General features: G+C 41.7%; 7 protein-coding genes, 2 long non-coding RNA genes and 2 pseudogenes across 15 annotated transcripts; 5 read left to right on the plus strand and 6 right to left on the minus strand.

Moving 5' to 3' along the window:
• Positions 1-3188: 3188 nt before the first annotated feature.
• Positions 3189-16205, minus strand: LOC146650181 (sodium-coupled monocarboxylate transporter 1-like; annotated as a pseudogene). Its single transcript, XR_014908066.1, has 17 exons — positions 15578-16205; positions 15096-15215; positions 14856-14921; positions 14697-14748; positions 14537-14604; positions 13669-13707; positions 13124-13239; positions 12864-13004; positions 10305-10434; positions 10123-10211; positions 9887-9996; positions 9693-9760; positions 9436-9522; positions 7158-7372; positions 6684-6781; positions 6466-6554; positions 3189-6383 (listed from the first exon to the last, which is right to left on the minus strand). The product of XR_014908066.1 is annotated as a sodium-coupled monocarboxylate transporter 1-like (transcript).
• Positions 16206-16480: 275 nt separating this feature from the next.
• On the minus strand, positions 16481-21332 carry LOC146650182 (sodium-coupled monocarboxylate transporter 1-like; annotated as a pseudogene).
• Positions 21333-24549: 3217 nt separating this feature from the next.
• LOC146650183 (uncharacterized) lies at positions 24550-29025 on the plus strand. Of its 3 annotated transcripts, XR_014908140.1 has the most exons (6): positions 24550-24721; positions 25014-25092; positions 26167-26258; positions 26984-27141; positions 27561-27618; positions 28554-29025. It is a non-coding gene; the product is annotated as an uncharacterized LOC146650183 (long non-coding RNA). The 3 variants fall into 3 exon arrangements; XR_014908139.1 differs by having other exon boundaries at positions 24551-25092; positions 26167-26251; XR_014908138.1 differs by having other exon boundaries at positions 24553-25092.
• A 1024-nt stretch (positions 29026-30049) lies between these two features.
• On the plus strand, positions 30050-30378 carry LOC146650184 (ADP-ribosylation factor-like protein 6-interacting protein 6). The gene is made up of 2 exons (XM_085386134.1): positions 30050-30059; positions 30146-30378. The coding sequence occupies exons 1-2, from the start codon at positions 30050-30052 to the stop codon at positions 30376-30378; spliced, it is 243 nt and encodes an 80-aa protein (XP_085242260.1).
• Positions 30379-31046: 668 nt separating this feature from the next.
• On the minus strand, positions 31047-37613 carry LOC146650185 (uncharacterized). Of its 3 annotated transcripts, XR_014908303.1 has the most exons (7): positions 37472-37613; positions 37097-37175; positions 35280-35459; positions 32383-33570; positions 32175-32225; positions 31781-31902; positions 31047-31638 (listed from the first exon to the last, which is right to left on the minus strand). It is a non-coding gene; the product is annotated as an uncharacterized LOC146650185 (long non-coding RNA). The 3 variants fall into 3 exon arrangements; XR_014908305.1 differs by lacking the exons at positions 35280-35459; positions 37097-37175; positions 37472-37613 and having other exon boundaries at positions 32175-32228; positions 32383-32508; positions 32996-33397; XR_014908304.1 differs by lacking the exons at positions 35280-35459; positions 37097-37175; positions 37472-37613 and having other exon boundaries at positions 32383-32508; positions 32996-33396.
• Positions 37614-39971: 2358 nt separating this feature from the next.
• slc5a8 (solute carrier family 5 member 8) lies at positions 39972-46976 on the minus strand. The gene is made up of 17 exons (XM_085385744.1): positions 46683-46976; positions 46443-46562; positions 45774-45839; positions 45623-45674; positions 45442-45509; positions 45022-45060; positions 44625-44740; positions 44090-44230; positions 43182-43311; positions 42076-42164; positions 41788-41897; positions 41613-41680; positions 41393-41479; positions 40811-41025; positions 40535-40635; positions 40354-40442; positions 39972-40273 (listed from the first exon to the last, which is right to left on the minus strand). The coding sequence occupies exons 1-17, from the start codon at positions 46899-46901 to the stop codon at positions 40154-40156; spliced, it is 1830 nt and encodes a 609-aa protein (XP_085241870.1). The 5' UTR covers positions 46902-46976; the 3' UTR covers positions 39972-40153.
• Positions 46977-47946: 970 nt separating this feature from the next.
• On the plus strand, positions 47947-51298 carry LOC146650187 (sterile alpha motif domain-containing protein 3-like). Its single transcript, XM_085386136.1, has 7 exons — positions 47947-48040; positions 48388-48406; positions 48814-48898; positions 48989-49153; positions 49444-49650; positions 49883-50149; positions 51269-51298. The coding sequence occupies exons 1-7, from the start codon at positions 47947-47949 to the stop codon at positions 51296-51298; spliced, it is 867 nt and encodes a 288-aa protein (XP_085242262.1).
• Positions 51299-55362: 4064 nt separating this feature from the next.
• Positions 55363-80077, plus strand: utp20 (UTP20 small subunit processome component). Of its 2 annotated transcripts, none has more exons than XM_085385738.1 (61): positions 55363-55590; positions 55770-55850; positions 55946-56012; positions 56116-56248; positions 56337-56525; positions 56789-56870; positions 57271-57408; positions 57519-57674; positions 57751-57903; positions 58014-58148; positions 58281-58358; positions 58436-58614; positions 58693-58860; positions 59724-59812; positions 60218-60323; positions 60454-60604; positions 60761-60823; positions 60903-61070; positions 61767-61843; positions 62094-62173; positions 62292-62547; positions 62637-62819; positions 65139-65229; positions 65364-65449; positions 65972-66097; positions 66637-66803; positions 67246-67454; positions 67571-67714; positions 67803-67882; positions 67979-68214; positions 68757-68901; positions 69036-69123; positions 69286-69429; positions 70598-70651; positions 70800-70952; positions 71058-71213; positions 71324-71464; positions 71546-71683; positions 71784-71923; positions 72010-72092; positions 72182-72474; positions 72567-72706; positions 72812-72968; positions 73316-73414; positions 73529-73696; positions 74786-74952; positions 75090-75237; positions 75345-75461; positions 75552-75722; positions 75800-75931; positions 76014-76124; positions 76209-76358; positions 76489-76671; positions 77821-77952; positions 78039-78171; positions 78258-78439; positions 78549-78620; positions 78729-79016; positions 79116-79242; positions 79347-79492; positions 79582-80077. In XM_085385738.1, the coding sequence occupies exons 1-61, from the start codon at positions 55540-55542 to the stop codon at positions 79735-79737; spliced, it is 8436 nt and encodes a 2811-aa protein (XP_085241864.1). In that variant the 5' UTR covers positions 55363-55539; the 3' UTR covers positions 79738-80077. The 2 variants fall into 2 exon arrangements, with proteins under 2 accessions (XP_085241864.1, XP_085241865.1); XM_085385739.1 differs by having other exon boundaries at positions 58696-58860.
• Positions 80078-80133: 56 nt separating this feature from the next.
• arl1 (ADP-ribosylation factor-like 1) lies at positions 80134-86650 on the minus strand. The gene is made up of 6 exons (XM_085385742.1): positions 86504-86650; positions 84759-84896; positions 82089-82170; positions 81598-81709; positions 81246-81424; positions 80134-81153 (listed from the first exon to the last, which is right to left on the minus strand). Exons 1-6 carry the CDS (start codon positions 86505-86507, stop codon positions 81123-81125), a joined length of 546 nt encoding a protein of 181 aa, XP_085241868.1. The 5' UTR covers positions 86508-86650; the 3' UTR covers positions 80134-81122.
• Positions 86651-86802: 152 nt separating this feature from the next.
• On the plus strand, positions 86803-106092 carry LOC146650190 (DENN domain-containing protein 11-like). Its single transcript, XM_085385741.1, has 9 exons — positions 86803-87614; positions 96137-96236; positions 96449-96607; positions 101385-101541; positions 101633-101771; positions 102082-102213; positions 102355-102505; positions 103132-103200; positions 103479-106092. The coding sequence occupies exons 1-9, from the start codon at positions 87227-87229 to the stop codon at positions 103672-103674; spliced, it is 1491 nt and encodes a 496-aa protein (XP_085241867.1). The 5' UTR covers positions 86803-87226; the 3' UTR covers positions 103675-106092.
• Positions 106093-106215: 123 nt separating this feature from the next.
• On the minus strand, positions 106216-116412 carry LOC146650191 (FYVE, RhoGEF and PH domain-containing protein 4-like). The gene is made up of 16 exons (XM_085385743.1): positions 116179-116412; positions 113521-113661; positions 112832-113393; positions 112240-112717; positions 111885-112030; positions 111498-111654; positions 111279-111417; positions 111037-111095; positions 109805-109948; positions 108563-108735; positions 108413-108443; positions 108223-108306; positions 107957-108082; positions 107723-107866; positions 107484-107624; positions 106216-106515 (listed from the first exon to the last, which is right to left on the minus strand). The coding sequence occupies exons 1-16, from the start codon at positions 116297-116299 to the stop codon at positions 106216-106218; spliced, it is 2946 nt and encodes a 981-aa protein (XP_085241869.1). The 5' UTR covers positions 116300-116412.
• Between the last annotated feature and the right edge of the window lie 4788 nt (positions 116413-121200).

The following is a 121200-nucleotide window of genomic DNA, read 5'->3' on the forward strand; positions in this document are numbered from 1 at the left end:
AGTGGTGGCATACCATAGTCGGGCCTTCAACAAACCTGAGCACCGCTATTGTGTCACAAGGCGGGAGCTGCTGGCAGTGGTATGTGCCATACGCCACTTTAAGTACTACCTCGGGGGCCTCCACTTTACGGTCAGAACTGACCATGCTGCCTTGCAGTGGCTCATGTCTTTCAAGGAGCCAGAGGGGCAGCTAGCACGCTGGATTGAGGACCTGCAGGCTTATGATTTTGCGGTCGTGCAACACAGAAACGCAGATGCGCTTTCCCGCAGACCCTGTGCCCAGGATGGATGCCACTACTGTGAGAGGAAGGAAGCTCAGGAGGAGGACCAATTGGTGCCCGATGTAAAGTGTGCTGTGACGGGGGTGGAGGAATGGCCATCCAGTCAGAGGCTGGTTGCTGTGGATGTAACGGAGTGGAGACGTCAACAGGAGGAGGATGCTGACATCAAGCCAGTGCTTGGGTGGATTAAGGAACAGCGACAACCCCAATGGGAGGAAATCGCCATGTTGTCACGGGCCACAAAGGGACTCTGGTCCATGTTTAATGCCTTGCGGCGGCACGATGGAGTGCTACAAAGGGGCTGGAAGGAACCGGCTACGGGCGAGACGAGGTGGCAGTTGGTTGTCCCGCGGGCCCTGCAGGAGATGGTGCTTCGCGCAGTGCATGGGGCCCCAGGGTCTGGCCACTTTGGTGTCACCAAAACACTCCGCCGCCTCCGGCAGGGGTTCTATTGGGCCCGACATAGATGGGATGTAGAGGACTTTTGCCGCCGCTGTGACAGCTGTACAGCACGGAAGGGACCCACAGCCAAATCCCATGCCCAACTGCAACAGTTTCCTTCAGGGTACCCTATGGGGTATCGTCTGTGTCTTCTGTCGAGGGACGCTACAATATTTATATTATGGAAGCAGATTTTTGACATTTTACCTTTTTCCCGTTTTCAGATAAAAAATAAAAAATAAAAAAAAAGATAAAATAAACACGCACAAACAAAAGCAAACGGCCAGAACACAAAGCTGGAAAATCCACCCGATTGACAAAAATCAACTCAAAATCCTCCCACACAACAGAACCTCCTCTATTCCTCGCTGGCTCCAAATCTCTCAGTGGAATGATCAGTGGTTCGCTATCCGTCACCATCAAAACACTCCACAAATCCCGCGAATTATTCGCTTTCTTATAAACCATTGAATCAGATACCGAAGCAGTTAGGTTCTAAATGAAGCTTCGGACGTCACTAATCACGTGACTCTGGCCAAATGAATCAAGCTTCGATACAGTGCTTCTGAAGCAGTGTGTTGATTTTTTTGACACACGCACCGGAGCTTCAGCTTCAGCGGGCCATTACTACTTTCTACTGTTGTGTAATGGTTTCTGTGTGCTCTCTCTCCTGGCCTTCACTTTCTCCTCTTCTGCTTTGAAAAGTGTGAAAGACCATGGCCAAAAACTGAAGTTCTCAGGCTGTACAAAAATGTGAGTACACTGGTGTTAAAACAGAAAAGGCTGGGTGGTGTGCAATGCTGTAGAGCTTTAAAAATGTGTCTCTCATCTCCAAACAAGCTCCTGTATCTTGGCCGTAAATACCCTTGGGGAGCAGCGTACTACAGACAGTACCTGAAGCCAGCCTTCAATTTTCAATTCAATTTATTTTATTTATATAGCGCCAAACCACAACAACAGTCGCCTATAATATAATAATACATTCAGAGAAAAGGTTTTACTGATGTTACAGTTAGGGTCACCTGGTCCAGCCCTAACTATATGCTTTAGCAAAAAGGAAAGTTTTAAGCCTAATCTTGAAAGTAGAGATACTGTCTGTCCCCCGAATCCAAACTGGAAGCTGGTTCCACAGAAGAGGGGCCTGAAAACTGAAGGCTCCTTCCCCCATTCTACGTTTAACAAGTAAGCCTGCAGTGCAAGAGCAAAGTGCTCTAATGGGGTAATATGGTGATATGGGCCTGATTATTTAAGGCCTTGTATGTGAGGAGCAGGATTTTGAATTCAATTCTGGATTTAACAGGAAGCCAATGAAGGGAAGCCAAAACAGGAGAAATCTGCTCTCTCTTTCTAGTCCCTGTCAGGACTCTTGCTGCATCGTGGTGGGGGGCGGCATCACGGATATCTGCAAAAAAAATAAAAAATTGCTCGTACTTATGCTGCCCCGACATCAGCCAGCGCATACTGGGAATGGCATAGGCACCGATCGGTTTTCTATCGCCCATTTGCTGGGAGTAAGGGCGCCCTCCGTTTGCGAGGTGCACCTGCTGCTTGCGGCACAGGGAGGAGAGGGCGGGGCGGCGGGGGATTCTCTGGCTGGCTGGAGCAGCATCTAATAACCAACTCACAAAATAAAACAAAAATAAAAACAAAACAACAAACACGAAAACACCAGACATTATAATACACACTTATAATTTGAAATTCGAAATTCTATACACGAAAAGTGAGCGCAAGAGCCCTCGGTGCGCCTGCTTGCTGCTGAAGTCAAAGTAAACTTTATTGTCATCTCCGCTACATCCAGTCCAGTATATAGAGAGACGAGACGACGAGGCTCCAGTTACAGCAGTGCAAGTAAACAAACAATATATATATAAAAGAGTAAGAAAAAATATACACTTTAGGACTAGGGGTAAAGGGATCAATAACAATTTAAAATTTATAATTTACAGTTTGATGATTTAAAGTCTCACACACAACCCGTCGAAAGGGGAGGGGGGCCAGCTGCTTCCAAATAGAGCACATTTCATTCATAATGTTGTAAATCCAAGCCCATTATGTATTCATGATTTGAATCCTGGGTTGTGTGAAATCTCAGAAATAAACCCTAGACAAAGTGAATCTGTGAACCAGGGTGTAGTTCTATTAGGTTATCAAAGGAGCTTGCAAAGAAAAGCGTCTGGACTTCTTTAAGTTGCTTGAAGACGTTTCACCTCTCATCCGAGAAGCTTCTTCAGTTCTAAGGTCAAATGGTGGAGAGTCCCAGATATAAACCTAGTGGGAGTAACCCCCCACAGAGGGTCAAAAGGACCCCTTGATGATCCTCTAATCGCCTGAGCCAAGGTGTGAAACTGGGTGTGGGTCCCAATCAGCCAGAGTTTCGGGTGTGTTCATTGTGAAACCTGGCCCCACCTTATCATGCGAATTCCTGAGGTCAGATGGCCCAGGAAGTGAGTGGGCGTTAAGGCGTCTGGGAAGGGATCTCAAAACTGGATTATAGATGGCAGAGAGTTGGTGTCGTAAACCCCGTGTCGGGATACATATTGCAAAATTAAGTCCTTTGGCTAATACTCTCTTTTCAGGTTCAGTGAGAATCCTGTCTGAAAAGTTCTTAACCCATTTCTCCTGACTGACTTCAGGTGTGTTTTCTTCTCTGGGTTGTGTAGGTTCAGGATGAGGAGTGTGTGTTTTTGAAAGCAAGGTGTGAAATTTCCTGCGTTGTCTTTCTTTTCCTTTAGAGTGTTGGGCCCGCTGAGCCTTGTCCACAAACTTGTAAACCTCTTCTAAGATTGGAGAGGGTAGAAGGATTTCCAGTTCCTGCAGGGTCTGGCTGATCTTGATCTAGAGGGCATCTATGATGAAATGGACCTGTCTTATCCTTTCACTTAAAAGGTGATTTTGTGCTCTCTGTAGAATCAAGTCTGCTCTGTATCCCCTGAGAGTGGATCCAAGGTGCAGGCTCTTAGGAACAACTCTGCTTTGTCTACATCTTAGGTTGAAACGGAGATGGTTCCTATAATCCGCTAGTTTCCTTGTTTCCCTTTCATACTCCCGCACCAGTTGAAGGGTGTTCCTCCCAAAATGTACGGCAATATGTATCCCGACACGGGGTTTACGACACCAACTCTCTGCCATCTATAATCCAGTTTTGAGATCCCTTCCCAGACGCCTTAACGCTCACTCACATCCTGGGCCATCTGACCTCAGGAATTCGCATGATAAGGTGGGGCCAGGTTTCACAATGAACACACCCGAAACTCTGGCTGATTGGGACCCACGCCCAGTTTCACACCTTGGCTCAGGCGATTAGAGGATCATCAAGGGGTCCTTTTGTCCCTCTGTGGGGGGTTACTCCCACTATGTTTATATCTGGGACTCTCCACCATTTGACTTTAGAACTGAAGAAGCTTCTCAGATGAGAGGTGAAACGTCTTCAAGCAACTTAAAGAAGTCCAGACGCTTTTCTTTGCAAGCTCCTTTGACTACGATGACCTGGATGACTGAGAACCTTCACAGACGTCTATTAGGTTATGTTGTGGTGATCCTCGAGTTGGGGGATTTGTGTTCATACTGGAGTGCAAAATTAAAACCAAGATGGACAAGAAAAGTTCAAAGCCATCAGGTCCTCAGTTTAGAAAAAAGAGAAAAGAAGAGGAGGAGAAACGAGCAAAAGATACAGGTAAGCAGATGTGTCATTGGATAATGGCAGGTCATCCTGAAACAATCAGAATCAGAATACTTTATTAATCCCTAAGGAAATTATGCGAATTAGAGCTGCTCCAAGAAGAAATGGTAAAATAGTAACAGTAACAGACTAAACTCCAAACAATACAATATGTTACAGATTTTAATATTAATTAGTCATTGTCAGTTGTTGATTTGTCCTGTTCTCATTGTATGAGGAATTATGATGGCTGCTTGGTAGCTGTTTGCATACAATGCATCAATGCATACTCTCTCTCTCTTCATATGTGTGTGTCTGTGTGTGTTTCTCTGGCGAAATTCAGTATGGTTCTGACAACAGTTTTATGTTAATGTATAATCCTTAATATGTTTTATGTGTGTGTGTGTGTGTGTGTGTGTGTGTCTGTGGGGGGGGGGCAGAGAGAGTTTTCGCCCAGGGCGCCAATTGGGCTGGGACCGCCAATGAACGTCTCAGAACACTCCAGCTCACATGTTAGTCTGCTCCAAGCATTTCCACAAAGGTAAGTCTTCTGTTAGTTATTACGTAATTTATCATTAGGTGAAGTGTCTTGCCCAAGGACACAACGACCGAGACTACAAAATGCTGGATCCAGACTGGGCACCCTGTATCAGCCTGGGTCATACGAGTCTACCACAGCGAGATTTGATCGAGAGAGAGAGCGAGGTGCCCAAGGGTTGTATTGAAGCAATCAAGTGATGAATAACTGTTTTCCAGTATGTTGGGTTTTTTTGTTTTTTTTTGTTTTTTTTTTTGCATTGCTGATTTGTTTTTCACCGAAACAGCTAATAAAGCATAATGGAATACAATTTTGCCTCTTTTTTGTAAGATTCTATAATAGAATGAAACAATAATGCCAGTTATAAATAAAGACAATAAATTGAATGAATTAGCCGCAAATACTTTTTGACATCTAAAATGAAAATAACACTGTACACAACATTGTTTTTTACCTTTTTTTTTTTTTTTACCATTGTGTGAACAACTAATGTTTGTTGCTTATGAAATCCATGAAGTGCTATAGAGAAAATTACATTTTATTTATGTAATGAACACATTTTGAACTCTTAAAGGAAACAAAAGGAAACACACCCAGCTGAACTAAAATGATCCATGTAGCTAACAAAAACTGTTGTGAGCCGCCACCCTCATATTGCCTTTGGGCTTTTGGAGCCTTGACCTGACTTCCATCCATTGGCTTCCGCTTATCCTTTTCAGGGTCGCGGGGGGCGCTGGAGCCTATCCCAGCTGTCATAGGGCGACCTGACTTTTAAAAAATAATTGGAAAAAAAGCAATATGCTGCTAAAAAAAATTAAAAATAGAAATTTGCAAAATTCTGCCTAAATATGTATTTTACCACGTTAATGTGTGTTGCGGGGCGTGGTCTGCAATGCCGCTGCAGGGGAGGCGGACGCACCTGAGCGGCACCCGCAATGACGCCTCGCCGCCCTTAGCTTTGTTGACATTTGGGTTTCTTCCCACTGTAACCAAAGTACTTGGTAATATGGGGGTCATATTGTAGGGTTTACCTTGCAATATAAAGCACCTTGAAGCTGTTAGCTGTTGTTGTGATTTGGCGCTGTACAATAAATTTGAATTGGAATGTTTATCATGTGGCTTTTTATTAATAATTTGTTAATCTAAACAATAGAAACATGCAATCATCATGTACACAAGTAGATATTTGAAAGAAGTGCTTTCTACTTTTTACTGAATCACTGGAAAAATAAAAACATTATTTTCTCGCTGACAACTCAGTTCCTTTGGTCTCATTTCTTATGAAGTCAGATGAGTACAATCCTGGATTTGAGCTTTACAGCAGCTTTGTTGTGAAATTCTTCAGCTGTATCGGTCATTAAAAAGATGAGACACGGGTATTGTTGTCAAATTTCCCTACTGCAGGTTTATTGATTCCATCCTCCTTGTTTGGCTGACCAACATTGTCTGTTCCTCCCATGACCTAAGGAAGGAAAAGTATAAGACAGAATTGAGCGCCTGTCATCAGTCGGTTGCTTTTGATACCTTTGCTCTTCAGCACGTACCCCATCTTTGACACGTTTGAACAGGTGATAAGAAAGAGTGTCTTCTTTCATTAGCATAAGTCTTGGGTCCACCGTCTCCCTCAATCCCCCTGAAATGATAAGTGGAAGAACAAATACAAAAAGTCCTTATGAAATAATAAGAAAATGAGATCACAGATCCATTCCCAAGTACAGGTAATTAATGACAAAATCTTTATTTTATTTCATTTGTTTTTTACCTGTCAAGAGACTGATGATTATTCCAACAATAACAGATGTTAAACCTCCAATGACACCGAAGTAAAGGTAGGATGGAGAGTGCCACTGAACCGCATGTCTGGTGGTGAGAGATTAGTAGATATCTTGTTAACAAATGTCTTATTAATGTAATTACACCATATTATGAAAGTATTGTGAAGGCTACAAAGGAATTTGTGAAGACAGTTTGCAAATGAAAAATATATTCAACAAGACTAGGGCACATTTATGCTTTCCACCAGGTTTATTATTATTATTATTATTATTATTATTATTATTATTATTATTATTATTATTAATGACCTCACAACATTGCCCCTTACTATATCACTTTTTTTTAAATCATATGGCCTTTTTTTTATTTTACTATACTTTCGTTCATTATAGGAAAGCTCCGTCATCCCATCTCACCAGATAATATTTCATTCATTCAAGACAGACCCGACCACACTTACATGTCATCAGTATTCTGTCCTGGGGTTGTGGTAAAAAGACTTGGTTCTGTTGGCAGTGGGGTAGTCCAATTGAAACTGCTACCAGTAGTAAAGTTACAACCCTCAGTGCTCAGAAAGAGAGGTCGGGTCATCTCAGGAGGAGAAGGGGATATCATCCCTATAATGCTCACAGAGACAGCTGCAGCCAATCCTGTCACGAGACCACATAGACCTCCCTGTGGACAAATATCAGAATCAGAATCTTTATTGCCATTGCGCTTTTGAACAACAAAAACTGCATGTAAACCCATTCAGTACAAGTGGAAGGGGGCACTGTTAAGAGAAACAAGTATAGATGTACGATAAATTTTAAACAAAGAAAAAAAAATAGTATGTACAAGTCTGTCTGTGAAGGTTCTCAGTCATCCAGGTCATCGTAGTCAAAGGAGCTTGCAAAGAAAAGCGTCTGGACTTCTTTAAGTTGCTTGAAGACGTTTCACCTCTCATCCGAGAAGCTTCTTCAGTTCTAAGGTCAAATGGTGGGGAGTCCCAGATTTAAACCTAGTGGGAGTATCCCCCCGCAGAGGGACAAAAGGACCCCCTGATGATCCTCTAATCGCCTGAGCCAAGGTGTGAAACTGGGTGTGGGTCCCAATCAGCCAGGGTTTCGGGTGAGCTCGTTGCACCGGCTACATAGGGGATGACAATGTTGTTGCGTCTGTCCTTCTTATCAGAATCTTATCGGTGTATCAGAAAAACTCAGGAGAGTTTTCTCCAAGCATGACATCCCGGTGTATTTCAGACCCAGCAACACGCCCAGACAAAAACTGGTTCACCCCGAAAGACAACACCCCAAAACACAGACTTAACAATGTGGTGTATGCTGTACAGTGCAGCGAGGAATGCCCAGACCTCTACATTGGAGAGACCAAACAGCCACTTCACAAGCGCATGGCACAACATAGAAGAGCCACCTCCACAGGACAAGACTCAGCAGTCCATCTGCATCTTAAGGACAAAGGTCACTCTTTTGAGGATGCCAATGTTCACATTTTGGACAGAGAGGACAGATGGTTTGAGAGAGGAGTGAAAGAAGCCATCTATGTCCACTGTGAGCGACCATCTTTGAACAGAGGCGGTGGTTTACGACACCAACTGTCTGCCATTTATAATCCAGTTTTGAGATCCCTCCCCAGACGCCTTAACGCCCACTTACATCCTGGGCCATCTGACCTCAGGAATTCGCATGATAAGGTGGGGCCAGGTTTCACAATGAACTCACCCGAAACCCTGGCTGATTGGGACCCACACCCAGTTTCACACCTTGGCTCAGGCGATTGGAGGATCATCAGGGGGTCCTTTTGTCCCTCTGCGGGGGGACACTACCACTAGGTTTAAATCTGGGACTCCCCACCATTTGACCTTAGAACTGAAGAAGCTTCTCGGATGAGAGGTGAAACTGTCACGGTGTCCTTCTGGATGCTGTAGGCTTTCCTGTGGCAGCAGGACCTGTACACCTCCTCCAGGGAAGAGTACAGCTCTTGATCACAGCTGATGATCCTCTGTGCTGTGTTGATGACCCTCTGGAGTGATGCTTACTCCTAAGCAATACTGCTGGCAAACCACACTGGGATGCAGTATGTCAGTGTACTTTCAATGGAGCACCTGTAGAAGGACACTAGCAGCTCCTTGGCTAAGGCGTTGTTCTTCAGGACGCTCAGGAAGTGGAGTCGCTGCTGTGCCTTCTTGATCATAGCTGTGGTGTTTGTTTTCCAGGATAGGTCACTACCCAGGTGCAGGCCCAGGAGTCAGAGACCCTCTCCAAACAGTCCCCATTAATGTGTATGGGCTGGGGGTCAGGTTTGTTCCTTCTGAAGTCAACTACTATTTCTTTGGGGTTTTTTGGTATTGACGACCAGATTGTTTCAGCTGCACCTTGATGACATATTTTCGACTTCATCCCTGTATGCAGACTCATCTCCCGTCGTGATGAGCCCAATCACAGTTGTGTCATCAGCAAACTTGTTAAAGTTAATATTTACAGCATACGAATGTTGGATGGGTGGGTGGGGGGTGCAGTCGTGAGTGTATAGAGCGTACAGCAGGGGACTCGGCACACATCCCTGAGTTTGGTCATTATTATTTTTATCCTGCTGTTAACATTTTTTTTAAAACATTAAGCATTTAATAAAGTGTTTTTTAATACTGTTAATAAGAAAAATGCTCCCGTACTATGTTATACGATGATAAATTGATGTTAGGTTGATTTAGGAAAATACCAAAATGAGAATGGACTTACTTTGGAGTTGACAAATGGACAGAGGACACCCAAACTGAACAGACCGAGTAAAGGACCCCCAGTGACCCCCCAAATGATGGACACTGCCTGTTTGAAGAGACCTGCAGCTCAAAAAACACTTTAAGAATGGTCGTATTTACTGAGGTGAAAAATTTACTTATTTACGTAACTAACATGCTTTCTAATAAACAACAACAACGTTCCTGGATGTGTTTGCCTGAACACATTGACAGCTCTGCATTAACAGATCCCTCTACCTGCATCATATGTCCCATGAGTGATGCCAGTCCAGCCATGGCAACGCATACAATTCCAAAAAACACACCTGCAAAAACATCACATCACAAAATGACATTTTTATCGACTACCAGCCGCATCCATGTAGCAGTAATTAATCTAATATAACATGCAGTCTGTGTTATAAACAAACAACTGGAAACTTGTTATTTACTCAGCCCTTTGGAGATTAAGAGAAGCTTTTTCTCAGATAGTTTAATGCGTGGTTTGATCAGGTCCTCCGTGGTCACTGCAGCCATTGCGTTGATTGAAGTAGAAACTGTGCTGAACATGAAGAAATGAACCATGTTTACTCTGGACTAATGGACATAACTGACACTTCAAATGTGGCACAGCTTTAAATGTTACATGCAACATGAATAAAAATATATCAAATTATGTTGTATGAACCTCAGAGAGGCACTATATACTGCAGCAAAAAATAGTCCTGGAAGACCTTGGTGATCTGCCAAGATATCCATCACCAAATAAGGCAACAGCTGTAAAGGAAAAAAAAGATTTTTATTTTAAGATCATAAAATAACTTGAATAAAAACAAACATCCTGTGGTTTCTTTGTTTATGTGTATGGACCTGATCAGGTGATGAAACTTGTCCAGCTTTCCATGGGTCACAGTTCTTATAGAACGAATAAAGACACAGCCCTGAAATCACTGACGATGTCAGGGTGCAAACTAGGCCTAACATGTTGATGAAGAGAGCTCTGAAAAAACACAACACGAAAAAGTGACGTATGCAAACAAAAATCAGTGTAGCATAGCAAACGAGATTATATTTCTTATCACTGTATGCTGATGATGTCTAAAACGATAACTCAATATGAAGAATGTGAATGAAGTTGGAGTTAATTGAATAAGGATCCATTATTTTTTGTTTCATTTACTTATCTTTTCTCCTCGTTACTATGTGGAGTGTAGGGCCGTGCAGAGAGGTTTAAAGGGGCGGGTGCTCAAAGTTAAAAAGGGGCACATTGAACCAGGTTGAATAACAACAACACACATTCATCAAGAATCTAATATGGGAAGGGCAGGGCTGTGTTGATCTGAGACTGTAGACATTAAAAAGTCCATAGGAGAGATGGTAGCTGATTAAACAAGTGTCATGAGATAATAACAAAATGCAAAGATTGGTGACAGCGCTTGGAACCATAAGGCAACAAAAAACTGTGAGAAATAATTTAGGCTCTGCCTGTGATTCACTCTTTGCTTCTCTTCTTCCTTCCATCCCATCATTTCATATATCACTCTCCACTTGCTGTCTATCTGAGAACAAGGCACAACTTGCTATTGCAATAAACTATAATCTAATTATCCACACCTAACAACTCTTGCACTTAATCTATAATAAAATGATGACAGAAAAATGTTATAGCACTGCCTTTAGTAGCCTCACACAGCTCCTGCTGTTTCCTCCTCATGTCCTTACCAGGCATGTCTGGACAATGTTATATCATGAGTAATATTTTTTTTAAAAATCCATCTAAATAAAACACACACATGCACACACACACAATGACATTTTAGACCTTCTTCAGAATACTGTATATACTATGGGCATCATGGTGCTGATCCAGAATCTTTTTTTTTTTTTTTTTTTTATTACTAGAGCTACAATAATAAAGCAATGAGGAGGGGGAAGTAATAAATATGAAATAATGTCATTATGATGATTCCATTTGTTTCACTATCCACTCTGTGCAGGGGCAAAGCTTATTACATTTTTAAACTGTAGAGATACAATCATTTTACTGCTGTAAAATCCAAATTTTGTCTTATTTAAAATATAAATCTAATATAATCTGCTTCTTAATGTATGTTCTTTAAAATACAGCGTGTGTTTTTTTAATGTATTATAATTATTATAATGCATAATTATGTGGACATGCATATTAGATCGTTTTTTAGTGAAATATAATCCCTCCAGAAAGGCAGGAAAAGCCCGGAAACTTACTTTAAAACTAAATATGTTCTAAATACTTTAAAACTAAATATGTTCCCTAAAACGGTGACAGAGCTACAGACCCATGACAGCCTTACACAGGTAGCCAGCAGCTATGACCAGCACTACTTGTGCAGTTAATAAAAGGACAGGTAATGTTTGTCGCGCTGTTGCACACACAGCACGCTCGTTTGTTTCAGTTCGTCATTTGACACAAGACATCTTACCAACGTGTACGTAATAAGCTAATACTCCTGGGTGCTACACACTACAGTGTACGCTGTACACCTACTTACTGGTTTTGTCGCATCAGTCTGTGTCTCTGAGATAACTTGTGTTTCTCCTACAGCTCCGGACCGCTAAAAATGCGCGTGCTCTTTGTGAGCTCGTTCCCGTCTCGTAACCAGCGCGTTCTGCCGTCGAGGGCGATCATTGGTTAAATGTGATCATGTGACTGATGCAAGCCAGATCCTTTTATTTAGCAAAACTGTGATTAATAGTTAAATATTATTGTTGAGGGGCACAGACAGGACTCCGCACGCACACACACATAAAAAAAAAAATAATTTTTTTTAAAAAGTTGCCTTATCAAAAGGGCACCCATCAGGAAAGGGGCGGGTGCTCAAGCCCCTCTAGCCCCCCCTCTGCACGTGCCTGGTGGAGTGGTATATTCTGATTGTAAATTTGTTGTTTGGTTTGAGTTAGGACTGGAAATAAGTGTTAATGTTAGTTTGTTCCTTGACTTTTGGTGCCCACTTGCGAAATAAGTTGGATTGTAGATAGGGGGCAGGGTTTAATAAGAATATATTCTTCTGCCTGCTCCTTTTCACACGTGGTTGCAGTGCTTTACTGACAGAAAGTGTAGTTGGTTTGTTTGAAAGAACTAACTGTGGAAACTGTTGACCAAGTGTGAAATAAATAATTAAATTAAATTAAATTAAATTAAATTAAATTAAGTCATCATTTATAATAGCTTCATAGCTTTCTTTTCCGAGTTTATGATAAGAACGTGTCATTTGCCAGCAAACCCCACCAATGTAGTGTCTTTGGCTGAATCAGAATTTACATAGATGTGGAAATAGACGTGTCATATATTGTTGCTTTTTTTAAATTTTTTTTTTATTATTATTATTTTAATTATTAGTTTTGCAAGCTAAACAGGAAGGAAGGAATACATTCCTTTGAATCACTCACAATCTGGCATGTTTAATGCTCTTGCAGGAGTTGTATCTCTGAACTTGAGGTTGGTAGGTCCCATAAACTGCACTCCAACCAACTGTCCCTCTGATGACTAGTGTCCAAAAAGTGTGTCTTCTCAGAGGGTTTATGTCAAAGCTGGGATTACACAATGAAAGGATGATTTTAGTATAACACACACACACACACACACACACACACACACACACACACACACACACACACACACACACACACACACACACACATATACTCACTCCACAAAGTTAATTCTTCCTCCTTCTTGGGCATCTGACAAGATAGTGGAGATTCCTCCTTTTAAGATCACACATTTGATTATAACAGACATGTAGCCTGCAAACATTATTCCAATCTGGAAGAAAAATCAGAGATTTGTTTGGTTGGCAGATCTGTATTCTGTAACTATGTTGACAGATTTTGGTCCCAGTTATCAAATTCTTGCTAATTTACATGAATACTGCAAAGAATCAAGACATGACTCAAACGTGGTTGTGGTGTCGATAAAATTAGACTGAAACCTGATTGCAATTTAATTCAGTTTTACTTACATAGAATATGGAATATATTTATATGGTTCCAAATCATAACAAAAGGACATTATACTGTAAGATAAAGACCCTACAATCCAGAGAAAACGCCAGCAATCAAATGGCAGTGTGAACCAAAAAACTCCCTTTTAACAGGAAGAAACGTGAACGTCAGGAAGGGGCAGCCATCTACCACAACTATTTGGAGGCATTTGTGTATTTTTTTTTTCGTTTTATTTGATCCAGAACCCTACCTGAACAACATCTGTCCACACCACAGCTTTCAGGCCACCCTGTAACAAACGCCACAAAACAAGAAAAATCTCTGTCAAAAAGGTTAGGAAGCTGTATTAATGAACAGAATGCATAACGTGGAAATATGTGACCGTATTCTGTAGTAGAACATTTTCAGAAAGCACAAGTGATGGGAATAACGGCGTCACTAACGACGTTACTTTTTTCAGTAACAAGTACATTAATAAGGGGGGGACAGGACAATGGACAGGCGAAGGAAAAGTGCCAGAGATTACTAACAACTAATGCATCCACAGGCAGCTGTATACCTCTGTTTAATCTGCAATGGAGCAAAGTGAAAATTTGTCCTGTCTGAAGAGTCACATTTTTTGTGGAGACTGTTGAAAAGCTGAAGTCCTAGATTACCCATGAATGAGAAAACACTGTGCTCTGTAAACTACAACAACTGGTTTCTAAGCTTTCAAATGTTTGCAGACTTTTAGAAAAAAAAAAAAAAACAGGTGACGCAACACATTATGCAATCACGGTTTCAACTTTTGACCCTTAGTGATTGCAGGTGAAAACATCAAATTTTAAAAATGGGCACATATTTTTCATGAAACAAAACAAATCATTTGAATTAAATCATCCAAATGAAAAAGTCAAGAAATCAGAGGTGATGTTAAATGAGAGATATTTTGTTTTAAAGGGTAAATGGGAAGGGGACCTCGTGAATTTTAGGAAAATGTAAATATTCTCATTTAATCTTTGCTGAATGTGAAAGTGGGGGTCTCTTAAGGTTCCTGGCTTAGTGATGCTCGATGAGGTTCGACTGACAATGTGATGCACTGCAGTGTGTGTGTCGTATGTAATAAATGTTTTACTAACCAGTGCACAATACAAAGTACAAACAGTGGCTGTCGAAATAATCCCACCCCACAGGTTCATACCAGTCACTGCAAAAAGAAGGGAAATTCATTAACAGGGGAAACACTCTTGTTCAAGATCCCTTCACGAACTTAACTGCTGTGAACTGGAGCTGACATACCTTGGTTCAAAGCCAGAGCTGGAGCATAAATTACAAGTCCAGTGTAGAGCAACTGTGGCAAAGAGTTAGAAAGTCACAACAACATGTCTCTGCTGATACCAACGTAGTTTTATGTGCAGAAGTCAAAGCACTACAAAGATTGAACCACTGGCTTCTTACTACGTTAAAAAAGAAGATCAGCATTCCCAGGAGACGAGTGGCTCTGCTGAAACGCAGCTCCAGATACTTGGCAGAGACCAGACAGAGAAAAGACGCATATTGATACTGATACATGAAACTTCTAGTTCCCCTCACTCCCTCCAATTCAAAGCTAGTACTTTGTACACTTACTGACAGGTGTAGCCCAGCCAACAGTTTAAAATATAGCTAAAATAATGTTGTAAACAAAACCGCAGTTACCTCATATGTGCTGTTGATGGCCAGTCTGTAGAAAACTGGGAGAAAGACTTCGGATGTGTACACCACTGCTATTACATAGGAAATACTTAAATAGCCAAATATGGCTCCGTAGCCATACACCTACGGACAGGTTGAAAAAGATTTATGGAAACACAAAATAGCAAAACAGCTGGTTGGCTGGTGAAACTTTGCCGGAGATCATTTGAAACGCTGATGCTGCTGATACTGAACGAGCTTTGGAGCAACATATGAACAGTGCTGAACTCTGGTGAGTAACACGAAAACTTTAAATTCGTTATTTGATTTGTTTGAAATTGAAAGCGGTGCACTCAAAGTAATGCTCGGTTAGCTGACTCCAGCCGTCTTCTAATGCACAGAAATCACAGTTTTACGCATTTTATACAATTCTAATTTAAGCTCTGAATAAATGTTTGTGCGCTGAGGAAGCTGAGTGCAGATCCAGGACAGTCCCGACACGTTACCTCGGCTGGGTTGGAGAGCACAGTGACGGATGACATGTAGCTGGCAGTGAGGGACATGGAGACAGCCAGGGCATTGAGTTTTCGGCCCCCAGTTAAAAAGTCCCTGGAGGTTCCTTGTTTCCTGCTTCTCTAGGCGTAATAAAAACCAACAGCAGCAGACAGGAGCAGAACGACAGCAAACACCACATAGTCTGCTGCCACGAGCAAGTGAGCATCCCCGGACATTTTATCAGTCGGAGCAAAACTGAAATAAAGCTAAAGCGTTTATCAGGCAGTGTTTTGTAGATCATTGGGAAGGCGGTGTCATCACCTCCAGGTACTCTATTGAACTGTAAGATAAATTATTCCAGGCGGTGCGCGCACGTGTCCTTTCAGGTTAAGCTCAAAGTTAATGAATAAAGTTTAGAATTTCGAGTGTGAACCCAAACACATAAAACTTGGGTAACAATAGTGCTTTGTGCCACCACCAGAAAACTGGATGCATGTTTAAAGGACCTCTTTCTTGTGCTGTGGCTGGTGGATGTCAGATAGGGACGTGCTCTTTGTCCTGGGATTTGGGTCGTTTCTGCAGATTACGCTGTGTTTGCATTTGGAACACCATGTGTATTTGTTCTGGGCCCTCTGTGATATTGTGTTAAAGGTTTGATAATCAGTTATTGCAGACACACTGTTATAGCCTCCTAAGCGCCTTTATTGAACGTGTTTAAACATTGTGCTTCTCCAGTAAAAGTAAAACAAACAGACCAAACAGGACTTCCACTGACCTCACCGATGATTATTCTTCATCAAAACATCCTAAGTGAAACCTTAAATGCTTTATATACACACACGCACATGTTTAAAAAGTCCAAGTGTTTGGTAGGCCACATTTAAGATTTATGTATTTTCATGTTGTGACTTGTATCAACAGATTCTCACTACCTGAGCAAGTAGTCCCATAAGTGATGCCAGGCCAGCCATAGAAACACACAACCCAATACTGCAACCTGCAACAACTTCGTGTAAAAACTGACATTTTAATCATGAAGATTTATTAACTAATTCAGCTTTAGCCTCAGTCACATACCAGTGCTCAAAGGACAGAGTTCACCATGTACTGTGAACAGATCAGGTACGTACTCAGTGCTCTGGAGATGTAAAGCAATTGTCTGTCAGTCAGTGTGACATTTGGCTTGATCAGGTCCTCTAGAGTCACTGCAGCCAATGTGTTGATGATTGATGAGACTGTGCTGAGCTTAATAAAAGTTATTAAAAGGTCTGCAACCATTCACGTAACATTTGACAATCATTTAACTGATGGAACCAGCTAGGAAACAAGATGCATTAAGTACAGGATGAGGCCCAGCTTTTGATGTTGGAAACTGCAATACTTTATTAGCAAATAAAAGTATAAAACCTTAAGGTGCCACTGTAAACTGCTGCAAGAAAGTCCTGGGAGGCCAGGGTAGCTTTTCAGGATATCCATTACCAAATATGGCAGCAGCTATGAAGAAACAAAGATCAACTTGTTGCTTGTAAAACCACAGGCAGATCCACTAGTACTTTAAGGGAATAAGTTATGACACAGAACCTCAATACCTGATCAGAAAAAGAAATTTTTCCAGCTGTCCATGGATCAGTCCTTATAGAAAGAGTAGAGGCACAATCCTGAAAACACTGCAGATCCCAGGAACAAAGAATAACTTACCACGCTGATGAACACAGCTCTGAAAGAGACCAGGTGAAACAGTTGAAAGGATAAATTTCCATTCTTGCCAGGCTGGCATTAAGAAAAATCTACACTTGTTTATGGATGCACTGTATCCGGGTCCCATTAGTTACAAGACTGAGGGTCCTTAAATCATACCAAGTCTAGACTTTGAGTATTCTATGGTCCTGCTTGCAAGTACACTGCACTTAATAGATTAGACAAGCAGAAAGTTGACTAGCACATTTTTACACTTCCATATGCAAGCCTGAAAATTTTCCACATTTTAAGTGATATAGTATTGTTTCAGTTATAAAATCCTCCCATTAAATTATGACTCACATTCTGGCATGAGTGATACTCTTGCAGGAGTTGTATCTCTGAACCTGAGTCTGGCTAGTTCCACTGGTCATTGTCCAGCCGAGTGTCCCACCGATGGCTATGGTCCAAAATGTGTGCCGCCTCAGAGGGTTCAAGTCAAAACTGGGAAAACCGTATACCTATGAATCATCTAAAGTGAAGTGACAATTGTGCAACTTTATTCATATTTAAAAAACAGTAACTACAGACCCTAATGATTTCACGCAAATGCATCAATATGACCCGTAACTCCTTATATGACTGATGATGGATGACTAAGAGCCTACACAGATATGTCAATGAGGTTTCCAGGAAAAACTGGCCTGGTGTTTGTCACAAGACAATACTGTAGTGAAAAGGCAGAATAATATTTGCTCAGAAAAGTTAATGTGATTTTAAACCCCAGCACTGTAACATATTCAGCATCTTTGCAATCTATCCAAATAAGCCCGAGTAAGAGTAGATTAGAGTACGCTAATATGGTCAAACATGTCAGAAGTTGCTGCAGGGATGTCAAAGCCTTAGCACTGCAGGAGACATGGGCTGAACCAGTCACTTCCTTTCTGTACAGTTTAATTATACATTTAAATATAGCTGCAAATCCATCAATGGACCATCTTAAAATGTAAGAAATGTGTAAAGTTTAAAAATTGTTGGAGGTCTTTACTGTTGACCCACTTTTTAAAAAAAAAATAATAATTGATTGTTCTTTCTTATCTACTTTGGTCAGAGTCTCTGGTAGACCAATTATGGCCCCTTGGCCTTACGTTTGACACCCCTGGGCTATTGAGTCGTTTTGACTTATTCATTTAGAGCGGTTTAAAAAAAAAATAAAAAAATGTTTGCCTTTACCTGGACAATCACTCCCTATATTGGGGTTCAGCCAGAGTTCTTTGGCTTATTTTCAGACTATAGTACAGAAGCAATTTGTTTCCAGAAGTTCAGTCTATCAACGTGCCTAGTTCAAGTACTGTGATTTAAATCCAAGTAAAGAAAGCAGTGCTTTTGTTGCACTCAGTTCCAACAGTGGGGCTCAAATACACACTTTAATGTACTGTACATTTCTATCATTTGAATTATGGTGCAAAATTGTACTCAATTTGCCAAAACAATTCCTCAGTATTGAGATGCAAGGGTTTGAATATGCAGGCTCTTAAAGTTACTTTACTTTCTTCCCTTATACTCACTCCAGAAAGTTCAGTCTTCCTCCTTGTGAATTGGACAGAATAGAGACTCCTAAGGAGAGACACTTGGATATGACACAGAAGGCCGGCTAACATTATTCCAACCTAGAAGATAAAAATCGGATTATATCAAGACATTTACCCCACTGCTACAACTAGAATTCAAGTTTAATTGTGATTTAGAATTAAAGCCAAATGTCCTGGCACTCGAAATTGACTCATTTGATATTCTTCTATGTAGGCTATGTAGCATTAACAGTAATCTTGCGTGTCGAAGCCTACCTGGAAAACATCTGTCCAAACCACTGCCTTCATTCCACCCTGAAATAATGAGCCCATTTAAATCCAGACAGTCAAAGCAAGAAACAGTTCAGTTTAAGGGAAATGTATAGCAGAGAGAGAGATGACTTTTGCAGCTTTTGTTGTTCCATACCAATGCGCAGTATGCCGTACAGACCATTCCTGTTACCACGATTACCACCCACAGATTCCAGCCAGTCACTGCAGAGAAGTGGGAACATTTAAGATACTGGTCACTCAAGTACCCACAAGTTTACTTGTGCAGTAATGTTTCCTGAACCTGTCAGCTTTGGCCTGACTATACCTTGATTTAATGCGAGGGCTGGAGCATAAATTGCAAGTCCAGACAAAAGGTGCTGTGGTAAAAAAAAAAAAAAAAAAAAAAAAAAGACAAATGGCCATCTGGTTACAGATATGTGGCCCTAGCCAAACACGTCTTAAAACTTGCTTACTGCCATACTCGCTGTTTGAATAATAGCGAGGAATGTTACCAGCAGACGGGTTACTTTGTTATAACGCAGCTCCAGATACTTTGTAGAGAAGACAGTTACTCATACAGCATCCAAACAGACTTTTTTTAAAAAACAAACAAACTAGTGGTGCATTTATTGTACCATAGAGCAGTCTAATTAAAAAACAAAACATTTTATTACACAATAAATCATAACTGGTTTAACCAGAAACCAAATAAGCTGATATCTTCCCTTTAAATTACGGACGCGCTTCTGGTTATTGTACACAATCTGCAAAAAGCTACTACACATACCTGAAAAGTGCTGGTAATGGGCAGCCTGTAAAAGACTGGGAGAAAGATCTCACATGTGAACACCTGGGCCAGAAAATGCCCGAAGCAAGCATACCCTATGATGGCTCCATAGCGGTACACCTACAGACAAGCAGCGTTTCCAATTTAACAAACAGGAAAATGAGCAAGACCATGACACACATGCAGGTTTATAAAGTTTTAACAATTCACACAGTCGGGCTATTGGAGTTGGTGCAGTAGACTTGAAATACTAACAGGAGTCCAACCCTGAATAAATGTTTTTATTACAGCGTGGATATTAGATATTTTAGTATTATGGGAGCATTTACTGGGTACTTTTTTTGATGATATTAGACAGAAGATTCTGTGACTCAACAAGGCTCTTTATGTTAACCGTCATTTTCTCTTGCTGTGTCAACTGAAGATTTTATGGTGTGAAAGTAGATACTAAGGTTTGAGGGAAAACACCAACAAATCACTCTTTTACTTATCACTCCCTTGCAGAAGATGTTTATGTGAAGACCATCTGGGTTGTGTCAGAACTCACGGATGTAGGAGACCTCTGTATAAGATTTATAGGCCTTGTGAGTGTATCTTTATTGCCCTTGCTGAACAAAGGATTCCAACTGTCGAAGGACACCACCCCACCCAGTGGGCAGGGTCTGAACTGAAACCTGTTGTCTGCCTATAAAAACTGCTGCACAAAAGAATAAACCGAGTTAGTTTGGGATGACAATCTAGAACAGTCTCCGCGTCTTCTTGTTCTTCCAAACTGCTCCCGGTACTCCGGCCGGTGCCGTAATTAACTGTTGATCATATTTGAGTGTTACTTGAGAATATTCTAATTGTTATAGGTTAAAGGCTGAACTCTGATGATGAAAGCCCAGGCCTCAAAAAAACCCAGAATGGAGTTTCTTAAAATTATCAAACTCATTTTTCATCGTGGGCCAAATGGACTGGACCAGTTAAACTACCGTCAGTGTAAAGACATGTAATGCACATTTCATCTGAGATATTTTAAATATAAAAGTCATACTTCCAATAATACAGCTTGGAATATTTTATTAGCTAACAGAATGTTTTTACTATAAACTCAAAGTTCTATGCAATTAGTTTTTCTGTTACTTAAATGTTGTATTAATTGCCACGAGGAAGGTCCTTATACTTATGCAAGTACAGTTTAAAGTCAAATATTCGCGGGGAAAGCCAATCACAGGAAAAAATGAAAGTGCAATGAGAGAATTTTAATCTGAGGCCAATCCCGCACATTACCTCTACCGGAATGGATATCAGTATGATGGACGACAGGTCGCTGGCGGTCAGTGACAGGGAGACGGGCAGAGCGGTGAGTTTTCGATCTCCGGTTAAGAATTCCTGGGTATTTTGCTGCCTTCTTCCGATCCAAGCGTAGTGTAAGCCGATGGTTGCGGACACCAGCAGCATCAACACAAAAACTGCATAGTCCGCTATGTGCAACGAGTCAGCTCCAGCCAAGTCCTCACACATTTTGTTACAAGTCAGAGCAAAACTAACTATAACGCCAGATAGGCCTTTACAAATCACTGCGAACCCTGCTCTCCATGACACACAAACTCGCTATGTGTCCGAGCTCTTCAGCTTATATATTCCTAAACACCTATAGTTATGTTCGTTGTTAGCCACAACCTCCACAGGTGACGCTGATTAAGACTCCTGATTAAGGCCGTGCACTGATTGGAAACAGGCGGGTAATGAGGGAGAACATGTTTTGTTCGTTTCTACATGAGCTTTGTGTGATTTGATAAGTATCTGAGGCTGAGACCACAGGACTGTAAAACATGATTGCTGGGCTTCATATCTGTACTGAACAGTCATATAAGTAGTGATGGGCAGATGAAGCTTCATGAAGCACTGAAGCTTTTCATCCAATTGGTTCATCCCAGCGCAAAGCTTCTTGAAGCTTCATTTGCTCTAGTAGGAGACCTACTGGACGTAAAAATATTAGTTGGCATGAATTTGAAGAGTGTGGCCTTTTGCACACAGCCTGTAAATGTCAACAACACAAGGAGTGTGTAAAACATGTATATTGTAGTGATGGCAGCATACTGTGTATATTTATACTGGCAGTATGGAAAATGATTATTTGGAAATGCTTAAAATGGAAATGATCATTTACTGTGAGGTGTGGTTGGGGTGTGGACAGTAGTTGTGCTCCTCTTCTTAGCTGGCTCCATTCTCTCCTGACTTTCTCTCCTCACTCTCATAAACCTCCAAACGGTCTCCAAACTCTCACTAACCGCAACTCTCCATCAAACACCCACATTTTTGAATGAAGTCTGAGGGGTTTATATCGCTGTCATATCTCGCGGCAAAGTTCGAACCACTTCATGAACCAGTCACGTGGTACAGCCGGGCAGCGAGGCTTCGGACGTCATCATTTTCAGCTCCTCCCATAAATGAAGCAAGGCTCGATACGCGCATCGCGGAAACACCCCCTCAATTACTCGACACAGGCTTCGAAGCCTCCATACAGAACGTCACATCACTACATATAAGATTAGCTAGTAAATAACAATTAGTTAATGTTGTTCATGTTCACTAAAGTCAGTGTAAATATGAGATGACCAATACTATAGTTATTATATTAATCATTATAGGTTATTACAGCAGTGAGTTTGAACTCTGAAATCAAATCACTTCTATTGTGACATCACATGTGCAGGTACACTGGTACAGCACATGTGAGTGAAATTCATGTGAGTGAACTCTGTGTCAAATACTGAGCTTCAGTAAAGATTCAAGTTGCAGTTATTTATATGTCCTGTCACCTTAAATCTTCACTCAAAGACAATTATCTTTGACAGTGTATATGTATATGTATTATATTTAACCTCCTAAGACCCGAACTCTTCCATGACATGCATTTTTAATTTCTCTTTGATATCTGGGCATATTGGTGCCTGATGAATGTAAAAACAGAGAATTATCAGATTTTTTTTTACCTTATTTTTGTTTTTAAGAACAATAAGAGCCACATATGAGGATATCCGTTTAAAATATTTGATAGAACAGTGGCAGTATAATGTCCTCGTACGTGGATATCAGGCCCATGTAGAGCAAAATTGAGTATTTTGGTCTAAATAACCCAAAATGTGATGTCCACATGGGGCAGCACAGTGGCACGGTGGTTAGCACTGTTGCCGCACAGCAAGAAGGTCCTGAGTTCAATTCCACCATCAGGCCGGGGTCTTTCTGTGTGGAGTTTACATCAGAATCAGAATACTTTATTGATCCCTGGGGGAAATTATTTTTTGTTACAGTGCTCCATTTTAAACCAACATTAAGAAAAGACAGACAATACGCTAACTAAGAATAGTACAATATATACATATATATACATACATACATACATAAGTCACTCATAAATAAATATTTGGAAAAGAAACGTGTAGCTGTAGCAGCAAACAGTGTGTTAAGTGGATGCGTTGTACAGGGAGATGGCCACAGGCAGGAATGATTTCCTGTGTCGTTCAGTGGTGCTTTTCGGTAATCTCAGTCTCTCACTGAACGAGCTCCTGTGACTGACCAACATGTCATGGAGTGGGTGGGAGGTGTTATCCAACATTGTCTTTATCTTGGACAGCATCCGCCTCTCCGACACCACCTTGAGGGAGTCCAGCTCCATCCCCACAACATTGCTGGCCTTACGGATCAGTTTATTAAGTCTGTTGGCATCTGCGACCCTCAGCCTGCTCCCCCAGCATGCAACAGCATAGAGGATCGCACTGGCCACAACAGACTCATAGAAAATCCTCAGCATTTTCTGGCAGATGTTGAAGGACCTCAGTCGCCTCAAAAAATAGAGACGACTCTGGCCCTTCCTGTAAAGTGCTGTGGTGTTTTTAGCCCAGTCCAGTTTATTGTCAATGTGTACTCCAAGGTATTTATAGTCCTCCACAATGTCAACACTGACCCCCTGGATTGAAACAGGGGTCAAGTGTTTCCTGGTCTTCCTGAAGTCCACGATCAGTTCCTTGGTCTTTGCCACGTTGAGCTGCAGATGATTCTGCTCACACCACGTGACAAAGGAGTCGACCACAGCCCGGTACTCTGTCTCATCATCCCTGCTGATGCATCCAACCACCGCAGAGTCATCAGAAAACTTCTGAAGATGGCAGGTCTCTGTGCAGTGGCTGAAGTCTGTGGTGTAGAGGGTGAAGAGGAAGGGGGAGAGGACAGTCCCCTGTGGTGCCCCTGTGTTGCTAATCACCTTGTCAGACACACACTGTGGGAGACGTACATATTGTGGTCTTCCTGTCAGGTAATCAACAATCCAGGACACCAGAGAAGCATCCACCTGCATCGCTGCTAACTTATCACCCAGGAGGGTCGGCCTGATGGTGTTGAAAGCACTGGAAAAGTCAAAAAACATGACCCTCACAGTGCTCGCCGGCTTACATGTTCTCCTCGTGTCTGCGTGGGTTCCCTCTGGGTACTCCGGCTTCCTCCCACCGTCCAAAGACATGCAGTTTGTGGGGATAGGTTAATTGGATAATCCAAATTGCCACTGAGTATGAATGGTTGTCTGTCCTTGTGTGTTAGCCCTGTGACAGACTGGCGACCTGTCCAGGGTGTACCCCGCCTCTCGCCCCATGACAGCTGGGATTGGCTCCAGCACCCCCCGCGACCCTGAAAAGGATAAGCGGTAGCGAATGGTAACACGTTCTCACTCCCAACTCGTCAAACGTGTGACGCATGGTCAGGCTCCCTCTGCTGCACTTATGGACGCGCAGGGTACCCCTCTCGCGTCGGGAATTGACGTGAAGGGTCCTCCGATTGAAGAGATTGCCGGGAAGTGCCTGTTGTCGGTATATTTAGACATTTTCCAAATCACATTGTAGTGACGTATACAGAACACAATAAATTATATAATGTAAACAACTACCTGAAAAACAGGTAGAACAATACTTTTGTATGGTTTATTGCATTTACGGAGGGAGTGATGTATGCTGGGTAATGGCACAGCTAGCGACTGGGTGACTTTATTCACCCGCTTCGGCTGTTATCAGTCCATACATTAGCGTTATTAGCACAAACCAGTCCCATAGATATGGGCCATCTCCTGCTAGATTGTTCAGAAGGTTGTTCTCATCCATCCAGATGGAGGATCACTAACAGGAGCGTGGAAGACTCCAGAATCCACTCTGGCTGGAATCCGGTGGATATGCAGTGTGTACAGGTAAGACCATTTAAACGGACAGCATTTATAGAATGACTATTAAAAGTCAGCGAGTGTCAGTAATGTTAATGTGGTTATGTTAGTAATACACCGAGTGCTAATATAACAGCTTTAAGATGCATTTGTAGATGTTATTACGTGTTTTACCGTCTTTATGGTGCTAGCTTAAAGTTACGGTGTAAACGTTAGCTTATATTGGAGGAAAGCTGTTACTGGTTAAACGATGTTAGCACAGAAATATTAGCTTCTGTCATGACTGATGAAGTTACTAGTTAATAAAGTTTCCAGTAAAGTGATTAATCGCAGCCACAGACTGACAGCAAATATCTCGATTAGCTTCAGTGCATCTGTAATAAATATGTGCAAGTTTCAGTGCTTCGTTTAAACTGTATGATACTTATACTGACCCAGGGTCAGTGTAAAATACAATCCTAGCTGTGTGAACAAAGCCTGGCTCCTTTAATCCTGCATGACAAACCTCAGGATGCAGGTTATTATTACTCTTTCCTGCTGGCACACCTGTCACACCTGAGAGTCAGCTAGAAACGTACAGTGACGTGGACATCATGCAAAGACTGCCAGACTCTGTAATACTGCAAATGATCAGTGACTCAGGTTAACACTAAACTTTAAACAGTACCTCTGTGTCTCTGTGTGCTGAACATCTAGGATTGAGTCAGGCTGCATTGACTGTGGGACTTTAATGTGTTAAAAGCAGGTTGAAGACGGCTCAGAAACATTTGAAGATTAAAATTTAGCATTATGGCTGCTGGTGGTTTGTAAAGCCTCTACTCAGCTGTATTTTTGTTACTAATTTATGTTTGTTGTTGTTTAACACAGATTTCAGAAGAGCAAATATGCTTAATAGTTTAACTAGATTTCATTTGTCAGTGTGGGACTGCTGAGTCACCTGAAGAACTCATTTCATTCATTCTCCACATGATGTTCATTTACAGAAATGTTTCACAGGAACTGATTCCTCCCAAAGGTTGAACTAGTGTGTTTCCATAGATTACCTCTGTATGAATGTACTTCTTAAATGAAGGCAAGTGTTTGTCCTGTTTTGTTCCTCAGGTACAGTACGTGATATCAAGGGCAGGCGGTCAACACTGGGGGAAGACAAGAAGCAGATGTACTTCCAAGAGGGAGCTGCAGTGAGGTCAGAGGTCAGAATCTGAAACAGCTCAGGTTTATATTTTAGAGGTTATAAAAAATCAAAATGTATTTATAAAGAAACCTTTAAATAATAGTCATAATTATGATTATTATAAGAAATATCAAACATTTAAGTGGATTTTCTGTTACACATATTGTGTTAGCCCTGCGATAAACTGGCAGCCTGTCTTTGTCCTGTATCAGCTGGGATAGGCTTCATCCTCCCGCAACCCTGAATTGGATACATTGTATTCCAATTATGTAATCTGATCATTTACAAACTCAAGGTTTATAATCAAAATGTAAGTAATAATTATAAAATGGGAAAGCAGAAATAAGTGTGACATGAATGTAAATGTGTGAGCTGACATAGAGGACAGCTACATGCAGTCTGAAAAACCTTTGTTGTCAAGTTTGCTGGTATATCAGCACGAGATCTTCTTACATAGAAGAGACATTAAAGTCTCTAACTCAGTGAAGCATTATTGGTCCCGTCTGTTTGGATAAATATAGTAAGTTGATGTATGTCCATTTATTGACACATTTTCTTAAGTGCTTATCCAGCTCAGGATCACAGTGGAGCTGCAGCTGGATATGTTCACTAAATAAACCTTCCAAAAGTCAACAATAAACCTGCATCCATGTACGTTGTTGTCCACAGGATGAGAAAATCAAACTGGAACACTGTGGAACATGTTAATAAATGTTTGTGTGTTTATGCCTGTGTCTTTCACAGGAGGCGCTGGAAGGTTTCCCTAATAGTTCCTGGTGAATTAAAGCAGAACCATAAAGGTTGCTGGACTGCATGATGGCCTTACCCCTGAGCAGTCATCCTGTTACAGGAGGAACCAGTTAGAAGCTGTTTTCAAAGTAGCTGAGCAGATTTCATCTCAAGTAAGCAATTAAGTGTTTGTTCGTTTGTTCTGCCACTTAAAGAGCATTTAAGGACGTCTTTCGAGTGTCCAGTTGAATTAATTCTACTGGCTCTCATGGTCATTTGTTATTATAGACATATTTTTCATGTTCATCCAGCTATTTAGTAAATTCTATCTATTTAGTAATATCCGTCAGCTATAAAATGTAATATAAATATAAAAATATCTAAATATCTCCTGTCCTTTATGTTTTAATGATGTAAGTCTGTTTACATTAGCATTCCTCACATATCAATGAGATGCTGTACAGTACAATCCTGCTGACACAGCAGAGGGATAACGACGGCTATTCAACATCGTTACACGACACATTCGAGCTGCATGATGCAGACAAAGTGACTAAATCATCTTTTTTATGGTTTATTGTCTTCAAACCAGCAGACAAAGCTGATGGCAGAAGATGTCGGAGAAGAACTTCAGGCCGTGGACTGAAAAGGTATTTTTTTCTTGTTATCAAAAGACATTTGGAGTGGCAGCTTCTACAACTGGTTGTGCTGAAGTAAAGCTTACAGTCTAAGAAATCACAGTGTTGATATTCAGCACAAAGAGAAAAGCTCACTTGTTTGAATTAATTTACAATCATAGTTTTATAAATTCTGACTGTAAAGAGCTTTTACAGCTTTGATATTGTTTGACACTCGATATCAGGTGATAGGGTTTAATTTAAAGGTTTCTGTGTCCCAATGAGCCATTCACACTGATCAGTGTCAGTTTAACTGTAACACATTCATTATTTAGATTCAACAAAGAAATAACTGAATGTAAAAAAATGGCAGCCCACAGGCAGGTTTATAGAGATATATGCATGCATTATGAAATTTATGTATCCCAGATAATTGTTATACATCTAGTCATGGCAGACCTACCTCTTCCTCCCAAGTTAACTGCAACCCAAAAGAACTAGTGGGGCTATTTACACACTCACAACCAGTGTGGGGTAAAAAGAGCCACCAAAAAGCTGTCAGCCACAGATGTGCTAGAAGAGTTAGAAACTCTACTTATGGAGAAACTTTCTAAGTCTAACAGGGGACAGGTACTCCTGCCCAAATAACATGATATAACCCCACATACAGCCCAGCCATAAAATGAACCAAGTCATTTAGTTAAAGACAGCATGGGACCAAATGCATGTAACCAGCCTGCATCAACCTGACATTTCTTCCTCCTGAATTAAATGAATGAATGGATGAAAGTTAAATCACTACAAACCTAAAGCCACTAGTTCCCACACTGGAGCTCCCTGACACTGTGTGTTAACCGTATTTAGCTTGTATCAACAGTTGTAACAGGCTAAGCCACCTGAGACACTGCATTGAATGATTGTTCCTGTCTTAATGGTTTCAGCTCAGATGTTCTGCTTTTTCCTTTCAGTAGATCAAAGCAGCTCGTGCTCCTTCTGCTTCCAATTTACAAGAAGAAGAAGAAGAAGGCGAAGGCTTCAGCAAAGTGGTGTTCATGGTCTCAGTGAACAGTCACGGTCACACACTGCATGTGGTTTTAAAAGCAACATGTCTGTTCACCACAACAATGGAGATGTGTAATATTAGTGCAGCTACGGTTTGTTCTTGAACATCAGTTCTGTTTTCTACTTTGATCACTTAGACCAAAAAAGTGTTGTTTTCAGATTCTTTCTTTTACATCTATAAACCACCTGTTCATTTTTTTATTACAATTAGTTTCACATGAATGTTAGTGTTTCCTTTATGATCTTTTAATGCTTACACTACACTGTACACGTCTACATTAGAGACATTTCTGTTGACTCAGAGTTGTGAAATGTTCTTTTATTTGATGCACAATATGAAGTTCATAATTTTCTTACAAATAAAACTCTAATGACAAACATGAACAGCTGTGCTTATTTCTGAGACATGAGTTTTTGAATGTGTTGATATTTACACAGTGTGCATCTGTCTGCTGAAACTGTAATGGTGAACCTGAGGTGATGGTCAACAGAAGGCAAATATAAAACAATATTGAAGTAATGTCTTTACCCTCTGCAGCGTGTGGACGCTGTGCACACAATCACCTTATTCACTGTAGTAAACGTGCACCGCTAGCTCACGTGACTGACTGTCTCCATGGTTACATCGTATATTATTAGCTATGCAAACAGCTTCCAAAGATACCGCCATAGCTCTCTGCAGCTGTAACACTTAAACACTTTGCAAATCATTTCATGTTTTTGATCGTTATGAAGACAGAATATGTTTTTAAGGTCATGCTAGGCGGTTGCTATGGTGGTTGCTGTGGACTTGGCTGGACCGCGTCCGATTCCTGTTATTAGCTGTCCGCCGCAGGAAGGCTGCGTTCCATTTACAAGTAGTGACAGTCTGCCGCAACTCGAACTCAAACCCCGCTTTGTTCTGTAATTATAGGCCTTTTATAGCCGTTCATGACACGCACACACACACATAAAGCACTTTGCCTCACCATGAGAATGCAACTTTACCTAACCTAACCTTAAAGTATCTGATATAGGATAGAAAAATGAAGCAACCAGAGATTTAATGATGAAGACTCTGGGTTCTGTAGTTCACGTTTTACAGTCCTGAATGACTCTTTGCATATGATTTATTGAAGAGGACTTTAGAATGCACTTTACATTTAGACTGTTGCTGTTTAATTTTTTACATTGTTGCCGTGTTATGTCATGAATAAGGTTCACCTGCTGGGGGTTTGATGGATCAGCTGGACAATACAGTCAAAGACAGACTTCATTCATCATATGCAAGAATCCTAGTTGGATTTTTGTTGTCACTCGTGTTTTTGAACCAAATATTGAAAACAATTCTGACAGACTGGATACCTGGTCAGGTGTACATTACCTTGTACTCAAGCATCCCAGGACAGAGCCCTGCCCCACCATGAGCCTGGGTGGATACGTGGTTATAATATAAAAGGACCGATACTGAATATGAATATTTCATGAAAATTGAATTATAATACGAATTAGTAATAAGGGTTTCTCTGCGCCCTTATCTACCCCATACTCAAAGAGCTGCGGGCAGAGAGGGTGACAGGAGAGGATGGCACTGAAGAGAAGATGCTCGGTTTCTGGAGTCTCCTGGTCCTGTCAGTATTAGTAGGATGCATCTGCTGTGTCTTCTCGTGGATGCTCACTTACCTTGACTCGTTCCAGCCTGGTATGGATTTCCCAACACTACAGACAGTGGCCCACGTCAGAGACGTTTAATATTGATTACATATGTCTGAATTGCTAACCCTAACCCTAGCTCAACAGACCACAGTGCCCTGGACTGTCAGTATTATTACATGCTGTGAACATAAGTACCTTTGATCACAGTTTAAAAGAGAAGGAATATTGAAAAAAAGATCAACATTGTGATATTATTTCTTCCAAACTGACCAGAAACATGCTTGTCAGACTCTCACAGCAAAGGATCAGACTCACTGTGCATGACAGCTCAGGCCAATGATGTCTGTTAGATTGTCAGTTGTTTAGTGCTTCTGTACAGTTAGGGTCACCGTCTCTATTTCAGAATAATTAATATGTGGAAAACACTAAAAGTTGATTGTCTTCCAATATTCTAGCATAATTAAAAAATTTGACTTTAAGTACATATTATTAGTCCTAATGCCAGCATGATTCTTCATAACTCCTGCTTTGAAATACTGAACTTTAAAATTTACCTGATGAAAGATCATTTACAGTGGCACTCTGTCAGGATCATTCTGACTGTAAGATCACTGTATTAATCTGAATCCTTCTGAAATGTGCTGTGAATGAATGCTGATGCAACTCACTGTGGGAGAGCTGTTAATAAAATGAATCTGTGACACATGCAACACATTCACAGAGGAAGAGGACACAAAGGGAGGACACGCAGAGGCTGTGTTGAAGTCAGAAATCCAAATCTTTATTAAAAAACAGGCGGCGGTTACAAACAGGAAGACAAGCAGTCCATCAAACAGTCTACAGGGTCAAACATACAGAGAATTCAAACAGCAGTAAAAAATAACTGGACACTGAAAAACATAAAGCAATGTGTGACGCAATAGAAGGAAGCAGCGCAGTATATTCACTGAATTATCATCAATTACAAAAGAGAAAAAGGACGATTTCTAAGGATCATTTTCTTAAATGCAGTTAGAGTGTGGCTGGTAAAGATGGAAACATACAGAATGTAAACTGTGTGAGTTTGTGAACTTTGTTAGTAACAAATGAGGTAAAAAACAAAACAAAACAGACAAAACACAGAAAGAGGCTCTCAGTATTCATTAATAATTAGAAAGAAAAATTCTGGTCGTGGATTTTTACAGTCTTAGTTCCGCTCGCTGTCATCATTATAATCATCATGATCAATGGTGAGGTCCTGAGGTGGGTGGGGCTGTCTCTGGTGATGTCACCATGAAGGAACAGCATCTGGCACGTGTTGGTGAAACATCCCAGTACACTGGTGTAGTTTCCTCTCCAGCTGTTTGACATGTGACACTTGAACATTAAGGGGAAGAAGAAGAAACAGTGTTAGGTCAGGTGACCACTTGGTTTCTAAAGTAACTGACAGGAAGTAACCAGGCCGTTAGAAATGGATGGCATGTGTTTAGAGTTACTGTAGTTGGGTAACTCTACTTACCAAAAGCAGCAGCACACAGATGAAGGATCAGATGCTGAATGTTGCAGGAACATGCTCATGTGTGGTGGTCATTCAGTGCTGCTCCGGCAGGTTAGACAGTCCAAGACTGATATGCTGCCCATCTGAGAGTTTGAAAACACACATGCAAAGATTTATTTTGTATTACAGTCAAAGTTGGATGTTCATTTTTGTCCTTTAAAAATGTTTGTGTATTTGAAAGCACTAACATTTAAGGATGACTCTAATCGTCTCTCTCTAAGAGTGTCTCCTTTAAAGGGGAGACAAGTGTATCCACTGATCCACGTCACTTTACCTGGATGATGACTCCTCCCCCCTCACTCAGAAACACTCCTAATATAACCAAGCAAATAAATAATATTGAAGATTTACTTACATCATTACAAAAACAGCAAAAACATCTCCCTTTGATTCCATTTCTCCATTCCTGCTGAACATCAGGCAACAAATATCTCAATAAATCACAGTAAAATGTAAAGCACATGTTTTCTCTGCTTTGTCTAACCTCTGCAGAGCCTCTGTCAAGAAAAACATAACTGTAAGCATAAAACAAATATACATTCATAACACGTCACTGGACAAACCTCGGTCAGCTGATTTCCTCTGTGCAGTGCAGACGAGCATCAGTCAGCGAGTGACTCTGCTGGTTCTTCTGAGGAAACACCAGCGTCTCTCCACACCGTCACCATCTGTGAGCACAAACAGCCGCTCTGCCAGCATGTAGGAATCACATATCACACACACAAGGGTGAAGAAACATCAGAGCTCAACTTTGGATACTTTAGATCTAAACAGATCAAAGCAACTCTTAGTTTCAACAATCAGTGAGCAGACAAACAATGATACCAAACTGATTCTGTATGAATACAATATGGTATTTTCAATACAGCTGTCAAATTAATTTATTAAAACTAATACAGATATATGTATATTTCTTTTGATAAATTAGTTTGCTAAATTATAAGAATATATTTTTATTTTTATTTTCATTTAACAACTGCAACTGAAAGAAATTAAATATTGAACAAAAATATATTGTCACATTCTGAGCATGCTCAGCACGCTGACAGACTTGAAGTTGCTACAGATTTTAAGAAGTGATAATTATAGGGAAGAAACTTCTCTTTTTCATCCGTTTAATCAAACATTTGATGCCTCAGCTGTCTCAGTCTATAGCGTTCTGCAACTACAACTAACCTGAAGCTTGGATTTGGCTGCAGGTGCCCCTGTACAGCCTTCTCAGCAGCACACATGTGGGTACCATTTAATCACACTTCTTCCTGAGCTTTGCTTCATCACAAGACCAAAGGTGGCATCCTGTGTCACAGTCTTATCATCATCCAGAAGAAACATTTGAAGAAACATCATGGAAAAGAAACATTTACGCGCCTCCTGGTTTTGTTTTCTGATCCTGCAAAAAGACTGAGGACAACAAAGCCCAGAGAACACGAGATACACAACATCCAACATTCAGACTCAACAGCCTCCATAAATGAAGAGCACCAGGTTGGTTCAGTTATAGTAGATATGAGCATACTTCACATTACTGGGTATGAATAATAATGAGGAGGCAAACTTTGAAGCTGCAGAGCATGATGTCCCATCATCAGACTGTAAACAAACATCCACCAGGCTTTGTTGCCAAAATTGATGATTCTCCCATCAGGGATCAGTAGAGTGTAGAAGCAGCAGTCACTGAAATATTACCGTTTCAGATAAGAAATCTAGCACATAAAAGCCAGGGTGGGAGGGATCTCTGCAAACTGACTTACCTCTGTGTTACACCCCGGCCTAGGCAACCGGGGTGCAACGTAGAAAAATAAAGATAAAGAAAGTAAAACCACGAAGGCTCTCCACCAAAATCCCAAAACAAAAATATCCCATAACGAAAGTATTTACAACAGACTATTTATTTATAACAAAACACCAAACTATTTACAACGGGGGAGATCGCGACCATGACACACTGAAACACAGGGTTTAAATACATAGAGGGAGCAATCAGGGAATGGACAACAGGAGGGAAACACAGCTGGGGCAAATCAGAACTGACGAGACAAGAAAGCGTAAACTGAAAACACTGAGATAAGACAGACTTTCAAAGTAAAGCAGGAAACACATTACAGTCACGCCTAAAACAAAACACTGACAACACCGAATCGTAACAGTTCCCCCCACCCAAAAATCAAACATTTAACACCAAGTGAAAAGTTTGATCCAGACAGATGAAGCCGATGAAGGCTGGAGCGGTCCCACTGACCCTCCAGCAGACGACGAAGGCTGGAGCAGTCCCACGGACCCTCCAGCGAAGGCGGATGAAGGCTGGAGCGGTCCCACGGACCCTCCAGCGACGACAAAGGCTGGGGCGGTCCCACGGACCCTCCCCTCAGCGAAGGCAGACGAAGCTGATGAAGGCTGGAGCGGTCCCACTGACCCTCCAGCAGACGACGAAGGCTGGAGCGGTCCCTCGGACCCTCCAGCAGAAGCGGATGAAGGCTGGAGCGGTCACTTGGACGCTCCAGCGAAGGCGGATGAGCAGCTCACCAGCTGCACACATGGACACGCAGCCCGCCAGCTGCACACACGGACACGCAGCCCACCAGCTGCACACACGGACACGCAGCCCACCAGCTGCACACACGGACACGCAGCCCACCAGCTGCAGAAGGCTGGAGCGGTCCCTCGGATCCTCCAGCGAAGGCGGACGAAGGCTGAAGCGGTCCCTCCAACGGACCCTCCAGCGAAGACGGACGAAGGCTGATGAAGGCTGGAGCGGTCCCACCGACCCTCCAGCAGACGACGAAGGCTGGAGCGGTCCCTCGGACCCTCCAGCGGAGACGGACGGCTAAAGCGAAGGCAGATGAAACTGATGAAGGCTGGAGCGGTCCCACTGACCCTCCAGCAGACGACGAAGGCTGGAGCGGTCCCTCGGACCCTCCAGCGAAGGCGGATGAAGGCTGGAGCGGTCCCACGGACCCCCCAGCGAAGGCGAACGAAGGCCGGAGCGGTCCCACGGACCCTCCAGCAGACGACAAAGGCTGGGGCGGTCCCCGGACCCCCCAGCGAAGGCAATCCCGGACGAGCCCCCATATGTTACACCCCGGCCTAGGCAACCGGGGTGCAACGTAGAAAAATAAAGATAAAGAAAGTAAAACCACGAAGGCTCTCCACCAAAATCCCAAAACAAAAATATCCCATAACGAAAGTATTTACAACAGACTATTTATTTATAACAAAACACCAAACTATTTACAACGGGGGAGATCGCGACCATGACACACTGAAACACAGGGTTTAAATACATAGAGGGAGCAATCAGGGAATGGACAACAGGAGGGAAACACAGCTGGGGCAAATCAGAACTGACGAGACAAGAAAGCGTAAACTGAAAACACTGAGATAAGACAGACTTTCAAAGTAAAGCAGGAAACACATTACAGTCACGCCTAAAACAAAACACTGACAACACCGAATCGTAACACTCTGCAAGTGTGAAGCTCAACAAAAATCTGACTCTCCAGTCACTGACAAACAAAAACTCCAGCTGGGAGATAGAAAACGCTGTCTGGGTCCTGCTGGATGTTGCTGGTCAGAGTCCCACATTAGCAGAGTGCTTCTTGGTCCCACTGACCCATGTGGACAGCGACTGTGGAGAACTGTTCTGGAAAACAGAGAAGAGAATTAAAATGACAAAAAGCCAAACAGGATTTCCACAAAGACTATCTTGGAATCAGCAATCAAAAAAATCACTGGTTCATATTTCAATTAAATATGACCAGGTTCCTCAAATGTACGCAGTTCAGATCTGATTTAATTTAATTTCCTTCACACAGCACATTCGTCCAGGCTGACAGGTAAACATAGAATTAATCTCAGGTAACATGACTCATAGTAGAGATTCAGTAAGAAAGATTGCAGGCTCTAATATTATTACCACACAATCCAAGGACACACCGACAGCTCAGATTTGTAGAACTATTTAAACAAATATGTGTAACAGAAAATCCACTTAAATGTTTGATATTTCTTATAATAATCATAATTATGACTATTATTTAAAGGTTTCTTTATAAATACATTTTGATTTTTTATAACCTCTAAAATATAAACCTGAGCTGTTTCAGATTCTGACCTCTGACCTCACTGCAGCTCCCTCTTGGAAGTACGTCTGCTTCTTGTCTTCCCCCAGTGTTGACCGCCTGCCCTTGATATCACGTACTGTACCTGAGGAACAAAACAGGACAAACACTTGGCTTCATTTAAGAAGTACATTCATACAGAGGTAATCTATGGAAACACACTAGTTCAACCTTTGGGAGGAATCAGTTCCTGTGAAACATTTCTGTAAATGAACATCATGTGGAGAATGAATGAAATGAGTTCTTCAGGTGACTCAGCAGTCCCACACTGACAAATGAAATCTAGTTAAACTATTAAGCATATTTGCTCTTCTGAAATCTGTGTTAAACAACAACAAACATAAATTAGTAACAAAAATACAGCTGAGTAGAGGCTTTACAAACCACCAGCAGCCATAATGCTAAATTTTAATCTTCAAATGTTTCTGAGCCGTCTTCAACCTGCTTTTAACACATTAAAGTCCCACAGTCAATGCAGCCTGACTCAATCCTAGATGTTCAGCACACAGAGACACAGAGGTACTGTTTAAAGTTTAGTGTTAACCTGAGTCACTGATCATTTGCAGTATTACAGAGTCTGGCAGTCTTTGCATGATGTCCACGTCACTGTACGTTTCTAGCTGACTCTCAGGTGTGACAGGTGTGCCAGCAGGAAAGAGTAATAATAACCTGCATCCTGAGGTTTGTCATGCAGGATTAAAGGAGCCAGGCTTTGTTCACACAGCTAGGATTGTATTTTACACTGACCCTGGGTCAGTATAAGTATCATACAGTTTAAACGAAGCACTGAAACTTGCACATATTTATTACAGATGCACTGAAGCTAATCGAGATATTTGCTGTCAGTCTGTGGCTGCGATTAATCACTTTACTGAAAACTTTATTAACTAGTAACTTCATCAGTCATGACAGAAGCTAATATTTCTGTGCTAACATCGTTTAACCAGTAACAGCTTTACTCCAATATAAGCTAACGTTTACACCGTAACTTTAAGCTAGCACCATAAAGACGGTAAAACACGTAATAACATCTACAAATGCATCTTAAAGCTGTTATATTAGCACTCGGTGTATTACTAACATAACCACATTAACATTATTGACACTCGCTGACTTTTAATAGTCATTCTATAAATGCTGTCCGTTTAAATGGTCTTACCTGTACACACTGCATATCCACCGGATTCCAGCCAGAGTGGATTCTGGAGTCTTCCACGCTCCTGTTAGTGATCCTCCATCTGGATGGATGAGAACAACCTTCTGAACAATCTAGCAGGAGATGGCCCATATCTATGGGACTGGTTTGTGCTAATAACGCTAATGTATGGACTGATAACAGCCGAAGCGGGTGAATAAAGTCACCCAGTCGCTAGCTGTGCCATTACCCAGCATACATCACTCCCTCCGTAAATGCAATAAACCATACAAAAGTATTGTTCTACCTGTTTTTCAGGTAGTTGTTTACATTATATAATTTATTGTGTTCTGTATACGTCACTACAATGTGATTTGGAAAATGTCTAAATATACCGACAACAGGCACTTCCCGGCAATCTCTTCAATCGGAGGACCCTTCACGTCAATTCCCGACGCGAGAGGGGTACCCTGCGCGTCCATAAGTGCAGCAGAGGGAGCCTGACCATGCGTCACACGTTTGACGAGTTGGGAGTGAGAACGTGTTGAATGGATGGATGGATGTGATGTCCACATATGTGGACGCCAGGTCCTAGGAGGTTAAGAGACAAATGTTCCTTCAGTATGTTGGCATTACTAAATTTGGCTCAATGCTTACATATATGTATAAAAAGAAAATGTACGAGCTGTGATAACTGTTTCTGATAAAATGAAGAGTAGACTGATATATTGAATATTTCTTTATTGGGTGAGAAAATCAGACCATGTCATAACTGCTTTAAGTCACACAGAATAGATATCAGAGCCTTAAACAGGCTGACTTCTGCTAAATGGGTCAAACTGGGCAGAAAGTATACAAACACATAACATCCTTATAGAATATGATGTAACACTATAGATCAACTTACCTCAGAATATATAAAGCATATAAACAATCACAGCAATATGATGCAACACACACAGCAGTGCTACTGATCCAAAATACTCAAAGCTTCATAGAACTGGAACAAACATTTATTTTTAGGTCCATTCTGCTGCTGATACAGACTTTAGGTTTCTGAACATTAAACTTGGTGCTGCCTTTCATAGTGTGTAACTTGAAGGCCCTGAGTACTTTCTCCCACACTGAAAACACTGGAATGATGAAATCATTTGAACATTATCTAACAAGACTGATTCAGGACAGACAATTAGTTATTTTGAACTTTCCTAACAGTCCTTCACAAACAGGGAACAGTCTGTCTATTCTCTCCATCTGTCAGCTGCTGCTGGCTCTTCCTCCTCCTCTTCCTCACACACTGCTGAGTTTGTCCTGGTGGATCATCAGGGCTGCAAAGCCTCACAGATGATGTGCAGCTGTGGGTCCCTCAGTCTGTCCTCACTCTGGACACTTGCAGTTGTCACACATGGAAATCAAATGTGTGATAAGCTGCAGGATTCAAACACAAGTGTAACTTATAAACACATGTTCATACTTTTATTCCACAATCAGAGAGAAAGAAACAGAGAGAGAGTGCAGGACAGACAGACAGGTGACAGTCTCAGGTGTACACACTGCTACAAAACAGCACCAGAGAAGCAGGATTTAGTGTTTGTGTTATTACGAGTGTAAACAAGAAGAGTTCCCAGATGGTACAGTGGACACATGTGTGACTCCTGTGATTAAAGCATCTTTCTTTCAGCTTAACGAGTGAACCGTCAGCTCGTTTAAAGATGTGTAAGATGTGAGCCTCATCTTGGTGACTCCCATTTAGACCAAAATTATATGGCCAATTGCATTTTTCATATAACCTCTGGGATCTCCTGGTCTAACAACACTTTCAGTCAAAGGCTCTTGGGACACTTTTTCAATCCTTTGAGGCATCAAGTCTAGACGTGGCTCCTTAAAGAGCCAAGTTTCCAGCTATAAGGTTGCCCAAGTCTGTGATTGGTACCCTGTACAGGACATCAACTCTTACTCTCAATGTTACCATATTTATATATACATATTAAGCGGAACTTAATCTAGAAACTGAGGCTACAACCACTTTAAAAAATATTTTTAATAAGATTACAATAGAAGTGAGAATTTAATAATTTTTTTATAAGCAGTCACACTAATGGCCACCACAAAAAAAATGCAGGTTTAATGCACTTACACACATTTAATTCACTTTTAAGACCTAAATGCCACGTTCATTCAGAAGAAGGGAAGAAGTAAGCAGGGTAGCCTCTGCAGAACTGCATGCACATTGGACATGGGGCTCTGCCCTATGGGCCACGTGGCACGGTGCATGTTCTGTCCTCACTAAGTGTTGTCCTCGTGAACGTAGACTCAGCTATACAGACAGCTAAACACTCTCCTAATCAAAATCCAAGGAACAGTTGAGTTGGATGATTTAATAAGGAAAAAGTGTGAAACTGTTGACAAAACCAGAAATAAACCAATAAAAATGTTGTATCAATATAAAATATAGCAAACACATATTCAAAGATATAAGAACACTATATTTATCTGCTTACTGAGTGGAATATGGTTGGAATATGGCATTTTGCAGTTAATTTGATGAATTTTCACTGGGCTCTTCTGTAGCCCAGGAAGACAGAGCTTGAAACATATCAGCATGGCATATTGGCACAATAGTAACATTTTCCACCAAGACTATGAAGATAGTTATTTTACTCCCATGGCACACAAGGGATCACACTGGAGAGAACCAGGCTGAGAACCTAGCTGTCTTTTCATGCCTCCGAAGCAATTCAAAAATACAGACTCTAATCAATTTAATTACATGTAATTTTATTACATAACAATATGTTAACTTTAATGGAATCTGATTACATGAAAAATGATTAAAAAACTTTATTACTTAAATAAATAGACCTTTGATTTTTATATATTTCTGTGGCATCATTTAAAATTATTGCTTCATATTTATTGCTGATTGATCAGTACATAATAACTATTGCACAATTTAAATTCAAACAAGTGCTAGTCTGCATTTGCAAAAAGTCCCACCACAATTCCTCTTCTACATTGCATTTCCTGTATAAGATCATAGAGAAACAAAGAAGCTTATACTTTAAAAAAGCAGCTACATTCTTAGGTGGAAATGCTGCTTTGTGGCAAATCCAGCTCAACATCACAGAAAGCAGGATTAGGATTGCCAAATGTCTTCTTCCTGTCCTTTTTCAGATCAAGCTTTCTTTTTCGTCTCATGGCCTAAAAAATGGGAAAACAGGGCAGAAACTCAGTAAGTTAACCTGTCATATATGACATTCGCTTACTGAAGCAGTACTTACTCTGTCTTTGATCAATTTAAACAAGTAGTAAAGACTTGTGTCTTCTTTTGTCAGCCTGAGCCTGGATTCTACATTCAGCTTCCAACCTCCTGAAATGTTCAATAACAACACACAAAAAGCATCAATAACCTCCTAAGAGGACAGCGTTAACCATAGTGCGCTGAATAAAGATGTTATTTACCTGTCAACACGCTGACTATCAGACCCACACTTATAGTTATTATAGTTCCAATTGGACTGAAGTAAAGGTAGGAGACTGAGTACCAGTCTGCCAGCGCAGGCCTGATGATGGGAGTCGTGAAACCAGAAGTGAAATCTTGCTCATACCATCAAAAGAACAATTGTCATCAAGATTTCTAATGTCTACTCATCAGTGTGCTAAAATTTTTTATAAATGTTCATCCAGGGCATTAAAAAAAAAGTTACTTTATGGATCTTTTCTATTAGCTACACTTACTTGCTATTGATAAGTACTGGGGCTGTTGTTGTGGAGCTCTGCAATGTTGGGACATGAGTGGAGGTCCAGCTGAAGCTGTCCGTCATTGTAAAGTTACAGCCTTCAGTGGTCAGTGACAGAGGCCGACTCATTTCAGGGGGAGGAGGGTATATCTGCGCTCCGATGGCCACCCAGAGAGACACAGCCAGCCCCAACACAACACCTGACAAAGCTCCCTGAAAAACATTTTAATGAGTGCAACATGAAAAAGTGTACAGTTCCATAGAAAAAGATACAAAGGATATGCAAACGTTTTAAAGGGACGATTAAAGATGAAGCCTTATTAAATAACAGGGATATATGTAGTATGAAGGTAGATAAAGTACTGTGGGGGTTTTAGCCTCTGTTGCTCTCAATTCAACTTTTTTGAGACGTGTTGCTGCTGTCAAGTTCAAAATGAGCTGTTATTTTTTTAAGAAATGGCACATTTTCTGGGTCTCTATGGTCTAATGTGACTAAAACTTTTTCCTGAATCATTTTTTTTTAATCTGAATGTTTATTGACAGCCTTTTTTGGAATTAGGTGTAACAGGGATATACTTACTTTTGACGTGGCAAATGGACAGAGAATCCCCAAAGTGAACAGTCCAAGTAAAGGACCTCCAATGACCCCGAATATACTGATGACTGCCTGTTTAGAGGAAAGCACATACCAGCTAAGCTGCAGACAGCATATTCTATCATTAACAAATGCATAGATCCTGTAATAGTTTTCCTTTCTTGATTAAATAAACCGTGGAGTTTACACACTGACAGATTTGTACCTGGAAGATCGGTCCTAGAAGTGAGGCCAACCCAGCCATCCCAATGCATAAAACTCCATACAGGAGGCCTGCAAACAATAATGGTAAAATATTGGGCGTTCATTTGTTAATAATTTTTCATAATTGCTTTTTAGCGATGCCAGTCTTAAACTGAACACAGTGATTATCTACTTACTCGTTCCTTTTGAGATCCAGGCCAGTTGTCTCTCTGACATGCTGGCATATGGTTTGATTAGATCTTCCACTGTCACTGCAGCCAGTGCATTGATGCTAGAAGAGACTGTGCTATGGGTTGGAATAGTAGGAAACCCAAGAACAGTCGAGTCAAAAACAAGGCACGATACAACTAACCTGCCTTTTAGATAGCAATCACAGCATTATACTGCAAGCTGCTACAGTAAACACACTAAATTTTCATTGTGTACTTAATCTGTTGAAAGTATTATCTTAAATATTCAATAACCTTAAAGATCCACTAAATGCTGCTGCCACAAACAGACCAGGAAGGCCAGGATAGTCTCCCAAGACGTCCATCACCAAATAAGGCATCAACTACAGAGGAACAGTGAGACTGGGTTAATGGATCAAGAGGGCCAGAGAGTCATACCTTATACAAACTACTGATAATAATGATATTAAACTGTTAGTTCAACAGTATTCACACAGTTAAGTAATTAAGTAGCTACTATTTACCATTGATTAGTAATATTCAAATTTTTGTTACTTTGTAACTTTGTTACTTTTGTAAGGTTTTATCACTGGTGCCATTACACATTTTTCATAACAATAGTGAGTCTTTTTTTTTTTTTTTTTTTTTTAGCACATTACTCATCTTTTTATTAGTTGCAGTTATATACCATCTGTTTGTTGAGATCTTTAAAAAGAAGCTAATTTGCAGTCGGTTTGGTGTTACAAGATTGTTGCAGTCCCTGAAATACATTATATAGACAAAGTGTTGGTCCACTCTTCTTAATCTTTAAATCCAGATGTTTGCAGTCTTATTGCCACAGGTGTGCAAAACTAAGCGCATGGCCACGAAGTTAGGACATTTTCATATTACAGTTTAATGAAGTGAATTCTCAGTCTTGAGACACTCCTCGTTTCTTTAAATGCTACTGGGAAAAAATGGGAAAAAACCATAAACCACGACTGTAGTTTTCTGTAGTTTCTTGGGCCTACCACTTTTTTATCATCTAACACCTAACACAGGCCTTTTGTTTCCACCCAAAAGAGCACTCTGCACACCATGCTGAGATGAAGTTTCTGACTAGTAGCTCTTTGGAAATCACCTTGTTGGTTGGAAAATACTATTTTTTGCCTGAGAAACTGTGTTAGTTTTGGGATTAAGCTAAAGAAACTAGGAAAATGATGTGTTTTTGGCACAAATTTCTGGTAATAGAGTGCCTAAAGATATCGTTTAAAATGGGTTCTTACTGGTTTATTTCTCAAATTAGGTGCCTTGATGCTTGTTGGGGCAGTTATATAAGAACTATAAGAAGTAATATGAGGTAAACTTTCTATCATGCGTGAGTGTAATTTGTTACAGTGTAACTCTCAGCTATGTCATACCTGATCAAGTGCAGAAAGCAGTCCAGATGTCCAGGGGTCGCAGCTTTTATAGATTGAGTAAAGACACATTCCCGCAAACACTGCACACAACAGTATCAACCACAGACCTAACAGGTTGATGAACAAAGAACTAAAGAAGAAAACAGAAAATAAATGTACTTGCATCCATTTATTTATATAAAAAAAAACATTTATATAATATATATATATTTTTTTATTATTATTATTATTTTTTTTTAATATAGCACCAAATTACAACAACAGGTGCCTCAAAACAGTTTATACTGTAAATACAATATACAATAATACATACAGAGAAAAACCCAACAATCACATGACCCCGTATGAGCAAGCGCTTTGGCAACAGTGGGAAGGAAAAACTCCCTTTTAACAGGAAGAAACCTCCAGCAGAACCAGGCTCAGGGAGGGGCGGGGCCATCTGCTGCGACCGGTTTGGGTGAGGGGAGGAAGACAGGATAAAGACATGCTGTGGAGGAGAGCCAGATTAATAATAACTAATAATTAAAGGCAGACAGGTATATGAACATAAAGTGACTACAAAAGGTGACTGAAGAAGAAACACTAGACCTACTGCAGCATAGGAATGAAGGATTCGGGGTTACCTGATTCAGCCCTGACTGTGTTTTATGAAGAAGGAAAGCTTTAAGCCTAATCTTAAAAATACAGAGGATGCCTGTCTCCTGAATCCACACTGGAAGCTGGTTGCACAGAAGAGGAGCCTGAAAGCTGAAAGCTCTGCCTCCCCGTCTTTTAAATATGGATGAATTTCTATATTAGTCTCTGCAGTGTAACATATGACTGGCATTTTTAAGGCAAGCTTTTTGTTGAGAAGCCCCCACCACCACCACCACCACCATACATACATCGTGCAATAAAACAAGACTCACAGTCTAGCATGAGCAATGCTCTTGCAGGAGATGTATCTCTGAACCTGCGACTGGTTGGTCCCATATATACTGGTCCAAAGAAATGTCCCTCCAATGGCAACAGTCCAAAAAGTGTGTCTTCTCAGAGGGTTTGTATCAAAGCTGATGAGACATAAAAAGGGAGAAATTTGAGTTTATTGATTGCTTCTGAATTCAAGAGGCTGGTTAGCTAATCTCCAATGTGCACCATTCACAAAAATGTGCTTTAAAGGAGTTTACAACAAGTGAAATCACTAGCAGTACACTAGGAATGCTCCACAGTATGAGACATTAAATTTCCACAGAACTGCTACGGTGCTTAGCTGCATTTGTGGAAAGAATTGTTCTTATTGCTGTGTATGTATATTGTTGTTGATTTAGTGATGATATACTGAGTCAACCCATAGCATGAAAACTGTCACTGTAAATTAGTGTTACTGTTCCTCTTCTGCCGACAGTTGACTCTTTTCCTGCTGCTAAATTGAACGTTCATTTTAATGTTTTGGTGAATACTCACTCCCAGAAGTTGATTCTCCCTCCGTGTTGTGAATCTGAAAAGATGTTGATGACTCCACCTTGTAGGATCACAGATGCGATGATGACAGACAGGAAACCTGCGATCATTACACCGAGCTGGAGGGAAAAAAATACCACTTTTAGTTTGCTTATTGAATGTTGATGGAAACGGTGATAAAAACTAGTGTTTGACTTGTAAAGAAGAGCAGAAAATGCTGGTGTTTTGAATGAAGCAAAACACCAGCATGCTGATGTGGTGTGCAGTTACTATTTATGAAACACCAGTGTACATTGTTGTCTCTCCAACCACAAGCAGCATGAGGCATAACGGGTGAGCTCTGATTTAGTCAGTACCACACCAACCACCTGGTGTGTTATTATTTCCCCGAGGAGCCTACCTGAAACACGTCTGTCCACACCACTGCCTTTAGACCACCCTGTAACAATGCAGAACAAAGTCAGATTTCACAAAGGGCTGCTGTATATTTCCATTTGGTGGTATGACTCTTTTAGACCTTCAAGAACCAATAACTGCAGATATAATACTGATTACAATTATTGAGTCAGACATTGCATTAAAAGAAGGTTGAAAAACTTCCACATGTGCATGAGTCTAGGGAAGCTTAAGTAGTGCACACTTTCTGAGGTTTCCTAGGTGTGCAGAAGTGTATCATCATGATGACACTGGGATCCTCTGATCGATGGTGATCGGGGCTGAGCTTGAATGAACCCATTTTCTCATTATTTAATCATTCTTGTCAAAATGCATTAAAAAATTGGGGACCGCAGAATTCATTCAATCAAATTTTGTTACATACCAGTGTGCAGTAAAATGTACAGACCACTCCCGTGGAAATGACCGCACCCCACAGATTCATCCCGGTCACTGAGGAATGAACCACTGGTCAGTCAACTGGATAAAACCGAGTACGCGTAAGTGCCCTCGTGCAGGAATGTTTTATGAATGTGACCACTGTGTTGGACCGCAAGCAAACATACCTTGGTTTAAAGCAAGAGCTGGAACATAAATGACAATTCCACTGTAGAGGATCTGTCACAGGAAAAAAAAAGTTCCCCGAGTGACTGATATGTGGTTTTACCTACACAGGTCAAAACCCTGTAATTATGTGTAGACAGGCCTCTTACTCACTGTTTGGACAATGAACAGCAGTGTGCCCAGCAGACGGGTTGCTCTGTTAAAACGCAGCTCCAGATACTTCATAGTGACAGAAGTAGAGAGACAAGATAAAAGTATGAGTAAGGTGATGCATTTCTATCAAGTCATAAAATGTTTTCGTCTCATGTTTACAAATTAACCAGCGCCTTAAAGTCGAACCCAATCACTCCCTTTACTCCTCTTTGGTTTGAATCTATCGATAATCTGTTTTTCATCTCCATGCACCATAGTTCATGACATAAAGTGAGACAAAAGCAACATCTGAAACTTGAAAACCACACACCATAATGTTTAGTAGCCGGGGCTCTCTTTACAAACCACTTTCGACTTTCTTTGACTTTTACCAAGTTACTTGGCCATATTGTATTTTATCTATCTCAGTCCACAAAAACGACGTGCTCTTTATTCTTTCAGTGTCATTCTTGTTTTGTTTTTTACCAAGCCTAACACAGGCCTTTTGTTTGCACAGTAGTGCAACGGTGATCAAATGTCTCTGTCCCTTTCTCGATAACAGTTCAAAATTATCTTTCACATGTAGACATTTCATTCCTGTGTAAACAGAGTCTGGTGGAATTGCAAAACAGAAATCAGACGATCCACACAGCACAGCGCTGAAAAAAGGGGAAGAAAAAGTACTCTTACCTCAAAAGTGCTGGTGATTTCCAGCTTGTAGAAGATGGGGAGGAAGACCTCAGATGTGATCAGCATCGCCATTAAATAGGAGAGACCGTAAAATCCGATATTGGCTCCGTATTGGTAAACCTACAGAGGGATTGTATGAATTATTGTAGCTATTTAAAAAAAAAGAAAGTTCAGCCTTGCTTCCATTCAATAACCGTCACATTTTGGATTTGTCCCTTGTGAATCTGCGTTTTACCTTACCTCAGCTGGAAAGGACAGCACTGTGATGGCTGACATGAAGCTGGCGGTCAGGGACAGGGAGACGGGCAGAGCTGTCAGCTTGCGGCCTCCAGTTAAAAAGTTCCCGGGGTTTCTCCGGCTCCTGTCCACCCAGGCGTAGTAGATCCCCACAGCAGCGGACACCACCAGCATGAGAGCGAACAGCACATAGTCCGCCAATGCGAAGGAGGTAACTGCCATTTTAGTCAAAGTTGGAAACAAAGCTTTGAGATTTATTCAGAAAGTTATTCAAACCTCCCCCATGTGTAGAAGTCCTGGCACATCACCATCTCACTGAACACTGAGCTGAGAGCAAAATCACACCGCTGTGGGTGTGTGTGAGGGAGGCAGGGAGGGAGGGAGACAGGTGGATATAGAGAGAGAGTTAGTTCCAGGGAAGTACAGTACACTCTCAGAAATAGAGGTACGAGAGAAGAACATTTTTGTACCTATAGGTACATTTTTTTTAAAATGTTCCCTTAAAAGTACAATACTGGTCTTTAAAAGTCCAGAAATGCCCCTTTAAAGGTTCAATTTGAAATAAAGTACAAATCTGTACCATTTTGACCTGTACTGCAGTGGCAGAATGTGGTAATGGGTCAGCATGGGAAAATCTGGATGGGCCTGGTTAATTGTAAAATTCATATGAGATGTGAGTGTGCTCATAAAAGCTACATGTTATAATCAAATCTGTTGGTCCTCTCCTCTGTACATAAATTATCCTATGATGCAAAGAATATCTGTAACCTACCTTTGTGTAAGTTATGTTAAATTATATTTTAAAAAAACACACACACACAATGACATGCAGGCACAACCAAATGATGTTAAAAAAAACTGGTCCATTTCCATTTTATTAAGTTCCAGTTATAATTTTTTAATGTTTTAAATCTTTCAAAAACGTGAAATCATTTTACTGTTATGTTTGGACTTTACTTTTTTGCTTTAACTACATCCTAGAATTGTTCATTAATTGTGAGGTTTTTATGGAATTTGCAACATCAAGTTAAACCGAGGTTCTTTGGAAGTTAAAATGTCAAGCAGATTTTTATGTTACGGTGACTACATTTTGTAAGTTACAAATATAGTTTGCCAAGACAGCATAACGGTTTCTAAACAACTGCGCATTAATACCACAATGTTGTATTTTCATGTGTCAAGTTCGCAACGCGCATTAATCCCAAAGGCCGAAAAGGCAGCAGTGATGAGTGCTCCGCCTCCGCGCTGACTAGCGTTGACACAGAAAATGACTCTCAGGGGGTTATCCACGGAGGAGCTCCTTAAAAGGTTGATGGAAGAAGGCATTGATGTGTCAGACGACGAGGCGCAAAGATTTAGAGGTAAGTCGGGTGTGATTTTGTGTTTTTATAAAAATTACAACGTGTAATTTTACAGTAGAGTTAGCAAAAGTCCGAAGAGCTAGATTTAACATGGGCGAAAGCTAGCAGTTAGCTAAGTTTTAAACAAAGAAAGGTACAAATGTGGACTATTTAGACTGTTGGTGGAATGTTCAACGTCTGTCTGCCCGCCGTATTCGAGTGTTTTATCAATAAATAGTGTCGAACCGTGTACAAAAATGTAAAAAAAATCAATAATTTCTCAAAACATGCTAGTATGTAAATATAGCTATTAACAAAATCGTTTTCTAAGCAAAATTTATCCCATCTAACTTGTTTCCCGCTCAAAGGGATTTTAAACAATGGAAGGTACACATTTGTACCATTCCACCTACTTAGTGGGATTTTCGAATATGAGAGCTGTAAGCTCTGTGCAGGGAGTACACTTACTTACATTTTTATATTACCAGTTAATTTATATTAACAATTAATCAAGAGAATTAATTGTAACTTCCTTTTGGGGAATATAGACAGATTCACAATGATAGCTTATTGTTATTATTATGTTATTAAGTTTGGGAGAGATGTGGCTGTTTGTCCACGCCCATTTTAAAAAAATTAAAATCAACTTTAGCTACATTGATTTGACATTGGTCTACAACATACTATTTACGGTAATAACAATATGATTAGAAGAATTGAAGAACAGAAAAGCCCCCAGGAAAGGATAAGAGTAATCAGTGCACTGTGGGTTGTCTTTCTTATGTTTGAAACAGGTACCCAACCCACTCAGACTACATCCAGGTAATCAAAGCCCTGATTGTGAAGTATCCTTTAAGAGATGTACACGGAAATGGTTATGTGAGTACCTCTCCTTTTTTGTTTCTTTTATAGATTATATTAATATAAAGTAAGCATAATTAACTACTTATATACATTTGAAACAACTAGGACACCTGGCACAGCCAACTCAAGAGAAAGTTCAAAGCAGAACGGGCTCCCCTAATCAGCAACGAAGAAGTGAACCGGGTTAAAGAAAAGTTTGGACGCACGCAGAAACATCGGACCACAGAGGAATCCAGCAGCTCCTGTCTGAAGAGACTGAAGCCCTCTCTCGTAAGTCCTCACACCCTCAGCCTTTAAGAGCTAAGGTAACATATGTAGTCTTATTATGTTCACTGTAAAGCTAAAAGTAAACATTAATTGAAAGAAACATGTTAACAGATAACATTAACATAGAAAAAGGAACTTCACAGTTGATTTAACAAAAGTCAGCTCAACTTGCAATTCCTATTCAACATTTTTGCATTTTTTTCAAAGCATTTGGTGTACAAATTACCGCATTTCGAGTAACATTAACTTATCAGATTTTACTTATGATAATACTGATATCTGTTTTGACAAAGGATTCGTGCTTTGTGGGGGAAGATGCAGCCTCCGTTGATGCTCATATCAAGGTGCTAAATGATCAGCACAAGAAGCTACATCCTGACACAGCACTGGTGAAAGACCGCATGACAAAAACCTTTGCATGGAGACGTCGAGAGGTAGCTGAAGGAATGTGTACTGTGGACCTATTAAAGAGATATCCATTCCTGGGGACATCTGCAGGGGTAAGAATTGTTAAGATGATTGGGGAAACAGCTAATGATTTTTTGTCTCTAAATCTGATTATTATTTTCTGTACTAACTGATTAATCGATCTGTTCATTATCTTTAGAATTTTTGTTCACGGGTTAAAGCACTTTACATTTATCTCCAGTCTGTGTCTTTAAACATGTCAAAAATTTAAATCCTCAATGTAAAATGTCATTCTTTTGTCTATTCTGCTCTTTTCATTTCCAGTTGTGTTATGAGGTTGATTTAATGCATCCCTGCCAAGACAACATCTGTCGCCGCTTTAGCAAAAACTTCACTGCTGTTCTTCAAAATGTTCTTCAAATGACCAAGGATTTGCCACTGAAGAAGGTCTCGCTGGATGAGGCCTACATCTCAGCATTCTCCACCTTCTTCATGTTCAACATGACCTACCCTGCATACTTCAAGAAAACACTTGTCTTTCTTCAGAACTGCATTGTCAACATAGGAGACCAGGGAGACAAACCCCTGCCAGTAAGTGTCGCCAGGGTACTTAACCAACTCTATTAAATATGCCCCCACTCCACAAATGTTCAAAATGTTCAAAAAGGGCATTTACTCTGAGGAAGTTGATTATACATGTTGGGTTAGTACACGCACATGAGCCTCATTTCAGCATCACTTGTGGAATAAATGACTGCCAGGCAGCTTTTTCCAAGTATCACTCTTTTCGACGCCATGTGTATCGCAAACACAAACCCTCTGTTTTGAATAGCCTTGAGGTAGTTGAAGATGGATTTGAAAACCATGCACACAAAGAGGTTGAAGACCCACACACACACAGTTCAGACGAGACGCACACAGTTCAGCAGCCCACACCACCTAGTATGGACAGTTTGCTTGAGAATTTAGGAGATCATTTATTTAGCTTTATTCTCAAATGTACTGAAAAAAATAACCTTCCACACTCTGTTCAGCAAGACATCGTTGATGATCTTAGTTTTCTTTTGTGTTTTTTTAAAGAAAACTACGACTCGTTTATTCGTTATCATTTGGATAAACATGGTTTCCGCCTCAGTGATTGTCCAGAACTTGAGCAGGTTTTGTCTACTTCAGATTTTTTCCAGAAAGCATGTGATTCAATTCGTTCACCATTTATGATAAAAGAACACTGCAAATCAAAAATGAACATGACAGAACCTATCAGTTACACAGTAAGAGACCATTCTGGTGTGAAAATTGGTAGTTATTCGTATGTTCCAATCCTACAGGTATTAAACAAATACTGTCAGGTGGAGGATGTGTGGGAACAAATTGTTCTGGATAACCACAGAAATCAAGATGATGATGTTTTGACTGATTACAAAGATGGCATGTATTTTAAAGACCACTCATTTTTCAAAGACCATCCTCAAGCTCTAAGACTTCATTTTTATGAAGATGAATTTGAAATTGTGAACCCACTTGGTGCAAAACGAAATAAATACAAAATCTGTGCATTTTATTATACTATAGGAAACATAAGTGGAAAACATCGCTCAAAGTTGAGTCACATTCATTTAGCCTTACTGGTACGCCATTCACATTTAAAAGAGTGTGGGCTTGAAACTATACTTCAGCCCTTGATAACTGACTTGAAGATGCTGTCCACAGAGGGTTTCACTATCTGTGTCGATGAAGTAGAGCACACAGTTCATGCTGCTCTTGCTACCATTTCATGCGACAACCTTTCTGCTCATATGATTGGGCGTTTCTCAATGTCTTTCAATACAGGCAGAATATGCCGATTTTGTATGGCCTCGCACTCGGAGATACAACAGCACTTTTGTGAGGACCATTTTGTTATTAGAACAACCAAAGTACATGAGTACCACATAAACTGTGTGGAAAACAACCCAGAGAGTGCTGCTTTGTACGGTGTGTATGGTAACTGTACATTTGATGCACTGCCTTATTTTGATGTGACCCAGTCTCTTCCCCCAGATGTAATGCACGACTTGCTGGAGGGGGTTATTCCTTTGGTAATGAACTTGGTTATTTGTAAAGCTCACAGGGAAAAGCACATCACCATATATGAAATCAATGATGAGCTGAAAAATGTGAAGTTTGGGAGGAATGACAAGCCGAACAGACCAGTGCCACTGACGGAAAAGATGCTTCGAAATTCTAACATAGTTGGATCAGCCAGTCAAAAATGGTGCCTTTTCAGGCTCTTGCCTTTTTTAATGGCTCCCCATGTTCCACCTGGCACTCCATATTGGCATGTGTTCTTATTATGTTCAGAAATCGTAGATCGTGTAATGGCTACAAATGTGAGAAAAGATGAGCTTGCTCATTTAAACCTGCTTATTCAAGAATTTCTTGAAATGACTACAAAAGTCTTTGGAAATGTTTTAACACCCAAGTGTCACTACCTTATTCACTACCCAAGGCTGATTTTGATGTATGGTCCTCTTCGCCCTTTATGGTGTATGAGATATGAAAGCAAGCATCAATATTTCAAAAATATAGCGAGTAAATGCAAAAACTTTGTAAACATCACTGCAACTCTTAGCAATCGTCATCAAATGAAACAGTGCTGGGAGTTTTCTTCAGGTAGGTTGCTTGTTGACTTTGAACATTCACTCAGCACAAGTGTCAGTGTGCCATTTTCATCTCTGCCAGGTGACTTACAGAATGCTCTGGAAATGAACAAAAGTTTTACAGATGTGCATTTTCAGGATAAAGTGCTTCAGCGTGTGTCTGCTATATCTGTCAGCAGTGTCAAATATGAACTTGAGGATGTTTTTGTAGTTGGCCATGTACACACTGAAGCCATACCTATATTCTTTAAAATCAAGTATATTTTGAATGTTGATACTTGTTGGGTATTGTGTGGGAAACTGTTACTTCCTCGCACTTATGAATGTCATTTCCATGCTTACCAAGTGGCAGTTGACAATGACTCGATCCTGTTCAATCCAGGAAATGAATTAGATTTTCAAGCTCTAGACACCTATTTAGTTGATGATAGACTGTTTGTGTCCTTGAGGTATTCTGTGTGACGTGATTGCAAGAACATTTTCCACTTTGTCTATATATATGACATATATATATTCTGGCTTGATGAAGTAGAGCAAAACATTTGTGTGGACAGTTTTTTAAATACATGACATCTCTGTGATCCGTCAAAACATTGTGTTCAGGTGTTTAATGTCTTTATGTGATTGTTTACTTTTTTTTAAATGAATGTATTTTTCTTAACATGTCCTATGGCAATGTATGAATGTAATCAAGGATGTATTCCTGTGGTTGTTTAAATGCTTTGATGTGATTCTATTATCGAAAATAAATAGTTAAATAACCAAATATTTTGGACTATTGGGGGTACATTTTTGTCTCTTTAGGTACGAAATAGGTTGTCGCTGGGGGGGGTACCCTCATAGGTACCCTATTGTACCCTTTTCAAGGGAACATTTCTGTACTATAGTTTGAAGGTACATTTATGTCTTAGGAAAGTACATGATTGTACTTCAGATGGTACAACTTTATAAGGTACAAAAATGTACCAAGCCTAAAGGGTACAGAAATGTCCTTCAAAAAGGAACACCCCCAGCGACAAGCATTTGTACCCTTTTTGGTACACTTTGGTACCCCTATTTCTGAGAGTGTAGCTGCAATATATGAAAAATCCACAGGCCAGCAAATATTTGTGATATCAAGTCTTCGTGACCGCAGAAAAAGTGTTTTTTATCAACCCCATGCTTGTGTTTCAAGAGGGGTTTTTTTGAGAAAACTGTGTTTTTGACAATGTTTTCGCCTTTTTATACTTCAATTTGCAGAAATACACACTTAAAAAAATGATCATGCTACTAACACAAGAAAATGATTTTTTAATTAAAAATCTATTGCAGCGTGTCATAGAGACAAACGTTTATTATGTTTATCTTGCTCCTCATTGCTGCTGTTTCAGTATAAGAAAAAAGCCCCTCTTCAAATCATACTAAAAACACTACTGTCCACCAATGTAACAATAACCGGAGCTAGCAGAGTGTAACTTTTTGAGCGTGTCTGAAGAGTGTGTGGTAGTTTTTGATAAGGGATACACGGCTCAGAATTCAGCAAAGCAGATAAAAAGAGGGAAGGGACTTGAGAAGTTGTGTAAAGTGTGATTTTACTGGCAGTTTTGAGAATGTGGACTAGATTTTGAAAGTTATGGGACTGGATTTTTCTGGATTTGAATCCTTGTTGTTGCTGCAGCACCAGAGTCAGCTGGGCTACAGTTTATCAGACTTTATCTTTATCAAACCTTGTGTGGGATTCATTAATCATTTCAAAAATAGGAATATAGCAATATTCATTTTTCTAGAGTAGACTATGATATAAATGAAAATAATATCTTATGTTATTGTCTATAAATATATGCTATAGTAATGAAATGTCTGCACACGCACAGACTGTAAACACCTGGAGAATCAGAATCTTTATTTCAGACCTATATGTAATAAATGTTAATAAAGATAAATAAATGAATATGAAATAAAAAAAGAAAGACATTATATTCAAATGATGAGAAATATTGATCATTCCCTGTTTGAAACTCAGTAGGAGGTAACACATGCTTATTAAGTCCAACCCCTATTTAGCTGATTGTATATATCTGTTTTGATTATACAGTCTAATATATACATAGACATTATCCATAAATAAATTTACATTTTTTTTTTATTTTACCACGTGTGACCTTAAAAATAATGAATGTTTGTGCTACAACCCTTGTTAACTATACTTAAGCACCCTTATTTCTATTTTGTATGACATGGTGTACTTTTGTAAATGGTAACCCAAATCTCCACATAGTAACTCAAGTATGATAAAAACCAGTGAACTACATCAGGTATGCAATGATCTTTGGGGAGTATATAAATGATTATATACATATCATCCTTTATATAAATTCACTCCCAACATAGTCCTCACAAAGGGGAAAATATGTGTTTTTGTATGAGGCTGTAAATAAGTTAATTTATGACTGAAGATGAACATTTTAAAATTGAGGACTGACTAACTTTTAAAGCCATCTTCAAATAGCCACTCAAGAAACTAAACTCTTTCCAAAAAAAGCGCCACTACCATGAAAAAATAATATAACTCTAACAATTTATACATTAATAATAAACCATAAAGTATGTTTTTTTCTGTTTACAGCAAGCCTCTCACTTTTGGTAAAGACTCAGATGTTATTAGTGTGAATAGTTGCTTGAGTGGCACGTTTACCAGTCTGGTCACGTCTTATTTGGATGGATGGGCAGATATGATGATGTCCTTTATGAAATAAAAATGTTGCATCCACCATAAATATTTTTTCTCCAGTCAATTAAACCTTTAAATGAAACATAACCCATAACGCTTACAATAATGTGAAAGTTTAGTGGACACCAAACTCTGTTGTCCTTGTTAAATGTAGGTAATCGGGATATGGTCATATGATTTGGACCCAGTGGCGCTCCGTAGAACGATTTCAGGCAGGTTTCAGTTAAATTATTTCAGATAAATACTGCTTTACTATTGTTTTCTTTGTGTCGAAGTCTATTCTGGCATGTCTAACAAAGTCTAAAAAAATCCTTATTTGTTCTTTTTTTGTGCATTTAGAACCTAAATAACTTGAGAAGCAGAGAGACGAGAGAGCACAAACGAAACCGGAAGTAACTATGGGTTACTTCTCTCGCCTTTTAGCTTGTCTTCGGTCTAACCACGCGGAGAGAGGAAAACTTCCCATAATTCTTTGCTCAGCATGGCTGCCTCCTGTTGTCGGCGTGTGTGTAAACAGTTGTAACATTAGCTAAAAGAAAGAAAGAAAAACAAAGTGCAGTTTTCATGAGTCTTTTAAGCCGCACACAGATCTCTGGAAATCCGCTCTTTTCTTATCAAGCGACGAGGCCAAGATGAAGATCAAATCCAAGTCTTCGTATCACAAATCTGAGAACACCTTCAGGGTAAGAGCCCACAAACACTGCGGCGTGTTAATAGTACAGCAGCAAAGACAGAGCTGGGGAAAAGCTAGTTTGGTATGACTCTGTCACATTTAGAATAATTTGTGTACCATCTGCAGCACGTTTAAAGTCATGTGATCTGGGTTTGTTTTGTTTGTTTGTTTGTTTTTGTCTTTTTTAAGTTTCTCACATTTGCTGAAAGACTCGCCAACGTCAACATCAACGTGATCCATCGCATTGACAGAACTGGATCTTACGCTGAGGTTTGGAATCAAAATGTTCCGCTTCTTATTACGAACACCACTCTCATCCATTCATCTGTGTCTTACTGGTGAGGACTGTTTTGCTCTCTTTGCAGGAAGTAGAAACATACTTCTCTGAAGGACTGATAAAATGGAGGGACCTCAACTTGACAGAACATTTCAGTATGTATAAGGAAACATGAAGTATCCCATACTCAGGGGGAGCTTGTGTGTTAGTATTTTATTGAAGAGATTTGCACACAAAGCTAATACTTTTCCTTCACAGCCACGTTTCTGAAAGAGGTTTCCAACAAGAGCCAGTCATTCAACATGCTGGTTTTCCATCAGAAGTCCATCGTGGAATCTCTGAAAACCCACCTGGCCGTCCAGAACAGTCTGGCCTACCAACCCCTGCTAGAGTAAGAAGTATTTTATGTTATTTTTTGTAGCTGTAGGCTTGCATAGAATCATCAGGCTGCAATCTAAGCGCCTAATTTCTTCCTCCAGCCTCGTGGTGCAGCTGGCCAGAGACCTGCAGACCGACTTTTACCCCCACTTCCCAGATTTCTTCCTTCTGATCACCTCACTGCTGGACACAAAGGACACAGAGCTCCTGGAGTGGAGTTTCACCTGCCTCTCCTACCTCTACAAGTACCTGTGGAGGCTTATGGTGAAGGACATGACCAATATCTACAGGTGAGGCATTACATAAAGTCAGAGGGGCGAGTGATTTTTATTTTTTAATGAAATTTGAGATAATCAGGAATCTATTTTTAAGACTTAAAACGACCTAAGGAGCTAGTTTTGGGAAGCAAAGTGGGTGAAAATGGGTGTATGCTTTGTAATTTGACCCTAGAAGTGCTCTGGTTTTCCTTCTGCATCCTTCGCAGGTTACTTGTGTTACTAGAGATCAGATGCACATATGATGGTTAAATGTGAAACCTCTTTCCACCCCACAGTTTGTATAGCAGCCTGCTGGCACACAAGAAGGAGCACATCCGCATGTTTGCAGCAGAAAGCTTCTCCTTTTTGATGCGAAAGGTTGGTGATTTGGGTTCATGTCTCCACTTCTTGTTACTTTTGATTTACTTGTCATCTGCTGCGATACATTTCCATTGAACATCTTCTATTATTATAGACGGTTCTTGTACAGTGCTTTTCTCCTGTCCACTCAGCACTTATTTCTACCTCTAAGTGCACCTTTATCTAACACTCACACACATTCACACGCCGATGTACTTGTTGGGAGGGACTTGGGTTAGCGTCTTTCCCAAGGATAGGTTGGCATGCAGACTGGAGCATCCAGGGATCGAGCTGCCAAACTTCTGATTACCGATGACCTGCGCTAACTCCTGAGCTTGTAGCAGTTTCTTTCCTTCTACTGTATTTCTTTATTTGTTGTCGTTTTCCCCGATGAACTGGTGTATCACTTTGTCTGCAGGTTCCAGATCTCGATGCTCTGCTCACCCACGTGTTCTCCGACCTAGAGGAGCACCCTGAGAAGGTGGAGGGAACGGGCCAGCTGCTGTTTGAGATGTGCAAAGGAGTGCGAAACATGTTCCACTCCTGTGCTGCTAATGTGAGTTAACAGAGTGACTGCGCGGGATGGACATCACTTAGGTTGAATTAAGCACTTTTAGGTGTTGTTTATATAACCTGATGTGTTAAGCAACCTTTTTATCTTTCCAGGCTTTCTCTGTGGCATTGCGTAAGCTTGGCCCAACAATGAGCCGTGGAGTCTCTCTCCCGTGGACCTCTGTTAGGGACGCTCTGGATCACATGGCCCAGGCAGCAGCCGATCACGTGGACAGAGAACACATGCTGGTTTTGTGGGAGTCCCTCCAGGTAAGGCTGGACTCTATTTTGTGTCTTTTCTGCGCCTTTTTCACGTGTTTTGATGGCGCCGTGTCCTCTTCTTAAGGCCAGCATGTCGGAGGTGCTGGATATTATGGAGGCAAAGGGGAAAGACGCAGACCCGGCAACAGAGCAGCTGGAGAGCCTTCTGTTCATTCTGCACACCCTGGCATCCCACAAGGGTGGAGCCAAGATTACCAAACCGGAGTCTGTCTGCCAGGTGAGAGGAGAATCTAAGAGATTGAATTATATATAGAAATGCGAGAAATTCCATGGATTATGTGCGGGCATATGAAGGTGGCGTCTCATGGTACGATCTCGTCCTCGCAGACGGTGTTGAGGCTGATTCAGAGCTCGTCTCTGTCAGCTTCCTGCTCCCGTCTTCTTCTCCAGATCACATCCTCTCTGCTCCTCGGGGAGAACGTCAGCCTGCCAAACTCACTCATCCAAGAGACTGTGCAAAAGGTTTGTGCATGTAAAGATGGGTTTTTTGCGTCTGGTGTCACAGTGTGCGTAAGGACTGCATTATAAACACGACCAGAAAGAGAAAGTTGCCCGTTGCTTACGTGCAGACTTTCTGGAAATCTTCTTTATTAGATATTTCGGAGCACTGTGGGGCACGATCTGATTCTGGAGTTCACCAAAGAGATGTTCACCATGAAACAGTTTGAGCAGGTGAGTTCACTTTTTATTTTCCTCTGTTTCTTTTAAATCTCGCGGACTAACTGGCTTCCTCCTCTGCTGTCCTCCAGCTCTTCCTCCCCACCCTGCTGCGCTTCACCACAGGGCTGTTCAACCAAGGTGATGCCCTCTCTCACCACAGCAGCCTGGATGTGCTGGTCAGTCTCATCCTCGCTAAAGCTCCGCCCCCCACAGATGGCTCCATGGCCTTTGAAACCTACCCACTGCTTTTCACCGGTCAGACAACAGGGTGAGATTCTACGGTGAAATGTTATTTTCTACTGTTGTCGTGTCATTTTCCACGAGGTAAATCTGTTTTCTCCTCCAGCAGAGTGTTTAGCAGGAAGGAGGAAATTCAGCGGAGCCATGCGGAGTCAGAGACACTAGCTGTGCCTGAGCTGGTGCTGTCAATGATCAAAATTCCCGATGAGCCGGACCAACCCGTCAGTAACCTCTCGCTGCCGTGGGCTGCACTTGTACTGCTGCCTCATCTCAGGTAACTCCTCCCTGCAGGCAGACTCCTTTTGGTCACGTGTGCAACAGCATTGGTCAAAATGAGGAGGTGGTCAGGAGAGAGCTACAACAGTGAGTGTCTACAGGCATTTGTAAAGCGTCTTAGAGGCTCTGTCATGGTTTGGGGCTTTTGTCAGCCAGTGCTGTTGGGATCTTGTCAAAATTGATAGAAATATGAACACAGAAGCACATCAGTCATGGATTGGCCTCCCCTGGAGCTCGAAGCTCAACGTTGTTTAAGTCATCTTAACCGAGAACAAAACAAAAGGCAGCCAACATCCAGAGAAGATGCCTGGAGAGGATTAGTTTTGGTCCTGCATTGTAGTTTCATACATTCCTTTTTCTCCTGTCTGTTCAATGCGTAAAACTGGCTTTTGTCTGGCTTTTGTGCTGGGAGCCTGTAGTTTGGACAAAGGTTGCTGTGAGCTAACTTTACTAGTTGTGGCTCAAAGTTGCTGCTGCCAGGGAGCAGAAGTGAGGCATTCAGGAGCCAGGGATCCATCACTTCCTCTGGATTTTCATGGCAAACCCGACCCGAGTGCTTAAAATAAAAACCGACCACACCTCAGAGGCAACCCAGAGCAGCGGTCCCCACCTTTTTTGCGCCACGGACCAGTTTATGTCCGTCAGTATTTTCACGAACCGGCCTTTAAGGTGTCGCAGATAAATATAACAAAATAAAACCAGTACCAAAAAACAAGAAGATTTAGTCGGCGTTGGGGGCCCCTGACCCAGAGAGTTGGGGAAAGTTTCAGTTTTTTCTTTGTCAGCTTACAGTGTATTCATACACAGGCAAAAAAAGAGAGAAACATGTTAAATGTTAATATTTACACTCTTTTGCTTCAGGCCTCTGGCTCCAGCCGCTGTCGTACCTGATGTGACAGCTTTCCTAAACCGCCTCCTGTGTGAGATCGAGGCAGAGAAACTAGGGAAAGGTTTGTGATTATTTGTGTGGTTGGTTTTTTATTAACACAAATGTTTTCATTTGGTTGCAGTTTCATACGGCTCAGTGGGGTAATCAACAAGTACATCCAAAGCAAATAAAATAAGGACTGGAATTAATCATTTACCAACAAGTTAGAATGACTGGTTGTGATTTTAGTTATTTTTTAAAAGTCTGAGTTAACCTTAAACTTCATGTCTGGGATTTCTACAACCCTAAATTTGGGCACCAAAACAAAAACAGATTAAATGAAGGAAAAAATTAAAATACTTTATATATTTAATCTCCCAAAATTTAATGAGGTTTTCCCCAAAACTGGTGAGGGGTGAAAAAGTGAACAATGATTTTTTTAAAATTGCAAATTGAGTGACTCCTTTCTTTCCTGTCCTCTCTCCAGCTGCTCTGTTCGTAGCCAGGCAAGCCCTGAGCTGCCTCCTGTCTCTGGACAGCTCTGCCCAGCTTCTCTCACTGGTCACGGTGGAAAAAGTCAACTCGATCCTACAGTAAGCTCTGCGTGTGCGACCTAAAACACATTTAGCACCCTTTCTCTGTTGCCGAATGAATTTCCATCTATTGCATCAGATCAAAACACCTTTCAACAACCTGTAACCGCTGTCGTCGTGATTGTCACAGGAAATTTCCCACAGACCTGTCAGCTCTGCTGCTAGCAGACTTGTACTACACCCGTCTGTCACTCAGTGGGGTTTCAGAGCACCTATCCCACAATGCCTTGCTTGAACTCTACCAGATGCTGTACTGCAACCTCTCGTCCAACATTTCTAAGGTTTGTGCCAGATCACGGGACATTTCAGAATAGTTTAAAGACCAAATTTCCCCCCCTTAAAGTTAAGATATCTCACAACCTGAAGGCGCTGGTGGTTTGGGTGTTGGTGAAAACAGACATATTTAAACACAGTTTTGTTCTTTTTTTAAAATTCAGATTCGTCTGCTGACTCTGAGGCTCTTCTCTCAGTTCGATGCAGAGCTCCCTCCACAGACTGAGGTACAACACCCGCAGATTCTCATTAAACACATTTAAAGTTTGGAGTTATTGGAAATGTTGTTCGACTGTCTTCGTCCAGGGTGAGGATAATGTGGAGGTGCAGTCGGTGTTCGCAGTGTGTCTGCAGGCGCAGTTGGTGCCGGCTTCAGTGCACGACTACAGAGAGAAGCTGCTTCACCTCCGGAAGCTGAGACACGACCTGGTGCCGCGCAGCCTGCCCCGCGGACCTCCTGGCACCATCCAGCAGGTGTGGAGAAGAGCAGTGATGAAAGCATGACAGGATGAATAATGATGCGTGTTCTTTATCATGTGATAAGTTTGTTTTTTTTATTGTTGCAGAGAGTATAAATACAGTATGTTGGCATATATAATAATGTTACGGTGGCCCTGAGAGGCCAAATGGGCCGCAACTTAAGAAACACCAGCAATAAGATAAACGCTGCAAAAGCACAAAAACACAACGGAAATAGGAAAAAACAGTTTTCCAAAAGCACAAGGGAAGTGTTTCTGGGGAGACAGTAACCCTGACGGACCAGTTGTAGAGGATTCATCGGTTTTATGAGCAAAGTAAAGATGAGAGGCAAGTGTGTTAGCCTAACTATTAGCCTAAAAATCCATCATCAGCATTATGTGAATGATGTGATTAAAACACACTTACCTAGCATGTTTTGGTTCCTGCAACTGGTCCGTCAGATTATTGTCTCCCCAGAAACACTTCCCTTGTGCTTTTGGAAAACAGTTTTTTCTATTTCTGTTTTCTTTTTTCCTGTTTCCGCTGTGTTTTGTGTGCTTTTGCAGCGTTTATCTTATTGCTGGTGTTTTCTTAAGTTGCAGTCCGTTTGGCCTCTCAGAGCCACCGTATAATGTAGTTACAGAGAAGTTATACGAGTCCCGTTTATTTTTAGATGCTTGGGTGGATAACCTTCCTCTTGTTTGACTTCAGGTTCCTCTGCGGTACCTCATTGCAATGCTGTTTGTGAACTTCAGGCCACTGTGGGACCCAGTCATTGAACTTATTGTGTGAGTGTAAAATAATCACGCTTGTTTATACTTCAAGAACCATGTACGTTCCATCATCTATGCTCCAGTCTTGTTACTTGGGCCTTTCTAAATGAGTATGCTGCTATCGAATGCTGGGGATTTGCTCTAAGCTGGCCTTTCTGTCAAATTACAGACATTTGTCTGCATTTCCTTTAAAACTACATTGACACTTTGAGGTATCCATGGAAAACATTTGGCGTAAATGGGTTTCTGTCTTTCCTCGTTGCAGGAGCCATGCCAGAGGCATGGACAACAAGGACTTCTGGATGGTGTACCATGAACATCTGGAGATGGTGGCCGGGCTGGCAGGTAAGGCTGTTTGGTACTTGTGTCACAGCATGTAATTATAATGGCATTTATTTACCTATGAATCCCTTGAACTGCCAAAAACACGTTAAAAGGGAATTCTGCTTTCTGCATGTAACAGAGAAGGAATTGGAAGAAGAAGAAGACGATGATGATGAAGAAAAGCTCAGTGTTCAGAGCGAGCCAGGCTGTGATGTCATTGAAAGCGGGGATGTGGGGACTCTTTTCCTAGAGCAGCTGAAATTGGCCTCCGACCCCAGTGAAAGGACAGACTTCACTAACTTCCGCAGTTTACTGTGGCGCGCTATGGCCCAGTTTACCGACAGAGTGGAGCCACGCAGCCGGGAACTGACCCCGCTGCTGCTCAGGTTTATCAGGTCAGTGTCAGCTGATTGACCATTTTCCTTAAATTCCATCATAAGAATATGTTCTGTTATCTGATCTTAAACTCGGCGCTTGTTTGCAGGAATGAGTTTTATCTCACAGACCTGCTGGTGGCGCCCACTCAGGACCTGAGGAAGAGAAGCGATGCTGCCCTGGAGGATAAATCAGGGATGACTGAGCACATGGAAAAAGGGGAAGAGGAGGAGGAGGCAGAGGAAGGAAGCAAACAGCTGAGGAAGTCCCTTCCAAGAAGAGCAACGGCCAAGTAAGAAATATTTGTAATACTGCTGTCCTCAAAGCGATGACGTTGTTTTCAGGGTTCTGATTTGCAAGCTGTTTTTGATTTTACCATAATTGTTTTACCCACGTTATTGCTCTGATGTCAAAGCGATAGCTGCTTTATTATTTGTAGTTACTAGTGTCATGTCTGGTTTCCATTTTCACTTTAGACTTCATGTAAAGTGTGTTTAAGGTATTTAACTGCACAGCATTCAATTTATTTGTTGGATAATTGTCTAAAAATATCTCCCAAAAAGCCACCTAAGTTCCTTGTTATTAGAGACCACTCTCCTAGATTTCACCTTGATGTGGTTTAAAAGAGCAAGTTATAAAAATACATTTCTCTCCAGGTTTTATGGGGTTAAAAGTGACCAAGAGACCAAAAATGTGTTTGCACCAAACCTTTATCAGATGTTATTTCTGCTTTGACGTTTGGCATTTTACCATGGAAGTCTATGTGGATCGAGTCTCTTTTGGATTCAGCCTCAAGTGGCCAATCAGGGAACTGCAGCTTTTGCCACAATTTTTTTTTTTTCTTTTTTCTTTTTTTTTTTTTAGCTCTATGGGTTACCAGTTCAATTTAATTCAGCTTTATTTTTATAATTCCAAATCACAAAAACAGTTGCCATCTGGGGCTTTAGACTCTACAATAATAGAGAGAAAACCCCAGCAATCACACTTCCCCCCTATGAACAAGTACTAGGCGACAGTGGGAAGGAAAAACTCGCTTTTAACAGGAAAGAGCCTCCAGCAGACTCAGGGAGGGGCGGCCATGTGTTGCAAGTGCTTGGGCATGGGGGTAGTTTTTACCCAGTGTGCAGAATTAAATAAAGACTTCATAGAATAGAATAGAATTCAACTTTATTGTCATTGCACATGCACAGGTACAGTGCAACGAAATGCAGTTTGCATCCATCCAGAAATGCTTTAGTGATATAGATATATTACAATATATATTAGCAATAATAAAGATATGTGAGTATAGGGCTGCTCAATTAATCGAATTTTAATCACGATTACGATCTGGGCTTTCAACGATCATTAAAAATGACTGAGCCGATTATTAGCCCCTCCCTCATTTATCCGCGACACCTTAAAGGCCGGTCCGTGAAAATATTGTCGGGCATAAACCGGTTCGTGGCGCAAAAAAGGTTGGAGACCGCTGATTAAGAGGACCCGAGGGAAGCTCGGAAAGCTAAGCAGAAGTTATTTGGAGAGTGACTGCCGTTGGTTGAAAAGAGAGTTTAAAAAAAAAAAAACTTCAGTGGTGTTGCACACTATTTTATATTATTTTTTTAAAGTCATTGTTAACCCTTTAAAGCCGGTCAGAGCAGCACGCTCCGTTTTGCGTAACTATTTTTAAATCCCTGTAGAACCTGGACCGTGTAAGCTAGCGCAATAATTTGTTTTGCATATGAAACCGGAGGAGTTGTACTTACATCTGATGCCATCAGCTTGTCCTCGGTCACGGTTTCGTTCCACATATAGCTTTGCAAAAATTGCATAAAAAGCGCTTGCAGGAACAAAAACACAATATTCCAGAAACACGCTTTGCCGTTCCTATCAGCTGTTCGTAACACTTCCCACAGTGAAATGATGCACATGCTGTTTTCTTTGCAAATCTGCATCATAGGATTGTTTTTTGTTTTTCCTGCAGTATATAAAAATTGCTGTATCTCCAAAATAAAACTATGAAGACACTCAAAATAAATTTCCTGTTGTTGTAAACTATTTTTTGCAACTTTATTGTATTTAAAGTTTTGAGGGATAAGCCTCTTAAATTTCTCCAAGTAGAAATATATGTAAACAAAACAAAAGCGATTTTCAATTTTTTTTGTAGTTTATTGCACTTTTTTGCAATTTATGTAATTACTATGGACTTAATGCATACATATTATTAAAATATGGGCTATAACAGTTGTATTGATGTATAGCAACTTGAAATGCTCCCACAAATGGCACTACAGCATGTAAAAAAATAATATAAGCTCTGGTGGACTTGGTTCTATAGTAGGTCTTAAAGGGTTAAATAAATATCGTCAAATAATCGTGATCTCAATTTCAGTGAAAATAATCGTGATTATCATTTTTGCCATAATCGAGCAGCCCTATGTGAGTATATTACAGAAATGGGTCTATTATGGTATGTTATAATGTACATGGTATGAAGTATGTTCATCAACTTATATGTACCAGAAAACTTTCATTTTTTAAATAAAACTTTGATATAACTATAATATAATTCTAGTGTATTGTACAGTAAGTAGAAGAACATAATGAACTGAATTTGTCTTTTGTTTCTCAGACAGCTCATCGCTCATCTGAAAGTATTTGCCAAGTTCACCAACCCTCGAGCTCTCTATCTGGAAAGCAGCCTCCGTGAGCTCTATAATCAGGTAGTGCCCAAGTCTGTAGCACACCCTGTCCTTAAAACATACGAGTTGTTCCCTTACTCAAGTCAGTTTTGAGGCAGTTGCTATTTTCTTGCAGTTGTATCACAGATTTCTTCTCTTATCTATCTGTTGTTCAGCTGCTCACCCATCAGGATCAGCAGATTCAGCAAGTGGCCCTGGAGTGTGTCATCACGTACAAGGACCCCAACATAGTTCCGTACAAGTAAGGAAACTACCTTAATCACCTCAGGAGACGGAGAGGATGTGATTACAGTGAAATTTCTCTTTGGCAGCAGCTCTCTCTCCCTCCGTCTCTTCTTCAGTGGTTTTATTGTTAAGGCTCTTATCATCAGCCCTCTGTGGTTACAGATGTAGGAATGCTGAGTTCCACCTCCGTGCTGTTTCTGTCTGACATTATGTTCTCTGCTGTCTGTTATCAAGATATCCATTTACCACACATTCAGCCAAGCTGCAGACAGACGGTCTGATCCAGGGGCCGTTAGCATTACAGACACGTGTGTGTGTGTGTGTGTGTTGCTTTGTTCAGGATCAGCCTGACACACTGAGCTGCTTTCAGAGTCTTAATTACATTATTTTGTAGATGGAATTCTTATTCTTTCATATGACACATGTATTGTTTGTGCTTATGAAACTTATTACAATATGGAGAAGATATTTTAGCAAAGGTTCTGCAACACCTTTACAGAGTGATTAGACCTGCGTGTGTGTGTTTGCATTTTTTCAGGGAGAATCTTGAGAGGCTATTGGATGACAAACACTTCAAAGAGGAAATCGTCCATTTCAACATCTCTGAGGAGACCGGAGTGGTTGATGCTTCCCACAGAGGCAAACTTATACCGCTGCTCATGAGGTACTGTACAAGTTCCACTGTAAAGGTAGAGGCAGCATAAGCATGCATGAGCAATATCATCATTTTAATTTACCACACAACAACAACAAAGAGAAGGTGTTTTGCCCAAAACTTCTGACTCTTGCACAGTATTTTTACTTGGTTGTTAAATAAGGTTACATATTGCGTTTTTAGTTCATAGATGAACTCTGGTGTCCTCGAGAAAAAGAGGATGTTGCTTTTGTTCAGATTCTGGCTGTTGGTCTGATAACCTCCAGTTACTGAACATTTCTTCTGTTTTGCGCTTTTTTAATAGTGTGTCTGATAGCAATTACAGGGAACAAGCTTCTTGTTCTGCATTACATCCGTCCAGTGTTTTACATAAATCAGTATGATCACAGCTTCATGCTGTGGATTTGTGGAAAAGTAGTAAAACATTTTTACTACCTTTAACTTTCATTTCTACATTTATTTTGGCTTTAAGGGGAAAATTTCTTTCAGATAATCCCGTATTTTATCGTAAGTTTGTACAGCTCAGTGTTGTGTTGTGTACGACGCAGGATCCTGTTTGGTCGTCTGCGCTCCAAAGCAGGCAGCAAGTTTCAGGGGAAGGCGAGCGCTACCTACCGGTCCTCCATCATTCTACGCTTCCTGGCAGGATGTCAGGCTGAGGAGCTGGAGATGTTCATTGACCTGCTTTTTGAGTCAGTCAGCCATCACTGCCAAGGTAGGATATGAAAACGTCACAAGTAATTTATAAAAACAGACAGAGTGTCAACGGGTAGCAATTAATCCGAGTCAGTTTGTGGTAAAATGTGCATCTTGTCTGCAACGCATCGCTTTGTAGTGAGGGACTTGATTCAACTGGTGCATTCCTACATAAAAGGAAGGTTGCAGAGTGCCTGCATCTATTTACAGTTTATATATACATTTTCTATGTTTGTAGAACGGCAACAGATGCTCGACTTTTAAGGCTTTATTAGAAACAGATGCCATGTAGTTTTGTTGAGAGCCCGAAGTAATATTGGACAACATTGTTGCACATTATCAGATAATCCAAGCGAGATCATCTAGCAAAGTGCTTCCACAGACTATTTGGGTACAACAGGCACTCGCAGAGAGCTGCAAACCAATATTTCATTCATCGTTTCCTCCTCCTGTGTCCTCAGGTTCATGTCTGGCTGCAGTTCAGAGGGCGGTAGCAGAGACCGACCTGTGTGCTGTCCTGCCGCTGGGCCGTCTTCACAGCCTGCTGAACACTATAAATGTGGTGATCCAGAAACTGGGCCACCTCATCCACGTCTACCTGCCCAAAGTGCTGCAGATCCTAGTGTGTGTCACAGCGTCCGTGTCCACCATTTTGGACCAGAGAGAACAGGTAATCAGAATTATTCTTTCAGGGTTGAAGTTGTTTAATAGTCCTAACACTTTTTAACAGTCCTTATTACTTTCTGTAAAACATAAAAATAAAGAAGTTCGTATCTGCTTCCTCAGCTGCGAGCAGGCTGCATCAATCCTCTGAAGAACCTGAGGAGACTCGGGATCCTGAGGATCCTGGACTTCTTCAATTGCTTCGACACCTACAGCTTCAGGCCGGATGAGATTGATGCTGTCTTTGAGGCAGCGGTCTGGCCTCAGGTCAGAGAAAGATTTTTGTATTCTTACTGAGTATTTCTTTACTTTGTCCCGGCTTTCTGATGAGTTTAAATTTGTTTTTTATATGCAGGTGCGCCGTCTCCCAACAGAGAGCACCTACTCCCCCACCCCTCTGCTGAAACTTATCCATGTGTGGTCCAAAGATGCCAGGTCAGCATCCTTCACAAATGTTTCTGAGTGTCGGCTGAAAGCTTCATCCAGGCTTAGTAAAGCGTGCTCAAAGATATATTTTTTTTACCGTCTCAGGTACTTCCCCCTCCTTGCCAAGCAGAAGCCGGACCACCCAGAGTGCGACATCCTTCTAAATGTCTTCGCCCTCCTCTCAGCTAAGAAAGTATCTCCAGCAACCATCGCAGTAGTAATGGACATAGCCGAGTATTTGGCAACAGCTGCAGACTTTGTTGCCTCAGAAACTGAGACGGAGCTCAGTGTCAACGGCTGTGTGTTTCCACAGCCTGCAGAGGGAGCTCTCATCGCAGCAGGTTAGCAGATCGTGACAGGAATTTGATGGCGTTATTTTTGTGCTTCTATTCAGAGCGCATGTAAAAAAAGTTTGCAAGCACAAATGTTGCATTTTGAGGAGAAAATTATTTTGCGTGAAGAAAAGTTTAATTTGAGCAAACAAAATTAATTTCCGCGTGCAAGAAATGCATTTCAGTGTTTGCTATTATCCATATACACACATATACACACACAATAACAGCCCCTCTCGCTCAGTTGTTGCCACAAAACTAACCAATCACAGACTGGCAAAAATTCTGATTGGCTGTTACAGTCTCCGATCAGCTCGCTAGCTACTGCATTCCGGAAAGACGGTCCAAAATGTAGCTAAGTCAATTTTTTGGTTAATATGTTTAATTATTTTTATTTTAAAGTATTCTAATTTTTTTAAGAGGATTGTTAGTTTTAATCTAGTTTAAACCCAACCACTCCACTGGACTTAGCTACATTCTAGGATGTAGAATAGGATTCATTTCCCTCTGCTGCTGATCACCGTTAAACGTGCACATGTTGTATCCTCCAGATTCACTTACTCAAGGCTCCAGATTGCTGCTGCCTCACATTCCCACGCTGCTGCACTACTTCAGCGGAATTGTACGCAACACAGACAGACTCAAGAAGAAGAAGTTCAGGGCACAGGTGGCCAAAGAGCTCAACATCCTGTCCAAGTGAGTTGAATGTCAAGTGACTCATTTTGGGTTGAGATAAAGGTTATGATTATGATTGTGGTTGTGGTTATCGTTATACACGCGGTTGACTCTTCCCCAGCTAACAGTAGGATGTGTTACTCTCTCGCTGCCAGGGTCAGCCGATTCGTGAGCAGCAAGGAGCAGAGCTCGATGCTTATCAGCCTGCTGCTTCCTTACCTCCAGAAAGGCAACAAATCACAAGTAAGACTTACAACTGAGTTTGTTGAACCTTGAAATTACAGTCATTTAACAATCTGTAGTAATTAATTAATTAATTTATAAAAACTTTTACATAAAAGCCAGAGTTTTGCAGTGTTATGGTGTGTGCTCGAGAAGTTCCGCTCAAGATAAACTTTGTTTCAGGAGACAGAAATCGACCTCCTGGCCACCATACAGAACCTGCTGAGACAGTGTGACAAGCCCTCCGCCTTCCTCCGGCCGCTCAGCAAACTCTTCTCCATCATTCACAACAAGCTGCCAAGGCAGGCCCTCACCAACGTCTTCAAGGTACAGCAGAGAACTAATGCAGCGTTACGCTGTCTGGAACTTATAATATAGGCATGGTGAGATCAACCATCAGCCTGTGGACAGATGCAAAGCAGGCCAGAGCACTTAATCTCACCATTTTCTCCACCACAGTCCTGTTAGCCACTGTGTTGAAATGTGTTTGGCTTTGGGTTATTTTTATTTATTTATTTATTCTTATTCATATCGGGGGGAGGTGGATGACTGTATTTGAAGTTACCAGCTAAGAGTAAATGATACTCAGCAAAAATAAAATAAAAATTCGACTACTTTTCCAGTTCACTGCACACCTAGCTAGCTAGCTGCTATAGCGGCCATGTGTTGGCTCCCGCCTGTCGTTCTGTCATTCAAAGCAGCCACGCCCCTATTTAGGCCTAATTTTAAGCCTTAGTTGAAAGAGGTGCATTATGTAAAAATTCAACACCCTGTCGGCTGTTATGAACTGAGAATTTTGTACCAGACATGTGAGTTGGTGAATTTATCATGAGAGTCTATGGGGATTGACTGGTTTTTTAGAGTCAGCCTCAAGTGGTCATTCAAGGAACTGCAGGTCTTTAAATTTCTTCTTGTTTTCACTTAGCTACACCGCACTGAATATCCTTTATGTTAGCTAAACTGTTCTGTGACAGTGCATCAAGCCACATAAAATAAAAAGAGAGATGTGTTCACTCCTGTACAACATTAGCTGTGGGAATTATTGTATGTCGTTACACTGGGTGTCCAAAAATAGCATAAAACAATGGTGTGAAACATAAGGCCTGGGGGCCAGAAGTGGCCCGACACTTTCCCATAACCATTCATACTACACTAATGTAATCCAGTAATAGATTTCTGTAATTTTAAATGTTTACTGCTTACAGTTTAAGCCGATATTCCTTCATTGTGTAGAAAGTACTGCTGAAACTGCACTTCTTTTTCTAATAATAAAATATCTCAGGGATCGAATTTGTAGTTAAGCTTTTGTATACTGACAGAAAGTGGAGTTTGACCAGTCTGGTGGGCTGTATGTGGCCTGCGATGGCCAGTGTAAATGAAGAAAAATAACCAAAATAGCAAATAACCAATGTTCTTATAAAAAACAGTTAAAAGAAAGTTATTAGTTTTTGTAGCCCTTTTAATTGACTCCTCCTGTGCGCTGCTCTGTTCTCAGACTCTGTCGGATCTGGACCCTTCACTCACATACATCACTGACTTGGCAACAAAGGTGAGATGACTGTGATGAGGAACATTAGAGAGGAAATAATGTCCAACTTTTCTACAGGTCTGAACTGTAACCTCTGCCGTCATGTTCAGTCTGGGTCACGATACAAAGAGCAGCAGCTAACGGGCTTTTCCTGTGCTCACCTTTGCAGCTGAACGCGTTTGACAGTCGACACTTGGATGAGATCCATTTTGACGTGCGTCTGACGGCGTTCCAAGACGCCACCAGACGAGTTAAAGGCATGCAGACTCTGGACCTGGACTACATCAGCACTGTCATGCACAATTGTTTCCACACCTATGAGGTAAATAAATATTCACTGTTACACTTTAGAAGTTGTTTACCTTCAGGATAAACATTTCATTGGCTGATGTTTTGCTTCTATTCTCATCTCGCTCCTCCGATGCAGATCGGGGACATGTCACTGGGAGACAACGCCACCTTGTGTCTGTCTGCAGTGATCGCCCAGCTGGCAGCGGTCGGGCCCGGAGAACAGATCTACAGGGACGTGGTGCAACACATCATCCTGGACGCTGTGCACAAGGGCCTCCGCAGCAAAACGGAGGTAACAGCTGTAACTATGGTTACCGCTTTCTTGTTTCTGTCAAATGACACAGATGCTGTGAAGCCACTAAACTCACTTGCTCACTCTGTTGTGCTTCTTTATCTTTCAAGAGTGTGCAGCATGAGTATACAACCATACTGGCCTGCCTGGTGAAGACCTTTCCTTCCAAGAAAGAGTTTAGAGACCTGGTGCAGCTCGCCAACTACAGCGACCCCGAGTCTGACTTCTTTGAGCATATGAAGCACATCCAGGTAAAAGAGGGAACACAAAAGCTCACACTTCTGCCTTCTCCTCCTCCTTTATCCCACTGATCACCTTTTCTCTCTGTTCAGATCCACCGTCGGGGTCGTGCCCTGAGGAAGCTCGCCAAACAGCTGACCGAGGGTACGGTGCTGTTGACGCCTCGTTCCCTCCAGAACTACATCATGCCGTACGCCATGACGGCCCTGCTGGACGAAAAGATGCTGAAGGTTACTTGATTGTGGTTTCATTTTAAAAGTTAAGGACGTATTTTTTTCCTTTTTCTTTGTGTCTAAAATCTTTCCTCTTTCTCCTCCTTCCATACTGCAGCATGAGAACATGATATCAGCATCGGTGGAGGTGGTGGGCGCGGTATGTCGCAGGCTCACCTGGTCCAAATACCTCTACTACCTCAAGCAGTTCGTCCACATCCTGCAGACAGCGCAGGCTGAACAGAAACTGGCTGTCAGGTAAGGTTGCATATATTTGTAATCTGAGTATATCTTTTTTGTCTTTTCTTTTTACACTACCTGTTGTTCTGCTTTACTTGCTCCAGTTTGCTGGTCACAGTCTTGGAGGCTTTCCATTTTGACCACCAGACCCTCAGCAGAGAAATGGAAGCCGCCAAAGCCAGAGAGGGTGAGCGGCTCTTGGCGGTGACATGAATTTTCTTGACTAACTACATGAATAAATGAAGTAAAGAAATATAAATGTGTGTCTTTGGGAAGCTGGGAGTGTGGAAATCAACGCAGACGACGAGAACGTAGCTGCGGATGACGAATCTGACGCGAGCGACGATGAGGAAGCGATGGAAGTCGATGGTAATGCTTCCACTGATGTCACCATGGAAATGGAGGAAGCTCCTGCCACTAAAGTCAAGGCGCAGGCAGCTCCTAAATTATCCACGGCAGTGAGTGGACTGCCGCAGAGCGCGGAGGAGTTGGAGTCTCTGATTGGTTTGATCCATCAGACTGTTAATGAGAGCGTCCTGCCCCGTCTCCACAAGTGTCTCAATGCAAAGGTACGATGCACACGAACGTGTGGATGTGTTGGTAGTTTTTCTAAAAACCTTCAGGAGCAGAGTGTTGGTGATAATGTGTGGGTTTCCTCCAGGTGAAGCGTGACGAGGAGCACAAGGTAGTGAAGTCAAAGGATGTGAAAGACGAGGAGGTGGTGCGGATACCAATCGCCTTCGCCATGGTCAAACTAATGCAGACGCTGCCTCCGCACGTCATGGAGGTCAACCTCCCCGGGTACGCAGCCGTGTGTCCATAAGCACAAAAAAGATCATCTGCTGTGTATTTCAAACCTTAGACAGTAATATGACATCTGATTGATTATTTCTGCTTCTGTTACAGGATTCTGATCAAGATTTGTGTTCTGCTGAGGAACCGTTTCCAGGAGATCCGTGACGTGGCAAGGGGAACTCTGGTGAAGATAATCGAGACTTTAGGCTGCAGATACCTGCAGTACCTGCTCAAAGAGATGCAAGGCGTTCTGGTCAAGGGATACCAGGTAGGAACACACACGCAACAATGCAGTCCTGCAAACATCAATAAATGCTTCAGGTCACCTTAGCTTTAATATAGCGCACGCATCATGCAGCAGTATGTGCTTAAAAGAGTACCTCAAGTAGAAGTATGCCAACATAAGTACAAGTAAGTAAAACGTGATAAAAGAGCGTGACAGTTATGTTTTTATGTGCATGCTCAGACTTGTATGAGTACATGTAATTGAGCTAACCCTAGACAGGAAATATAATCTAATGTTACAGTTGATGTCATAACAGTAGAAACCTTTGTTGACATGAGGCAAACCTGATCAGCCTAATATTTGTCTGTTTTTGTCCCTCCTCCATCCAGCTCCACGTGTTAACATTCACAGTGTACCAGCTGCTCTCAGCTCTCACTCCAACCCTAAAGAGTGGAGACCTGGACCCCTGCATGAACATGCTCATTGATGTAAGCTTGACGTCTTTCAGGAACATTTTTTCTTTTTACTTTTTTGTGTTTATATTAATCTCTGTCCCCCTATTACACTCTCCTCCTCTCTGTTATTGTTGCTCCACTGACCAGATCTTCAATAACGAGCTGTTTGGGACGGTCGCCGAGGAGAAGGAAGTGAAGGGTATCGTTTCCAAGCTGATGGAGGCCCGCCACAGTAAGAGCATGGACTCGTACGAGCTACTGGCACAATTCTGCAGCAAGGAGAGCATCACCAAGCTCATACTGCCCCTGAAGGAGGTGAGGAGGGGTTTGAACTTAGAAACAGAAGATAATTGGTAATCAGTCACAGTGGCGGATAATATTTCCAAGTGGCCAACAAGATTTTTTTGTTTGTTTTTTGTCAGTTTTAAGATTACCCTGACAGGATGAAGATGCATCTAAATGTGCCAAATAATGAATTATTGACTGATTGTCAGGTTATCAAATATAAAATGTAAAAAAATATTTTAAAAATCAATAATTATAAAAAAGCTAAAAATAAAGATGGTTACATTCGGTTAAATTTTTTAAAAACTTTCCAGCAGACTTATTGACATGAAATATTTGGCAATCAGGCGCTACTGATCACATAAATCATGTTTCTTGCCTTTACTAAGACTTTGATTAATGTACAAACACAAGGTTACCTGCCTAGCTAAATACCCTTTGTGAAGGCCTCTAATAATGACTTTTTTTACAATTAGTTTTCTGTTATAACTTATCTGCACTCCAGTAATGTTTTCGGGATGAAATCACCTGAGCTCTTTTTCTTCTTTTTAACTTATAGCTTTTAAAATCTCTAAAATCTATTATTAAGTAACAAAGTAATTAAGTAACAACTTTAAACACAAAAACATATAAACAATAATCATAGCTAGTACTTACATGGAGTTTACAAAAAATTGCAAAGCATTTCTTAACATCAGTGACATAACAGCCCTACTGTGTGGCTAGTTTAGCTTCATTAAAAATGCTATCTAACATACTTGAATTGTCAGCTAGTTAGCTACCTAGGTAGTTAGCTAACTAGCTGCTGGATTGAATTAAATATAACCATATATTTAATACACATCCGTTTTATATAACTCTTGTACATAAATAAATTTTGTTAGCTGTTTTAGCTAGCTAGCGTCTTTAACATTACTTAATAGTATTTCTTTCTTAATTTTTAAGTCCATGTTTTCTTTCGTTAGCAACAACATTTTTAACTAAATTGTTAATTATTAACAACAAAATTCATACGTCGAACAAAATGCCGTTGTCGATACAAATTTTGGTGAAATTTGGTGACGGGTATATTACGCACGTATATAACTTTTATTCTAACGTTTATTTTTCTCAAACCAGATCTTGGAGGCTACATCGAGTTTGAAGGTGTGTAATCGGGTGGCTGCAGTACTGCGGCGACTGGTCTCAGGTCTGCTTGTCAACAGCGGCATGACTTCGCAAGACATCCTTCTGCTGAGCCATGGCCTTGTCAGCCAGAGCCTGCCACTTCTAACAAAAAGAGACCGGTACACACACACACACACACACACACACACACACACACACACACACACACACACACACACACAGTCTAATATCAGAGTGCAATAAATTATTTCTAATATTTTGTCCAATTTCCTGCCTATGTCATGTTTGCTTGTAGGGACAAAGCATCAGCTAAGCCTCCCCCAGATCCCAGACTGCCCCCTCCCAGCTGTCTGCTCCTGCCTCCCACTCCAAAGAGAGGAGGTCAGAAAGCTCCCGTCAGCAGCCGCACCAACATGCACATCCTGGTGGATGCCGGCCTCAAGGTGCGCTTTCTCCAACAATACGAATGATCTCTGTAACATGGCACCCTGTACTTTTATCTCAAGAAGGAATAAATGTGTGTTAATGTGTGCACGTGTCTAATGCTCAGCTGCTCCACCTGAGTTTGAAGAAATCCAAAGTGACATCATCCGATCCCTCAGTCCTGGAAATGCTGGATCCTTTTGTGCACTTGTTGCTCACCTGCCTCGACTCCATGCATGTCAAGGTACCAACACTTACCTGGGCATCTTTTTATTTCGTTTATCATGGATTGCTTAAATAAACCTCCATCAACCTCTGCTTGTGTCCCTCTCAGGTGATCACAGAGGCTCTGATAGCGTTCACTTGGCTGTTAAAGTTCCCTCTGCCAGCAGTAGAGCAGAACGCTGGGCAGCTGACCAAGCAGCTCTTTGTCCTGCTGAAGGATTACTCCAAGGCTGGAGCCGCCCGCGGGGAGAACTACCACCTGGTCCAGAACTGCTTCAAGGTATAAAATGCATCGTACTCTTTAAAGTGAGGTTTAAAGATGATCGAGAATGAGGTAACATGTTTTCTTTTTCCTAGGCCATGACAGTTCTGGTGAAGAATGTGAAAACCAACAACATCTCTGAGACGCAGCTGCAGGTGCTTCTGGGATACGCCGAGGAGGACATCTACGACCAGTCTCGCCAGGCTACTGCCTTCGGTCTGCTCAAGGTAAACCAGTGGAGCTGTAGTCAGAAACATTTCTAATGTAATGTGCAGTGTGCTTACGTGTGTGTGTGTGTGTACACTCCAGGCAATTCTGTCCAGGAAGCTCGTTGTTCCCGAGATGGAGGAGGTGATGAAAAAAGTGGCCAAGTTGTCGGTTACTGGCAGCAACGCTATGATCAGAATCCACTGTCGACAGGTACAAACTCCTTTTCTGCTTTCACACCGACTCATTGGCAGACTCTCAGGTGCAGCTTCTAAATGATGTTTTTATGTGGTGCAGATCTATCTGAAGTACCTGCTGGACTACCCGCTGGGGAAGAAGCTGAAACTACACCTGGAGTTTGTGGTGGCACAGCTGCGCTATGAGCAAGACACGGGCAGGGAGTCAGTGCTGGAGATGCTGGCATACATCTTCCAGACTTTCCCTCAGGTGTGTAAAAATATACAAAATAATAGAAACGGCATACTCTGCAGGATAATGAAATCCAGCCGCACTGCACATTCACAACATCGGTCCTGTTGTCAAACATTGCTTCTTCTTTTCTTTTCCTCCCATTCAGAAAATTCTCTTGGGGCACAGCGCTCTGTTCTTTGCCCCGCTTGCTCTTGTTGTGGTCAACGATGACTCAGCGCGGTGCAAGAAGATGGCAGCCATGGCCATCAAGACTCTGCTCACACAGTTGGACTCGAACAACCAGAACACGCTGTTCTCCATTGTCAGCACTTGGCTGAATGCAGAAAAGGTACATACAAAAACGCTTTACTGGTTTGGAACTCATTTGCTCTTCATACGTGCTTTATTTCTTGGTGGAATAGTTTCCAGTTCTTAGCTGAGAGGAGTGGCCCTCGCTGCGGTCTTCAGTTGCTGTAACCGATCTGCTTCATTGTTAGACGTGTGCGTTCAGAAATGCTCTTTTGCATTTTGGTTGTGTTTTTATGAGTGACTGTTTCCTTCCCATCTGTTCAAAGCACTCTGGCCGTTCTCCTGAAACAGGATGTTTTATGTTTATCGGATTATTCTCTGTAAACCCTGTTGGTGGTTGTGTGACCAGCAGCTTCCGAAATACTCAAACCATCCCTTCTCGCACCAATAACCACGCCACGTTACTTAAATCATCTTTCCTCCCCATTCTCATGCTCAGTTTGAATTTCAGTGGGTTGTCTTGACCATGACTACATCCCCAAATATGTGGAGTTGCTGCCATGTGATTGGCTGATTAGATATTTGAATTAATGAGAAGTTGAGCCGGTGTACCTAAAGTGGCCCGTGATTGTATAGATTTTTGCAGGGGAACAGTTTTACAGTTTGCTTGTTTTTTAGTTAAAGTGAACCGTTATAATAGATAATTTTTAACGTTTTGTTTATATTTTATAGTGTAGTAATGTCAAAATTAGTGCAGTCAGCGTTATTAACGCGGCTAATCCCCGCTAGCGAGTTAACGCGGATCGCCCCATTTAACCCTCGCATGCGGTGATCCGCGTTAACTCGCTAACGGGGATTTGCCTCGTGAATGCGGTTATGGCGTTAACGTCCTATTAACGAGATTAACGCTAACAGCACTAGTCAAAATTTATGAAGGGCCAAAATCCACAATAAATCATTCATCGGTCACATTTATTTACTATAAGCAGTTAGGAGATGGTTACATAACTGACTGGTTGATGTAATTTGTTTAATTGTGCATGTAGTGGCTACATTTGGAAATAGTGACATTAAATTAATAAGCTGCATGAAAGATTACATTTCTTCAACAGAAAAACAAACTTGATGCACTTATGTCTTGTGTCAATTATTTATTTATTCAACATTTGGCAGTTTTGGCCCTCCATATATTAAAGGTCCTATTACAAAATCTGTCCTTGTATAAACTGAGAAATGTTCTCCTTCCCAGGTCAGCCTGCGGCGTCTCGGGGCACAGATATGCGGCCTGTTCGTGGAGGTGGAGGAGGAGAAATTTTCCCGTCGACTGGAGGACCTGCTGCCGTTGCTGGAGAAGGAGATCGACCCCGACAACTATGAAGATGTGAGTCATCACACAGGGAGGAGCAGAAGTGCGATTGAAGGCAGTGAGTTCAGAATAAATGATTAATTTGTAACCTTCTCTTTCAGATCGAAGAGGAGCAGGAGGAGAAAGGAGCTGACAGGCTGCTCTTCAGTTATCTGACTCTCCTCACTAAGCTGAGCAAACACTGTGGATTCCTGGAGCTCAGCAAGCCTAGTGACACACTCCGGAACATCTGGGGTAAAGAGCGCACATGCATCACCTCGCCGTTACTGACAAATGCATTCTGCACATGCTCATTAAAACATGTCTTTGCCTTATTTTAGGTCACATCGAAGCCCACCTGCGGTACCCTCACTGCTGGGTGTGGCTAACGGCCTCACAGCTTTTCGGCCAGCTGTTTGCAGCTCACCGGGCAGAGCAGCTGGTCGCCGTTTGGAGAGGCGAAGGAGATGCTTCATCAGAGTTGGCAGCCACCGACTTTATCACCTGCAACCTGGATAAGAAGGTAGAGCCAAGATGCTTGTTTTTGTTTTTTTCCCCTCTTGCAGCAGACTTCATTTCTGCATCTTATATTTTAAATGAAATCTTCTTTCCCTTTGTTTTCTGAAATCTAGATGAGAGAGTTGGCGCTGTCTTTTTGCTATCAGCTGCAGTCCAAGTACCTGGACACGGCGTCAGGAGAGCAGGTGCGCAAACCCCACCGAGCCACACACCTGCCTTCCTGCACCTCATACATTTAAAGATCAGCTCATACAGGTGTTTGGCTAACAGAGGCGCTTCTGCTTCACCCACAGGTGATCAAGAACTTGCTGTTCGTCGGCAAGGTGATCTACCTCATTTCCCCCGAGTCCCAAATCATAACTCCTCAGGAAGAAGAGAAAGAGGGAGAGGATGAGCAAATGGAGAATGGTGATGAGGGAGATGAAGAAGAGGAGGAGAGAGAGGAAGAGGGAAAAGAAGAGGAGGAGGAGGAGGAAGAAGATGACAAAGAAGACAGGCCTCCTTCCCTGCTGTGGCTGATGAAGAAGCTGTCTCTGATGGCAAAGAGAGAAGCTGCATATGCTCCCAAAGTTCCCCTCAAGGTAAACTTAGAAACACTTGTCTTGTTTTTTTTAAACCCAGTGATGATTTGAAGTGCCCGTAATGTGACACTGTTTGTCCTTCACTGTGATTTCTCTCAGAGAACGTGCGTGTTTAAGTTCCTGGGAGCAATGGCCATGGACTTGGGGAAAGAACGGCTCGCCCCGTATTTGACCACAATAATCACGCCACTGTACAGAGAGCTGGACAGCACATACGCAGACCAGGGTAACTGCTCTGAACCAGTGTTGCCAAGAATAAAAAAAACCCATCCTGACAAAAAGTGTTAGATACACCGAATGACCCCTGTTGTCTCCTAATCTCTGATCCAGATCCCACACTGAAGAACCTTGCTCAGGAGCTCATCGAGCTGATGAAGAAACATGTGGGCCTGGAGAGATTCTCCCTGGCCTTCTCTGCCGTCCAGAAGGAATTCTCACAGAGACGAGCGGCACGCAAACAACACAGAGCCATGCAGGTATGATAGACATCGCAATGAGACACACACGAGAAACAGCTTTAATTTGCCATCGATCGTCCTCACAATTTCTCCTCCGGTCTCTGCAGGCGGTCGCAAACCCAGACATCGCTGCAAAGAAGAAGCTGAAGAAGCACAAGAACAAAATCGAAGCCAAAAAGAGGAAGATCGAGTTCCTCCGGCCTGGATATAAAGCCAAGAAGCAGCGAAGCCACGCGCTCAAAGACCTGGCCATGGTGCAGTGAGCCGAGGACGCTAGGAGGGGATGAAAGCTAGGCCAGCTGATGCAGAACAGACTCAAAAGGAAGCATGGATAAGAGTATACCCAGAATCCTGTGGGCTTCCGATTCAACTTAACACAAAAGACCAAACAGAAGCTTGACTGTGTGTACAGAGCAAGGACGCTGTGGAAAAACCCAGAATTAACGTCTGTTACACGTCACGGCGCAGCACTCATTCATGTGAATTGCAAAGCTGGAATCTATTTTATATCTTCTTGCTGTGAACAGGCTACAGTTTTGCCCCAATTTCTATCCCGTGCAGTTAAATGTACATGTATTTGTAATTAAAAAAGATCCATCTGTTTATTGTCATGTCTAATGTCACTCGATGAAAAGCAAAAAAACAAGTCTCAGTGCTGATACAATCACTGAAAGCAAACTTTACTGAGAATAAGTTTCACTGTACAAGCAGATACAACCATAAAACTTTGAGCATACAGTTAGTGTTCAGTAGCTGAAAGACTAATATGCCAAAGCTGCACCCAAAAACTTAACCCCTAAATTATTTAAAACAAATCAACAGAAGGAAAAATAGAAACTGGTGACAAACCATCTGCCTGCTATATAGTACAAAAAATGGTCAGGCTGCAGTAACACTTGGCTAGACGATGGCTGATACAAAGAAACGTGTTCTTCCACATTCTGAGTCAAAATAATTTTTTTGCGATTTAGTGAATGTTGTTTTCAACGAGGAATGGAAAATCAATGCGAGTCCAGTGTACTATAAACATTCTGCACTGAGGTGGACGTTCACCCTCTCAGGAGCAGGACTGTCGGGTCCTGTAATGTTTGTGCCTTTAATGGTCAAACGCTGCCTCCAATGGTCAAACGCTGCCTCCTGGTGGATATTTGCTGGATCTTTTCAGTGACTGTAGTGCTCGTCACATGGTAAATGCTGTCTGGCTGCAAAGCATCCTTCAAGAGGATTTAAAACTGAAGCTGAATGAATATTTTTAATCCATGATGACTTCAAAACTACCGTAAATGTATTAATAAAATTAGCAACATTTATTTATATATGTCACAGTTATCAGCTGTCACTTTGTGTTGCCAAGATATAGGAAAATGTTGACACCACATTTAAACTGTTGCTCATCCATTGCTGCAGTCTTACAGTTCTCCCAAACCTTCATTTGTCTGTGTCCAGTCCACATGTTACTGCAGCCTCTGCTGCTCGGTCCCAGGCTTCAGAGGCGTTTGGCATGGGGAGGACTCGGCCAAAGGCTTCAGATGGGTCAAATGTAGGGAAGGTGATGGGGAAGGGTAGGAGTGCAATCACCTGTCCAATGTAAAAAGGGAAATGGGGAGCAGTCCATTACAAGACTTCTGACAGAACAGGTGCCAGCCTTTTACTGCCGACTCTTCAGGGAATCCACCAACCTGCAAGCAGTGAGAGTAAACCGAGTTCAGAGGAGAACACGTAAATGATATCCTTCCATTAGTCTCATTGCTCTGTGTGATTAGCAGCCTACCACTCCATAGCCTCGTCCAGCCCTGTGCCTTTGGTGGCTGAAGTCTTAAAGATCTGCCATTTTCTGTCTTTAAGGGCAGGCAGGCCCAGGGCGTTGGCCACCTCGGTCGGTGTCATGGCCTGATCCATGTCCTGTTTGTTTGCAAACACCACAAGGATCGCCTTCTTCAGCTCCTCTTCCTGAACAAGACATGGTCACAAAACTCCAGCGTGAAAAGTGGACCTTTTTGTTCCAACTTTCAATAAGCAGCTGCTGCACATTATCAGACAAACGGAAACAAATGACGGAAGCCGTTTACAGCTCCAGCTGCTGGGTTCATTATCACCTGCTAGCTGACAGTTAGCACACTTACCTCCAACATAGCAACCAGTTCAGACTTCGAGATGCCCATCCTGTCACGGTCACTGCTGTCGACGACGTAGATGACTGCGTCTGTGTTTGAGTAATAACAGCGCCAGTAGGGCCTGTGAAGCAGAAAATTAAATAGAAATGCTGATAAACTGGAGACAGGTAGGATGAGAGGAAGGAACTCCATCAAAGAGCGAGTGAGAGGTGGAGACTGAGTGCAACAATCCAAAAATAAAGATGAAGGCAAAGATACCAAACACTTGGAAGGTGAAAACACTGAGAAAATAATGAAAATGAATGATGGCGAGCTAATAACACAACAGCTTCTTACAGCAGTAATCTGTGTATGGTCTCAACCAAAGATGAAATTGTTTTGCTTATTCAAATGAAAAGAAAAATGTAAATCTCCAGTTAGAAACACACGCAGGCCTCAATTCTCTACTCTTAACAAATCCACAGGAGGCTGTTTTCTTGCATTTTCACAGCACCACCTACCTGATACTCGTCTGTCCTCCCAGATCCCACACCTGGAACTTCAGGTTCTTGTACGTGACCGTCTCAACGTTGAAACCAATTGCTGCCGACAAAAGAAAATATTATTCATATAATCAAGTTATGCACTATAATAACGAGATGAGGAGAAAATGCATACTGCAAAGATATTTGTGGTGCAGTTTAAAGATGACATAGAAAGACAAATAAGGCTCAATATTAAAACACTTTATTTAGGAAAAGAAATATGTGAAAGCAGCTGAGTAGCTCCAATCACTTCAGGTGTATTAAAGGGTTTTTATTGTAATGTTTTATCCAACGGTTTCCTGTTTGTTATGGGAAACAACAAAATACCCTTATCTTTAAATAACAGCTAAATAAGTCAGGTATCTTACAAAAAAAGAAATAAAAAGATTCTCACTCACTGACGCAACATGGCTTTGAGGGAAGTTTGGGTGGAACTGTGATTAAGAACTACTAAAAATGTAAACAACCTGTGAAGTGAACTTCACACACAGAAGATAGTTTGAGTTCTTAAAACTAAATTAACCAAAATCTGATTAAAACCAGTCTCGAGGTCAGCTGAACATTTTTGGATATTTATGGTGTTGCTCTCGATTGGTTTATACAGACACCTCTGTCTCCATAGCAATACATTTAAACCTTTTCTGTCCCAGCCACAACTCAACTCAAGTCAAGTCAAGAGGCTTTATTGTCACTCCAGCCATGTGCAGTACACAGTGAAACAAGACAACATTCCTCCAAGACAAGACCACGGTGCTACATATAACAGACAATCAACACAGGACTACATAAAGTGCAATGTGCAAAAATTGCAACAAAAAAACCCCAAACCTGTATTCATATCTACTTACAGTAGCTTCCATGTCATCTGACATGATGCCAAGTCAAATCCGCTGTGATTGCATAAAACAGGTTTCTCACAGAAGGGATGTTTGGGGTCAGAGTGCTTCGTTAGTTTGCTCGGCTCGCTGGCCTTTGATGTGTCAAACTCTGATAACTCCCACTGTCTGGCAGTTGATTAAAGGCATATTACACGAATTACACTGGTTCTCTCTTTTTCTCTCACTGAACCACATTACATTTTCTTATCATTCGCCAACATAAAACCTGAGCCATGGAAATCAGTCAGGCCATTCTTTGCCAAATGCACTAATTTTATCTGGCTGTGGATCAGGTCATCTGTGCTGGAGATGCTGGGTTATCTTAGCAGGGAGGTAGTCGACTAGTCACGATTACGTCGACTATTAAAATCGTCGACGACTGATTTAATAGTCGACGCGTCGTTTGACGCTTTGTAAGATCACAAAAGACGCAGGAATAAGTAGCAGGATTTAAGAGTGTAATAACGGACTGAAACAGAAGATGGCAGCACTGCACGTACAAGGATGCCAGCTCCCGTTAAACCCCGAAGAAGAAGAAGAAGAAGCAGTGTCCCAGAATTCATAGCGCGGCCCTGCTCAGTAGTGATGGGATTTCCGGCTCTTTTTAGAGAACCGGCTCTTTCGGCTCCGAACCGGCTCTTCAGGTTGTTTTGTTGCTTTAATTAATTTATTATTAACAACAATATAAAATTATGCACAAAAGGAATTACTAATGTAAAAAAAAAGTGGTTTTATTTATATGTTTATATATAAATATATGCGGTGGCCCCTAAAGACAAAGCACGTACAAATGAAACACTTAAAGCTGTAAGCTAATGATAGTTATATAAGAGCAGATGCATGCTGGTGCAATAAGCTGTACATTTTCCGTCCAATGGATGATGATCTGATTAGTCGACTAATCGCAAAAATAATCGGTGACTAGTCGACTATCAAAATAATCGTTTGTGTCAGCCCTACAGGGAGGCACTTCATGTAACAGTTAAATCCACCTATAATATCTCACCACTGTTCCAAAATCACAGTAGAGGTGACCAATCATAAAACGGTTTATGTATTTCCACCAGCACAGCGTACCACATAATTGCTGGGCCCAAAGTCAGTGGCACAGTTCTTTGCTGCATGATTCATCTCACATGGATATCAAAGCTACTTGTGCAAGTAATGCCATGTACAAATCATTGGCAAACCTGTCAAAATATTGGCTGGCTTTCAAAAGACACCAAGGCAGAACAGGCTCTGCATCAGCACCGCGCTGGTGGAGCATGTCTCATACGGGTACAGGTGGAACAGGCACTGCAGCATTTTTCTTCACAATAACAATATCGGTAGCTTTTTTTCACTTTGAATTACTGGAATGTGGGAGGAGGGGAGGGGGTGTGGTATTGCTTATACAAATATTTCTCGAAGCAGAAAAACAGCAGGAGTTTGGAGCTCCTGAACGTCAGGCACACGAGTGTGAAAATTTAAAGTTGAACTTGACACAGCAGGAAAATGAAGGCATAAAGACATTCAGCTGCTCCCTTTTTTCAAAGGCGTCACTATAGCAAATCTATACATGGAGACCCACATTGTATATGGCAGATTTAATGATGGATGCCTCCCAGGCTTGGGAATACCACAGGAGAACACTAGCTTGTGACTCCCTTGAAGCTGGGTTTGACTCCCCTCTTGATATCAGTCTAGAATCTCTAAGGTGAATACGTTAACCCCTACACTATGGAGCCACTAAATGTGCAATCGAGATACAGACAAAACAAATACGTACTGGGAATTGTGGTCACCACCTCTCCAACCTGCAGTCTGTACAGAATTGTGGTTTTCCCGGCACCGTCCAAACCCAGGATCAAAATCCTCATCTCCCTGGTGCCAAACAGGCCAGAGAAGAGACTAGAGAAGAAACCACCTGAAGAAGAAGAAAAAGAAAGGAGTAGTGAGAAAAAAGGATGAATGTGCAGAAATATTTACTTTTCATCAAACACCTAGTTTCCTTGGATTTTTAGGGGTAGTATTGCTTTTTCTTTTTTAACATTGACAGAGTGCTGGTGTTGCGCCAAAAAGTCATTTCCGATGTTTATGTGTTTTTTTTTTAATGTGTAATGTCTGTGCTTGCATTGGTTAAAAGATTGTAGTCAACAGGATTTATATGGGGTTTTATGAAAAACAGAGAAATTAACTCGAAAGTATCTTTATGACTTTGTGACATTGTACCCACATTATAACCGATCCAGACCTTTTTAGCCACTTCAAATATCTTTATACAAATTTTATGTTATATTTGTTGCAATTTCTCCTACCCCTTTATCCATATCCTTCTTAAAGGAGACAATTTCAATGTCAATGATAGTTTTTAACTGGGTAAATAAAGGATATATAAAAATCACTTTGCCAGAAAGTGATTGCAGCTTCTCCCTTGTGACAGGAATATTGTTTGTATCTCAAGATAACTTAACTTCACTCATGGCTATGGATAAATTTGACATATGTTTAACATAGTTATTTATCTAATTGTAATGTTATTTAATCATTTTTTGACAGACGATCACTTTTTGGCACAACACCGGCCAAAATAAAAATCTTCATCGACAGAGACCAAGCTAGCAGTTAGCAAAGCCCGAGATTAATTGCAGAGTGTATTAATGATAATACACACACATACTACATACTGTAGGTATACTGAACACGTGGGAGCTTAGCTGCAGATGCTTTAACGCAAAGACATAATTGGACAGATAAAATCATGCCTTTTTATCACAACCATAAATGACCAAACAGGTACAGAATACCAAATACTATACAGCCCCCAACAATGGACGCAAGTCTTTGCTTTTCACTTTTAAGTAGGTGAAAATGTATGATGCCCTGTGCGAGAGATTCCACTGCTTCAGTTCTTAAAATCTTTATGAAAATGTATATAATTTATGATTTTTCCCACCAAAGTTAAAAAGCTGTGTAAATTATAAAATAAAAGCAATTTCTATTGGTTTTAATTTATCGTAAGCGCCTTGAGACAACTGTTGTTGTGATTCGGTGTTATAAATATAAAATTGATTTGATTTGACAAGCAGAAGTGACCAAAAAGGCGAATATGCCGAATACATTTAGGCTTGTAGTTCTTTACTCTCTTCCTGATTTCCATGGAAGCTACTAACCGATTTACTGTCACTGTCAACCAGGCAAACTGCAGTTAGCTTAGCTACACACAGTGTTATGGAGTTTTGGTATTAGCAGAAAATAAAATGCATGTCATCATTCATGATCAATGCCAGTATGTTCATGTTTTAATTACAACAGAAATGTTTGGTCGGGGAATATTAACAACATGCTGTTAATAAAGAGCAAAACATATTCACTGTAAGTTGCTAATTTTGGCAGGCAAGCTAACTGGCTACACTCGCACATTAAATTAAACAAACAAACAGGGATATACCGGGATATAATCATTAATACACACGAAGATTACATGTAACTACACAAAATCACGTTTTGCTGAGCAATTGTGAAAATACTCACCCATTTTGATAAAGCCAGGGTCCTTATTTCCACACTAAAGTGCCAGATTTCACAGGATGCGGATCTTCTTCCGTGTGGTTGACGTGTCGCTGAACGACGTCACCAACTTGTCGCTTGGAGTTTGCTTAGCAACATTCGTCACACACAAAAGCGCTAATAAAATATAAAATAAAGAAATCGCGACAAATGGAGCAAACTTCAGTAACTCTGGCTAATAAATTAATAATTTGACCGTTTATAAAAAAAAATATTACTATAAAATGTGTCGTATTGGCTACGCTGCTTTATAAAAATATAATCGTAGTGATCGAAAGTGCGGCACGCGAAAAGAAGACGTTAAAGCGCAGGCTACATTCAAGAAGACAAAAAGCAGTCGCGTTCCTAACTGTTTTGAAGCCAGTCTCAGCCAAGGGAATGTGACAAATAAAATTGCGAAGAGTTTTGAACGCAACTCGCATTAGACGAAGGAGTTGCCCTCTCTGAACAGCATCAAATTTATGATCACCAGATACTGGAAAGATTTTAAAGCTAGGCTTTCAAGCTGCTAATACGTAATGTTTATTTAAAACGAGATGCAGCCGTTATGAATAGCCGTTATGAATTAGGAGTAACTTTGCTGTGAAGAAATTGCTCTGAGTTCTAGTTATCCACGAATGGACCTGGTCACTGTCGGCTGAGACATCATTTACAAATCCGCGGTGAGACTGAGGCGGGACCGCCAGGATGGTGGAGCGGTCGGACCGAGCCCCTTTGCTAGACTGGGAAGAGGTTCCGTCCGCGGAGAAGACCGGAGGTACTTCTCCGACGAAGGAACGACTGTCGAGTCCCTCCAACAGCCGTGCCTTAGGATGCTCCGCGCCCGGGTTTGGGTGGAGCAGCGGACCAGGGGGTCCCATTGCCAGCAGGTCTGTCTCCAACGCAGACGGCTGCAGCGCCCCGCCCGCGACCTCCAGCGATCTGGCGGGTACAGACGAAGCGCTGCCACCCGACAAGGAGGAGCATCTCTCGGATACAGGACCGAGAGAGGTGTCGCTAGAAGACAGGATGGTGAAATGGGAGGAAAAGGACCAGATAGTGTCGGTGTTTGTGGTTACATTCAATACCAGATCAGGTGGGACATCAAATGTACTTATATGGAATTTATTTAACCTTATAAAAACAAATACAGGCAGGCTTTAAAAGAAGGGCAATGATCAGCTTATAGACAGGTCAGAATAAACAGATGCAGCTGTTGTGTCTGACGCTCAGAATGACCAAGTCTGCAGTCCACCACAGGTGTGGCTTTTTCTGACCTGCAACAGTAGTTTGGAGACATTATCTAAAGGCACGACATCTTCTGCAAGCCTAGTGGCAGAATAAGCCATGACAAAATGTCAGGAAGAGTGCTGTGGTAGAAAATCAATCAGCTGGTGCTTTATGCACAGTAGAGCCATACATTTTTAATGACAGATATGTTAAAGACAGGGGCGAACCCACTATGAAACAGTTACTTAGGAGGCAGGAGATCAGGTTACGATTCACTGGATTTAAGGCTTCATGATGATGCTTTGGAGGCATGCAGTGCAGGATATTCCCTACAGGGTGGAGCTGGCCACTTTATGATTTTGCGGTGTCTGGTTGAGTGAAGACCAGGAGCATGGTGTGATGAGCAGTTTTATTTTCTAGATTTGACGAAAAGAATCATAAGTACCTGTGTTACAGGGGCTTCACTGAAAGACCTCAATTAGAAACCAGCAAGCTACCAGATAAGCTGAAGCTGAATCAGTTCCCAGCTCCCACTCATCAGTGTTACCGTGGACTTCCAGGCCACTCATGACCCGATCCCACATGCTTGCTTATTGCTGGAACCACGTGATAATACATTTTTATCTCCACAATATAATTTCCAGTTACATCATTCTGTTAAGGAGTCTAGTCTGTGGTATGATAAAAACAGGATGACACAAAAGATGTTCATTTGTAGGATTTTAAAAGAAAACCAGATCAAACGAGCAGCGGCACATTGGACAAATTCTTCTTTAACCACCACTTAGAAACATCAGTGCCCTTCTAAGTCGAACGCCACCCAGATATGTTTATAAAGGAAGGATGCATCAATATAGAAGTATAGTGTCTTATAATGGTAGAGTTGTCACAACATAATATAATGGCAAATATTTTTATATGAAGTCAAAGGAGCTTGCAAAGAAAAGCGTCTGGACTTCTTTAAGTTGCTTGAAGACGTTTCACCTCTCATCCGAGAAGCTTCTTCAGTTCTAAGGTCAAATGGTGGGGAGTCCCAGATTTAAACCTAGTGGGAGTATCCCCCCACAGAGGGACAAAAGGACCCCCTGATGATCCTCTAATCGCCTGAGCCAAGGTGTGAAACTGGGTGTGGGTCCCAATCAGCCAGGGTTTCGGGTGAGCTCATTGTGAAACCTGGCCCCACCTTATCATGCGAATTCCTGAGGTCAGATGGCCCAGGATGTGAGTGGGCGTTAAGGCATCTGGGGAGGGAACTCAAAACTGGATTATAGATGGCAGACAATTGGTGTCGTAAACCACCGTCTCTGTTCAAAGATGGTCGCTCACACTGGACATAGATGGCTTCTTTCACTCCTTTTTCAAACCATCTGTCCTCTCTGTCCAAAATGTGAACATTGGCATCCTCGAAAGAGTGACCTTTATCCTTAAGATGCAGATGGACTGCTGAGTCTTGTCCTGTGGAGGTGGCTCTTCTGTGTTGTGCCATACGCTTGTGAAGTGGCTGTTTGGTCTCTCCAATGTAGAGGTCTGGGCATTCCTCGCTGCACTGTACAGCATGCACCACTGATTGGGACCCACACCCAGTTTCACACCTTGGTTCAGGCGATTAGAGGATCATCAGGGGGTCCTTTTATCCCTCTGTGGGGAGATATTCTCCCACTAGGTTTAAATCTGGGACTCCCCACCATTTGACCTTAGAACTGAAGAAGCTTCTCGGATGAGAGGTGAAACGTCTTCAAACAACTTAAAGAAGTCCAGACGCTTTTCTTTGCAAGCTCCTTAGACTATGATGACCTGGATGACTGAGAACCTTCACAGACATTTTTATATGAAATAATCAAAATCATTATTTGTAAGATGAAATTATTTACACATACATATACAGTTACTTACAGTGAATATATTTATTTTTGTCATTACTCATATTTTGAGTGTTATTCATTATTCATCACATATCAAACAAAGCAAAGTTACTGGGGGAGTTATTATGATTATTTACCATGATTTCTTTCTTAAAGCTTCTATGCACATTACTGTAACATTGTTAGAATATCGATGTGTATATATATTTTCTTGTGACACAGCTATCTATACACTACACCAGTGAAACTAAAGGATTCCCCATGCTGGTTTGACCTACCACCTGGTATGGCCCGGATCTGGCCCCACACAGTGTGCTTACACATGGCCCACATACTGCGAAGAATGACGGCCCTTTGGTGGCCCAGATCTGGTTTGACAGATGGGGCCCACACATGGGCCAGCACAAGGCCAGTTGCAGACAAACTGGTGGTCCTGTGCTGGCCCATATGTGGACTACTCTGGCAAACCTGATCTGGGTCACCAAAGGGCCGTCATTCTTTGTGGTATGTGGGCCATGTCTAAGTTGTGTGCAGCCACGGGCCAGTTGTAGACACACTGCTGCTGGCCCTGTGCCGGCTCAGAATAGTTTCAGCTCTGGTCCCAGATGTCAGCCTAATGTGTACCTTAACCTTCCTGCCTTCTTGGGACCTTTTTGTGCCACTGCTATGTGTTAAATGGCTGCCATTTCCACTGTGTTCAGCGGAATATAACCAAACTTGCCACAGGATAGTTTTTACCTGTCAATGTTAATATTCCAGTGTGAATTCCTTAAATCAGCCTAAAATGGCTGAGCAGCAGAAATCCCCACACCCATCACCCTGGGGACCATTTTCTGCCCATTGACTTCCATTATAAACGCTATTTTTCAACCCCAAATTATCATCATATGATTTTATTTTTTCTTCTTTTCTTGGATGTCAATGAAGACTCAGGGCCTTGAAGTTTTAATTTTTAAATTGCAAAAAAAATGCAAAAAAAATAATGGCAGGTCAAAATGTATGTTGGTGCCAATCTTTGGTCCATCTAAAGGCCTACTTATAATGACAATCACATATTACTTCAACTGGTTTTTTGTAGAAATATTTAGTTTCGTTTTTTGGTTTTTGGGGCTTATAACACAGGGCGCTCATGTAATAACACTGGGATTTGAAGGGTTAAAACAACGAAAATATAATTAAAACTTTACATGAATATTTCAGGGAGGAGTAGTTTTACAAGGTTGGCTAATTTAAAGTGGAATAAAATATGGATATATGGTCTTTTTATGGCGTGGCTGAGAATGGTCCCTAGGGTGATGGGTGTGAGTTTTTTAAAGGATGGCAGGAGGGTTAATCAAGCCATGTAAAAACAACATGTGCCAGAACATGCAAAACAGTGCAAAAGTAACATGACAAAACTCTGTTCACACAATGAATGGACTGATTCTTATATAGTGCTTCTAGTCTCCCTGATTACTCAAAGTGCTCTATACAACATGCCACATTTACCCAATCACACACTTTCTCTAAACTGAGTTCTTCCTGACTACATTCATACTCTTGACATGCAGACTAGAGGAGCCAGAGATTGATCCACCACATACGTCTTATCATGCCAGAAGTCAGCCAGCAGTGCCGGCTTGATACCAGATCCGGGCCAGACCTGCTTGCTATGTGGGCAGACTCACTTCGGCGTGACTCCCATTGGCAGCACTTATCAGATGAATGAGAGCGAAGGGAACTGAAGTGAAAAAATTTGTACTGGATAAAAAGGTTAATAATGGAAAAATGGCAGACAGTGAGGAACAGCAAAGTAGAGCTAATTACTTGAACTGATATACCGTTATAATTGGAAAATAATAACACGTATACAGACAAACAACATGGTGAATAAATACATATATTTCTCCTCCTTAAGTTATAGAAATATATGTGTCCTCTGGATCTTGTGGTACTCTGCAAATATCTAATTTTAATACTTTATAATGTTTTTTTAGAAAAGGCACTGAACTGAAGTTATATAACACGAGTTCATATCAATGCGCATGCGCCAACCAGCGTGCAGCCTGTTACAGTCGCTCCTGCTTTTCTCTTAGTTTAGCTCTTTTTTCTTACGTATTCTTTTTTTTTCTGACTTGTATTTTCCTCCGTTTTCTATCTCTTACTCAATCATGTGGATTGAGAGAGTTTTTGTTCTTCTGGTGGCCGTGGAACTGTTACTTTTATCATGGAACGGGACCGCGGCACATCTCCTACACGCACGGACTGTTTACTCCAGAGATCAGCTGATCGCCCTGATGCCGGCCGGCTCGCTGGCCAGGCCCGCAGAAGTGCCCGCAGAAGTACCAGCTGAAATTTGGAGGAAAACACATCGGGGATGCAGAGGTCAAGGACAGAAGAGAAGAAAAAAGGTGACGGTGAGACAGCGGAGGCTCGAAGCGAGGAGGAGGTTTAAACCGTGTCTGCCGTCTATCGTGATGGGAAATGTGCGATCGTTGGCAATTAAAATCGACGAGCTCTCAGCACTGGTACGGAGTCAGAGGGAATACCGAGAGTGTAGCCTGATGTGTTTCACCGAATCATGGCTGCACCAGGTCATTCCCGATGAGAATGCTTCCGTGGAAGGCTTCCACACTGTTCGGGCGGACAGGGACAGCATCGCTAGCGGTAAGCGTAAAGGAGGTGGGCTTGCTGTTTTAGTTAACAACCGGTGGTGTAACCCTGCCAACATAACAATCAAAGAAAGGATTTGTTGCCCGGACACTGAACTGTGTGCTGTTGGACTCAGGCCGTATTATTTACCCAGGGAATTCTCTCACGTCATCTTGGTGGCTGTTTATGTTCCCCCCTCTGCTAACCCCACAGCTGCATGTGACACTATCCACTCTGCCATAGCTCGGCTACAGACTCAGCACCCGAGTGCCTTTATTGTGATCTCGGGTGACTTCAACCATGTATCACTGGACAATACACTACCAACATTCAAACAATATGTGGACTGTCCCACCAGGGGAGAGAAAACTTTAGACTTACTGTATGCTAACGTCAAGGATGCATACAGCTCCTCCTCCCTCCCCCCACTTGGTAGGTCAGATCATAACCTGATTCACCTCACCCCCCGCTATGTGCCAATTGTGAGGAGGGAACCTGTGACCACCAGGACTGTTAGGAGGTGGTCAGAGGAGGCAATAGCGGAACTACAGGGCTGTTTCGAGGTGACCGACTGGGAAACACTCTGTGAGCCTCACGCCGAGGACATCAATGGGCTTACTGAGTGTATCACAGGCTACATAACTTTCTGCACTGACTCCATTGTTCCAGCTCAGACTGTTCATTGTTACCCAAATAACAAGCCGTGGGTGACTAAGGACATCAAAGCCCTCCTCAACAACAAGAAGAGGGCTTTCAGAGGGGGCAACAAAGAGGAGGTGAGGAAGGTCCAGGTGTTACTAAAGGACAAGATCAGAGAGGCTAAGGACAATTACAGGAGGAAGCTGGAGTGGAAACTCCAGCAGAACAGCATGAGAGAGGTGTGGAGGGGCATGAAGACCATCACTGGATTCAGGCCAACCAACAGCAGGGGAGCTGAGGGAGGTGAGAATAGAGCCGACGAGTTGAATCTGTTTTTCAATAGATTCGACACCACAGTGTCTGCTCCCACCCCCACAACCTCACCTGCAGTCAGCCTGGAATCCAGAGCCACACCACTGTGCCAGCCTCTCTCTTCACATGTTGCCTCCTGTGAGATTCCTGACACCCCTCCCCCACCCATCACCTTCACTCAATACCAGGTTGAGATGCAAATGAGGAGACTTCACTCAGGCAAGTCTGCTGGACCAGACGGAGTGAGTCCCCTTGTCCTCAAGACCTGTGCCCCCCAGCTGTGTGGAGTCTTTCATAAACTGTTTATGCTGAGTCTGAGTCTGCAGAGGGTCCCGGTGATGTGGAAGACATCATGCCTCGTCCCTGTACCAAAGACGCCTCGTCCCAGTGGCCCCCAGGATTACAGGCCCGTGGCACTGACTTCCCACATCATGAAGACCCTGGAAAGGCTCATCCTGGACCAGCTGCGACCCATAGTAAGACCACATCTGGATCCCCTTCAGTTCGCTTATCAGCCTCGTCTCGGAACAGAGGACGCCATCATCTACCTGCTCAATCGTGTCTACACCCATCTGGACCAGCCGGCGAGCACTGTGAGGGTCATGTTTTTTGACTTTTCCAGTGCTTTCAACACCATCAGGCCGACCCTCCTGGGTGATAAGTTAGCAGCGATGCAGGTGGATGCTTCTCTGGTGTCCTGGATTGTTGATTACCTGACAGGAAGACCACAATATGTACGTCTCCCACAGTGTGTGTCTGACAAGGTGATTAGCAACACAGGGGCACCACAGGGGACTGTCCTCTCCCCCTTCCTCTTCACCCTCTACACCACAGACTTCAGCCACTGCACAGAGACCTGCCATCTTCAGAAGTTTTCTGATGACTCTGCGGTGGTTGGATGCATCAGCAGGGATGATGAGACAGAGTACCGGGCTGTGGTCGACTCCTTTGTCACGTGGTGTGAGCAGAATCATCTGCAGCTCAACGTGGCAAAGACTAAGGAACTGATCGTGGACTTCAGGAAGACCAGGAAACACTTGACCCCTGTTTCAATCCAGGGGGTCAGTGTTGACATTGTGGAGGACTATAAATACCTTGGAGTACACATTGACAATAAACTGGACTGGGCTAAAAACACCACAGCACTTTACAGGAAGGGCCAGAGTCGTCTCTATTTTTTGAGGCGACTGAGGTCCTTCAACATCTGCCAGAAAATGCTGAGGATTTTCTATGAGTCTGTGGTGGCCAGTGCGATCCTCTATGCTGTTGCATGCTGGGGGAGCAGGCTGAGGGTCGCAGATGCCAACAGACTTAATAAACTGATCCGTAAGGCCAGCAATGTTGTGGGGATGGAGCTGGACTCCCTCAAGGTGGTGTCGGAGAGGCGGATGCTGTCCAAGATAAAGACAACGTTGGATAACACCTCCCACCCACTCCATGACATGTTGGTCAGTCACAGGAGCTCGTTCAGTGAGAGACTGAGATTACCGAAAAGCACCACTGAACGACACAGGAAATCATTCCTGCCTGTGGCCATCTCCCTGTACAACGCATCCACTTAACACACTGTTTGCTGCTACAACTACACATGTTTCTTTTCCAAATATTTATTTATAAGTGACTTATGTATGTATGTATGTATATATATGTATATATTGTACTATTCTTAGTTAGCGTATTGTCTGTCTTGTCTTAATGTTGGTTTAAAATGGAGCACTGTAACAAAAAATAATTTCCCCCAGGGATCAATAAAGTATTCTGATTCTGATTCTGATTCTGATTCTTCATCAAGGTTGTTTTCTGATACACAGCATTTGATGTCAGATACGAGATGAAGCGCCGTTTTATGACTCATTCCTTACATCGAAATGAAACATAATAACACAGAGGCAGATGGACACATGAAAAAAAAATCATCATTAGTTTGTACTTGAAGGTTCAGTCCCTGAGCTCATATGTGCTCATGTTAGTAAATAAAGCAGTTTATCGCAAATATGCTTATGAAATTTGATTTAGATTATCATGCAATATATTGAGCATCACAGAATCGCTGTATTGTCGTTGTGGGCAAGTGTTCGTGGTTTTCATTGCTGAGTAACTTCTCTCGTATTTGTATCTGGTATGTGGATGTGTTATTTGGGCAAATGTGTTCCTGGAAAGTGTAAGTGTCCTAAGGTGCACCAGGTCCTAGACAGAATTCAATATAATTCAATTTTAGTCATATAGCATCAAATTACTGCAACAGGTGTCTCAAGCTGCTTTATAGCAGCTTTAGGCACTCAGACGACCCCCTATGAGCAAGCACTTGGCAACAGTGGGAAGGAAAAACTCCCTTTTAACAGGAACAAACCTCAGGCACACCCAGGCTCAGTGTACAGGGATTTTGTTATTCCACCTATAATAATGCTGTAGGATGCTGTGAGAATGTTTAGACAAAATTTGGATTTTAGGATAATTCCTCCCGGATGTTAGTTGTGCATCCACACCCATAGATCATAGATCAAAGCAAAACCAGATGTTTGTAAAATTACTTTGACTTTCCATTCTTAGCAAGACCCATGAGTAACATCTGGTCCATACACCTAGCACTGCATGAGAGTCAAAGTTAAACACTTGAAGTCACTACCAGCTGTCGGTAAAGCATCTTTTCTTCGTGGATGACAGAAACCAGCAACTTCATATTAAGCACTGATCAGCTCATATTTCAGCAGAAACTCTTACGCAGAGATCTCATGATGAGATTGAAAGGCACACTGGCTGAGTCACCTTCGGTTTCTCAGCTCCTGTCAGCTCATATTTGCTCAGCTGCGTCAACCAACAAGTAATGAATTCCAGGGAATATAGTTGGACTCCTGAAAACACACTGTCTGTTCCTGTATCAGCCTATATCCATTTATTCAAGTTTTATCATTATTATTGTCTCTGTGCTGTTTGGGTGTGATAGGAAACATGCTGGAGTGGTGTCTGCCCAAAGACATGGACCTGGATGGAGTGGAGTTCAAAGCCATTGCCAGCGGCTCCCACCGAGTCAGCACAGACTTCATGTAAGGATCAGTATCTGTGTCTCTTACACTCTTACACAGCCGAGTCGCTAATTTTAAGTATTAGGATGCACCCCCATGTCCTCATCCTGGCAGGACAGAGCCGAGGAAAGTGTTGCCTGACAAAAAAAAAAAAAAGGAACAGCCATCTGGCAGCATCTTTGCTTTTTCATGACTCACGGCCTCATCTGTGTCCCTCTCCCCTCTTTCCACAGCTACTTCCGTAAGGGCTGCTACTTTGGCCTCGCCTGCTTTGCCAACATGGCAGTGGAGAGCACGGTGGAGAGGGGGGCCAGGATGAAGTCGGTTGGGATCCTGTCTCCCTCCTACACCCTGCTCTACCGCTACATGAGCTTCCTGGAGCACCAGGTCAGGTAAGAGCACTGAGCTTGTACAATGGAGAGCTCTGCTCATCAAGATCTATGACTTTCTATCAACGAAACATTTAGACCAACCAACTGAGTGTACTTTTTAGTTTTTTAGTAAAGAAAATAGCATATTTTTGGGAATTGTGGGTCACTCTTATTTATATTGCATGTTTAAAAGCAACAGAAGTTTACCCAAAGTGCACATGAATTAACAATGTAATTATCCCTGCAGTGTGCAAGCAGGGGGTGGGGAGGGGGGGCTGTTTTCCTATCTGTTTTTGGCCCGGCACCTATCCCCTTTCTTTGGTAGGAGTGTGCATGTATTTTTCTAGCTTTCATAATATTTTGAATAGAGAATACTTCAAAAACAGTAATGGCAACAAAATAAGATGAACATCAAGCTACAGTTGAGAGAAATATAAAACCCCTACCGAACGGACACAAAATGCAAAGGAAACTTTTTCAAAGACAGTGGAAATTGGAGTTATGTGATGTGATGCCTATTTTGAACTGGTTTAAGGCCAGTGAGTGAGTGACTTTTTGTTTATAATGAAAAAGAGTTGACCTTCGTTTTAGTCGACTGTTCAAGTTGAACTCTAAGAAAACTGGTTTGAAAATTTAAAAGGACCTAAAATAGAACCCTGTGGTACACCTCAATTAATGTTACTTGTACACAACATGTAATTACCTGTAGTGACTGAATGCAGTGTTGATTAAAAGTCTTGACCCCCCCCCCCCCCCCCCCCCTCTGTTTTTTTTCTTCCTAATAGCCAGACTTGTAATTTTTTAATGTCTGCTTAAACAATAGTTCTGCAGGGTTTCTGAAGGTCTTTCAACACATTTCCTTTGGAGTTTCACTGCTTTTTAACTCATTTTTAGTCCCTGTGCCCATCCGTTTCAGGGGAATGTTTTAAAGCCACTTGACACTTTTAATTACTCAACTATCTAAACAGAATAACCAGAGTTTTGTCTAAGCATAACACCCATCTTCAGATACTTTTGTTATCAGCAGCACGTCACATAACACATATTTTGTTCACTTTTTTTTTTTTGTTGAATCTACAAAAATGCCAAAGATAAGCTTGAAATAAGTTTGCAAACTAAGTCAATCACAAAGGGTCATTAGCTGAAAATTTGGCATATCATGGCACTGTGTGCAATGCGTCCTTAAAAAAATCTGGGGAAACTGGATAAGTGAAGGATAGGAGAAGAAGTGACAGGGCTAAAAACTAAATGCAGCAGACAAACGGAATCTGAAAGTCATGTCCTCAAGGTCAGTGTCAACATTTTCAAATTCCAGATGACTAATCAAACAAATGATAAGAAAGCTTAACTTAGAGAGTTCAGGCTAAAGAATAAAGGTGGGCATACCAAATATTAACTTTAAATCAAGAATTTGTATTATATAAAGTATTTCCTGTTATGATTGGATGTTACAATAAATTCCTGCACCTATTACCAGCTGTTCTATTAAAAAAACTATAAAGAAATGAGTACGCAGTACTGTAGGTTCTTTTTGGTCACTTGTTAATAATCCAGATAAATGAAAGGATAAATATATCAGAAGAAGGTTTTGATCAGACCACATGTCTTCTCCCAGAGAATAAGTATGTCCTGATCTCAGATCAGATGTTTAAATGTCCATGTTTCAAGTCAGTGTTTCTCTCAGTGCTGAGATCAATCGATAAGATAGTGAGAAGTCATAAATTCAGCAAATCTTCCACTTTGAACAAACTGCAATGAGTTATTCATTGATCGATAAATGTTTAGTGTTATATTGTGTCTTTATTAGAGATTAGACTCACCCTGGGTCAGTATGATTATTCACAACCAAATGTAGCATTAAGAAAATGGCAGATTTTGGCCAATTCTGAGTGAATTTTGCTCACTAGAATAACAAACGGTTTAAAAAGATTATCACTAAGTGTCCTACAAAGAGACAACATCAGTGTCTCTACAGCTATTTTTGGTATGTGGAATGGAATCTTGTGCTTGGCAGCAATGAAGTGCTAATTTTCACCTCTCTTCACTGTTAATCTGTGCAGTTGTGCAGAGTGCCGTGCAACTTGCTCTGAACAGAGATACCCTGAGTCCACGTGCACAAAGACTAAATTGGCACAGAACCAGGCTTCCTTGTTGATCCTCTGTCATGTGATCTGCACCAGTGTATCCCGTACAGTCTTATCGCCTATAGTTCACCTCTCATTGTTATCACACAGTGCAGTTTTGGTAAGGAGCTGCAGAAGAGCAGTGACACTGAGACTAAAGGCTAAACGATCATTTCTGTATATCATTATTTCATTAATCACCAAAAAAAAAAATCAGTAGCTTAACAGTGAGCATTCAGTGTCCATGTTTCCTTTCTGTGCTGAAACAAGTCTGAAAAGATGTAATCATAAGAAATTTCTGCCTGATGTGGGTGTGCAAACTTGGCTAGTGGGAACACCCTTAGCACACAGACACACCTGGTGCAGACTGGTGTGTTTGCTGTCGAGCAGCTGCACAGGGAGCAGTTTGGGGTTAAGGACAACGTGGAGGAGCCGGCGGCGCCGTTTTACTTCCACCGCTCAGAATCGCTCGATCTCTTCTATACAAATAAGTGAGAGCTCTACATGCAACAGAAGACACCGGCTTGCTTACAGCAACAGCTCGCACTTTCCATGCTTCCTGTTTTCTCTGAAAAGAAGCACATTCCTCCAGACAACACTTCACTTCCCTTTATTGTTACTAGTGGTGTGCACAGGCCCTTTTACTCCAGTGCCTCATCCCAAGCCGTGCCACACTTCCTCCTCAGCAGCTCCTCGAACACGTCTCCCTCTGTTCTCGGACTCTCTTTCTCCCTGCTTTCCCTGACAGTCCTCTCTTCCTCTTTCCACAGTTCCCACACCCTGGCCTCTCCTGGCCTCCAGTCATGCAGCGGTCATGCTCTTTACTCACCAATTCCAACATAGCTCACACCACATTCCCCATCTGCTGGCTGCCATTGTAGTCATCTGTTTCTTACATAATGGCCTCTCTTGCTGGTCACAAGGCAATTAAGATATTTAGCAATTTGCGAAGAGTTTCCCCCCTCGCTCGCTCGATCTCGCTGCTTTTTTAAACATGTTCTGTTATTTGTTTTCTCTTTGCACTCGCAGCTTGTGGAACTCATTAGTTTTGCAGGGAAAAGCTAAAAAAAGAAAGGTGTGATGAATGAAATTGTGTCTTGGCATAGAGTAACTGCAGCCTGAAAACTCTAAGCAACTCCCACTGCAACACAAAACACATTAAAAACATTTACAGGTGATAAATGTGACCCTTTATCTTGTAGTAAAACCCGACAGTGGAGCCAGAGCGACTAGAATTCTACCTTGATTTGAGATTAAGCACAAACAGCTACTTGATAAGTACTTACCCTGTGTGATGAACCTTTGAGGCCTTTAATAAGATTCATTGCTGAAACTACTGTTTTACTAGTTGAGTCACAGAAAATGGATCCACAGTAGGTTTACAACAACAATAACAAAAAAGATTTATCAGGCCAAAAAGGAGCATTTGGTAATTTTAGTTTCTAATTTGGAAGAAATAAAATTTGAAAAAAAGACAATATTAAATCATTTCTGAGGTTCAGGAGTTAAGAAACATGATCAACTTAAAGTTTAGCTCAAATCCATGAGGAGTAAGCTGCATATTGGGAAAAAAATTAATGAGCTAGCGTGACTTTCCCCCTTTTTTGACAGAATGGTAGCTTTGGCAGCACAGAGTAAGAGTTTAATGCAGTTTATTAATGTTAAAACTGAATATATTACATTGCTGTTCCAATCTAGTTTATCAGTGAAAACTCAATGAAACTCATAGACTGTATATAAAAGATGGATGCAGTTGCCCTAACTTTACCCACGACCCCTGGTAAACGTCAGCATTATCATTTTGGCTGCTGCAGCTGAGGCAGGTGCTAAGTTATCAGATAACACCAGCTAGCTGATGCAGACCAGATGAGTGCACGATAAAGTTACCAGTTGAGGGATTACAGATTTTAGCATTTCTGCAGTGACTTCATTTTACAGAGGTTCCTGCCACCAACAACACTACAAATTAAATAATCAGCTGATCTGAGCAGGGTAAACAATTTAATAAATCACTGAACATAACACGTTTTTTTTAGATAGCTTTTATTTCTTTCATGTGTGAAAGAAAAAGATATTGTCTGAAATATCAAGATATCAGACTTTTAAATCACCAAATATTGGTATCAGTATCAGGCTTCCAAAAATCCGGTTGGGCTCTATTTATCCTGATGTGCTAGACTAAGGTTGATACTACTTGGAAAGTAAGTCCTGAAAAAAATGTGAATAGCTTTCATTTGGCAGCTTTAAGTTAGTTATTGAGACTTCTTGGTAGCATTTTCTTTCCCTCAGACTGACGTCCAGTCCACCGCATATTGATGGGAATTTGAGCCACATTAAAGCATGATTTAAGGGCCATACAGAAATTCATTTGTGTAACAAAACCCTGCAGATGATCATTTGTTTAACAACACCGCTGCACTAATGAGCGAGAGTTATGTGTTCCACATTTTATTTTGAAATCACGGCTCGCTCTGATGAACAGTGTTTGCGTTTTAACTTAATTAGCTGATGGCCTGAGCAGCACCATCTGTGCAGACACAGAGCAGTGAACTGATTTGAGACAGTGTCTGTTAAACTGATCATATGGTATCTGCATTTCTTTTTAATAACCCGCTGTTTTTTTGTTTTTTTTTACCTCTTTCTTTTTTTTGGATGCCATTGTTACCTTTCTCTAGGCTCCAGCTTCAGTCCCCGGGCCACTACTCTCACCTTGAGGCCTTCTATGAGGACAAGAGAGCACTTCTGCCCCCTAGTGGAGACGCTGTTGTCACTGCGTTACCAGCCAATGCTTGGAGTGCAGCAATCAACCACAGCATGCATCCTGAGATGAAGGTGGGATGGACCATTTTATTCCTAAAACAGCTTAAATGATTATTTGTTCTTCAGTAATGCATATTTCTTCACTTGGATACATTTGGAGCAGATCACCCACCCGGCCGGCTGCATGTCCCACTTCATCCGCTTCTTCGGGGAGCAGATCATGGTACTGTGGAAACTGGCTCTTCTCCGCCGACGCATCCTCATCTTCTCTCCTCCACCCGTGGGTGTGGTCTGCTACAGAGGTGAGAAACATCTGGATGAAGGTTGACTTCCCTGTTATTGCTTGTCATCTGGTCCTCAGCAAGGTAGTGAAAAATGTTTCTTTCCGGAAATGTTAATCAAGTCCTTAAAAAACAGAATCAGCCAATTAAATCTTTGTTGTTTACTAAGCTGTCACGGTGTGGGGATTTCACATCACAGGACAAACAGTTCCTTTCCAGCTGTAGCAGCTTTTGTTAGCCCACACATCACGCGCACATTACCTGCTCTGCTCCTCTCGGTCTCCCCCACACTCGTGCATCATTTCTCTAATTTCTCCCTCCACCCCATCAGTGTACTGCTGCTGTTGCCTGGCAAACATCTCTATCCCCGGGGTGGGCGTGGCCGTGCCCGAGTTCCGGCCCTTCTTCTACGTTAATGTGGCTGATATCAGCGCCCTGGAGAACGAGCTTTCCTATGTCGCGTGTAAGTAGATGCTCAAAATAAGTTGACGTTTGTTAAAAACAAAAAGCCTCACTAAAAAAACAGACTCATCGGGCTGATGTGTAACCAGGAGAGCTGAGCATGTTCTTAAATTTGAGGGATTCTGCATGTTTGTATGTTTAGGCACCACTGAGAAGATCTTTGAGGAGAAGAAGGATCTGTACGACGTGTATGTAGATAACCAGAATGTAAAGACCTACAGAGACGGCCTGAAGCCTCTGCTCCGCCTCAGCACAGCCGACAGGGAAAAGTATCGTAAGCTCACCGAGCAGAGGTAGGCTAAAGTCTGCTTTTTAAAACATTAACAGGCTCAAAAGTTTGAGTTTTGTTTTGGGTTTTTTTTTTTTTTACAAATATTCTTCTTCACTTGGTAAATCTTGCTAGTACGCTTTTAGCTTCAGAACGGCCTTAGTTTTTCATGGCATACCTTCATTAAGCTGACAGGAGTGACTATCGGTGCGGTCTTCTGCTGCTGGAGCCGATCTGCTTCAAGGTTCAATGAATTGTGTGCACAGAGAGGCTCTTCTGCATACTTTGGTTGGTATTTGAGTAAGCTCAGAGCAGTCTGGACATTCTCCTCTGACCTCTGACCTCCGTACGGCATTTTTGCTCACAGAACTGACCCACTGCTGCCCCTACTGTACTTACATGTAGCAAAAGTTAACATGATAACCCAGGAGAAACAGTTTGCAGCTGTAGCGTTATGATTTAACTCTATACATTTAGTCGTGCTAATGTTGGTGGTTCGGACCTGCTGGCTGGTGGGGTTAGCATGTTAAGCCTACATACAGCCTCACAGGGCTGCTAGCCTGGCCTTCGTTTTACTGCTAGCAGCTGCATGTGTGCACGCTGGGATGACTTTGTCTTATGAGAACTTCTGTAAATTGTGTGTGTGTGCAGACAGATGCTGCTGTACTCCCAGGAGGAGAATGGAGACTGTGTGTCCAGTGAAGAGGATCTCTTTATTCTGTGAGTACAGAGCAGTTTATTTAATCGGTCTAGTGACTAACTACAGTACTCGGAGCAGACACGGCTCTATCTTATGAAGATTGTAGAGAAAGAACAGTGAACAGGCAGTGAGCCTGCTTTATTATCCTCATGGTAGCTATTACGTGTCACAGAGGGTCGTTTTGTGCTGATTTTGTGATTTCTCCACAGTTACTGTTATGAATAGTGGAGGAAAAAAGAACAGATTGAACAGATTTCAGTGACTGACTCGTCTGCCTTGTCTGCCTGGTCTACCCGAGGTTTTTCCTGGAACAGAACAACAGGATTTTCCAGACGCTGAGCGAGGTGGCAGGAAGCCCCGACCCCACCGTAACCCAGGAGAGCGTGAGGGCCATGGGCCTGGATCCGCACGGAGACAGGCTCTTCCTGCTCCACCTTCTGGAGATCTACGGCTACGACACCCTGCTGGTGTCAGAGCAGCTGTGCTGCAGCTGAGAGTCGCCACTGCTGGTTTTAGAAGGTGGGCTGACTTGCCTCGAGCCAACTGAGAGTGCTGCACTTCATGGAGTCTTCAGGACAGTTTGAGCGTCCAGAAACATCTCTGGAGCTTTTGTTTCGTTTTGTTTTCTATCTCCACCTGCTTCTTTTGTTTGCTGTAGTTTTGCTCCTTCATAACCTGTTGGCAGGATCAACAATAAGTCAGCTGCTGTGGTACAAACGAAAGTAACGTAGTTAGTTTTACTCAGCACAGCTTCACAGAGGAGATAAAGTAACTGTTTGAATTTCTCAAACTCGGCCGAGGAAAGAAACGCGTCGTTTGAACACCGTAGGAAGCCTCTCCGAACCCAGGATCGATGATATAACTGATGCTAAACTGGAACAAACAGAACTGGGGCATCTAGTGGAAGATGAAGACAGAGAGATGGAAACTTTTATTCAAACTTGTTCAAACTGAAAATTAATGTATCTAAGTAAAAGAGTTAGGGTTGTTGTATAAAATATCGATTTTTCCTTTGTGTCGTGTGTCCATGTGTGTCTGGAGGGCCAAATTTCAGGCCACTGTTGCTCTCCTTGTATCAAGTGCTGGATTTAAACATCCAATTAAGAAGCCTCTTTGTCGATATCAGGGCCTCCTTTTTTGTATCCTCACTAACAGGTCAAACTGCCTTCCTCTTAAGTCCGTAAGCATAAGCGTTTAAGTGGCATTTAAAGCAGCTAATGGAAGATGTTGCTGAGTAATTTCATTGACATCTCCCAGGCAAAGCTAAGACTACAGATCATTTGTCTCCATGCACACAGAGGAGTTTTGAAATGGCTTGTTGGCACCCAAAGTCTCTTTCATTTTTCATTTTAATTTACCATCTCCAGTGTCAAGAGAAAGTAAGGAAGAGAATGAACTCACTATATATTTTCACCTCCAGCAAGTCAGGGGGTGAGTGCTTTAGCTTTTTATTGCCTCCTTTTCTGGATGCTGAGTATGGAGCTTGCTGGCAGGAGGAAAAGAAGGAGACAAAGAAGATTGATGCAGAGGGTTGTTGTGACAAGAGGATGCTAGAGATAGGGTGAAATGGAGGCAGACGATTCGCTGTGGCGACTCCTATAGAGAGCAACCGAAAGAAGATGATACTGTGAAATACTGAGGTCAGTGTACGTGCAAAAAAAAAAAAAATCGCTTTAAACAAAAGCTCAGGTCTTAGACTGATCCTGGCTCTGTATGATGTCAGTAAGAGAGGATATTCCTAATATGGTAGCAGATGCCCCACCCACTTGCTGTCCGGAGGGGCAGCCAATCAGAAGAGAAGGTGAAAGTGAGCTAAAACTTCAAACACAGGATGAACTCAAGGGCTACACCAAGGCCCCTTATAAGTTGAGCAAGGATCCTTCAAGTACATCCTAGTCCTAGAGCTGAACCATTTAGCTGGAAATGAGAATATAGGTTCACTTTATTTAAAACACTAATGCATTTTTTATAATTATACATTTGTTTGTTCAGGTTTTTTTTTTTTTGGTTTTTTTAAGAGTTCCTTTGTCTTCAAAAGCTCACTGCTAAAATAGCACGAGTTAGCTCTTTTAGCAGATAGGACCACGGCACCAGCTAGCAGCAAAGTTTGTAGAGCTGTTTTGTAAGCTGCACACTGGATTGATCAGTTTTTGGTTAAAACAACTGTTGATCGTAGATAAAAGCTGGCTTAAATGTGAGGTTCTACTGCACAACCAACATGTATAAAGGACATCAGAGCTCTGGTGGCAATTTTATCAAAAGTAAAGCTTTTCCTGTCACAATTGTTCATGTAAAAGTGAAAAACTATCCTAATGGAGCTTCAAATCTGCTTTCCTTCTCGTGGGATGTTTTCAGGTTTAGCCTGCACGTTTCCACAAGTCAGATACAACTGCCATCAAACACTACAGCCAATGTGTGAGGAAGTTTCTTTATTGTCATCACATGACCGCTTCATGGACATGCAGTCAGACAGGAACATTTGTATTCATCATCTCAGTGACTGAAACACACTGTACAGTAAATGAACCTGGTGCTTTTGGTTTCTATGTGCTGCAGACATGACAGGATGTAAACATTCCTTTTCCAGTTCTTTTCGTGTTTTTGTTGCTTAGCTGTAAACTGTTGAGTGTAAATATCCACTTACTGTAATAATATGTGAAGAAATGGGATCAGCTGAATGTGTTTTATAAGGCGATCGTGATCCCGCAGAGCCTCTGTGTGTCACTGGAACTCTTTGCAATCGTGTGTTCTACTGTCTGCTGTAAGAAAATAACCTTGAGCACATTTTCTCTCTCCACTTGGCACCTTAGCACTTGTACAGAGCTAAAGCAAATGCAGTCGTAGTTGAAGGGATAGTCTCACTCACGTTAAAACGCCTTCACTTTATTTATTTTACTGTAAACCATTTCTGAAATAAAGTGCACAACACTTTTAAAGACAGTTTTCAGAGTACTGTAACCTTTGTATTCATGAACTTTCATTTTACAACAATGGACATTTGTTCTGCTGTTGCATACGTGACACACTACAAACATTCAAGAGCGATGTTCCTTGTTGCCACTGACTACAAAGTTCTCACCACTGAGACTCCCATTAATGCCAGACCTGATTCCTCTGCTGTTGTCACAAACAGCCAGTGAGCATGCTGTACGCCATCCTGTCACAGCAACTTTCAGAGCACTCAGCCAGCTGCATTTGATGTCCCGAGAATCGCAGGTGAAAGTGTGGCTGGTTTTGGACTGGGTCAGACAGAAGCAGGACTGACCCTGAAACGCCTGGGGGAAAGCCTCTACGCTGCAGCCCAGTAGAGGTATAGTGAAGAGGGGCTTTAAATCCTGGAAATGTAGGGACACAAACAATGATTCAAAAAGGGTTTGTTTTAAATGACAAGACCCATAGCAGGGCTGCAATAAAAGACTGGAGGCTGAACCCTTTTATAACATGACACCATCCTTCACCTGTGGGAGGGGCAGCACACCAACCAGCAGTACATTCGTTAAGAACAGAAAGAAAACCATGTGCACCAGGAGACCAAATGACTTGTGGAGGGATGTATTTAAAAGCATGTTTGGCATAGGTAGGCTCTCTTTGCCTTCACTGGTTTAATAATAACAGAAGACTCCAGTCAGACACGAAGGACGTTTGTCATCAAAGGGTTCTGTTGTACAGTAAGGAGTGTTTGACCAATTATCCAAACACTGGTGGTGGCCAGTCATACCCCTCAACCCCCTAGTGCAGGGGCAGGGGAACTCCAGGCCTCGAGGGCCGGTGTCCTGCAGGTTTTATATGTGTCCTTGATCCAACACAGCTGATTTAAATGGCCAAATTACCTCCTCAACATGTCTTGAAGTTCTCCAGAGGCCTGGTGATGAACTAATCATTTGATTCAGATGTGTTGACCCAGGGTAAAATCTAAAACCTGCAGAACACTGGCCCTGAAGGCCTGGAGATCCTCACCCATGCCCAAGTAGATGCACCTATGGTATCAATTTAAAAGTCCTACATTACTTCATTCTCGAGTTATCACTTTCGCAAACTTTGTGTCCGTGTTGCCCACCTGCCCGGCAGGGTGACCGCAACACCCCATCAGTCTTTTACAGCTGAGGGGCAAACACTGCTTGTACCATACCATCTTTACAGTCCCAGCTGCATTTCAAGTCTGTCTTCATTTGACTGTATAAAGTATTTGCTGTGTTGCAACATAATATCCTGGTGTCCCAAAGAAACACAGTTTTACCCTTATACGTAAAAGCAAAATCCCTTCAACATTATTATTATTCCTGACTTTTCCAGAGCACTTTACCTGTGGAACGGAGTACAGGTAAAGAACCGGAGGCTCAGCCCTGGTGAGCACGGACCACACTCGCTGCCAGGTCTGGGGGTTGTCCCCATACTGCAGGAAACCACTCATTACACTGTCAGTAGGCCCTGGAGATGCTTTGGACTGTGGAAAAACAAAAACCAATGATCAAAATTTGTTAGGTGGCCTTTTTGATCTAAAACAACCCATAAAGTTTAAATAGTTGAAACGACAAGGCTCACATCCAGCATTCTTCTCTTTTTTCCATCCAAGCCCTCCCCTCTCGGGCCAGTCAGGATGGCGTAACAAGCTTTACACACTTTGTTCAGCTTGTAACCGTCATACTCTAAAGCCACTTTGTAGTCTGAACACTTCCAACACACCACCTGTAGAAACAGAAACCATCATGTGTGAGCTGTTCTCAGATAAAGTTCAGTTTTGTGTGATACAAAGCTGCAGTTTATCATGTCACCCACAAAACCACAGGCACGGCAGTGATGTCTTCTTCTGGTAAGGGCGTTAAAAGGCTCCATGCAGGACATACACAGGATCACCTCATTGTCTCTGATCCAGCGAGGGGCTCGTTTGCCAAGCTGCTCTGTCTGTGGAACACATTTTGTTTTAAAACAGTCTCCAGCCCCCCGGCAACCTTGAATTAAATAAGCTGAGGAGAATGGATGAATAAACATTGAGGAAAGAAAATCCTCCTTTACTCCATATTCCTAGAATTGATACAACTTACTGGTTCTGCTACAGTAAGCTCCCTAGAAGCCAGTCTGAAGGTATCATTTTTCTTCTGAAACACATCAATGGCTTCACGAATCACCTGGGGACAAAACTTGCTTTAGAAGATGAGAAAACTCATTTTTTCCTAATCAATGTATCGTTTAATGTCTAGAAAATAGAATTTAATAAATAAAATCTGATTATACCTTTATCCATTCATCCCGATCTTGCTTGGAGCTTGGAAAACCAAAATTGAATGCATTTACAATTAATAAGTGTAACTGTTCAAAACAATCTAAGTAAATAGTTAAAAACATAAACAAGAAGAACTGATGTGCTTCAATCATGACATCCACCTGGCCTGCAGCTCAAGGATCCTTTCCCTTCCAGATATTTGGAAGGTGTATGGATGATCCTCATTGGTGGTTTGCTGCACCTGCATCCCATCCATCCCGATCCTGCAGCGCACAGTGAAACGCTGACCGACCAGGCTGAACTTTGGAGAGCAGCACAGCAGGAAGTTGTTAAACTGTAGATAAAAGTTACCAAGCAATCAGTTATGCAATGAACTAGTGTTAGACTGATGACAGCTGGAGTGAAACAAAGATATCCATTTAAGCAAGTTATGTCTTCATGCAAGCTCAATCATCCAGGTAAGGAAATCCCAAAACGTTCATTCTGTTCATCTGGATGTAACATTTTCAATGGGAGAAATGTTTCGGCACTCATCCAAGTGATGAGTGTCCAGGATGTGAACATCCTCATCATTGAAAGAGTGTCCACTGTAGGTGTGAATAGACTGCAGAGTCCTGGCCTGACGAGGTGGCTCTTCTGTGCCGTCTGCTTAGCCAGAGATTGTTTGGTTTCCCTGATGTAGAAATCCTGGCAATCCTCCTGCACTTAACAGCGTACACTATGTTATTCTGTTTGTGTTGGAGGACTGATTCCTTGGGGTGGAGGGATAACTAAGAGTTTTAGCTTATGGAGCAGTTGTCCTTTTCTCCTCGATCGGCTGGAGCTTTCTTTAGGTGCTCGCTCAGCTTTGACAAATGTCCAACTAGGATAACCACATTTACTCAGGGCCTTCTCACCAGGCCAGGACTCTTCAGACTATTCACACCTACAGGCCAGTGGACGCTCTTTCAATGATGAGGATGTACACATCCTGGACAGGGAGGAATGCTGGTTTAAGTGAGAGTCAAGAAGGCCATTCAAGTGAAAATGGAAAGACCATCTCTGAATTGGGGAGGGATCTAAGGGTGCAGCCATTCCCCAACTCTGAATGGTACTCATGGCCATTGATCAGTGTTCATGAGAATTTTCATAATCATGAAGAAGGAACTGACCTCCCAGCCCATTGTTCCTTCACTGGGCTGGTTTCAGTCATTACTGTACTGTTTATAAGATTGAAACCTGCAGTCAGCTGAGACTGAAGACGTCACTTGGATGAGTGACGAAACGTTTCTCCCACCGAAAACGTCCAGATGAACAGAATCAACTTTTTGGGATTAAGCCACTTATATTACTAACTTTACGACAGAGGTAAGAGGAAAAATCAGTCACAGATAGGGTGTGCATGTGTTTCTATATACACCAACCAGGAACAGGTGTCTCTCCATGGCTGATGTGTTCCTGGCAGCAAGCTTGAGCAGACGACCTTCCCTGAGAAACTCGTTGGTTGGATTCACGACTTCCTCCTCTCCAACCATCTCATAGATCTCCAAGAGTCGCTTCAGACCCTCCTGTTAAAAAAATGTTCACAGATAAAATACTGGAACAGTTCAAGACAATATCAGGAAACCTTAGAGGTGGGACCAAGTCATTGTTTTGCAAGTCTCAAGTAATGTCAGGCAAGTCAGAGTAGAGTCTCAAGTCACTGGTGTAAAAGTCCGAGTAAAGTCACAAGTCTGAAACTTTGAATTTCAAGTCCTTTCGAGTCTTTTTAAAAAAATAAATAAATAAAATATAAAAAAGAAAAGTAAATATTAGACCATGTAATTTTTAAATCTTTGTTTTTCTCAACACATGACGAAATAGTGAACTTAGAAAATATACACAAATTGTGAAATTGCACCTCTATAAAATGCAGCTCAATTAAACCTAGCTCCTAGAATAATTTTCACCGACAGTTCTGAGATAAGCTGCATGTTATTGTTGGATGCGCTTGTAGGACCGGCTTTAAAATCGCATGACAAAAATATCATACACATTTAAAAAAAAAAACAAAAAAAAAAAAAACCCCACACGTATCACCAAGGGAGCCTGGACAACATTTGCTAGTTAGATGAAGTCAGCCATCTCATCGTAGCAAAAGCACCACCACCTACCGTTCTTTATGCAACTTCAACTGTCGGAGAAAGTTGGAAGTTGTTCCATCTGTCTGTGATTCTCTTCTTGCATGTTTTGCATATTGCATTTCGGTTTTTTGTTCACTACTTCATAGTTTATGTACCTGAAAAAATAACTCCTTGCAGCATTTTTGAAGTTTTTTTTTTTTAGTTTTTTTTAAAAATCTGGTTAATTTGATTGGCTGTGCTACAGCTCACGCACACATATGTATGGAGTGTGGTTTGAATAAATGAAGTGAACTAATGGTGCACACTTTCTATATAATATGCGTGTAAAATTTTATATTTGGGGTGAAATATCAAGTCTTTTCAAGTAAACCGGTTCAAGTCCAATTCAAGTCCCAGGTCATTGGTGTAAAAGTCCAAGTCAAGTCAAGTCTAAAGTCATAAAATTAATGACTCGAGTCCAAGTCATGTGACTCAAGTCCACACCTCTGGAAAACCTTACAACATTGCTAAACAGTATCAGTAATGTTACATACGGCTTTTTGGATGGCACTGTTAGAGTGTGTGGCTGCCATGGAAATGGTCTGCAAGGACTCTGTTGGAGGAGACAGGAGGCATTACACACAGTAGGCAGAAAAATGGGGGACAGTGATGATGAATGTATAGTAATTAATAAGGCAACACAAAAATTCAACATAAGCATCCATTACTAATGGTGTGACAAGACCATCAATAACAAAATGAACAGGTCAATGGTATAAATACACAGACAACTTGCTCTGTGTAATCTCATAATCCGGGTCATCTTCAGGCAGTTTCTTCAGGTAAACCTTCAGCAGCATCTCATAACGTGGAACCCTCTGGATTGGCTCCAACATGTGGTGCTGCAGGGTGAGTTTGCCACAGATCCCCTGACTCTAAAACAGACATACAAAACCTTGTGATGAGAGAGGAATATGAATTTGCGATGATGTATACCGTGCAGAATATTTCTTACCTGTATGTCCTGGATGATGTTTCTGAAAGCAGAGGAGCGTTCGGTCCAGGTCCTCACCAGCTCCACTGCATGGTCGAAGTTTCTGACGTAGTCAGCGTACATCCTCAGGAAGGGTGCGTGCTGTAGAAGAACCTTACCCAGGCCTGGGCTCTTACACCTACATTTAAGCAGATGAGAGGGCAAATGTAGGGAGCCATTACATGTTGGTTCACATTGGCTTTAAAATGAAACAATAATTTGGACAAGAGTGCAAAAGCATTTAGCTTTATGATAATATGAAGGTTATGAGCTTCTCAGGTTAACTGTATAAATAGCAATAATAACAATAAGGCAGTTTGTATTTGGGTTGCAAGTTTATGAAGTGTACCAACTCTCTGAAAGACTCACCAGTGTGTGATGCAGTTCTCCAGGTCAGGCAGCAGAAACTGGCTGTGGAAAGAGTAGATTGAGGAAATGTTCGCAAAGATATTTCTTATCACCTCGGGAGGAAATGAGCCTCGACCTGCTTCTTCTGTTAGGCGTGAACAGAAAACCTGAGGTGGGAGGCAGCGAAATGCAACATCACATTTAGTTTCACAGATATTAATCTTCTACACAGCAAGTAAACGTCACTTATGAACAGCAGTGATAACATGATTATTCTACAGGATTAAACAGTTTTTAAGTTTCATTTCAATAACTCTCCGTTTAAGCATTGTGCACATATTTGTCTTTTAGACGTGCCAACAGCATAAACACTCACCTGGTCTAGCAGGTGGAGGCGGGTCACATAGGCCTTCTCTGTTTGCAGGAGTTCAGTAGCGATGTTAAACAGCTTCTGCTCTGTGCTCTCTTTATTGTTCGCCTCATCTCCTTCCCTCTCTTCTTGCTTCTGTTTCTCCTCCTCATTTTGTTCAGCTCTCTCATTGTGAATCTTCTCATCTTCTGTGGTTGCCACTGTCCACTGGCAGCAAAACTTGGAGCCATACCCTGTAGGTATCTTGCCTTCTTCCATTTTGTCATTTTGCCTCATCCCATTTGCTGCTGGCTGTTTGTTCTCCTGCACAATGCCATTCATTTGTCCTGGGAAATGCTCTATGCCGCTGTGTAACAGATGCTCTTCATTTGTGGTAAGACTGCGTCTATGCTTAGCTGATGCTTTGACGGTGATGGCAGGTATATTAAAATTGGGTGAGTGCAGCAGTTTGAGTGGAGAGCGCTCAGCTTTATCTGAGGGAATCCTAGAGGGGAAAAAAATATAAATAAATAAATGTAATCAATTAAAAAAAGAAAAAAAAAAGACTTTTACACTTGCTATGCAACACGCACTACAAGAACATAAACTGAACAACTACCTGCTCTCATCCAAATACACAATCAGGTCAGGCACACTCAGAGACTTTCCTGCTCTCTTCTCCCGTCTTTCTATTTTCTCGCTTGAGATTCTGTGCAGTCCTAGCAAGGATTTAGAACTCTTGGCAGGGCTGTAGCGTCCCATCTTCCCTTGAACAGGGCTCGAAGCACGTAGTTTTCCCGTGAGAGGTCTATAGTTTCTTGGGGACAGCTTACCGGGGCTGTGGCCTTCTCTCAGAGGGCTACAGCTCTGAATGCCTCTTTTGCCTGGGCTTGGAGATCCTGATAGTGGCCTGCTTGTAAGATTCAGAATCCCCTGAGGATGTCTGGCAGGGTTGATGTGTGGATCCAAAACCCCATTCAGAAAATAACGTCCCCCTTCTTTACTTGGAGAGTCTAAACAATTCTGTGGGCTTACACAGGAAATAGAAACGCCATTGCATCTATTCTGGTTCTCCTCTGTTCCATTATTTTGCTGGGGTGGCACTTTTCCTGGAGTGAGACTGCAGGCTTGATCTTGTCCTACCCTCGGAGGGCTCTGGAGGTGATCTGGTTGAGGAGGCACTGCAAAGACAGACATTGTGGTTGCTGAGCATCTTTGCAGAACAATGAACAGCTACAGTAACAAATTTGCCATGTGAGGCAACAACATTGCAAGTTGTGTATGCAGTTTGCAGGATTTTAAACTTACCTTGGGGTTTAAAAGGTGATCTCTTCGTTGGGCTTTTCTCATCATCTTTTTCTGTAGCAATTTTTGCGATCAGTTCTGGTCCAGAAACTCTGCCATGAGCATGGCCACCGTTGTATGAACCACTCACACCACTGCTCACATCTGAAAACAAACACTGTTATTAAACCACACATGCTTTCTGCATGTTGTAGTTATTGTAGTCAGTTGGTTACACATTCAGAAAACTAAACATTTAAACATTGTAAAATCATTGAGCCACAATTTAAACTTTTCACTAGTATCAGCTACAGCCAACGACCAGGAATCTGCCTCACAGATCCTCCTTTTTGCTTTCGGGGAACAACATAAGACATCTCTAAACTGAAGAGGATGATTCAAGGTCATTTTCCTTTACCAAAATTTCTACTATAGTTGCATTATTAAAAGCTCTGATTTTGTTTTTTTAATCTCGTTAAATGTTTTTATGCATGTTCACTGGACATTTTTCCTGGTTATTTTAAAGCATTTCTTCTTCAGCTGCTAAAATTTTTATTGATTTATGAAGAAGAGTGCAAGTGTCATTCAAATATTCTTAGCTTTTTTTTAAGTTTTATAAATCAAGAAAAGTTGTTTTTATTTCTAAGTAAAAATATTTTTTTCATTTTCTGAAAACATTAGCTGCCCCCTCCAATTCTTAACTAACATACTTAAAGGTTTTATTTAAAAAATAATAATAAATTAAAAAAAAGTGTGCTAGTCCATTTCATGCTTTCTATCAGGTGGTGATTTTCCCACAATGATATTGTTATTAATAATCTTGTTAATATTAAAAAGTCAAGTACCTGAATTCTCTGCAGTGACTGAATAAAGCTCCCTTTTCATGCATGCACACACAGTAAGGATTCTTTTACTTTCCAAATCCTCCACAAGCATTTTTCATTGTTAGTTAAACTGGTCGTAATAGTTACGACCAGTTTAACTACCCCCCCCCCCCCCCAAAAAAAGTCCCATTAAAACAAACAAAACAAAACAAAAGAAACCACACACAGTATTTATGGCTTCATTGAAATCTGACCTCTAACTGTATTGACTGACATCCTTACCCAACAACAACTACTTGTAATTGTGTAACTTATCGTTTCCTTACCTGCACATTATAGCCAAACCTACGCAGTAATATTAGCTACTTGTTAGAGAGTGTAAAGCTTTCCAACTAACGCCTTGCTGAAGTGTGGTGGATTGATTGGTCACGTGGAGGGGCTAAAGCCGACATTCTCTATGTAATACTTCCTCTTCTTACTTCTGGGTATTTCATCACAGAGTCTAACCTTTGCCAGTTTTATTAGTTACATCAGCGTTTACAAGACAACATGAATCTGAGAGGAACTGCAAAGAAACACACTGACTTTTTTTTTTTTTTTTAAATAAACTATCATAAAGTGAAACTGTGTCTATGAGGTTTTTAAAGGGCACGTAGGTAGATCATTCAACAATACAATTCTTAATAACAATCAACAACTAATTTGGGAAATTTGTTATTTTTTCCTCTACCAGCTGAAAGCTACTGTTAGGTTTTCTTACCTTTAGATAGAGCCAGAGTGGGTTATTCTGCCGTGCAGAGGGCATGGCGCTGAGCATAATTGCATCATACAGTAAAGGCAATGTTTTAAGTTATCTTAAGGAAATCTTTGCCTTTTCTTCCCATTTCTGAACATGCAATAAAAACTACTCTATGCAAAAAGCTGTGTTTTAGAACACAGCTTTTTGCATAGAGTGGTAACCTAAAGAATAATTTGCATTCAGAATATGGATGCCACTCTTGCATGCGACAGTACCATTGACACCAACATACTTCTAAGCACATAATTCTGCCTCAGTGAGGGAACAGTAAGACTTTGTGTGGACGCTTTTGAGTGGAACTGACAAATGGTGGTCTCAAAGCACAAACTGCCAAAGTCCAGGCTGAATCAGGGGGAAGAGATTTCACATCAGTAATCCAACAAGCTACGGTGCCAAATGTGGCTAAAAAAAAATTCAAATACACACAGAGAGAACAATCCAAAAGGGACTGGATTTACAAAGCAACCAAAATAGTATTAACTGATGTAATCCGTGCATAACAAGGAGGGTCAATGCCCTTACCCTGCTGCCCTGGTCACCCTCATACAGAGCCAAAACTGCCAGTGTTAGCTGTGCCTTTTTATTTTCAATGCATTTTCTTTGCTCTTAAGCGTTTCGACTTGCAGACAAAATATTAGAAAGCCCTTTAAAGTATAAATATTATATGCACAATTACAGCACCACAAACAATGGCCTCCGGAGGCTAAACATTATAAACTTTATAGCATGCAGTCTCTACTGCTGGACTGATAATTTAGAGTTCACTAGTATTAGCTTATAAATTTGTAAAACTGGCAACTACACATAGAAACGGGATAATACAGAATACAATAAGTACTGGTTATGAGTATGAGTGTAATATGAGTTTTATTGTGAATATTAGCTTATATCTACCAGCTTTCACTGCAGTTTACATTTGCCCCTTGAAAGGATAAACTACTAGCATCAACACAAAAGCTAAACTCTCATCTGTTTATTTATTTTTAATTAACACCCAAAGTTGATGCAGTCTAGAAGCCAATAACATCATAAAGCCTTCCAAAGCGCAAAGTATCTCACCTGAGGTTTGACAGTCACCCACAGGACCTTGGACTTTCCGTCTGACCGCCACTCGTCTGAACTCCTCCGTCCCACGGCTGTCCCTCAGAGTCAAACTATTCCTCTTCTTCAGGTCAAACATGGTGACAGAGCAGCCCTGCTTTCAAATTCTGCCCACTGAAGCAGACGCTTCACTGAAGTCCACGAGCTCTTAATCAATCGTAGAGCAAACGCGAAATACCAGCAAATACAAGATCCTGCTTCACCTGTTTAATCAGCGTCACTAACGTCACGTACAGCTGCTGATAAATCCCCGCCTCTAATTGAAGTCCACTGGAGGAGGACGCAGACCAATCAGAGAGCGCAATCACTTTCACCACTGTGGATGGAACCGCGGAACTGAAATGACTGAGCAAGCAGCCAATGACCAAAGCAATATTGCTTTGGTCATTGGCCATCTATATATATGGTTGGTCATCTATATATATCTATAGATGGATCGATAGATGAGGGCTGCATTTCACCCAGTGCTATTGGGGGTGTTGTCAAAATTTATGGAATTATTAATGCAAAAACTGCAAAAAAAGTACAATCATGTTTTAATCGACCTGGACTGGCCTCCCCAGAGCCTGGAAGTAAACATAAGCCATTTGTATTTGAAGCTGTTTATTGACACGCTGCCTTAAACACACACAAAAAATGTTTTTTACAATGAGTCCTGAGGCGAAGACAGGGGGATAAAGTGGCAGTAAGCCCTTCTCCAAATGATGTAACACAAGGTGAGCTCATAAAGTGGCAAATTTATTTTAAGCAGTCATTTGTAGCGATAGCAGTTACAAATGAAAGTGCACTAACAACAAGCCGCCTTCAGCTTTACTGCATGTTGGCCCAGTAAGACCGTGAGATGGGCGAGGCGTTTTGAGGAAGCCAGTGGGTTTAAGACTGATGAAACAGCATCATACCACGATGACAGTGCTTATTGATTACAACATATTTGTTTGTAAGTATTACCAATACACCCACGAGAGCATTAGAGCGCCATACATGGTATCTGTAATTTTTGTGTTTAATAATGTCAAAAGAATGCTAACAGAAAATGGCTACTAAATGTCGTCTAAGGATCTTGGAAAGAAAAGCGTCTCGACTTCTTTAAGTTGCTTGAAGACATAGATGGCTTCTTTCACTCCTCTTTCAAACCATCTGACTTCTCTGTCCAAAATGTGAACATTGGCGTCCCCGAAAAGTGTCCTTTAGTGTCCTTTGTCCTTTAGATGCAGATGGGCAGCTGAGTCTTGTCCCATCGAGGTAGCTCTTCTATGTTGTGGCAAGCATTTATGAAGTGGCTGTTTGGTTTCTCCAATGTAGAGGTCTGAGCATTCCTCGTTGTACTGTACAGCATACACAACGCTGTTAAGTTTGTGTTTTGGAGTTTTGTTTTTGGGATGAACCAGTTTTTGGCTGAGTGTTTGGCTGGGTCTGAAGTGCATCGGGATGTTGTGCTTTTCCACTGTGAGCGACCATCTTTGAACAGAGGCGGTGGTTTACGACACCAACTGTCTGCCATCTATAATCCAGTTTTGAGATCCCTCCCCAGACGCTCAATGCCCACTCACATCCTGGGCCATCTGACCTCAGGAAATCACATGATAAGGTGCGGCCAGGTTTCACAGTGGGTTCCCCTGAAACCTTGGCTGATTGTGCCCAAACCCGCATTCACACCTTGACTCGTGTGATTAGGTAGAGGATCAATAGGGGGTCCATGTCCCTCTTGTGGGGACACTCCAATAGGGCTTAAATCTGGGACTCTCCACCATCTGAAGAAGCTTCTCGGATGAGAGGTGAAACATCTTCAAGCAATTTAAAGAAGTCCAGACGATTTTCTTTGCAAGCTCCTTAGGTTGCGATGACCTGGATGACTGAGAACCTTCACAGACACTATTAAATGTCATATCACTGCACATTTCATAAACCTAGAATAGAAAAGCCATTGTCATTCAGTAGATTTACCAGTTTCTGTGCATTGACACCTGCACCCCCCATGTATTAAATAAAAAACTGTCCAGTATCTTTTAAATAAATATATTGAACAGCAATATAGGGGAAAAAACCAATGCACCAGTTTACCCAACTTATTCTAATGCAGTGGTTCCCAAACGTTTTTTGCTAGGCCCCCCTTTGTTTTTACAATAACCCCCCTCTCCGGCACAAAGACATCGTCCAACCACACACACCATGGTTTGTTTTCAAACTCCATTGCGGTTCATTTCACACCTCGAACCTTTTGTAAACAATGAAACACATAAAAGTAAACTGTAACAAATCACAGGTAGCAATAAAATAAAGTACTACCTCTTTTAAATAATGGAAAAGCAAACCATCTTTATGGTGTAATTATTTTACGTGTAGTTGTTTTGTTTGTTTTTTTACTATGTAAGAATATTCAACATTGCATTTTTTTTTTTAAATGGGTTTAAAAACATAAATTTGGACAGCCCAGTTCTATTCGGGATTCCTACCTTGGCACCACCGTTGTGCAGCCAAAGGCAAGATATGCTTCATCATATTTTCTAGTCTTTGGCTTGGAAGGATGTTGGTTTGGAAGCATATTTGGCGATGCTTCATCTTCTGCTTTGCGGTTGTAGGAGCCCCATTAAAAACCTGTCCATTATGCTAGCAGTGTCCAACCATTCTTTTTTTTTAATCATTCATATAGGGCTCCCCTTGCGCCCCCCACTATGGGAACCAATGCATTTTAACACACACTGTAATTATAGTGCTAGTGTCATAGATTTGGACACTTATTTAAACTTTCACAGTTATCAAGATAATTACACTATTTTAAATGTTTATGTTGTGCCCTGATGATCTGGTTTTACCTCTGATGTGCTTTAGCACCAAACGTGCTGTAAACAGTATGAGAGACAGCAATGACGATGCAGGCGTCCCTGAGGGTGACATTTTTTGCCAGTTGTGCGTTTGACCCATGACATTGTAGGTCAGGAAAGCTGATGCTTTTCAGTATATGCCAGTATAAAACACTTTAACTTAGTGGGGCCAGAGCAAGTTTAGTCACAAGTATGGGACACAGGCCAGTGTTGTCTCCATCTTGGACCTCGCTTGATTTCTCAGTGCTTTTTATTTCTGATATGATGACAAAGTTACGGATCTCCTGAGAGAGCTTTTTGGATCAAAAATAAATTTGCCTTTTTGATCACAACAGCTGAAGCGTCGAGAGCTAGTACTAATCCATAAATGACAACAAAGAACAGAAGTTTGACAGAAGCAGCAGAAAATGAAACAAGCACCCAGAAAGAGGGCTGAGATTTCTCTGCCTGGTAATAACATGTGTAAACAGTAGACAGAGTGGAAGACATGGCTGTTAAAGAACATAGAGCATATATAAAAGACACACTCTAGTTTCTAGATCTGAAAAGTTCAAATTCAAATTCAAATTTTATTTGTCACACACACACAACCATACACAGTATGACATGGGGGTGAAATGCTTGTAGCTGTACAATGCCCGACCATTAAATGACAGAAGAAAAGTTTTACAATATTTACAATTTACTACAAAAATTTACAAATTAACTTAGGAAATTACAGTAAAGAATGTGCAAATAGCAGAAGAGATTATAAAGATAAGGATTATAAATTATAGGAATTATAGGATTATAGGAAATGTGTGGTGGTGCGTGTGGTGACGTGTGTGAGAGTCCAGTCTTATAGTGACGTGTTTGGGAGAGTCCAGTCCTACACCTGGTTCAGGCCCCGAATAGCCTGGGGGAAGAAGCTCCTCCTCATTCTCTCTGTTTTGGCCTTAAGGGAGCGGAAGCGCTTCCCAGACCTCAACAGTAAGAAGAGTCCATTGTTGGGATGGGAGAGGTCCATCATAATCTTCCTAGCTTTGGACTTGCACCGCTTGGTGTAGATGGACAGCAGGTCAGGGAGCTCTGATTGAATGATGCGTTCTGCCGAGCGCACCACCCTTTGCAGATCTCGTCTGTCCTGCTTGGTGCTGTTCCCAAACCAGGTGCAGATGTTTGACGTCAGGACGCTCTCGATGGTGCAGGAGTAGAAGTTCTTGAGCACCTTCAGTGGCAGATGGAAGTCTCTAAGTCTTCTGAGGAAGAAGAGACGCTGACGGGCTTTCTTAACCAGGGTGTTGATGTGACAGGACCATGACAGGTCCTGAGTGATGTGGACACCCAGGTAAAAGTGCCGTCATTACAGTGCATTAAACCTGAATTCTTTCCAAAAGCCAGCAGGGGGCAGCTCCTAACGGATTAGGATTAATTAAATCTCATTGTAAAGAAGTACGTGGCATTCAGGCATCTACTGCCTAGATCTGTGATTTAGAACAAGCACTTTGTGGATAAGTTGTATTGTACTGTTTGGTATACAGCATGAGGATTACTTTGTAATTGATGGTCACCTCTGGACTTAAAATGGAGGGTAAACTTCAAAGTAACGTCGTGATTAACACATCACTACCATATGAGACTTCAGTAGGTCAGGATCAGATCCAACACTCGCTTGTCATGTCCATCTTTTATATACAGTCAGTGTCAAGGATCAAAACACATAATTAACTTACTTTAACAGTGAAGACCAACAGATGCTTAATACATGCAGTAATTACCAACAATATTGCTATTTTTTGTTTTTCTTTAGTGCTGTTACTGTTTTCCACCTTCATCTGTTATTATTATTATTATTATTATTATTATTATTATTATTATTGTTATTATTATTATTATTATTCATCTGTCCCGTGGTTGTCACTATGATTCTTTGTTCCCGAGTGGTCTTCCATGTCCTCCTCATTTGCTGCAGCATCATCATCACAGACAGCTGATGATGAAGATCATCAGGAGTGTTAAAGCTACATTCATCACACATGTCTACTAAACTGCAGCACAGGAAATACTGTAATACTCAAAGGCTTGTTTAACCCCCTTTGGGATAAATGTTCTTCTTCAGTTATACTCAGTAAATGACAATAATCAGTGATGATTCACTATTTTCATTTGTTATCAATAA

This window comes from Rhamphochromis longiceps, linkage group LG17 (genome assembly GCF_057381845.1).
Source record: "Rhamphochromis longiceps isolate RC_006_pf linkage group LG17, R_longiceps_female_GT1.1, whole genome shotgun sequence".
In the NCBI taxonomy this organism is placed as follows: Eukaryota; Metazoa; Chordata; class Actinopteri; order Cichliformes; family Cichlidae; genus Rhamphochromis; species Rhamphochromis longiceps.

Coding starts and splice junctions, on each gene's coding strand:
- slc5a8 (XM_085385744.1), bottom strand. CDS start 46,901: ATGGCAGTTACCTCCTTCGCATTGGCGGACTATGTGCTGTTCGCTCTC. Junction 40,636..40,810: donor CCAGTACTTATCAATAGCAA/GTAAGTGTAGCT, acceptor TCCCATCATCAG/GCCTGCGCTGGCAGACTGGT. Junction 40,443..40,534: donor GATAGTCAGCGTGTTGACAG/GTAAATAACATC, acceptor TGAACATTTCAG/GAGGTTGGAAGCTGAATGTA.
- LOC146650187 (XM_085386136.1), top strand. CDS start 47,947: ATGACTCTCAGGGGGTTATCCACGGAGGAGCTCCTTAAAAGGTTGATG. Junction 48,899..48,988: donor ATGTACACGGAAATGGTTAT/GTGAGTACCTCT, acceptor TGAAACAACTAG/GACACCTGGCACAGCCAACT. Junction 50,150..51,268: donor AGGGAGACAAACCCCTGCCA/GTAAGTGTCGCC, acceptor TGCTGTCCACAG/AGGGTTTCACTATCTGTGTC.
- utp20 (XM_085385738.1), top strand. CDS start 55,540: ATGAAGATCAAATCCAAGTCTTCGTATCACAAATCTGAGAACACCTTC. Junction 60,605..60,760: donor TCTCGTCCAACATTTCTAAG/GTTTGTGCCAGA, acceptor TTTAAAATTCAG/ATTCGTCTGCTGACTCTGAG. Junction 70,652..70,799: donor TCACTGACTTGGCAACAAAG/GTGAGATGACTG, acceptor TCACCTTTGCAG/CTGAACGCGTTTGACAGTCG.
- arl1 (XM_085385742.1), bottom strand. Junction 82,171..84,758: donor GGTGGTGACCACAATTCCCA/GTACGTATTTGT, acceptor TTTTGTCGGCAG/CAATTGGTTTCAACGTTGAG. Junction 81,425..81,597: donor AACTGGTTGCTATGTTGGAG/GTAAGTGTGCTA, acceptor TGTCTTGTTCAG/GAAGAGGAGCTGAAGAAGGC.
- LOC146650190 (XM_085385741.1), top strand. CDS start 87,227: ATGGTGGAGCGGTCGGACCGAGCCCCTTTGCTAGACTGGGAAGAGGTT. Junction 101,542..101,632: donor GCATGCATCCTGAGATGAAG/GTGGGATGGACC, acceptor CATTTGGAGCAG/ATCACCCACCCGGCCGGCTG. Junction 103,201..103,478: donor GAAGAGGATCTCTTTATTCT/GTGAGTACAGAG, acceptor GGTCTACCCGAG/GTTTTTCCTGGAACAGAACA.
- LOC146650191 (XM_085385743.1), bottom strand. CDS start 116,299: ATGTTTGACCTGAAGAAGAGGAATAGTTTGACTCTGAGGGACAGCCGT. Junction 108,083..108,222: donor AGCTTACTGTAGCAGAACCA/GTAAGTTGTATC, acceptor TGTGTTCCACAG/ACAGAGCAGCTTGGCAAACG. Junction 106,516..107,483: donor ACCTGTACTCCGTTCCACAG/GTAAAGTGCTCT, acceptor CTACATTTCCAG/GATTTAAAGCCCCTCTTCAC.